This window comes from Rhodamnia argentea, chromosome 1 (genome assembly GCF_020921035.1).
Source record: "Rhodamnia argentea isolate NSW1041297 chromosome 1, ASM2092103v1, whole genome shotgun sequence".
NCBI lineage: Eukaryota > Viridiplantae > Streptophyta > Magnoliopsida > Myrtales > Myrtaceae > Rhodamnia > Rhodamnia argentea.
This window is the reverse complement of record NC_063150.1, coordinates 26,373,691-26,491,160: the sequence shown is the minus strand read 5'-3', so window position 1 is coordinate 26,491,160 and position 117,470 is coordinate 26,373,691. Positions and strand designations below refer to the sequence as shown.

The 117,470-nt window shown below is 40.8% G+C and overlaps 14 protein-coding genes across 29 annotated transcripts; 9 read left to right on the top strand and 5 right to left on the bottom strand.

Annotated features, from left to right (window-relative positions):
• The first annotated feature begins 13,012 nt into the window (after window positions 1-13,012).
• On the top strand, window positions 13,013-18,278 carry LOC115753681 (probable serine/threonine-protein kinase At1g54610). The gene is made up of 7 exons (XM_030692400.2): window positions 13,013-13,786; window positions 14,282-14,566; window positions 14,702-15,019; window positions 15,358-15,585; window positions 16,517-16,617; window positions 17,140-17,248; window positions 17,778-18,278. Exons 1-7 carry the CDS (start codon window positions 13,433-13,435, stop codon window positions 18,078-18,080), a joined length of 1,698 nt encoding a protein of 565 aa, XP_030548260.1. The 5' UTR covers window positions 13,013-13,432; the 3' UTR covers window positions 18,081-18,278.
• A 1,410-nt stretch (window positions 18,279-19,688) lies between these two features.
• LOC115753676 (basic proline-rich protein-like) lies at window positions 19,689-20,925 on the top strand. 6 transcript variants are annotated; one of them, XM_048273275.1, is made up of 4 exons: window positions 19,689-20,113; window positions 20,451-20,580; window positions 20,617-20,642; window positions 20,682-20,924. In XM_048273275.1, exons 1-4 carry the CDS (start codon window positions 19,932-19,934, stop codon window positions 20,776-20,778), a joined length of 435 nt encoding a protein of 144 aa, XP_048129232.1. In that variant the 5' UTR covers window positions 19,689-19,931; the 3' UTR covers window positions 20,779-20,924. The 6 variants fall into 6 exon arrangements, with proteins under 6 accessions (XP_048129232.1, XP_048129230.1, XP_030548257.2 ...); XM_048273273.1 differs by having other exon boundaries at window positions 20,617-20,925; XM_030692397.2 differs by having other exon boundaries at window positions 19,689-19,944; window positions 19,999-20,113; window positions 20,451-20,922.
• Window positions 20,926-27,719: 6,794 nt separating this feature from the next.
• On the top strand, window positions 27,720-30,857 carry LOC115753674 (inactive beta-amylase 9). The gene is made up of 3 exons (XM_030692390.2): window positions 27,720-28,215; window positions 29,347-29,829; window positions 29,914-30,857. The coding sequence occupies exons 1-3, from the start codon at window positions 27,988-27,990 to the stop codon at window positions 30,799-30,801; spliced, it is 1,599 nt and encodes a 532-aa protein (XP_030548250.1). The 5' UTR covers window positions 27,720-27,987; the 3' UTR covers window positions 30,802-30,857.
• A 57-nt stretch (window positions 30,858-30,914) lies between these two features.
• On the bottom strand, window positions 30,915-35,534 carry LOC115731758 (tubby-like F-box protein 3). 2 transcript variants are annotated; one of them, XM_030662435.2, is made up of 6 exons: window positions 34,978-35,534; window positions 33,681-33,768; window positions 33,326-33,455; window positions 33,045-33,224; window positions 32,233-32,696; window positions 30,915-31,737 (listed from the first exon to the last, which is right to left on the bottom strand). In XM_030662435.2, exons 1-6 carry the CDS (start codon window positions 35,287-35,289, stop codon window positions 31,727-31,729), a joined length of 1,185 nt encoding a protein of 394 aa, XP_030518295.2. In that variant the 5' UTR covers window positions 35,290-35,534; the 3' UTR covers window positions 30,915-31,726. The 2 variants fall into 2 exon arrangements, with proteins under 2 accessions (XP_030518295.2, XP_030518296.2); XM_030662436.2 differs by having other exon boundaries at window positions 32,213-32,696; window positions 34,978-35,533.
• An 11,403-nt stretch (window positions 35,535-46,937) lies between these two features.
• On the top strand, window positions 46,938-66,664 carry LOC115753667 (acyl carrier protein 1, chloroplastic-like). The gene is made up of 5 exons (XM_030692376.2): window positions 46,938-46,950; window positions 63,789-63,889; window positions 65,635-65,736; window positions 66,068-66,190; window positions 66,378-66,664. Exons 2-5 carry the CDS (start codon window positions 63,833-63,835, stop codon window positions 66,498-66,500), a joined length of 405 nt encoding a protein of 134 aa, XP_030548236.1. The 5' UTR covers window positions 46,938-46,950; window positions 63,789-63,832; the 3' UTR covers window positions 66,501-66,664.
• Window positions 46,962-51,679, top strand: LOC115753664 (sodium/hydrogen exchanger 2-like). Of its 3 annotated transcripts, none has more exons than XM_030692370.2 (15): window positions 46,962-47,360; window positions 47,810-48,020; window positions 48,128-48,246; window positions 48,579-48,676; window positions 48,939-48,998; window positions 49,113-49,159; window positions 49,250-49,444; window positions 49,544-49,590; window positions 49,699-49,765; window positions 49,884-49,984; window positions 50,071-50,172; window positions 50,294-50,432; window positions 50,526-50,588; window positions 50,702-50,782; window positions 50,992-51,679. In XM_030692370.2, the coding sequence occupies exons 2-15, from the start codon at window positions 47,850-47,852 to the stop codon at window positions 51,310-51,312; spliced, it is 1,611 nt and encodes a 536-aa protein (XP_030548230.2). In that variant the 5' UTR covers window positions 46,962-47,360; window positions 47,810-47,849; the 3' UTR covers window positions 51,313-51,679. The 3 variants fall into 3 exon arrangements, with proteins under 3 accessions (XP_030548230.2, XP_030548227.2, XP_048130078.1); XM_030692367.2 differs by having other exon boundaries at window positions 47,666-48,020; XM_048274121.1 differs by having other exon boundaries at window positions 46,963-47,360; window positions 47,642-48,020.
• LOC125314784 (glycine-rich cell wall structural protein 1.0-like) lies at window positions 55,537-56,214 on the top strand. The gene has a single exon (XM_048277906.1). The coding sequence runs from the start codon at window positions 55,537-55,539 to the stop codon at window positions 56,212-56,214; it is 678 nt and encodes a 225-aa protein (XP_048133863.1).
• Window positions 58,063-62,828, top strand: LOC115753666 (vesicle-associated protein 2-2-like). Of its 2 annotated transcripts, none has more exons than XM_030692374.2 (9): window positions 58,063-58,147; window positions 58,620-58,684; window positions 59,230-59,300; window positions 59,498-59,579; window positions 59,924-60,039; window positions 60,122-60,304; window positions 60,610-60,690; window positions 62,294-62,371; window positions 62,515-62,828. In XM_030692374.2, exons 2-9 carry the CDS (start codon window positions 58,636-58,638, stop codon window positions 62,623-62,625), a joined length of 771 nt encoding a protein of 256 aa, XP_030548234.1. In that variant the 5' UTR covers window positions 58,063-58,147; window positions 58,620-58,635; the 3' UTR covers window positions 62,626-62,828. The 2 variants fall into 2 exon arrangements, with proteins under 2 accessions (XP_030548234.1, XP_048130085.1); XM_048274128.1 differs by lacking the exon at window positions 58,063-58,147 and adding an exon at window positions 58,200-58,315.
• A 343-nt stretch (window positions 66,665-67,007) lies between the features above and the next one.
• Window positions 67,008-73,628, bottom strand: LOC115753660 (serine/threonine-protein kinase RUNKEL). The gene is made up of 10 exons (XM_030692363.2): window positions 73,455-73,628; window positions 73,268-73,357; window positions 72,975-73,027; window positions 72,537-72,612; window positions 72,149-72,210; window positions 71,973-72,051; window positions 71,832-71,891; window positions 70,077-71,732; window positions 68,944-69,813; window positions 67,008-68,400 (listed from the first exon to the last, which is right to left on the bottom strand). The coding sequence occupies exons 1-10, from the start codon at window positions 73,500-73,502 to the stop codon at window positions 67,303-67,305; spliced, it is 4,092 nt and encodes a 1,363-aa protein (XP_030548223.1). The 5' UTR covers window positions 73,503-73,628; the 3' UTR covers window positions 67,008-67,302.
• Window positions 72,217-90,272, bottom strand: LOC115753665. Of its 4 annotated transcripts, none has more exons than XM_048273539.1 (9): window positions 89,765-90,271; window positions 88,627-89,034; window positions 88,228-88,348; window positions 87,477-87,789; window positions 87,234-87,306; window positions 86,854-86,944; window positions 86,702-86,781; window positions 86,150-86,300; window positions 72,217-72,227 (listed from the first exon to the last, which is right to left on the bottom strand). In XM_048273539.1, exons 1-8 carry the CDS (start codon window positions 89,816-89,818, stop codon window positions 86,166-86,168), a joined length of 1,275 nt encoding a protein of 424 aa, XP_048129496.1. In that variant the 5' UTR covers window positions 89,819-90,271; the 3' UTR covers window positions 72,217-72,227; window positions 86,150-86,165. The 4 variants fall into 4 exon arrangements, with proteins under 4 accessions (XP_048129496.1, XP_048129495.1, XP_048129498.1 ...); XM_048273538.1 differs by lacking the exon at window positions 72,217-72,227 and adding an exon at window positions 85,493-85,987 and having other exon boundaries at window positions 86,152-86,300; window positions 89,765-90,269; XM_048273541.1 differs by lacking the exon at window positions 72,217-72,227 and adding an exon at window positions 85,493-85,987 and having other exon boundaries at window positions 86,152-86,300; window positions 88,627-89,031; window positions 89,765-90,267.
• On the top strand, window positions 75,204-77,374 carry LOC115753663 (pentatricopeptide repeat-containing protein At2g36980, mitochondrial). The gene has a single exon (XM_030692365.2). The coding sequence runs from the start codon at window positions 75,489-75,491 to the stop codon at window positions 77,343-77,345; it is 1,857 nt and encodes a 618-aa protein (XP_030548225.1). The 5' UTR covers window positions 75,204-75,488; the 3' UTR covers window positions 77,346-77,374.
• On the top strand, window positions 79,822-84,333 carry LOC115753661. 2 transcript variants are annotated; one of them, XR_007197291.1, is made up of 3 exons: window positions 79,822-79,963; window positions 80,867-84,120; window positions 84,230-84,333. XR_007197291.1 is itself a non-coding variant. In XM_048273387.1 (2 exons), exon 2 carries the CDS (start codon window positions 80,975-80,977, stop codon window positions 83,915-83,917), a length of 2,943 nt encoding a protein of 980 aa, XP_048129344.1. In that variant the 5' UTR covers window positions 79,822-79,963; window positions 80,867-80,974; the 3' UTR covers window positions 83,918-84,333. The 2 variants fall into 2 exon arrangements, 1 of the variants encoding a protein (XP_048129344.1); XM_048273387.1 differs by having other exon boundaries at window positions 80,867-84,333.
• A 10,571-nt stretch (window positions 90,273-100,843) lies between the features above and the next one.
• LOC115753668 (putative tRNA (cytidine(32)/guanosine(34)-2'-O)-methyltransferase) lies at window positions 100,844-111,191 on the bottom strand. 3 transcript variants are annotated; one of them, XM_048273635.1, is made up of 13 exons: window positions 110,527-110,899; window positions 109,887-109,896; window positions 109,635-109,698; window positions 109,458-109,551; window positions 108,254-108,303; window positions 107,114-107,163; window positions 105,340-105,448; window positions 104,296-104,356; window positions 104,151-104,203; window positions 103,247-103,339; window positions 102,818-102,881; window positions 101,951-102,058; window positions 100,844-101,474 (listed from the first exon to the last, which is right to left on the bottom strand). In XM_048273635.1, exons 3-13 carry the CDS (start codon window positions 109,659-109,661, stop codon window positions 101,233-101,235), a joined length of 951 nt encoding a protein of 316 aa, XP_048129592.1. In that variant the 5' UTR covers window positions 109,662-109,698; window positions 109,887-109,896; window positions 110,527-110,899; the 3' UTR covers window positions 100,844-101,232. The 3 variants fall into 3 exon arrangements, with proteins under 3 accessions (XP_048129592.1, XP_048129587.1, XP_048129595.1); XM_048273630.1 differs by lacking the exons at window positions 109,887-109,896; window positions 110,527-110,899 and adding an exon at window positions 110,985-111,191; XM_048273638.1 differs by lacking the exons at window positions 109,887-109,896; window positions 110,527-110,899 and adding an exon at window positions 109,911-110,018.
• A 2,053-nt stretch (window positions 111,192-113,244) lies between these two features.
• LOC115728665 (protein ENDOPLASMIC RETICULUM-ARRESTED PEN3) lies at window positions 113,245-114,895 on the bottom strand. The gene is given in 2 exon segments (XM_030659010.2): window positions 113,245-114,435; window positions 114,438-114,895. Coding segments are annotated over 2 exon segments (1,473 nt in total). The 5' UTR covers window positions 114,772-114,895; the 3' UTR covers window positions 113,245-113,296.
• Window positions 114,896-117,470: the final 2,575 nt, after the last annotated feature.

Sequence of the window (117,470 nt, the reverse complement as noted above, 5' to 3'; positions counted from 1 at the left end):
TCAGCTCTAAGACTAGCTAACCTTTGGGTCGTCACAGGTGGTGTAGAGAGTAACCATGGCTCAAATCGAACATTCCATAGTGGGTGGGAGATCTTTATGGTAACACCCAGACAATGGGGGAAAATTATCCAAAAAGTACTTAAACTTATTATACTTTGGTCAATTCAATCGTGAACCTTTCAAATTTTTCAATTGAGTTCCAAATCTTTTGACTATTTGTCAATTAAGTTCATCTAGCCAATTTTAGTCGGAAATCGATCATGTGAACCCCAAAATTCCATAAGTTTAGGACTTATTGGATTATTTTTCCCAGAAAATGGTCATTAGTATTAACCGTCTCTTCTCACCCTTGTACTTAGATAAGAATGAAGCGGTCAATTTTAGATCTTACTAGTCTTGACTTTACCTTTTTCTTTTCATGAGAAAAGAGATGACCTGACGAAAAATTCCTACGCTCATCAAATTTAAGCAACTACACGCCTGCTGCTCTTTTAAACCCTTTGTGCAGATCTGAGTCACCTTGCTCTTGAATGCAGAAAGTTAGACCTCAAACTTAGGATTGCATTTGAAGCTGGTAATTAAGAATGGACCGAAGATAATGGAGGCAAACCTAATACCAAACAAACCCCAGAAAAATAGACAAACAACAAATTGATTGTTTCCATGTTGAAGGGTAACCAGCTAGAGAGAGTGAGTGACGAACGAAAATGTCTGCAGAGAGAAAGAAGAAGAACTTCCAAAAAAGCAAGTAGCTTTCACTATCTCTGTCGCCATACCTCGGCAACTAAAGGAAGACCGCAATGATCTTTAGGGACGACACGAGCCAAAAAGAGAGAAACCGCGGTCGATCCGTCTTCACCGCCAGCAATAGACGCCAACGACCCGCCTCCTGGGACTGATCATGCAAGAAGCCATGATCAGTAGAGCAAGAAGCATTGCTATAACAAATCCCTTCGAATCGACTTCAACTTTCTCGAACTTGATGCTCAATTTCCACATTGGCAACTTGAGATCAACCTGTCTTGCACCTCTTCAACTTTCTCGAATTTCCTCGGCTTGATTGTTTCTTCAATTCTTCTCTCGAGCATACAAGAGGATGGATGATTTAATGATGGAGCATACCCCGGTGCCACAGTTGACCTCGAACTAAATGGAAAGTCTGTTGGTACTGATCAAGTTGATGAACCAATATGCTTGAGGGCCAGAATTGTCCTTATTTGAGCTCAAGCTGATTCTTCCATTGGCTCATTGGTTTATTACAATTTCTCAGTATTATTTGGTGGTTGTTGTTCGGTGGGTCTCCTTTTTTTTATGGGTGTGTTTTGTTAGGGCGCCTCGTGCTTTCCATCCTACTTTTAATTGAAGAAAGACCAGGTCTTACCCTTTAAGAAAGGGGTGAGACTTAACATATCGACGAGGGCGACAGATGTGAACAAGTTTGGGAAATTCATGGGAAGTTTGCGTATGGTTTCCAACAAATTTCGTCAGCAAACCAACAAGAAAAAGAAGGGAAGAGGAAGATGATTTGAAGGAACTGCGAAGTTTGATCTGTGGAAATAGACATTGTTCATTAGGTTAATTTTGACTCCAGATGATGATGATGATGTTCCAATGCAGTTCACAAGCGATGGTATACCATTAAAAAAAAAGATAATTCGAATACAATATGAACTTATTGGGAAACCAAAGTAAAGAAATATCTCATCGTCACTTCTTCTCTGCCGCATCACTAATCTCTCGTCGTTCGCCTCCCAAACATGCCACGTCAAAGACTTCGCCCCTAATTACCCAAGATTTATGAGAAAAAATTTTGATATTGTTCTACCGGTGATAACTTAAATTTTCATGAATTTAAATTGTCGGCGATGAGGGAAGTGATAATCATCTTTCAAATTTAATAGATGTTTCTAATGATATCAACTTTTTTTTTTTTTTTGAGCTAGTGATAATATTTTTCCTTACTTGTGATTATCTATGTTATAGTATTTAACTTGCTATAGAGTTATTTATTTCCTTATGATGTTTTCTCTTTCTTCGTATTTTATCGAACATAGTGGGATTTAAGGATACCGCACTAAGTGAGAGTTTCCATCCTAAATTTTTTTTAAGGAAACCGGTCGGTTTCTTTGAGAAGATTAGTGGTGGACAAGCCATCCTTAGTTTTAATGTTTGACAGCCACCATGAGCTTCTCATCTCCCTTTGTTCAATCTCGCAACCAACTTCTGCATTTAGGTTTCGAAAAATTGATCTCTTCTTGCCTGATTTCCGTATGTGAATCACTGCTTTCCAGCTAGAGGGTGGATGATGAGTAATAATCTCTTTACACCTTATGCAAAAGAATACATTCGAAGATGGCGGAATTAAAGGAAGACAGAACATAAGGAAGACAAACCACATACCAAAATCGAAACCAAAGACAACATAAAAACAAAGATGGAACTGGATTTCCTTATTGTAGTGTGAGTTTCGGAAGGAAGCACCGACAATGTTATCTTAATATAGAGAGTCACTGGTAAGCATGTTGTCTGCAAGACAGCTAGGGTTGGACCTGGCACAAAAAACTCCCAATGCAAAGAAAGAAGACAAGCTTTTTCAAAGAACAAGTAGCTTCAGGCTCTGTCTTCTCTCTCTCTCTCTCTCTCTCTCTCTCCATAAGGTGGCGACATCGAAAGAGAAGAGTACATGATCAAGAGACGATGAACAAACCGTGTGTGTGGACCCATCTTCACAGGCGGCGATAGACGCGAGGGCCCCGCCTCGAGGGAGCTATGCAGGAAGCCATGACCAGTACAACAACGATCAACGCCAGAAGAAACCCCATCAGATCAAAACCATTACCCGTCTCGAGCTTGCAGCATAGTTTCCCCTTGCAGCATAGTTTCCCCATTTGATAATAGATGCCACGTTTTCTTGTAACCTCTTCAAATCCCTAGGGCTTCCTTGCTGGTATCCTTATAGCTCACAACTTATAGATAGTGCCAAAGTTGACCTTGACTAGGAAAGTCCCTTATTACTGATCAAGGCCATTCATGCTGATGATCAAATTTGCATCACCGAGAAGGGAACAGATTTGGGGAATTGATGGGAAGTTTGCCTATGGTAAATTTGCATTAAGTTTCGTGAGAAAAGGAAACAACCGAGGAAGAAGGAGAGGGAAAGATGACAGCTTGATCTGCGTAGTGACTTCGTTTATTAGGTTTGTTTGGAATTTAGTAGATGGTGGCGTTGCTGATGTAGTTTGTACGTGATGGTGCTACGGAAAAAAAAAAAAAGTACCTTTCGGCGAAGAGAACTCAAATGGAAAAATTACCAAAACAATCTTAAACTTATTGCAATTGTGTCAACTCGGTCTCAAATAATTTTTTTTTGTCTATTCAATCCGAAACCTCTTGCAATTGTACTAGTTCAATCCACCTATTTGGATGCCGGCCAAATCGACCGTCCGACAACTTTGAATTTTTTATTTTCTTTTTCCTTTTTTTCTTTTCTTTTTTTTTCTTCTTTTTTTTTTACGCCCTCTTCTTCCTCCAATCAGCCGTCGACAAGAACCGGCCAGAGGCAACAGCAGGCTAGCGAGGTCAACCTCGCGCAGCAATACCGAAGTCAAGCCTTGCCATGGCTAGGTGAGGTCACCCTTGCCTACGGTCGGTCATCGGCAGTGCCGATCGGAAGAAGAAGAGGGAAGAAAATAAGAAAGAAAAAGAAAATAAAAAATTCAAGAAGATTAAAAAAAAATATTGAAAGATATATTGTTGGACAGCCGGTGCCCTACGCAGACGTTGTTGGCTGGTCAAAATTAGCTGGATGGACCGAATTGGCACAATTATAAAATATTTACGATCGAATCGACCCCAAAAAAAGTTTAGGACTAATTGGCATTATTGGAATATGTTTAAGACTTCTCTGGTAATCCTCCCGTTCAATCTTTCACGCAAGAACTAAACAAGTTGAAGTACAATATTGCTTCTCGTGCAAAAATTGCTACGGGGAGAGATAGAGATAATATACGTCACGATAAGCAATCGACTTGCAAACATTTTTACCAGGTATTTAGCATGCAAAGTCTAACGACTTACGAGAGCAACTTGGCACGATCATTACATCCGCATCGAGAAAAGAGTAGTCGGTGAGAGGAAGTATCGAAGAAAAAGTCGCACCGTCTCTCTTCTCCAGAATTCTATATTTTTCGTGATTTTTGTCACACATTTTTTGCAGAGAATTTGGGATTGTGAGACTAAATGGACTGATCACGTCTGGTATTATTAGTACTTCGGTTTTCTACCAGCGATGTAGATAATTCTAGTGAAGAATAATTTTTTTTTTTATCCTTGTGCTATTTTAGTTTATTAGTACTTTTCTTTTTGTGTCACGAATGAGTTTTATACCACCTTTCCCTCGAATTTTGGAATTTGGGTTTGTGGTATCCTATTGAAGCCCGGCCCGGGTACCGACCACCAGGCCCGCCCGTTAATGGGTAGGCTTGGCTGGAGATTCTATGCCCGCCTTTCAAGCCCGATCAATGGTTGGGCCAGGCCTTTTCTGGGCCTTGAGGCCCGACTGAATTCGTAACCCCAATTTGACATTCCGAATTTATAATCACCAGTGCGATAAAACAAGCCCCAATTTTCAATATATGGGAGATGCATTGTACAGATAATTGATAAAATAAAACAATACAAGGCCCTAAATAATTTCTCATTTATTTCCTGTTGTGTTTTTTTTTTATTAAGCTGACCAAGAGATATTGTCTAATTATAGTACGAGAAAAAGAAAATGACATGCATCCATGCCACGAAATTATGACACCTAAGACTTTGTTTGTTTCGCGAAAAAATGAACGATTTGGTAAACATTTTACTGGCAAAGATCGCTTGCATTGTTTACAGAAATGAATGAATGAAAAATATTCTCATCATCTGTGAAAAATAATTAGGTATAAATTGTTGCTGGTGAATAATTCATTTCTCATCGACTAGCGGTCATTTTTAGGAAATTATTGCTCGAGTTATTTATTTTTCTCGAAACGAACGAAACCCCGAGATAGTAAAGGTTTTTTAATCTTAGAAGATACCTCTAGACAAGATAGGGACTTTACGTCAAGCATGACATTAATTGGAAAGAGGGCATTGGAGTCCCACGTTGATTAATTTGCCCGACCGTTTTCCTCTGCTCTCATCATATCAACTGACCAAATACCAACCATACCAAAGGACCCACCCACCTCCTCCTCCCCATATGTCATCCTGTCCATTCCTTTACAAGACTCACAGGTAGTTTCCTTCTTTGTTGCTATTTATAAAAAGAGAACCAATCTTTGGCCATCATATAAATGCTTCAATACAAAACATTAGGTGGAAAAAATGGACCGTCATTCCTCCAAAAAGTAAATAGGAAAATAATCGTCCGTCGGTTTTCGGCGTTGCGCGAGGTTTGATTCCGAATGGCCACGTGTTCATGTCAGCCGAACTCTGCTGTACTATCGCTTGTCATTTATCGGGTATGTTTCGTGAGAAGTATATTGATTCTTTTCCTTTAGTCAAGCGACGTGATGGGTATGAAAAAACCGTTCGATTTCGAGAGAGTGTTTTTTAAAAGGGTCGAAAGCCGTGTTTTTGCCTTCAGGTATCGCGAAATTCCTTTCAAAAGAGAGGAAATATTGGTCAAAGTTTGCTACTTTTCTTCATGCGTTTAAGAAATTAAACAAAGAGCTTTTAAATCGGTTCCAGTTTCGTTTGTCTTTTTCTACCTTTCAGAAAAACCGTTTGGAAGGTGAAATGGTGCGTAGGTTAGGTTGGAATAATCCTACGAAATACTCACCTACCTCACCAACCTTGTTTTGTCTCCTTTCCTCGCTCTCAGGACTGTGTCCTGAGATGTGACGCGATCTCGTTGAACACCAAAGATTTCAAGAATTGCATGGATTTTAGAAATTCCTAACGTTACACAACACCACCAAGCTTTTACGGATAGAGATAAATGCATCGAAAGTCCTAAAACTTATCGTGAAAGTATAATTAAATTTTAAAACTTTCAAAAAGTGCAATCGAATACTAAAATTCGACACGAAAGTGCAATTGAGGCATAAAACTTATCACGAAAGTGAGCCCTAAAACTTTCAAAAAATGCAACCAACGAAAGGATTTGATTTTACCGATTTACAAATTTATGAACTTAATTACACTTTTTGAAATTTTGAGGACCCAATTGTGTTTTCTAATAGGTTTTAGGACTTAATTATATTTTTTGAAAGTTTTAGGACTCGATCGTACTTTGCGACAGATTTTAAGATTTCCAATGCACTTCTCCTTTACAGATATATTAAAGAAGGATATGATTAAAATCAAGTTGTCTATTTTTACAATATAACTATGTGTGTGTGTGTGTGTTTATATATATATATATATATAGTTGAATGGTCAATTGACTACTATTTTCGTTTTCGTTCACAATTAACGCGAAATGAAGCGAAAAACATCATGACAATGCTGGGGTCAACCTAGGACTTACTGCCTAATGTACGGCCACCAACTCTCTTTAATAGGGTCGTTTTTACTGAAGGGGATTGCGAGGTCATCGTTCACCAAACCATCAAAGGGGTCTCTTTTATTTTTATTTTTATTTTCTCGAAAACCCATTGATATGTACATAGATATATATATATATATATATATATATATATATAACACACGTCAAAATGTCACGAGAAAAAATTGTGTATGTGAGTTTGACAATGATGCGTAGGTGTATGTGGGGATTTTTATAATACATGAGCCAGTCCAAATCATAAAAATTACCAAAACAGTCATAAAAACATGTTATAATTATGTCAATTTAGTCTATTTGGCTGGTTGGGACTAACGTGGCAAATTTTTGATAAAATTTTAATTTTTTTATTTTTTTAATTAATTAGTTTGCCTTTTTTCTTTCTCTTTTTTTGGCTTTGGGCAAGCAGCCAAAAAAAAGAAGGCAGAAATTTTGTTTATTAAAAAAATAATTAAAAATTCGATATAAAATATTATTAAAATTTTTCAACGCCAGTCTAGGCTTGTCAAATAGACTGAATTTGTACAATTACAATAGATTTTGGGCTGGGTAAACGGAAATAAAAGGTTTAAGACTGAATTGCCACAATTATAATAAATTTAGGAATTTTTTTTATAATTCTCCTACCCAAATCTCGAAGCCTCATGTCAATCTATGAAATGGAAAAATTGATCCTAGGTGCTAACGACGTTTTAATTAAATTAATCGAGATGATCGAGTGGTGGTCCAACGGTCCTAGCCATGCGTTTGCCTCTTCTTCTTTTTCGCTTGGAAAGGAATTTAAAATGAAGGGGTAAAAATGTGTGCTATTTAACACGAATTGTCAAATAATGTTGGAAAGTCCACTTATTTCCATCATCATCCGGATGCAGCTAGCTTTAGCCAGGGGCCCAGGGCTATGCTTCTCGAAGATCACGGGTTCAAATCCCATCAGGATTATCCGTCTAGATCAGAAGTGCAGACTTAAAATGTTCGTGGGTTTGCAGGTTATTCCATGAAAAGTTAGCAAGCTTCTACACTTGTGTCCCTCAGTTGTAAAGAGACAAAAGGAAACAAGAAATCTAGCCTCGCTGCCTTTAGATCTTAGTCCATTTCGAGTCGAACCTGGTCTTCCGTGGCCGCTACACTGAGAGACCCTGTGAGCTTCGCATGGTTGTTGAAAACTCTATCGCAAAGCTAACGGGAGCTCGCACGAGCCCCCCATGGCCGCAAGGTCAAGAGGAGAGAGGGCGGATTGTTAGCTCGAGGAGCTCGGCGGCGAGTAGGCTCCGGAGGTGTCGTCGGGGTGATGGTGGGAGAGGCAGCAAGGGGTGGAGAGAGCTAGTCCGCCGGGCGTGTCCGGTAAAGCCCACGTTTCAAATTTTTCAAAGAACCCCTCTCTCACTCACCACTTCTATAAGTATCCCCACCTTCGCTCACTCCATGTTTCTGCAAAAGAAGGAAGGTAAAGTCTAGTATACCCAACATTTTCTCCAAAGGAGAGGGAAGGGCAGGGCTCATCTGGCCTTTCCAAGGACCAAAATTGTCGTTCAAAGAGCTAGGTCAAGCCTCGTGCCGATGACCGATTGATCAGACTTTCACGCCCATCACGGCCTAAAATTCCCAAAAACACAACTTGATAGTCGCAGGATTTTGGGAATCGGAGTCGAATGAATGACCATGGTGAAAGGTATCATATTTCCTTTGTCGAAAAGTTAATTGCCGTGATTTTCGTAGCGTCATTAAGCTCATGACTTGATTTTTGAGATAGAATTAATCGGTCGGGCTAAATCATAAATTCCTTATACCTTACGAGTCGTTGACTGTGATTAAAAGATGCGAAATATTAAGATCGTACCATTCAATATGAAAAATTAGGTATGTTGGAAAGCTCTTCATGAGTATGACCTGATTGTACCTTTCAATTGATCTTTAACGAAGCAATATTCTTTTACGATGATCAAATCCTAGGTCAAAAACTAAGTGTTTACAAATGTGATGCATTTTGCATTTTTGTACTTTTCGTGCTCCTCCCTCATGCGAATCCCAAATAGATTATGAAGGCTTGAGAGAGTGAGAAATTGGACTCAAAACCTTTCGCTCTAATACCAACTTCAAATCACGTACGATTGTTCCCCAACAATGGGTCGTTGGACGGAGACTAGGGACTAGGCCGCCGTTGATTTTTTTCCAGGAAAATACTTTAAATCATGATTTTCCTTTTCTTTTTTTCAGATAAGATTTTCTAAAAGCGTATGTAAAATAACACCATGGATTATTAATTGTTATACAAGGCGCGTTTATTCGAAATATTTATTTGCTATTTAAGGAGAAAAAAAGCCTCTAAAAAATGTAAATGGCACCATTTCATCACACATGATTAATGATTATTCAGAAGATAAAAAGTCTATAAATTAAAAATGAGAATAACAAGTAAATCATTCCTATAAAATATATATATATATATATACATTTATCAAATTTTCTTTTTTTTTTTCAACAATGACGACGCAGTTAAAAAAAATGAAGAAAGGCTAAAAAAAAAAATAAGCCTCTCTTTTATTTGGTACAAAAATAAAGTCTATAAAAAGTATGAAATACAAATATATGCCCCATGAAAAAGTTATCAATAAGAAAGAAAAACAAGGTGTACTGTCAAGAATTGCATACGAAATAACTGTCGCGCATGAAAATTAATCTGAAAAAGGAACCGTATAGAGTGCACGGACTCTGCATTATACATGTTGCAGTATCAGCTTTTCATGACGGGGAATCTTACCTGAAGTAGGTAAATTCGAGAATCTATGTAACATGACAATTCTCGTTAGGGGAAAATTATCCAAAAAAAATTAAAAAAAATCTATTATAATTGTGTTATTTCAATCCATTTGGAAAGCGGACGCTGACGTGGACACCTTTTAATAATTTTTTAAATTTTTTGAATTATTTTAATAATTTTTTCTCTCTTTTTATGTTAGGGATGCACACAAAAAAAAAGAAAAGAAAAAGACAAAAAATAATTTAAAAATTTAAAAAATAAAAAAATATAATAAAAATTATCCATGTTAGTGCCGGTAGGCAAAATTGACTAAATTAGCACAATTACAAAAGATCGTATCCGACGTGGATTAATGTCGCCGCAATCGATGTGGTTTAATGTCGGCGTTACCGACGTTTTCTCGAACTATAAATAGACTATATCCGTAGTTCAAAATCACAAGTCACAACTCGAGCCATAATCCTCTTGTTCTCTCCTATTCGTCCTCTAAGTGTGCCGGTTTCAAGAAGTGTTCGATAGAGTCCTGTTCGTATAGTACTGATACAAATAGGCTCGAGGTGTTGTATCTTGGGAGGCATAGTTCGTGAAGTCGCTTAGTACCGCCGGCAAGAAGTAATAGCCTTTAAGGAGACTCGGTTAGCCGTACCTCACCTCTTGTCCAATTCTATTTTTGAGTTTACAGTATTTAGCAAGTTTATTTGATTTGTAATCTTCACTTATAAAGATTGTAATCTAGCTTGATCAGCATTAAATTTTTGTTATTGCCTTCTCTATGATAATTTTTTCTGATTACAACAAATAATGTTACGTATTTCCTCGATATGTTAACGTGTGCGCATTATTACTTTCCGACACTTCATAGGTGCATGCTCTTTCGGTTTAGCAAGTACAAGAGGAAGTGGCATTGTTATTATAGATTAACTTTGTGAAATTAGATTATAAATATTTTGAAGAATATTTTCCAAAAAGAATAATCACCTTGAATCGTTTGAAATAATTACTCAATAGAAAAAAAAAATTTCATGTTCAACAGCAATTTATGTCTGAAAATTTTCATCAAAAAATAAAGCATTCTTCGTTCATTCATTTTTATAAGAGATATGAGCTATCATTTGTTGAAAAGTATTTTTTAAATCATTTATTTTCCTCAAAATAAATATAGCTCAAGTGATCTTCAACGCTTGCAACGCTGGGAATGTGATAGTTCATTTCCCCGAGAATTTGAAGCGGATGATGATGCATGCTACGCCCACTGGATTTACTCTAATGTCAACATTTCATGTTAGCTTATCGTTCTTATATATTCAATCTGTATCAATTGGTGCGAGTATAAAGCACCAAAGTTTTGTTTATATTGAGCCAAACAACCAAGTCGGGGTAAAATCATTTTAATTCTTGTCAAATATGCGGGTTATAACTATCGTGTCATGCCTTATTCGGATTCTCTCTCTATAGTTCGTGGTTTACATCGTATCACATATATGAATCAAGTCTAGCATCGCTAACTCTAATTCGGGCAAATAGCTGCAAAAACCCTAATCGCCGGCGTCAACCCGACGAAGATGAGCATCCGCTATCTTCACTTCTAAGCTCAATTCGTTTGTTCGTTTCATGAGCTAAATACCTAAATGGTAGAGCACGCTTCATCCCGGATTGAACATAATTTCTATGCAACGGCTTTTTCAGCACAAGTATACAAAGAGCAAATGAGCATTACTTGACAATAATACTTGTAGGGTTTTTATTCATCTCACAGCCGCCAGCCCTCTCCCATCCTATCTTTTCCTCTTTATACTTTTGTCCATCTCCCTATCTCTTCGTCTTTAAGAATCTTCAAAACTTCTTCACTGAGTTCGTAAACGTAGTTCGAGCGCTTCTCAAATCTCTGGAGCTCCTCTCTCACTGCGTTCAATGGTGAGTTTATTTGAAAGTAATTCGATCAAATAGACTATTATGTAGCTCCTCTCCCGATTTAGATTTTTATCCAAATTCGAAAGTTCTTCTATCTCGATCTAAATATAATTCTAGGGTTTACGAGGCGTTATTCGTGCTTTTTCAACATATTGGTGTTGTTGTTATCTCTGTACGATGATGATGCCGGGGACGCCAAACGTCGCGCTCACCGTTTTTTGGCAAAACCGTTACTATAGATAAAGATTTCAGCGTGTGCTCATCACCGATGATGATCCGAGTTTCGACGTTCGGCCCCCGAGTGTGCTATGACATTATGACAAATCCGTTCTTATGAAATGAGGAAGTTGCTGCAGCAAGTACCAAGTTGATCTATTTTTTATATTTGCACTTGATTGTAACGCTTTGTAATTGGCTTTGTCTTGATGCCATGTGCCCTTTTTTTTTAAAATGAAATGAAAGTTTCCTTATGACAAAAAGAAAAAAACAATAATATTTGCATTCGACCCAAAAAAAAAAAATATTTGTACGAAAGATAGAAAGAGAAAAAGGAGAAAAAAAAAAAAACATTAGAGCACACTGTTCTATCCATAGACCCACAAAAGACAATACAGCTGCTCCGAAAACGACACTGAGTTTTCTTGCACGCTGCTGCAAGAAAGGACTTCATTGTCCCAATTTCGCTTGCATGACCACATCAATTCTCACCGTCACGTAATCTTTTTTGAAATTAAAGTAAAACGGAAAAAATTAGAATTTTTTTTAACTTTTTTCATTTCCTTTGGCCGCCAGATAATATCTGATCTCTGATTGGCTGGAGAATTGCATAAAAAGTGGTCGCTGCCGCACCTGATAAGCCGCCCCCCCGGCGACTGTGGTGGGGATCCAACAAAATTGACTTGTCTAGCGAGCGCAGACGCAGTGCGCAGCGCAGTCGTTTTTGGCTCCGTGCATGACGGAAAGTAAAAATAGAATTAAATTCCAGCAAATTTTTTTAAAAAAAAATAGAAAATTAAGACGTGGGGTTGCATTTTTTAAAACACCCCCCCGAAAAAAAAAGAATAATCACAAAAAAAAAAAGCCAAGCCATTTCGCTTCCCATGCAACTTTAATTCCCACCGGAGTCTCTCTCAATCAATCATGAGAGCGCAACATCGCATTAGAAAAAGCTAAGATTGCATTTGGATATTCTTAGACGCTTATCGAATAATTAAATTGGCATTAAGATTTTATTCCGAAGGAAAATATTCGAGCAGTATTTTCTGAAAATGATCGTGACGAAACCTACTCTCTTTCTCGCGCAAAAAAAGGGCGAAAAAAACACCCATCGATTATTCGATTTTCAGAACATCCGTCACGTATAGCAAAATAAGAAAAGCAGCACGGTTTAACGACATCTAGACGGCACTATTTCATATCGTGAGAGGGGGGCTGATTGAGATTTGTTTTGAGCAATTCACGTAGTCATCTGGCCTCTTGCAAAATTGATTCTGGATAAGTTTTATCAAGAATGGAAGGCGGAAGCGAATCGTGCGATGGCTTCTATTAGGATTTCTTGTTATAATGCATGCTAAATAAAGATAGTTGTTAACCTAACCCCTTTTTATGCTATGCTATTAAAATTTGCTTCCACTAATTTTCAATTTTTTATTTTTTTTGGGGCTCTCTTTGCTTTGCCCTTTTTTTTGCTCATTATGTGTGTTTAATTTAATTTAATTTAATTTATTATGAGCTCATTCTTTTTTGACCAATTGACTGAGCCACTCTCTCTCTCTCTCTCTCTCTCTCTAAGACAGAGACCAAAACACAAGTAATCATTACTCTCCTCTTGCTTTTGTCTCTCCACACAGCGAAAGCTAAAACCGCTCTTTCCCCTTCTCCTCCTTCTGGTTCTTGGTGTTGATCTTGATGCGTCATCTTCAACTGTTACACGCCCGCATTCTTTAATCGGAAAAAGCTCGGGGAAAAAGGTGTGAAGAAGGAGGAGGTGCGAAGGAAGAGAGAGAGAGAGAGAGGGAGGTGACCTCGTCCCGCGCGCTGCATCGCCGCTTTCTAGGGTTTCCGGATTGGAGCTGAAGGGGGGGAGTGTTGGCGAAGTGGCGGAAGCGAGCCGATGAGCGTGGTTCCCGCGAGAATCGGCGTTGCTGCTTCGGGTTCCGAGCTGTGGAGCGAGGGGCGGCGGGGGAGGATGGGTCAATGAGGGGGTTAATGCGGGCGCGATGGGGTGTGTGTTCGGCAAGCAAGCGTCGGGGAGGGCGGTAGAGAGGGAGCGGGCGCGGGAGGAGGGCGGCGAGGAGGCGGAGGAGGAGGTCAGGGTCAAGGTTGCGAAGTTGGAGGTCGGTGAGGTTAGGAATGGGAGCAGTCGGAGGGTGGCTGAGGATGGGGGCAATGTGCGGGCCAGAGGGGAGAGGAGCCGCAGCTCGAGGCCGAATCCGAGGAGGAGCAACCCGCCGAAGCACGTCCACGGCGAGCAGGTCGCCGCCGGCTGGCCGTCGTGGCTGTCGGAGTTCGCCGGAGAAGCCATCAATGGCTGGACGCCGCGGCGAGCGGATAGCTTTGAGAAGCTCGATAAGGTAAGGCTCCTGTGATGTTGATTTGGTGCTTCGTGCTTCGGATTTCGTCTTGTTTTATTGTGGTGAGCCCGGCGAGGTAATAATGCAGCGATTTGTTGCCTTTTCTGATGATTTTGAAGTGTGCGAGACACTGTTGAACTGTTTGCATTGCTGATGGTGTCTATATTACAGGAATACATGACTTTCAGCTCTGTATCTGAACAGAAACGAGACAGTTTTTCGGTGATCTGATTGTTTGTGCACTTGGAGGTCAATGGGTGGTTTTTTTAGATGCTTCATGCTGTGGATATTTGACAGTTTGCTTGTCTTATTGGTCGTTTTCAAGTTATTCTGTTTGTCCGGTTGACTTGAGTAAGAATTTGAATAGGATATTTCTGCATGTCTTGGATGAGCTTTCTATTTATGGCTTCATTAACATCCCGTTTGTATTTATTAGCTATGAGGTAAAATATATTCAGATTTGTGTTTCTTAGCTATTATTTGTCAAATTTTCAGATTGGGCAAGGTACATACAGTAATGTCTATAAAGCTAGGGATACTTTAACAGGGAAGATTGTCGCTTTGAAGAAAGTGCGGTTTGATAATGTGGAACCAGAGAGTGTAAAGTTCATGGCAAGAGAAATTTTGATACTGCGACGCCTGGATCATCCCAATGTTATGAAGTTGGAGGGTCTGGTGACATCAAGAATGTCATGTAGTTTGTACCTTGTATTTCAATATATGGAGCATGACTTGGCTGGACTTGCCGCGAGCCCTGGGATCAAATTCACCGAGTCTCAGGTAAGATTGTTTTCTCAGCTTCTAGTTTCAATGGTGGGTTGTTGAAACTGTATGCTTTCCTGAAGTTGTCTCTGTTTGAAGAGATGCTTAAAGTTGGGTTACAGTTTTTCTCCTGTTACCTGAATGGTATTGCAGGTCAAATGTTACATGCACCAGCTGTTATCTGGACTGGAACACTGCCATAATCGCAATGTCCTACATCGTGACATCAAGGGGTCAAACCTACTTATTGACAATGATGGAATTCTTCAGATTGCTGATTTTGGATTAGCTTCTTTCTTTGATCCTAATCACAAGCAGCAAATGACTAGTAGGGTGGTCACTCTGTGGTATAGGCCACCGGAGCTTCTTCTTGGGGCTACTGATTATGGTGTGGGCGTGGACCTCTGGAGTGCGGGTTGCATCCTGGCCGAGCTCTTAGCTGGAAAGCCTATTATGCCTGGTCGAACTGAGGTTAACTTCTGACTGTATCAGTTGATTCTGTTGCTAATGTTTTTGCACTATCCGGGCATGCCTAGTGCTTTTGTTTCTTGAACCAATGAGTAATAGACTTACACCTTCTTATGGGACGGTCAAATTCTTTGCTGGAGCTTTTTGGCTTTCTGCAATTTAATGAGCAACTGACATTCCAATAAATAGTGAAAGCGATGTAATTCTTCCTTTTAGACTCATTTGATAAATTTGTTTGTTGTAGTCAGCTCAATCCTCCAAGTACAATGTTTGACATGATGATGTTTCACTGCTTTTCAAGATTATGAATGACACTCATTGTGCTTGTTTGTTTTGCCTAGGTGGAACAACTGCACAAGATATTTAAGCTATGTGGTTCTCCTTCAGAAGAGTACTGGAAAAAGTCGAAGTTGCCTCATGCAACCATATTTAAGCCCCAGCAATCATATAAACGCTGCATAGCTGAGACATTTAAGGACTTTCCACCATCATCTCTACCTCTGATTGAAACCCTTCTTGCAATTGACCCAGCTGAACGCCTAAATGCTACTGCTGCTCTAAGAAGTGAAGTGAGTCCTTTTGCACTTCATTTATGTTTACGCTCCTGCATTTGGATGTTATCTTTGTGCAGCGAATCGTTACTTTATTAGTTCAGTTAATAATACTTAATTCTACCGATGAGATATATCCTGCATTCTGTTTGATGCGTGCTTTCACTTTTATAAAAGAAATAGGCTCCAGTAACTGTATAACTTGTGAAATGTTTAACTTGTTCTTTCTAGTTTTTCTATGATGATGGAAACTCCGTCTTTTGAGGGCTTTTTTCCTCTTTCCTCTCTCTAGAACCATCCTTTTTTAAGGGTATTGGGCTAGCTCGTAATTCTTTTGCCTTTTATAGATGCTGTGATTACTCAATCAGTCAGGTTTGAGGCTATCGATCTAACACATGCTTTGCACTTGTTTATTTTGTTGTGCAATTTCAATTCAAGTTTGGCACAGTAGACAGAGAGCAAAACCAAGCAAGCAGCATTTGGTTGGGGATTTTGGTATACTTAAGACTTACCCAGAGCAAGAGTTTGTGGATTCTCCAGTTATAAACCATTATTTCCAATATGATTTTTCCATAAGACCTGACAAATGTTGATTTGAATAATAATGGAATCATCCGGGACTTCCTCATGCTCTTGAATATTGGAAGTTGTGAAATGATGTCCGATGAGATCATTGATACTTATTATTATAGCAGACATGGTTGGCTGTTAAAGTGAGGTCATTGAAGGCAAAAAGAGGGAAGATTTTGTGAGGCTCTGCGAATCTGGATTGTGGTTGCTCTAATTGATTCCTAACTTTAGGTTCTTACGACTATTACTTGCTTAATTGGATTATCATTGGCGTTGCTTTTGTTTTAGAAAATGAGATGTATGATGTTTCATTGGCCTCAAGTATACAATTTGGAAACCTGCATGGCGTCATTTGTGCAAACTATTCTTTCTTTTGCAGTTTTTCACAACCAAGCCCTATGCTTGTGAACCTTCCAGCCTTCCAAAATACCCTCCAAGCAAGGAAATGGATGCCAAATTACGGGATGAAGAAGCTAGAAGGTAGATATATACTTCTATTGTTTGACTATAGAGGACCAAATGAAATAGGCATAAGAAAGGAGATGAAATAGGCATAAGAAAGAAGAATGACAAGATTTAGCTAAATATTTTGAAATCAGGATGGGGGTATCTCATGCTATATATGAAATGTAATCCCGAAAGAAACTGCTAAATTGGTTGTTTATTTTGTTAACACGTCCAATAGTTCTGTGACAGATGTTCCTAGGCACTATACTGTAGACACCTTTTATGATCTTTCTATCCTTTTAGACTTCCTCAATTTGATCGTACTGCTCTGCTTTGGTATTGAGTGGATTTCCTTTCTTGTGTGATAATTGCTTAGCTATCTCACCTTATTAAAAGCATTCTCTTGCCTTATTTAGGATGTTCTCGTTTATGTTGAGCATTACCTTATCATTCTTTGCCCTGTCCTCTAATATTAAGAGTCTCTTTTCTGTATGTAGTCTAGCTTTACCAGTTACATTCTTTTTGGGCAAAACTAAAATGAGCTTCATCTTTCAGACTGAGAGCGGCTGGCAAAGGTAATGCTGACGGGGTGAAGAAAACACGACCTCGTCCTAGGGCCATACCTGCTCCAGAAGCCAATGCTGAGCTTCAAGCCAATCTTGATGTATGCAGATAAGCTAACTTTTTATGTACTGTCTGCTGATGTTGTCTGCCTTGTTAATCTGGACTTGTTGATGCTGCATCCCTTCCATCTGCCATGGATCTCTCATTGGCATGACAATGATGATATTGTTTCTGCTTGCCTCATACTGCCTTGTGAAAGGTTTTCCTTTTCTTTTGCCTTTGGAAAAAGCAAGGAAGCTGGCTGGAAGAATTCTTACACTCCAATTTAGAAATTGCAACTGTTTCTCTAAATGCGACTAGTGGATACACTGTGATCCTTGATTTGAGGCAGGCCCTAACAAAGTTATTAAGTAGAATTTCTCTGTTTTTAAGGCTCCAAACAAGCTGTGCGCATGTCTTGAAGGTTTCATATTTTGTGATGGCAAGAAATATAACAATTGTGCATTCTGGTAATCTGATGCCCATGTATGTGTGCACCATGTCCTATGTTTTGCATAGTCATTGAATAGGAATGAGGAAGCCATTCTAACTTATCATGTATTACTGTGATCTGCATTTGTTTATGCCAGAGACGGCGTCTCATTTCACATGCAAATGCAAAGAGCAAGAGTGAGAAATTTCCTCCTCCACACCAAGATGGGACGCTTGGCTATCCTTTGGGTACTTCTCATCATATTGATCCAGTTTTTGAGCCGCCTGACGTCCCGTTTAGTTCCACGAATTTTTCCTATCCAAAAGCATCCTTCCAAACTTGGTCGGGACCATTGGTTGACTCCGGTGCCGTCGGTGCTCCCCGGAAAAAGAAACACTCAAAGAGGGATGGGCATGCACAGACGAGAAAAGAAGTGGCGAACACTCGGATGAAAGATTGAGATGGACAGATGATACAGTTTCTCCTTTTTTTTTTTTTTTTTTTCACGTGAGGATATTCCGGATGCTAGGAAGACTGGATTCGGCTACTCTATGTTCAAGGCGAGAGAGTTATATTTTGTTGAGAGGTACCATTTATTACACAATTTTTACGAATCCTCCTGTTGTGTAAATTTGTAACTTGGGAAGCTCTTCTAACTGTACTTGTTCCCTTTCTTCTTTCTCCTCTTGCGGAATACTCCATTTAGGTTATTTACAATTTATTCATCTTCGTACTGTTGATTTTTTTTTTTTTTTTTTTGGGGGGGGTTAATCGATCTATCTTTGCATGAGCAAAGGTTAGGCACCGGTCCTGCCCCCCTTGGTAGAAAAAGCCATTGCTTTCTTTGTCTTCACCAAGGCACATTTTCCCTGTGCGCAAATACTTAGGCACTGAGAAGTTTTGCTTGTGCCACTGTATCGAAAAATGAGTTTGTCAATCTGGGAGGGAACAGTTTCTCTGCCTTTGGAGTGACGTTTTCCTCTCCCTCTTTATTTTTCCCAAATTCCCAGACCTCTCGGCAATTGCAAATCCCAGTTCTAGACGGCACTTCAAGTAACGTATGCCGAGCTGTTCTGGCCATTGTACCGAGATGTCGCGGGATGCACGTGGTCCTCAAATCTTGTTTGTTAATTGTCAAAACGCACGCAGGAGTCCCACGCCCTCTATTGATGCTTTCTCTCGTTCCCTCGAAATGCGTCCTTCATTTCGTGCCGGTGCCGGACAGCATCGGGGAGGATCGATCTCCATGGAGAGGCGCATGACTACTCTACATCCGTCTACGTGCTATTACCACATGGCCGAGGCGATAGGAAGATTCATGCACATCTAACAGCCGTTTAGCAAACGGAAAGAAGGGCCAAGCGAGGCCGAGAGCCTCCGCCAAGTACAAATTGTTCCCATTCCATGCACGTCGCGTTTTGGGTGCTTCTGTGCCACTCTCGGGCCAATGTTCTGTACTGCACGAGATACGTTAATGACGGCGAAGCAGTGAAGTTACGGTGCGTTGCGAGAGAGAGAGAGAGAGAGAGCGCCAACGAATCCTAAAACGCATCGGTTCTGATTCAAGGACGCGTGTCATATATCATCTGTACATGGGATAATGCACGAACCGTTTCAAACTTTTGTCGGGCACATCCTGTCCGTGCATGGGACTGGCCAGGTGGTCCGTGCTGCTGCCTTTCGCCGTCTGACCGACCTCCAGTTCTCACTGTTAATAAGCAAGCCCACGTAAGAGACATGCTCGAGAGGGAGAGGCTAAGGCCTCAGCTCTCTCTCTCTCTCTCTCTCTCTCTTTCTGGGTTTGTAGTGGTGTTCAGAAAGTTTGAAGTTCAGACCGAGACCGCAGAGAAAGGTAGCTAAGGTAATAGGAAGGAAGAGCAGTTGGAAGAGGGTTTGACAGGCGGATTTGCCAAAAAAGCGGAAAGTGTCTAGAACCTGGTAGAAGAAACCGAAAGACCCCCCCTTCCACGCGTCCACTGTTCGACCCAACACCATTAAACACGACGCCGGAAAAGATCGTACCATCCCTTTGGTGGTCTTCGCTCCTGTATATATATCATTTAGCGTCCACGCAACAACCCCTCACAATCTTATCTCAACTCCTTGCTTTTTAGCTCACTTTTTCTTTTTTCTATTCCGCTTGCGTCTCCACGGTCCCTAGTGTTCGTACCTTCCTGCCCGTCTGAAGGGTATATCATCATTCGCTCTAGTTTTGGAAGAGAGTGAATCTGGAAACCGTTGCTGGTTTAGCAGTTCGAGGTCGCTGCGCTTCACGAAGGTCACATAAAATAGGGTTTTTTTCCAGTTTGGAATGAGACCTCCTGGTGGTCCTGGCGGGCCTCGGCCCGGAGGACCCGGACCCGGACCCGGTCCTCCTGGGCCTGGTTGGAGTCCGCCTGGACCTCCTGGGGGTCCCGGTCCTGGACCTTGGCCCGGGCCGGTGGGCTTTCTTGGCGGCCTCTTTGATGGCTTGTGCACCACCCTTTCTTCCTGGTAAGTTATAAGTAGCATGTTCCTGGCCCTGCAAGTCACTTGGTAAGACGGTTTGATCATTGAAATTATGCCTCACAAATGTGATTGTCGGTAGTTTTGTTCACGTGTTGAGGAAGGTGTATGTTCAACTCTTCTCCGAATCCTTAGTTTAATTCGGTTAAAAAAAAAGACTCGGCTTTTGCGTTTTCCATTTCTCATACAACAAAGAAGAAGAAGAAGAAGAAGAAGGAGCTAAAGCTGAACTGGGAATGTGACAAGTGTTCGTTTTCGTTATTAATTCTTTCTCTGACATCAGAATTAACTCTTTAATTTTCCCTGTAATGCATTTTCGGTGCAGCTTGTACGTCGTGTGCTGTTGCTGGCTGTTGAACGACTGCTTCGGGGCCCCACGCGGGCCTCCTGCCGGCCCACCTGCTCCGCCGCCCGGTCCGGCTCCGCTCCAGCCTGCGCCTCCTCCAGGCCCGCCTCCACCCGTGCCGGCTTTTGCTCCGCCCCCACCCGGGCCTCCTGGGCCAGCTTTTGGTCCTCCTCCGCCGCCAGGGCCTGCTTTTGGCCCTCCTCCGCCTGGGCCTCCAGGGCCTGGTTTCGGCCCACCCGATCCTTTCGGACCTCCTGGTGGGCCTCCAGGGGGGCCGGGCGGGCCCCCAGGACGCCCTCCTCCCTGACTGAAGTTCCACGAATGATGAGATTTTAAGCTAACCATTAAAACCATTGTAAGTCGATTTGAGTGTGAAGGTAGCTTTATCATGTTGTGACAAAAAGATGGTCCAAACTTGTGGGCTTCATTTGTGTTGATCATTCTCAAGTACCACACGCAAATTCCAAAGCAGTGTCTATTAGCGGTGTGCACAAGAATTGTGAACTGCCCAGACCGAACTAGCCAATTTTGGGCGGTTCCGTAGGGATCGGCTTGGTTCTCGGTTCTAATAGAAAAAAAAAAAGTTTAATTGAAATTGGACCTTATGTTGTCCTTGAGTATACTGATTCAGTGGCTACTGTTCATATTCTATTGTTGGAATTTACATGAGTTGGCCCAATTAACCAACTCTGATTTATTCAATTTACTCTAATTTCTGTGGGTTTTACTTTCCCTGCTCAGTGGGATTGGTTCCTTGTATTTACCCGGGAACTGGACCGGACAAGCAGTCTGATTTTTGGGTGAATCCATGGAATCAGTGGGCGATTTCCCATTTTCATTTTATGAAATCAGCTTTTACTAGCAGTTTTCCGATTGAAGGGTGAGAACTATCCACCTTGAAACCGATCGTCCTTAATATTTATTTTATGATAGAAAACATTTCTCTCGTTACGACTCTTAGGAATTTAAGGATTCCTTTCATTTTCTCCCGGAAGAGGTAAATTATGCTTTTTACTTTCTATACTTCCACCACATGACCCTATCCAAAACGCTTCTGTTCAGGAATTGGTGCAGCTAGTTCTGCGTGGGTCGTTCATAGCTCTGAGTCCCGCTCTCGTTCATTATTTCTCGGCCTCCTCGGAGCAGTGAGATGTTTTCCTTTCCCCGGTACTCGTGAGATAGTTCGCGATTATCTCGAGCAGCTCGATGACCTTTGCTGTGTGTGGCTTTCCTTTCTTCCCCGACGTAATGGGAATAATCAAAAACATGCTACACACGTTCGTGTTCTTGCAAATGGCGTCGAGAGCACCATCGACTTGCGCTTTCGATAAAGAAAAACGAACAATTTGTCAAACCCTTAAGAGATCGATAGGGAAGCTAAACGCATCAAATATGCGAGAACTTGAGACATCATATCAGACAAAGTCCCATCAAATCGAAGGTCTGGGTGCCTTTACTTGAAAAAGGTGCTTCATATGACGGTTACATCACATGATAATGACCTAACAAGCGAATTGAGTGTAAGTATTCTATCGTTTAAGATGGCGAGCGTATTATGCGGATAACTGATCGATCACACTGCTTCAGCAGTGTGACAGACATGTAGTACTTTTGTCCTCAATCTGGGAAAGAAATGGTGGTGGAAGTGAAAAAGAGAAAGGAAACAAAATCCATTGTTTGGAAAGAAAGGGGGGAATGTAGGTGAGGATTTGAGTAGAACTTGTTTGAAGGAAAATTGTCAAAAAAAGTCCCAAACTTTTTGTAAATGTGCCAATTCAATGATAAATCTTCAGCATTTATGTTAACTTGGTCCATTTGGTAGGTCGGCATTAATGTCAATAATTTTTAACAATATTATTTATTTATTATTATTATTTTATTTTCTTTCTTTCTTTTTTCCTTCCCCATGAGGTGAGGGTAGCCTCGGCGGCTGTGGACAAAGGGGGCCATGGCCTCGCCAGTCTTGGGCAAGGGCTTCACGGCCCTCGTCGGCCACAAGGGGAAAGAAAAAAATATAGAAAAAGAAAAGAGAAAATAATAAATTAATATCAAAATATTACTAGAAATTGTACATGCCGACGCCGGCTGGCCAGCCAAATGGATTAAATTGACACAATTGCAAAATTTTTAAGACTGAATTGACACAATTACAAACTATTCATGACTTTTTTGATGATTCTCCCGTTGTTACAGTGGCCCCACCAGTAAAAGGTTCTCTCCAAATTGAGAAGAAAAGCTCAGAAAATCTACAAGCCCCCCCATATTTGCCCTTCTCTTCTAGGCCCAGTTAGATACTTGTGTAATTTCATAGCAAAACCTAATTTCTTCACCTCTCTTTTTCTTTATCCTCATCTTCACCGCTCCTTCACCTCCCAAAAGCATTTTCCAAACAGAGTGTGAATTGCCCATCAAGCACAACGTCTGGGCCCGGTCCACCACGACATGTCTCCTTGAAATGGACCCCAAAAATGGATAGAAATCTGTTGCATCACAGATGGATCAGCCTACCCAATCCACGGCATGGCACGAGTCATCTCCCGTTCATCGACACGTCTCCCCATTCAACTCTTGCCACCACCTACCCACGGATCGATCGAACAATGGAACGATGGGAATCTCAGCTGTGGACCTACCCATGATCTCTAATCGTCGGGGTGGTTGATTCCCTTCGGGTCGCATCTTTTTAATTGTCCGGGTTGCAATTTTGGATTAGTTTCGACGATCTGAGATGATAGGTCAATCCGGCAAGACATGTCGGAACTTCCGTGCGAAATGCAAAGTCATCGCTCCCGACAGAAGATAACAACCACGTACACTTAGGTTATCATGTCAATGTGAAAAGATAAACCATTATCTAATGTTTCCAAATGGGGACGCTCCCGCCTCTTTGAAGCTCGCTGATAGGGTGCTTTTCGATCGTGAATGATGTCAGTAGGAAGATTGGACTAGGTGCATTTGACATGGTGCACATGAAATAGGCATTCGGTCGCGGGTCAAAAATTGATTAATCTCGCGCGTCCTCATCTCGTGGGACTATTGTTGTGGACCTTTGACAAAAAGTTGGGCAGATCCGAACCTTCCCTGTTATAGATAAGTCATCGATCAAAATAACGTCGCTTGGTAATCTACTTAGCGATAGAAAACAAATCGGAACGACCACCCTTTCTCTCTCTTGCTCTCTCGCTCCTTTTTCCTGCCCAAGCAAAGCAATGGAAGTCGAGGCGAATCGAACCCTTGTTCGATTCCCCTCCTAGGGTTTTATTAGAAGGTCGCAAGCAATTTTCCGATACCGACATATTACGCATGAATTTTTTTTTATGGAGACCCAATTTAAAAGTTGGGTCTACGCAATATTCCGTGTTGGACTTTTATGTACAAGCTCTTTTTCTTCCGCACATGTAAAAAGATGGTTCCCCGGTTTTTCGCCACAACATCAAAAGTCTACAAAGATACATTTCAAGTGGTGGCCAGAAATTGCCAAAAACTCTAGAAGGAAAAGTCGGTGCCAAGAAAAGAAAATGAAGGTGGACATACCAAGTAGGAAGACAAAAATCACACACCGAGAAAAAAACCTCGAAGAATTCTTGTCGCGGCCGCATCATCCCTTTGAAGCAATCGAATCCTAACTAAGGAATAAAGAAATGATTGGCCTCTAATCATATATGTTTTGTCTCCTTAATTGTGGTTTAGACATTGCTTCGTCGAGTCGCTTAACCGATTAATCACGAGTCAACGCACGTAATCCCATGAGAGCAAAGAGGCCGACTTGGTGCACCGCCATTGGACCATACTTATAGAATATTGGGCTCGCTACCACTAATTGATGTACGTTGCTTTCTTTCGACACATTCATGACGCATAAGTTATTGTTGGAGCGACCTTAGTTATATTTTATATTCCATTCATTCCTTAAAAGATGTAGGATTATGAGTGTTGTATGGTACCCGGCCCCGACATTAATTGCGAGTATTAATGCTAGAATAGTTGATGCCGTCTCAGATCAGACACGCAAGTGGAGTTGAAGACAACTAACCTAGACAATGGCAATTAATCAACGGTGGTTTTATGAAAACCCCAAATACCGAATAGATTGTCGACGTTGGATTTGTCAAAATGTGTCATAGACCAATTTCCTGTCCCATATTTGATGGGCTGAGCTGTTAAATAGGTTAATTATATTCAGTAAATGGGTCATAAATAGATTTTTGATGTAAAACCAAAAGCAATATGAATGTTAAATGGGTTCAACTTCCTTAGACACAACCCGCATTTATGACTCTCTCTTCACTTCATCTCCCGCTCGTACACTTCGTGCTATCACCTCAGCTTGAGTGCACGTTTTCTTATATTTGGTTAGATGTAAAAGTATTTTAGCAGTATGGGTCGGGTCATGTATGAATTGGATCGGGGTATGAGTCATTAGATTTGTATTGCATGGAAATGAGTCAAAACAGGTCAAACGCATCGCTTAGGATTTGATCATTTTCGATTCGATCCGATCCATTCGTTTGACGGATCCAATCAATGTTGATAGAAGAACTAGTGCTAATTTAACGGACTCACCCCGGATGTTATTCAATTTACTCGCGGAATTATTTTTAAAATCGTTCCTTAATTTCGACCGGCTAACCGGCTCCTCGCCTGCGTACTTAAAACGTTACTCGATAGCGGACCATAGTGATTGATTGTGAACCCAAAATTGCCACCGCCATGATGGATCAGTCGTCATGATCCAGAAGGTGCACCAAGCGAATTTCTCAAGTCCAACGTTGGATAAGATACACACGTATAGAATCCATATTCTCACACGAACCCCTATCCAACCTAACGAGCAAGATGGGTCTCCATTAGATCCGAAAGTTTTTGACCACCCACAAAATTTGCGCCCCTGTCTTCCTTACCTTCACTAAAACTGGTGGGCTGGAGCTGGCAAAACAAAGCTCAAGAGCACAAAAATCCAAAAGGCTTGCTTGGAGATGAGTCAGCACACAGGCATCGCCCCCGCGGGTGGACGCCACGTGTCACGACGATCCAAGTTTGTCTATGATTGCGCTTTTGAAAATTTTAAGGTCATGGTCGATGGAGGGTGGCGGGTGGGGAGAGGGCGGTGGCCTCCTGACTTTCCACGTCATTGAGAGCAGCCGCCTCTGCCCACGTCCCCAAGGAGACCCGATTCCTCTCTTTCACGTTTCGGCAGTAACACGAAGAATCCACTTTATATATAAATATATAAATAAATCGCAGACAGATCGTTCGCGAAATCACAAGTTCGATTCACGCCGTGATCGAATGTCCGAACAGGTCATGTTGGTCGGGCTAACCTTGGTATATCTCATGTTAAAAAAACTTCCAATCGCTAATATCTTTACATATCTAGCAAGAATCTAGAGCATACATAATTGTGGTGAAAATTACATGTATCGTATATGTCATTAATAGTAAAAAAACTTCAAGTTTTAAAGTTACTTTTTTCTATCGAACTCGATAACTCCATCAACCTCCCATTAGGAGATCGATCTCCAGCTTTCGAGTCCCGAAAGATGCAAAGTAAATTTTCGATCAAACTAAACATTCTGTAATAGGCGTATGGCCTTTATGACGATACTTACACGGGACTTTCGGTGCCCCCGGCCCTTATTTATTTATAAAAAAACAAGTAAAAAGCAATGACACTTGCGAAAATAAATAATTTGGGTCCACCCATAAATAGTTATTCATGGTGAAATAGTTATTTGATTGATAGACCGTAAACCGAGAATGGAATATTATTTTCTTGAGCCAAACATACGACAACTTTTGGACTAAGTAGAATACAAGAGGGTAATTTTAAAAACCTCTTATTGTGGCAAATGATACGATAACTTAGCCACAAACTATTACTTCAAACGTATCATGCTACCGATCCTCAATAATTGTGGCCAAACTTTTCCTCGACATATCACATTTGCAAAAAAGGCCACAAATAGTTCTTCTCGCACGTTGGAAATTCGTCATCTGTCTTATGATCAACCGAGGACCAAAAAAAAAGAAAAAATCATGAGTAAAATGTGAATTACTGTTGTACCATTTTAAATTTTCTCCATCAACGTGATTCATGATTTCGAACTTTTGAATCTTGATTTAATTGAAAAAATTTGTCAAATATTGCAAACGCCAATCTTGCGCGGTCGATAATGGAGCCTCGTGCCAGGCACGTGATTCACGACCTCTTCAGACATCTTTATCGACTGTAGACTATGAAATTCAATCGCCGAAAGAGAAAAATTGACCTCCATTTGAAATTTAAAACAACTTTGATGGCACACGATGAAAGGCAACCAAAAAGATTGAAATTCAAACTCTTGTGGGCCGCGTAAACAAAAATTATTAATATGGAATAGAGAATCATTTGACAACCTGGCAAAAGAGGTTTAGCGGGTTCTCTCCGGCCGCTCGATACTCGATGCAATTTTGCAATTTTCTTGTCATGCCTTTTAGATTTATTTTTTTTTTAATTTTTTGTTGTAATTTTTTGTGCGTGTTCTCTCGAAGTTAAAAGATTATATCAAATTTCTCATCTGGCTATCTCTTTAATTTAAAATGGTGCCCTCTCGAGAGGGAACGCCGTCGTTTTTGCGGGTTGTGGATAAGGTTTTCTCCTAAACGGCGACAGATCATGAGGTGGGTGGAGGAACAGGTCGTTTATGATGAAACCATTGATTGCATTTGATGTGAAGATAATTCTTTTTTCGTGATTTTTGCCTAAATAGGACGTAGAAAATTTTTGAGAAAACGATAAAATGGTAAATACAATGGCTTGACAAAAAAAAAAAAAAAAGAGGAATGGTTGCCCTTCAAAAATTAATCGTTTCGGCTCGTTTTTTATATAAAAAATGATTAATTTAGATAATATTTTGTTAAATTATTATCGATAATGAAAAATATATTTATTAATTTTTTAAATGAATCTTTTTTTATTATATGTATTCAATTTTTTTTAAGAAAAAAAATCATCATTAAATATATTTTAATGATTCTGATAGATCATGTCAAATATTTTTTAGAATTCACTTTTTGTTTCCACAAACAATGCAAAACAAAAGCAGTTCCAAAATGTGAATTTTATGCGGCTAGAGTTTTGGCACAACGCACTGTTGACACGTGTCATGTCTTTTTTGGCATCGTCTTTGGGTGGCCCCACAGAAAGGGCCGACCCTCAGGTGCTCTCCCTCTATATATCGCGTCTTCGGAGGCGGCGATGAGCCTCATCATCCATTTCTCAGTTTTCCGCAAAAAGTCTCCTTCAAAGACTCCGCCAACAATTGTTCTTCCCCTGTATTCGAGCGAAATCCCCGTTTTATCTCTCACTTGTTTTGGATAGATACTCGGTTCTTGTACAGCTTCGAATCTTGTTTTCGATAATCGAGCTGTGCGTAATTATCGCGTGTTTTCAGCCGGTTCTTGCTCCCGGTTCTCAGATTTTTGGGGCTGATTTGTGGGAAACGTTTTGAGTTTTTATAACCTTTGGGGGGAAACTATGGAGGTTTCTGTGATTGGAAGCTCTCAAGCCAAGATTTTGAAGACGGGTTTGGCGTGCAGAGAGCCCGGGTTGTTGAGCTTCAAGAACGGGAACGACGTTTTCTGGAGGAAGTCTAAGGTTTCGTTCGGTCAGAGCTCTGGATTGAGGAATTCTGGGGTGAGATTGACGTTGAAAGCTGTGCAAACTGAAGCAATCGAGCCCCAGAAGATTTCAAGACCTCAATCTGTAAGCTTTTTCGTTTCCCCCCCCCCTTATTTTTTTGGTTAATTTTCGTTGATGGGACTTTAATATATATGCTCGTTGAAGAGATTTTCACTTAAAAGCAGAGTTTTTTCTAGGGGGTTTTCTTTGTGGTAAATTTTTAGTATATTTTTGGTTGCGCTGGACGTTAGAAGAACAGAGACGAGAAAGGTATTGCTGCAAGAGGTGAATTTTATTGAGCTTAGAGAATTGTTTTTGGATAATGTGTTTTGTGGTGAAAATTGGAACTAGTTTTAAGTGGAATTGATGGAGCTCTAGGTTGATGGCTGTTTATGGTAACTCTAGATCGTTTCCATGCCTTCTGTTCCTTTTCCCTGTTGTTTTTCTCTCTACTTGTGCTGCTTTAACACTTGAAATCTGGTTTGTGAGCCCAGATATATGGCTTTTCTTTTGAGGTCTACTTAAAACTGGGTTCAATGTTTTTGTGTAACAACTAGTTTCCAATTCGGTCCTGGAACACCTGATATACTATTACTACCGTGGTTGGAGAAGCCCTCAAGTGTCTGATGTCTGCTGAGTTATTGTTGTTGACCAAATAAGTAGGGGAAAAACTTGAGTGTTGTTCCTGATGCCGTGTATTGTGTCGGCGGATTAGTTATGGGGTGCACTGGGAAGCTAATCAAGGAAAGATTTTAAGAATTTCCCTTTTCTTCCTTTAAGAGAGAGTGATACCGAGTCAGATGTATTATATTCTCAGACAAGAAATATTCAAGGATTCTTAACGTATCCTGTTTCCTGTGTCGTAGAAAAGCTTGTCTACAGAGACAATGCTCACTGTGTAAAGAGGAATGCATCATTTCTCTATAGAATGACATGATTTCCTTGATGTACCGATGGGTTGTTTGTTAGGAATTTAGAATAACATTACTTGTGGAAATGGATTTCCCACTGATGGTGTACGTAATGTCTGAAATTGAGTGAGTAAGAATTAAAATCGTTTGCCTTTCAACTGTCAATTGTACCTTAACATTGGTCTATGATTGCGTTTCTTCTTTGACCTTATTCTGAGTCTCTAGCCCTATTCTCCTCTGTTCATATTCTATTTAGTTAATCTGTGGATTGCAACATATTAATGATATGCACTTTCATCTGCAGCGAGGTGGTGTGAGGTTATATGTGGGCTTGCCATTGGATGTGGTTTCCAATTCCAACGTGGTGAACCATGCAAGAGCGATAGCAGTGGGCTTGAAAGCGCTGAAACTTCTAGGTGTCGAAGGTGTGGAGCTCCCGATCTGGTGGGGCGTCGTCGAGAAGGAAGCCATGGGCAAGTATGATTGGTCTGGCTATCTTGCTGTGGTAGAGATGGTCCATAAAGTGGGTCTTAAACTTCATGTGTCGCTCTGCTTCCACGGATCTAAACATGCGAAGATACCCCTTCCTGAGTGGGTGAGGAAAATAGGAGAACACAACCCCAGCATTTTCTTCACAGATCACACTGGTCAGCAATACAAAGAGTGCCTATCACTAGCAGTTGATGAAGTCCCAGTTCTAGAGGGGAAAACACCGGTTCAAGTCTACAACGACTTCTGTGAAAGCTTCAAGTTGTCGTTTTCTTCGTTCATTGGCTCCACAATCAATGTAAGAGCGTTTTCTTTGCTATTTCGTGATTTTCTGCACTAATCTTCACTTCTTCATCCACTGACATAACATGCAATTTTTTAGGGCATCTCGATGGGTCTCGGACCGGACGGCGACCTCAGATATCCTTCTCACCAGGGCATCTCCAGAAGGAGCAAGGTCCCTGGAGTGGGAGAATTTCAGTGCTATGACAAAAGCATGCTTGCGCTTCTCAAGGAACATGGGGAAACAACCGGAAATCCCTTGTGGGCACTCGGTGGACCCCATGATGCCCCTGCTTACGATGCGTCTCCGAGCTCAAACGGTTTTTTCAAGGATCATGGAGGGTCGTGGGAATCTCCGTATGGTGACTTTTTCCTTTCCTGGTACTCAAGCCTGTTAGTTCGTCACGCAGACCGCCTTCTCTCACTTGCATCTTCAGCTTTCGGGGATTCAGAGGTAGCAATCAGCGGTAAAGTTCCATTGGTGCACCAGTGGTACAAGACTCGGTCCCACCCTGCCGAGTTAACGGCCGGGTTCTACAACACGCAAAATAGAGATGGTTACGAAGCGATCGCCAAGATGTTTGCACGGCATTCTTGCAAGATGATCTTGCCAGGAATGGACCTTACAGATGAAGGCCGGCTACAGGAGGGCCTCTCGAGTCCGGAGCTATTGCTAGGACAAATATTGTCGGCTTGCAAAAAGCACGGGGTCGAGGTTTCTGGAGAGAACTCATCAGACACTGTTGCTTGTGGGGGATTTGAGCAGATTAGGAAGCATTTGTTGGCTGAAGATGCGGCGCACTCGTTCTTTTACCAAAGAATGGGGGCGTATTTTTTCTCGCCCGAGCATTTTCCCTTGTTTACTCAATTTGTTCGGAGCATGAAACAGCCGCAGATGCACACCGATGATCTCCCGATTGTGGAGGAAGAAGCCGAGGAGCCCATGGCTGTGACATCTGAATCAGGAATCCAGATGCAAACAGCTTAGAGTTAGTCTTTCTTGAAAGTATAGCAATGTGCATCCAGCTAGAGAAAATGTACAGATGTTTGTATAATCCTGTGGACCTGTGGTGTTACTATGAAGCTATTGAGAAGCCTCTGTTCCAGACAATTTGGGTAGTTGATATGGGCAATTTTAGAGGAGTAGAAAATCATATCATGAGAATGAACTTTAAGCTTATGCACAGTTTTGCATCATTGGAATTGTCTGTTTGTTTATTTATTGATCTATTGCCATATGAAGCTAGTACGGTCATCCTTACCTCCTATTCTATGGCGAGTGGTGATTTGGTTCTTCTGTATTCAGATAGAATTTGTATCTGAGCCTTTCCACGAATAATTGTACTTGTGAGTCGGACTTAGTTCAGGTGCTTGGCATGCTTTCTAGGGATTTTGGGAGCTGCCAAATCATCTAATTTACTTATGATTGATTTGTAGTAGGATTGAGCGCAAACCATGGTATACCATCATTTGATGGCCAGTACTTTTGCCAAGGCATCTGTATGTGATGCAGATACTGATCAACAAACATCGACATTAACATATAGGTAGGTTCTTGAGAAAATGCATCATATGATCTACAACCAAGAATAGAGAAGTTCCTCGATAATTCATTGATTCAATCATCCGTTGCGCGATTCCTTTGACTGGCCATTCAGAGGACGCTTCTTTCCATTAAACGGATACTCTTTTATTCAAAAGATAAACAAGTGTATAGTAGCATACTGAGAAAGCACCAACTTCATGTACATGAGAAACTTTATGTACAGAAATTATTCCAACTAACTCAAGAACCGAGCTGAATAACTTAAATCTTTTCACACTTCGGCGCAAGCAGCATCTGCATCCCCCGAGTGTACCCATCGTCCAAGCACCGTCATCGCCGGCTCAGAAGAGTTTTACTTCGCGACAGACTAGGCATCCCCTGGGCCAGAAGGAGACTTTTGGTTTAGTGTACCGTACTCCATCCAACGATAAAACGAGCAAATAATCAGTCCCACAGAAGGTGCAAGAGGGGAGATATTCTCATTTGGAGGGCAAAGGTGCTCTCAGAACTCACAAGTACATCACTACGTGCCACATATTTGCATACAAAAGAAATAGCTGAACTGGCTTGGATAATCGCCCAGTTAATGTCGACGTCATGAACTAATGATCGCAAACTGTTTTGAAGTGCGGATGATCTTCCTCCAAGTCATCCCAATAGTGGAACACCCACTAGCTGGGTGCTTAGGGCATTATCAGATTGATAACCAGCTGGCTAAAAGTTCCGGCAAAAGATTAGTGGCATGAGAGCAGCTCGTGCCTTTAAAGATTTTTGTACTTGCGGTTCAGATTCACACTACATATTACCAGAAGCTCACAATCAGATTAACAGGAACTAAGATTTTGAAGCAAACCTGTTCAATAGTTCACTCACACGCAATCTTTGTGTCAAAGCTGCTGAGACAGATTGCAAAAGCCTGGAATGCCGAGAGGGGATACCGATAATCCATCGTAAATAAATCCTTATCCACCTTCCCAAACTGGAGGATGATCTTCTCATGTTGGGGCCCAGCAGGTTTGTTTTCTGGAGAAGCAACCAGCTGAAAGTTCTTGACAGAGGCAGCTGTTACTCGTCCATGGAAATTCAAGCACCAACACTGAAGTTGTTCATGCCACCTAGGAGCCTTATTTCTCAACACCAAGGCTCCATCTTTCTGACTAACCATAGGTCCTGAACACACATTCTCCATGCGATTTGATCTTGTTCGGAAAAAAGGAAGTGGGGGAAAGAACTCTACGCTGCTGAGAGGCAACTCTGTCTGTGTGGGGGCAACTCCTCCAGGTTCAATTGCTGAGGCAGGGATGGCATCCATAATACAGTGCATTCTCCTTGGTCCTCTGCAAGTGAGAGATAAAAAAGGTGTTCGTCAGTTAATGAAAGGCAAAACTAACTCTCAGAAAAACACACACTTACTGTCATATTTATTTATTGCATCTTATTTTTCAGATGCCTATTTAATGCAGAATTTTTAGCAGAACCACTTGTGACATATATTCTTAGCTTACTGAACACATTTGCAGAGAACACAAAAGAAAACAATAAAATTTATCGGCCAATAATTAGGCTCATTTAGCAAAGGAGTGTCTGCATAATCAGATTATACATAGGTGGTGAAAGGTAATTTCGATAGCCCAAGTCGTTCATCAAAGAAAAGCAATTAACTTCTCCACGGACTTAATACTCGCCTTGAACCTAACACATTCAGTTCATAAGATATGTGGGCCACCGGATAGTTTCCTGCTGGAACCCTAGGTGAAACCTGTTTTGAACTGACTAGCCTGGTCGAGCGACTTTTTGGCATCCTTGCTCCTGCATGAGGTGGCTGCCCATCAGAGATTGTGAACTTGGTTCCAAGAAAATTAGACCTAAAGGGAGAGCAGAAAATGAGCCAACTTTCAATAATAACTCATCAATGCTTCAACAAACTGACAGTCTGACCAGTATTATAAGAGGCAAAATGACACACCTTAGTTTCCCAACATAGGTGCAGCTACCCTTAGAGACGTCATCCGCATGCAGGGAGATCACATAATCTGTGCAGGTGGGGCGTCTACATTTGCGTGCAGCAAGAAGAAACTTCCCGTCATCACTAAGCGCTGCCATGGGGACCAGGAAGACATTGAAAGTAAAATCATGATTGCTCAAACAAAACACGATGAAACAGTTCATATCCTAATTGACAATGAACTGAAAAAAGAAAATGGAATAGAATCATAGTAATTGCAAAATCTTGCATAAGTAAGAATATAACTGCAAACGAATGACACACTTCTAAACAAGTAAGACACCAATTCCTAATGCCTAAGAAAGCAGGTACTCACCATTAGTCAAACCGACATAGAGATGATACGTCTGGTTGAACCTGTTTCGTTTGATAAAGCACTGCAGCAGAGATTCCCTAGGCCCAGGCTGAAAAATTAAACACAAAATTGTCTTGATAGAGAAACTATGATTCTTAGAATACCACCAGGTCATTGCACTTCAAGTATGATATGCAGCTTGTAAGCATAACTAAAAATCCAGAAGACGTGACAAAGATTCACATTGATCATGCAGCATCTCAAGGACAAATCACTATCAAGGTTTCTGGACCATTAGGACCAGTATATTGTCCCAAGGTGGAATGACCGAAAAAAAGGTAGAAGGCAATCATCACTACTGTCCCTCCCCTTTTAAGCCTAAGGGTGGTCCCAGACAAAGCCTGGATCAACTTTAAGTGCTGTTTCCGAGACATTCATCGACAGCTTACAATTATTGGAACATGAGTGAACTTTTCAAGGAGACTGCGCCACAAGTTTATAGTTGGTTGCAGCAAAGGACAATAAGGCTTAGATATTGGAAACGTCACAAATTTCAAGTCATAGGTTTCGTCTCGACAGAATCTTATCGAGCTCACAACCCAATGAACATCACTGGCTCTCCTGGAAACATGGGTAGAATCTCCAAATGTTCATTCACTTGTGATGTTTTTACCAACAAGCTTATAAATTGAACACTCGCTACTCGTGCCTCGCCAATCAGCATGATCATGCTTAAAGTTAAAGCATTCAGGGTTGCTCCTGACAGCAACCGAATTTCTTTAGTCTCCTCATCTTAACCGCATTAAAAATTTATGTATCAATGGTAGGCCTCTCATCTTAAGGGACAAAACCAAGTTCAGAAAGAATCCGGCGATGCCAGACAATGCGGCCTAGATTTCTCACTGCCAATCAAAGACTTTTTGAGAAACAATGGACTCTCCAACTCGTTACCACGCATGAAAAACTTAATTTCCACATCAATAACCAAATAATTCACACCAACAAGGAAAGCCAAAATCCTTGGGAATTTCCCCCCACGATCAACAAATCAGCGCACTAACGCCAGAAATGCCACAATTTCCTCCCCAGAATCCAACCCCAGTTCGATTCTCATATCGCAGACTTCACCACCAAACAAGTGCAGTATGAAGACGCAACGACATCAAACAGGGCATAGGAGAAATGGAATTTAACTAAAAGAGAGGGAAAAAACAGAAATGAAAAACCCGAAAAATAATGAAACATCAAACGTCTGTTCTCACCGAATTCCTAACTTCAACAATTCAAACCAATCCCGTGGTTTTCCTTCTCCTCTCACCTGTTTAACCGAGATAGGGAAGGTTAAGATTCCGGAAACTTCAGGGACCTTCACGATCTCCTTCACCAGGTGCCTCCAGCTCCGGCATACCCCAGCGCAGGCCACCACGCTCTTTCGCGAAGGCCACGAGCCCTCCGACGCCTCGATCTTCACCAGCACCTCTCGCAGCAGCTCCTGGGGCATGCTGGCCCAGCAGCTCAAGCCTTCGTCATCCGCAGCCGCCGCCGCCGCCGCCGCCGCAGCAGCGGAGCCGTCGTGGACCGCGCGGCTCGAGCGCGAGCGCATGTCGTGGATTAGGCTCTTGATTGGCATGTGGGAGCCGCGGGAAGTAGATCGTTTGCCTTCTCGTCTCCACAAACAGAGAGAGGGTGAAGATGGGTCGAGCGCTGTAGTTGAGCAGGTTTCAGTTCCGGTAGAAAGGTGATTCCTTGAGAGGTAGATGGCGGTGGGGCTTTTGGGTTTTTGCTGTCACAGACAGAGAAGAGAGATTACAAACATCAGGATGATGATGAGGACGATGGTGATGGGAACTGGAGTAGCAGAATCATTTAGGTAAGAGAAAGAGATAGAGTTGTCCAGTTTCTTACAAGTAATTAGAATTTTGCAATTCTGATCAAATTTAGCAAATTTTGCAGGAATAATGTTATTAAAATAAATCTTCCCCTAAAAAAAAAGAAATCAATTGATTTAATTCTTAATTTGCAATTAAAAAAAATTGATGGATGTACTACTTCTATTGGACGTTGAAATTACGAGATGACATTGTTGCTCCCCACTAATGAAAGATTTTTTGTGCTATGAAAATTGTGAGGGCTGTGTGTTTCTCTCTTGCATCCACATGAACCCATTGAGAGATATTGGTGGGAAGCAATTGGGAGCAAATTCCACTGATGCCAACATTGATGCTCACCTTTTGATTGAGACGGAGGATATGGACTCTATAGCTTTTTACGTTACATAATATGGATACGAGTCAGTATATCGTGTGAAAAAGCTCTAACGAAAATAGTATGGTCTCGAGAGATTGATCTATTAGATTGATTGATCCATTTCGAAAGGTTTGAAATCTCACGTCCGGTATTTGCCATGGACGATCACTTCAAATCGGGCTCCGATCATGATATGTGTGATTTTCCCTTGATCTCTATAAAAACTTTGCATGCTATTTATAGGAGTAACAAGAAATATCTATATCTTGTCAAGTGCATTCCTTTCAGACTTTCCTTGCTGAGAATTGTTCATGAGTCTATGTGGGGAAGGGAATGCTAATTAAGCATTTTGTTTGGGCTAGAAATGCTAGCTGAGCATTAAAGTTCTTGCCAAGTTAAGTAAAAAAAAAAAAAAAACAAAAACAAAGACATTACTTCCTATTCAGTAAACATTGTATGTGCTTCGAAAGATGAATCATGATGTAGATATGCATCGAAAGAAGATCGTGCGATGCATCGCCAGCGGCGATTAATTGAAGTTGAGTCAAGCTAGACGTTAACGTGCAATCCGATCTTACCAATTTAGACAAAGTTCGAAATCATTTATCGACTTAAGCATCACAAGATCAATCCGGGGTCACGAACATGGATGTCATATCCCATTCATTATGGGTGATATCTCCGGGTGTAGACCAATCTCCTTATTGGAGTTTCAGATGAGTCCATGAGATTATATTGCATATCGACAATAAAAACCATCATTTTGGGTTTGAAATTGAATGCATTACCAATGATTTTGCTCCTTTGTTCGTCTATCCTCTACATAATTAAATTTACATATATGCTACTTAAAATTTCAGAATATCTTCCTCTTTGCCATCAGAAAGATTGCCCAATTAATAGATGCTTTCCTTTAAGGAGTCATCTCCTAGTTACCCAAAAGTTGAGAGCAGAAAATGCCCTCCCCACCGCAGAATTTGCTTTACTCAAGCACCACAAGATCCAGGCTCCTTATAATTTATAATATGGTCTACCTACAACGCTGTTCTAGGGCTTTCTTGACCTAAGTCTAGGGGTCAGTGGCTGGCTTGCCCTTCAAGAGAAGCCGGGGGACAGGAGATCATTACCCATCATCTCAATTGATGATGGGTGTGACCCTTATCTTCTGATTAATGTTGTTTAAGCTTATGTTTATGTCAATTATTCAAGTTAATTAGTTTGGTCTGGCTAAAGAAAGAAATCAAAAGTGAGTTAGTGTGGCTTAATTAGGAATTAGGATTCTTGGACCCACATATATCATATCATCCCCGCAACTCCTATCCCTCTTCCTACTCCCCCAATTGATCATATCCTTATCTTCATATCAATCAAGGTAGGACCACCAATGTTTTTTTTTTTTTTCAATCCCATGTCTTTTATGCATCTTCGTGCTTGGAAGTTTAAGGAGGGAATGACTTGAGATTTTCTTCTTCTTCTTTTTTCCTAATTCTTATTTTTTTTTTTTGGGTGATTCTCTTTCGCTTCACGCCAAGCGTATGAAATCTTTCAACAGATATGATTATTTGTATGTGGTATCGTGTGTGACCATTTTTATGTTAATGATGTCTTTTCTTTATCCGTTTTCACGATTTTAGTGGAAAAATGATCATTGAGAAGTAGAAGCGATGAAGAGTTTCTCAAAACAGATTAAGATGTTCGAAAGCGTGAAGTTTAATAAGTTTTTATTTTCTCATTCTAAGCCAGTATTGATTAGAAAGTAATTTCTTATGAATCTCTTAATTTCAATGCATATTATTTTTGTTGGATGTGAGATTATTGTCCTTCACCAAACAATAACTCAAAAAGAAAAAATCGAAAAAAAGGAAAGAAAAATAAATAAGATCGATGAAATAGCACAAATGCTTATTTGTGCCCACGGTTATCAGTCTTTCAATGAATGGTTCCTCGGTGATAATACAAAATCTCGAATAAAAAGATATCGATCTCTTCTCGCGACGAGGAAATTCACCTCAAATAGGTAAGTCGCGGATTGACCGGCTATTCCAATTAATATCAGGACACGATAAGATGCGAAATGACATGCTCCACGGAAAATTGAATTCCTAATCTATACTTTATGTCCAAGGCCGCTTCTTTTCGTCCGGATGTTTTGTCTTGAGCATCGGCCAATTCCGTGGCTTGCAGCCACAGGATTTTGACCTCGGGGACAGCTAACATTGACTCAGGATTGAATCCCGAGCGACTTCGCAACACTTTCAAAGATGGCAAAACAACATTCTCGTTTGGCATCTACTTTTTGTTTTGGTATCGTTTGTCGTTCGAATTACTTAGGACCAAAATAATTGTCGCAAAGTCGAAAAATGTTACCCATTTTTATAAAACGATGGCCGCCAAGAGTTTAATATTGTCTACATTCAAATAAACTATTATTGGTTGGCCCAAAATACCTTATTTTATGTGGTGAGTGCTCCTTTTTTTTCTAATCCATAACATGTCCTCCAAATTACGCGGGACGCAACGATACAAAGGAGAAGATTTCTATGGAGTCAGATAGTTGTTACGTCACGAAGCGATCGATTGGAATCGACGATCGAGAGTTTTTCGGGTTTCTGCATGTTACGCTACGTTGTGTAAAAATCAAGATGAAATGCTTGTGACCGTAACGAACCAGTTTCCGATTTTATCTCCTTCACTAATATAAGACTAGCATGAGAACACGGGCCCGACTCTATCTAGTGGCTAGGACTCGGATAATCGCACGTGGAGTAAACACGTGACACATGTTTGATTTTCAACATCAACAAGTGCAAAGAATCTTATATTTGTGGCATCCGCTCTCATTTTTGGCAATAGAAAAGAGAAGGAACACTTGCCTTGTGTTTACAAAGAGAATGTTATAATAAAAAAATGCAGCAAAGAGTTGTGCATAGGAAATCCATGGTCCTTTTAGCCCCTGATGTGTGCTGAGCTATGTAGGCTGATGAGCCAACCATACCTATTTCGATTTGGCTTCTACCCCATAATCAGGGAGCTCAAATCTGAATCCATCAATATATCAAGCTATTCAAAAAAATCCATCCGCTCTGTCTTTGTGGGGAGGCTCACCCCGTGAATGCGATTCATGATACTTGAATCGAATAACGTAAATCTACGATTTTCTTAACCGTTCCTCATTTATTTCTCTGGTAAATTTTCATTGACTTAAATTGCAAGAGTTGGCATGGTGATGGTGGTGGCGGCGCACATCCCGTCGACACGGCGTGCTGGCATTGACGAGGGCAACTGCAAGGAGGTCTTTATGAGGGAGCACAGTGAAGAAGAAGATGAAGCATGAGAAGGGTTCTCCTATTGAAGTGGCATTACGCTTCACCAATTTTGTATGGCTGATTTGGCATTCTGTATCAGCGGAAAAATTTAAGGAATTTAACAGAAAAATTTAATTGGGCGAAATTCGAAAAGGTCATGAACTGAATTAAATAAGAATAATTCACGGACGATGCTAAATATTGAATAAAAGAAAGTTCAAAAGACTATCAAGACATTACTCTCGATGGCAAAAAAAGAATATCCCATGATGCTCGTGCGGGCATGATTCTCACTACATGGTACAAGTTGGTATATGCGGTGTCCCAAATATCTTGGAATTACACCTCGTGCTTAGGGAGATAGAGATATTTAGAATATGTCCAAAGTAAGGTATAATAAACTTAAACCATCCTTTTTCATCGTTGACTTCTACTCGATGTGGAATTCGACATCAAAGTCACTTCTAGAGATTGGCGCTCTTCCATTATCGGACAACATTTGAGGTATGTATTCATCAAAGCTAGCAAACATGGATTAGAATAACAAAATGGGATCGACAAGAAAAGTGTTAAAAAAAAGCCCTAAACTTATTGTATTGGTACTAATTCAGTCTTAAACTTTTTGTATTGATGCTAATTCAGTCCTCAACTTTTTGCATTTGTGTCAATCAAGTTAATCCAACCAATTTTGACAGAAAATCGTTGACGTGAACGTCGGTTGTCCTAAGTGGCGTTGATGTGGATATTTTTAATATTATTTTAATATGTTAATTTACATCTTGTCTTGCGTGTGCCGTCTTGTTAATAGCGAATAAAGTAGAACCAGAATGAAGGGGCAATGATCCGCCCACACACATTGGTAGTAGGAGAGGTAGCTACTTGGGGCCTATCCATTCCTTACCCAAACGCAACTCAGAATGACCCTAGGTATCATATACGCCTCTTAAATAAAGAGCCTTGAATACTAGAAGAAAAGCACCTATACCTAACAAGATTAAGTGAATATCCAAAATTGTGGCCATTTTATTTCTATCTTTCCATTCACAACCAAAGAATGGAAAAGATTCTTCAAGAGTTTCGGGGCCAGAAGTGCATGATAAATATCGTCAAAGCCTAATATTACAGACGAAATTAAATGAAGTACTCCAGATACAAAATATGGAAATCCGTCTATAGCTTCCCCATCGGGACCAAAAAATTTAAAAAATTAAAATAATATTAAAAATATCAACGTTAGCGCCACGTAGGACAACCGATATCCACATCAGCGATTTCCAACCAAAATTGGCTAGATTGACACAAATACAAAATATTTAGGACTAAAATGGCACTAATGTAAAATGTTTAGGACTGAATTGGTACCAATAAAATGTTTAGAACCGAATTGACATAAATATAATAAATTCAGGACTTTTTTGATACTTTTCCTTGGGAACGACTTTTTGAGGTATCTTTATCGCTCTTTGACTAACGCACAACATTACAGTCTATCATGCCCACAAAAATTTCAATCACACACATATATCTAACTCTAGATGAAATTTCATAAAATTTATAATGTTCGACTTGAAATGGCCATCACGTCGGAATTTCACTAGTTATTACATCCATCGTGATCATTTTGGATAGTTTTCTTCGCGGTTAATTGCCATATAATATAATCTTTCTTTTCATCTTGTAATAATATCCGGCAAGTAAATTATATAAAAGTGATGATAATATATCCGGATTGGTTACTCCAACGCATCACACTACCAAAAAAAACTTTAGTTTCCCGCCTTATAATTTCTTATGAAAAGGAGGAGGACATATTCCCCACCATAAGTATTTTATTTATGACGTCAGTAATTCGTATCGCTTTCGTGAAAAGCATCCCCTTTCAATGGGGGGAGTAGAAGAACAATGTGGGCGCCGACATGTCTGGTAGGCGAAGCCCACGTGGAAAACGTGGGCGATTCCTCCTCATCGTTTATTTGCCAAAGGGCCCTTCACATTGATGGAAACTTCAGACGTATATCTAATCTCTTTTTCATAATTTATAGACGGCATAACAAGCACTTTTGACAGAAATTCAAAGGGTTAGATAACAAGTACAAATCAAGGTCGGTCCAAGAAAAAGAGGAAGTACGAATGACATTTTTCTTTTTTAGCAAAAAGCTTAAGAATTGAGTGAACTCTTGCGAAATGTTTAAAACTCGATTGTTTTTTTTTTTGGTGGAATGTAGGAGACTACGGCTGCCATCTTCGCTCTTAAGAACACATGTGGAACGATTCGTCGAGTGCTGAGAATGATGGAAATTGTGAGATTTTTGTGGGACTATTACCAATTCATATAAAACCATAAGCTATTAGATGAATGTACGATTTAATACTTAATATTCTAACACTCCTCCTTACATGTAGCGTGGATATATATAACTTGAGAGGTGAATAGAGGCCTAAAAAAATTTAAAATCAGGTCCTTCCATTTCGATACCATGTAAGATTTTGTGAGCCCTTTACTAAATTGCTCTATATGTTTAAACTCAATATTTAAATATCCTTACATGTTCAATGGGACCATACGAAACATGTCGAAGCCGGCCCTTGTACTTTGAATCCGACTTGGGTGGTGCTCGTTATTTGATCACGAGCACAATGCATTAGAGTTTTCGATTCTCTCGCGTTAGTTCAGAATGCAACTCGGGAAAGATTAAGGTTGTGCCATGTTTTTGGTCACGTTCTATTTCTATAACAGGACCAAAATGGAAGAACAAGCTCGTGGATTCCTAGAACTGTTTCCATTGCTGCTGTTATCTTTCTTGCCCAATGTGTTGTCTCGAAGGATACGATACTTAGCTTGCGAATCTACGCCAATTCTTTGTCGTCAAAAAGTGGAAGTCTAAATCCCTTTGGCTGTCGTCTGTCGTCTTAAAGAAATTTCCTTGAAGGAGGCTGAAGTTTGTCCTCGTCCCTAAAGGTTGGTACTTCTGTTTTGCTAGGTTAGATCGTGCTTGAAATGGCTTTTTGATCGTGTGCTTCGCTCGAGGAAGGTTCGACTTGTACCCCGAGCAATAGCATGATGGGTCGACTGTTTTCCCTGACGTTATATATCAAAATAAGTGCATTGGAAGTCCTGAAACTTGTCGTAAAAGTACAATTGAGTACTAAAATTTGTCAATTTGGTAAAATCAAGACATTCGGTTGATTACACTTTTTGAAAATTTTAGAACTCAGATGCACTTTCATGATAAGTTCTAGGCTCAATTGCAAGTTTAGGTACTTAATTAAAGTGTTATGACAAGTTTTAAAACTTGATTGCACTTATTTGAAAATTTTAGGACTTAATTACATTTTCATGACAAGTTTTAGGACTTCCAATCCACTTGCCCCTCGTACATTTGAGCTGATGTTGTGAGTGGGCTTTCGGTCGGCTTGTGACTTAGATATTCACAATTTCGTGTGGAAAGACTTTATTGCGCGTCGGTGAGGTTACATCGACGAGCTCGAACCTTGGAATAACATGTGAACCTGGCAAGAATGGCTCGAATAGTTCGATTGTTATCTCATTTAAGAAGAAATGTTATATAGAACTCGCCGTGGCATCTTGACATTGGCGTAGATTTAGAAACTTTTAGATGTGACTATGATACACACCGACGACGTCGCGGAGCTCGAAGGAAATGAAATGATGAGCATTACCTATTCGAAATTACAATTGTACACTTTCTAATTCCATGAATATAATGATGGATAGTATTATCTATTATCTTATATGAAGCCGATTAATTCTATCTTATGTATACGAGTCATGATATAGTTAACTCTCCTCGATTGTATACGATTCGTGGAATGCTACTATCGCAACCGGTTTCGAGACTTCGATAAAGAGGTCATTGAAAATCTTTAACCAATCCAGCCACCACCTCATCCCCTAATCTTCCTCCTACTTGGATGTGAACATAAGAAAATTAGGTGACATTGACGAGGAGTAGTCCTATCCACTTCTTCTTCCTTCATCAACCCACCCAAATCGGACCAAATCGATTGATTTCATCCAATTCCAAAGTCGACCTCAAAACCGATGTTTTTTTTCCTTCTATTCCCCATAAGTGAGAGTTTCCCAACATTAAAAGAAAAAAATATATACTAATTAGAATTTACTTCAAAATAAAAAATTGAAAAAATTATCTATCACCGGTTATTCTTGTTCCTTATGTGGAATTGAGAATCAGACCTATCTCTTTGGGAAACATCCGGAACCGGCTAATTCAATCCGATCCGGTTTTCGAGTTGGACCGGAAATGATGCACACCCCTAATTTTTACTTTTGCTAGGTTAGATTGTGCTTGAAATGGGTTTTTGATCTCGTGTCTCACTCGAGTACAGTTAGACTTATTGTATCATTGAGCATGATAGCTTAATAGTATACATGGGTCGATGGTCTTGCATAGAGTTGTACATTCGAGCCAATGTCGTGAATCGACTCGTGACTTGGGCACCTGCTATTGTGAGCCGAAGGATTTTCAGCATGTCGATGAGGCTACGTTGATGAGCTTGAACTTTGGGACAGCGGATGAGCTACTTCAGCAATCGGCCCTCCGATCGAGAGGTGGATGAAAGCTTTAACCTAATTATGCCACCACTTCATGCCCCAGTCTCCCTCCCATTTTGATGGGAACAGAAGAGCCGATTAGCTGATGCTGATGGACGAGATGGGGGCTTCACAAGCAGATCCAATAAGAGAAGGGACCCAAAAGGCAGTGGTCCTGTCCACTTCTTCTTCCTTAATTGCTGCTCTAAGTGGTAGCAAAGAGGCAAAACTCAGGTCCCTCCTCCTGAAAAATCAATAGGGAAAGCAACACCGTTTTAGCCTAATTCGATTTATATCTTAACAAAGACGACTGATTAAAATCGAAGCCCGGCAATTAGTGGTATCCGATGCGCGAGTTCAAACAATTATCTGGTCTGAGTACACTGTGTTTACCTATGTTTACTTCCTTGTGTCTACAAAATTAGTACATGATGATCAATATTTGCATGGAATGGATAGGCTTGGTCAATCACAAGTAAAGCTTCGACCAAGTGGCTGCCCACTCCGGTCCATCGGGCCCGGCCCATGGCCCATAGGATTGGGCTTCTCTTTGTTCTTATCCTCGTCCTAAACATTTGATATGCCGAAGCACTTTCATTTTCTCAAATAAGAATATGAAGTGGGCCTTGTTTCAAATAATGGCATGAAGTGCCTTCATTATTTTAAATAATGGCTTGAAATAAACATTGTTTTAAATAAAGGCATGCAAAGGCCATATTAGTCTAAAAAAAGGGCCTCTCATCAATTAATTAGGAGCATTTTTGTCATTTATTTTTTTTTTTGAATTTTTTCTTCGTTTATTCCTTTTATCTTTTTCTAAAAATTTTAAAAACGAAAAGAAAACTAAAAAAAAAACCACATAGGCGAGAAGCGACCTCCCGTCTGTGGACGCCACCCCACTACCAATGGGGCGGCAAAGGTAGTCGTCGAGGGCGGCTGGCTAGTGGCGAGGGCCTGCTAGCCCTTGCCTAGGTCCAAGAGAGGGCCGCCGCCCTCTATTGAGGTCCGGGCGAGGGTCGGTGGCCATCGCCCAAATTTGGGAAAGGATTGTGGCCCTCTCCTGCTAGTCCCTCGCTAGTGGTCGCGGTGTCACCGGCCCCCGCCTTTGAACCGGCGACCCCGACGACAACTACCACCACTCCATCGGCGATGAGGCAGCAACCACGAGCTGTAGGGTAGCCCTCTCGCCTGTTTTTACTTTTTTTTGGTAATTTAACTTTTAGTTTTTATTTTTTAATTTGATTTAGCTAAAAAAATTAAATTAAAATTATATTTTCACCAATATGCCCTTGATCGGCCAACCTGCCGGCGAGGAAAGGCCCTTATTTAAAACATGCATAATTACTTTAGGCCTTTGTTTGAAACAATGAGGACACTTTAGGTTCTTATTTGAATTAAAGACAATTTCATATCTTTATTTGAGAAAATGAGGGCACTTTGGGCTCTTAATTGAAATTTTTTCTGAATTGAATTAGCATGACCACAAGTGTGATCGTTGTTTATCCATCTTTTTCTCAACCAACAATCTTTCCCTTTCGAGAAGGAAAAAAGAAAAGGGATTTGGATGGGGTTGAGACATACTCCAACCCTTGTTAGAAGGTCCGATTTAAGGGTGTCGGCGAGACACCAACTGCTCATTAGGCGAGCTCATCACCTCGACCTCTACGAGTGTGAGTAGAAAGCTCAAAATCAGCCATACACCTCAGTCACGACCCATCCTTTGCCGACTAATTAAGATTTCCTTAGGTCGAGAATAGACAAAGGAATAGAACTTGTAATTTTCAATTGTAAACCAACTTTTCTACCACTCGGTTAACGCTTGACTGGTCTTGACTAACAATGTTACGTCTTGCTAAATCAGTAATTCACTGTCACCCTCCCTTAACCAAAAAAAAAAAAAAAAAAAAGGAAAAAAACATTTAATGACATGATATTACGATAAAAACAAAGTTTTCAATATATTAAATGAAGAAAACTATATGAAAGTTGAACAAATCATCAATATATAATGTATGTATGTATGTATGTGTTTTTTTTTTTTTTTGTGGTCAACATATGTATGTATGTGTTAAGCTCATTAGAAAGTAGAAGTTTGGCGCGGCTGTGTTTGTTCGTGGCTGAGAAAGTTGGGAAGGACAAACGACGCCAAAGCACGTGGCCCAACTGCTACGCCCGCGCTTACGTTAAAATAGGCGCATGGTCTTAACATGATACCTTTCGACATTGACTAAAAGAACTACTACTACAGTACTACTACTACTAAAAATAATAATAAAAATAGTAGAAATATATTTTACCTGAAAAAAAAATATGGAAAATAGAGGGCCATGGATGGGACTCGGGAATCATTTAAAGATTGGCTAGCCCAGTGTGGTTGCCGATGTCAATTTGACAACCTATTCTTCCTTTATCTTACCTTTTTCCCTATAAGTAATTTCCGTGTACTTTCGATAACTTGTCTCCAATCAGAGAGACACGTGTTTGAAGAGAATTGTCTCCTTTTTTTGAGCGTGTAAAAGTTAGATAACTATTCATATTCGGATGCAGGCGTGTGAAATCCTTTGAAGTATATAAGTATAGACATATGGAATTATTTCAAATGTATTCTCCGCCGTTCAATTTGCAAAGCGAAAACGAAACACACTTCTATGGTTCGAATGAATCATTACATGAATCTTTTTTTTTTTTTTGTCTAACACAAGACGTGAATCTAGTACCATAAAAACAGCAGCAAGTGTAGACCAATAAAGGAAAATTTTTCATTAGGAGGCCCGTTTTTGGAAGTTCCATGGAAATGGCAACAACCTTGAGAAATCAGCAAATTTATTATGGCATGCCCTTTCCATGATTCCATTTCACCATTATTGACTGGCCATCACCGACCCAAAAATCACTCCCGGGCCGTCTTCCAATGAGCAAACATGGCGTGATTTGCTTGAAAACTGAAAGGTCCTCTCTCCTCCATTTGTTTCTATCTCCATCACTGCCCATGGCCGGATTCTCTTTAACTCGTTCGAACTGTACCACGACCAAGACCGTTCCATTTTTTATTACCGTCTTTGTCGTGACCAAGAAATGCTTCCCCCTTTGATTGGAGTGGAGATTTTTGTACACAGAGACGACAACATTCTGCACAGGTGGGAACCACCTCTCTCTCTCTCTCTCTCTCTCTCTCTCCATCCATTATCTTCCAAGAAAGGAGAAACCCACCATTTTTAGCCTGCACCCAATGCTAGAATATCATCGATCTCGAATCTTTGATGCGTAATCAGCGGTCGGTCACTTTTTTCCCTTCTACAGATTTTGAGTTGTTCACGTGTTTGCCGATTTGTAAGACGCAAAACCCCGTTCCTCCATTGCTTTTGGCGGCTTCTTACAGTTGGCATCTCTTATTGGGCTTTCTCGGTTAAACCCTGAAGAATCCCCTCCCTCTCTTTCTCCAGATCTTCTCTCTGGATTCATCAAGCTCAGCTTAATTCAACAACAAGACTATACTTGGATTGCCGAACGTGTTTCGTTTATGCTTGTGAATGTGCAGAATCGAAGTTCGTCCATGGGTCAGTGATACTCTGCTAGGTTGGTGTTTCTTTTTCGAGCTTTAATTTGTGCTTGGTGTGTTGTTAGCAAATTTGATGCATAGTAACTGGAGATTGGTTTATAAGTTGTGAACTCAAATGTTCTTTCGTTGTTTTGCTTTGCTTTCGTTTGCTTTCGGACAATAACTCTCTTTTTTACTAAGTTAAAGTTCTGTGCTTTTTTTGTGGTCCCCCATTAGAGAAGGTTGGAGCTTTTGAGGACTTACTTTCTTCTAATATTCCATTAGTTTTCCCAGTTCTCAAACAGTAACCTCTGTGTAGCGTATAATTCCGTTCACATTGCAGATATTTTTGTAGACTGAGGAAATTCGAGCTGGGTGTTCATGAATCCCCAAATTTTGGAACAAAGTTTCAAGATTGGAAGGCACCTTAGAACATTTTGGCTTTGTGCAAGAGATACACAGTGAATTGGGTGTCTGTCGATTCCAGGGATTTTGTTTTGCGAGCTTGATCTGCTGCTGCTGCAACCATGGCGATCGATCCCGGCTCCATCTTTAGCAAATTGGGAGCATTCACATCCGACCACGAATCAGTTGTGTCGATGAACCTCTTTGTTGCGCTCCTTTGTGCTTGTATAGTGATTGGTCACCTGTTGGAGGAAACTCGATGGATGAACGAGTCAATCACGGCCCTTGCGATTGTAAGATTATGCAATGGGGTTTCTGAATTTGAATTTTACAATGTTGTGAGGGTTGAGTTGGGGCTTATCGTGGGCTCAATTTTGATTAAGTTTATTTTCTATTGCAGGGTCTTTGCACTGGAGTTGTTATTCTGCTTACTACTCGAGGAAAGAGTTCCCGTCTATTGGTATTCAGTGAAGATCTTTTCTTTATCTATCTTCTTCCACCCATCATATTTAATGCCGGGTAAGTTTGATCTTCTGCTGCATCCTGTTTTTATTTGTCTATTAATGCCGTTTCTATCATAAAGATTTAACATATTCTTTTTGTGATCTACTTTTGGAATACTTGGTTTTATTTAGTAAGAGTCGCCATCTAATAACTTATAGATCTTTCATTGTGTCACCCAAAAGTTCACTTTGTCAAACTGGGTTGCAACTTACAATCACATTATGTGCACCCACACAAACATGGAGCTTAATGAGAATCAAAAGGGGAAGCATTAACTTTCTAGTGGATGTGCTTATATAAAGACATGGTCATGCATGATTATGAGCTTCCTTGCCTTCCTCTACCAGGTTCCAGGTGAAGAAGAAGCAGTTTTTCCGCAATTTTATGACAATCATACTCTTCGGTGCAGTTGGAACTCTGATATCCTTTGGCATCATTTCCTTAGGTATGCTTAATACCTTATTCAACTAAAATCTTCCGAAGTGTTTCTCATCCGCCCAGGTCCTGCTCTAGATTCACGATTGCTTTTTTTTTTGGTTACTTGATTACTTCATTCTCCTCTTTTTGCATGCTATGTGATCTGACGGTTGACATGTTCCAGTGTGCTGGTTTCTTCTTTTTTTACTCTTCCCTCTCTTTTCCAAAGATCTTGATTCATCTGTTAATGTATCTTACAGTCTAATCATGTTTGCTATCTTTTGTCCTAGGTGCCAAATACGTTTTTGAGGGATTGAACTTACGTCAACTGGATATAGGAGATTATCTTGGTAATTTGAAACTACCTTTATCTTCTCAGTAACCTAACATCTCATTTTTTTTTCCTTCTGAAGCCGTTTCTCATTATTTTCTTTGTTTCCCTTGACTTGCTCTATTGATTGCAGCAATTGGAGCAATATTCTCTGCTACAGATTCTGTGTGTACCTTGCAGGTAAGATAGCCTTTGAAACCATTACCTTTTCCAATAATTTTCCAAAGGATTGCCATCTCTGGACACTGTTTATTTAACTTAATGCTGCAGGTCCTTAATCAGGATGAAACTCCCCTGTTATATAGTCTCGTGTTCGGAGAAGGCGTTGTAAACGATGCTACGTCAGTGGTTCTTTTCAATGCAATTCAAAGTTTTGATCTTTCCCACATCGACTCAAGCATCGCATTGAAGTTTGTTGGCAACTTTTTGTACTTATTTATCCTGAGTACGTTGCTGGGAGTTTTGGTGAGATTCGCTCTCCTCTCTCATGTGCACTGACCCTTTTGAGAGGATAATAATAATAACCATAACATTATCCTCTGCAACATGTACTGTCCCCTGCAGACTGGATTGCTTAGTGCTTATATCATCAGAAAGCTCTACTTTGGCAGGTATGCAATAGCCACATAAGTATATGCTCTTGCTACAAACAACTTGTATGGGAAATAGAAGCCACAGCCATTATTCCTCCTCATATACTTTGTTGTCTTTCAAAACAGGCACTCGACTGACCGGGAAGTTGCTCTCATGATTCTCATGGCATATATGTCGTATATGCTGGCTGAAGTATGATTTTCTTTAGTTATCTCTCCTCTGATTATTTTCTGTTGTTCTTCCTAACAAAAGACTAGAAGCTTGTCAAACACTCTTATGATGGTGTAAAAATCTAAATTTATCTGTGCAGCTCTTTTACTTAAGTGGCATCCTCACCGTATTCTTTTGCGGAATCGTCATGTCACACTACACATGGCATAATGTCACTGAAAGTTCAAGGGTGACCACCAAGTACGTCGATCATTTCTCCTTTCGTTCAGTTGAAATGGTTTGCATTCATTTCTACAAAACTAATTGCTCTTTGGCAAATAACACAGGCACGCTTTTGCAACTTTGTCATTTGTTGCTGAGGTTTTTATATTCCTTTATGTTGGCATGGATGCCTTGGACATCGAGAGATGGAGCATTGTCAGCAATAGGTTAGTTATGCAAATGTACCTGGCATTCATACCCCACACACGTTCTGCTGAGAATGAAAATGCAGTAAATAGCACTTCATCTGTACTGAACACGTTTCTTTCCTTCATCGTTTGCTTTCAGTCCCAAAAAATCAGTCCAGTTTAGCTCCATATTGTTGGGACTGGTTCTGATCGGAAGAGCAGCCTTTGTTTTCCCCCTGTCAATTTTATCCAACTTGACTAAGAAAAATACTCATGAGAAACTTAAGTTCAAGCAACAGGTGATTTCTCTCTCTCTCTACATGCACATACACTTCTAGTTAATTAATCAGAATATTTCAGTAGAATGTGTTTCTTAATAAGAACCTATGCAGCTTGTAATATGGTGGGCTGGTCTTATGCGCGGTGCTGTGTCCATGGCTCTTGCTTACAATAAGGTAAAGAGCAGACAAAATCACTACATGGAACTTCATTCAGTCAGTTTGATCTGGCAGATTGTTTTATTATTCATGAACATGATTTTGCCAACCCCTTATGCATGTTGATGCAGTTCGCTCTGTTCGAGACAAAAGATAGGAAGAATGCGTTTATGATCACCAGTACTATCACGGTCGTTCTATTCAGCACGGTGGTAAGTCACTGCCTCATATGTGTTAAGGAGATGCGAAAGAGTTGCATACTGCTTTACTCCACTTCAACCCAGCCGGTCAATTAGATTGGCATAGAGCAAGCCTGGAAATTATTGTGCTATGCTTAGTTTTTTTGACAGGTTACCACGCTTCCTCATTTGTTAATAGCTGAGTGTCCTATTTTCTGATGTTACTGATTTGATTCGAGCAGGTTTTTGGGCTGATGACCAAACCTCTTATCCGGCTCTTGCTTCCTTCGCCCAAGCACTTAGTCCGCATGGCTTCCTCCGAGCCAACTAGCCCCAAATCCTTCATTGTGCCGCTCCTCGACAATGGCCAGGGCACAGAGAGTAACCAGAGCAACCAAAACGTCCCCCGGCCGTCGAGCTTACGCATGCTTCTGACGACCCCTACTAACACTGTACACTACTACTGGCGGAAGTTCGACGATGCCTTCATGCGACCTGTGTTCGGAGGGCGAGGTTTCGTGCCCTTTGTCCCCGGATCACCGACAGATCGCAGTAATCATTAATGGCTGTAAGGCCAGATTGATGGAACAGCTTGTTTCTGATGTAAATCGGGTCGGCAAGCCGGAGATTTTAAGCGCCTAACTCAGAATTGTGATCTCGGAGGGGGTTCCCTGAAAATTTTGTGTCTGATATGGTGGTGAAGTGAGTGAGTACTTTGTAGTTCAAGCATTTGTAGCTATATGCTTGTGAAAACCTTGTGAGAAGGTTTCATGCATACTTATATATACTGTTACTGGTTTCTGCCTGTAAATTTTCTGGTTCGAGGGCCATTCTAGTCATAACGAAGTTTCATAAACAAATGTCCCTGAATTGTTATTATTTATGTTTTCTTTATTATTAACAAAAATTAACGTAGTATCGTTATTATTATCTTTTTAAATTTCTAGAACGGTTGCAATAACTTTCCTCCTTTAAATAAATTTGAAATAGATAATAGCAAGAAAGGGTTTGTGCATGGGTACCTTGTCCTGATAAATTAATCATTAAATAGAATTATAGGACCTCAAAGCTCCTGTTTGTAGGTGTGAGCAAAAGGAACCGCTCGGATCGGGAACTAGCGGACCGGACTGAATCGATTGGTTCTCAGTGATTTTCTGAGGGCACTGGTTCGGTTTCCAGTTTCAATATTTTGGAATCGGTGATTTTCAGTTCGGTTCCCATTACATGTGTACGGACCACACCCAGATATTTTTTAATGCCCAACCCCATCACGATCTCATCCTCAGCTTCCCGCTTGCTTTCACAATGTTGGCTACATGCTTTTTCTTAAAAAGAGAAAAAAGGAACATTTCACCTTCCATTGGCCCACCCGAGAATAAGACCGAATCGGTTGGTCCGGTTCTCAGACAAGGTGGGCCGGTTTTCAGATCCAGAAATGGGAAACCGGCTCCTCTAGTCCAATTCACGGTTTTGGATGAAATTTGAACCACCCGAAAACCAATCACTCCTAACTATTAACAACTTTGCGAAAGTTGTTAGATTTTCGCCAAATGCCTCGAAAAAGGCAAAAGACCCTATCTCACAACAATAGGAACTATGGTAAAGTCATACCAAACACATGGTAACTTTGAGAAGCCAAATAATTCGACTCTTTGTTCGGTCTAGATGCGTTATTCTAGATATAGCAAACAAGATGTGGAAATTACATTATACTAAATGACATCTTTTATCTTATTTTTTGTAATTCAAAAGCATGATTGGCGTAGAGACTCAACTACCCAAAGGTCAATAGAGCATTATGTAAGTCTCATGAATCGATCAAATCTAAACATTTGACCGGTATAGGTGTCCAAGACGCATGCCGATTTGCACGCATTTGTTGGGTTTCAAACAAATTTCTAGACTGGAAATCTCTTGCTGCCCCAACCAACCACACTAACGCTCGGGGTGTAGTAGCATGCTTTTCCTTGAGCATAAGTGACCCCTAGAAAAGAGTGGTCGAGCATTTGTACTTGGTAGAACGTTGAGCGCGTTATGTTTGCCAATGCGACTTGCAACCAATCTATTTTTGAGTGCTTTAATGAACATTAACCTTACATTCATTTCATTACATTCATTTCATTTTTGTTAGATGCATTGGTGATTATTTTATACAAGAGGACAAACATTTTTCTCATTTCGAGAGAGATTTCGTTTTAGGTAAACTAAAGCATTAAGCTAGCAATAGGTTTCCGCATGGATAGCCTCAAAATTCCCCGACTTATTATACGGTGGTCAATTCAATTCTCAACCTTTCAATTATGTCAATTCAATCATAAACATTTTGATGATTTGTCAATTTAGTTCATCTAACTAGAAATCACCGACATGAATGTCGGCCAGCGCCGGCATCCATAATCGTTTGAAAATTTTAAATTTTTTAAAATTTCTAAAGTTTGTTATTTTTTTATTTTTCTTTAATTGTTTTCCCTTTTCATTTTGTAAGTGGCCAGTCTATCACTTGAGATCGACAACCAACGAAAAGAAAAGACAAAAAATAAAAAAGATGAAAATGATAAAATAAAAATAAAATAAAATTTTGATAATGTCATCCACGTCATACCATGTATACTGGCTAGCTTCTAAGTCAACATTTTCTTATCAAAGGTTCAAAATTACATCGACACAATTGAAAGGTTTAGAATTTTAAGACTTTTTGATCAATTTTCCCAATTTTCCCATGTCACTTGATTGCCCAGATTTGTGGCCATGCCCTAATCCTCCGACACGTAATATCCCTACCTAAACGACTCAGGTCATAAAGAATAACGTCTCGGGCACGTTATCGACCCATTTGTTTTTTTTATCTTTAATTACGCATGTGGAAACAATTTACTCCCATATAACACAATAAACAGAGATAGTAAACCAAGATACACAACCATGGTTCAACAACAAAAGATTTCATTCAATTAGCATATATTCTTTAACCCTACAGAGCAATATATACACAACTTCATACTTCGAAGCAGCTTCCTAAGACTAACAAAAAGATAGGTGAGTCAAGGCAAGATTAAAGTCATATCTACTCCAAAAGAGAGGCTACGTCACCCTCAACGTCTACCACTGCGAGTCCTCCAAAAAGCCACTTCTCCTACAACTACTCAACAAAGAAAGTCGGGCAGTGTCACCAGGTTGCAATCCAAGTTTAAATCGGGTCCACTACCTCTCCGTCGGGCATATCGACATCCATTAAATCCCAAGCATGGAATCTAGGGGCCGTAATTGGTAGCCCTTCGAATCTCGAGATCGGGCCGTAGAAAAAGTCGCCTTGACGCACATGCCAGGCTACGAAGCGGTGGGGCACCAAGTACCCCAACCCCTCCTCTACCTACAATGTTGTCACGTGATGTTCCCAAACCCGGTCCGAACCCGGAAATGGATGGTATTCGATATCGAATGATTAGTAAATAGGAATTCCGAACCTGACCGGGTGTTGCTCCATAACCTCGGTCCCGAAAATGAGTCAACAACAATAGGGTGAGAAATAAATCTCGATAAGTCAACTCCTAAGTCCGGCTAGAGCGTTGATTCGCTCAAGGTGACCTACACAAGTAGCAACAATCGATAACATATCACTAGCGAGGGGCCCGAGCCACGCTCTAGCTATAACAGGAAAGGGCACAACCTAGCAATATATCACAATCACATGCAAGCTTAGTACGCCTTGGATCATATGTAATGCAACACTCGACTTGACTTAATAGTCACGACAATCAAGGCAAACAACCGAACACCCAAACAACTTGCATATACAGAAAACTACACGTGTTCCGGTTATTAATGGCAACTTGGCCCGGCACACTACACGGTTAGTGCATGCACACTAGATAGTTGATGCTCTTCCGACGGGATCTAGCATCGTTCTATTCCTTTGACAACGGCAAGCGCTAGGCTAGTGTGATTCCGATCGACACGGCACAACGTAGCAGGCAATCCCGTAAGGAGCGTCGTTCTGTCACAAGATGCACGATCAACCCGACGACACCGATTGTTGTGCATTTGACAAGTAGTGTAACTCCAGTCAATAAGGAACTAGCTAGTTAGGAAAGTCATCATATAACCACACAAGCATACCGTATAACCAACCAATTCTTATATTTGGCGTTTAGTCATATGCTCACACGGTCATGCTTAAAGACTCGGCTCAATGCCATTTTTATGCTCGAATATGCAATTTGATCCACACATGGTCAAATTAATACACAATTTATCCACCAAACTCAGTATCTGATATGAAGTGATCCATTCTCGCTATATATATATATAACACACCCACACACATACACCTTAATGCACACAACGGTCCACTAATAATCACCCGATAGCCACTCAATAATAATAATTAATTATCATAATTACGATTAACTAGCCCGACTGTAATTTATTAATTCAATTATAGTTAATTAAGCCCATTTTAATTAATCGGTTCGACAATTCAAAGTCCACTCGGCTCCAACTAATTAATCCGCTCGTGATCAGTCAAACACAGTCAGTCAAATAAACATAGTCTACTATCAACTAACCATAGTCTATTTAAGCTAATCAAGGCTAACTTAATTAATTGTGATTATTTAAACTAATTAGGATTAATAATCTAATCTGACCACAATTATCTAATTAATTCAAATTTAACACCAACTAAACTATCCCTAAACGCACTTAACCTTCTAACCGAAGGTTAGGGGTTAGCTCACAATTTGATGATGTTTGGCGACAACTCGGGCGCGTCGACGACGACCACGACAATGACGGGGTTTGCAAGCGTTGGACGAAGCTCGCGACGACACGGCACGAGATCTCAGCGGCGTCGAGGCTCACGGGAAGGCGGCGGCACGAATCGGGTTCGGGTCCACGGCGGCCGATGGGGTTCGTGGGTCGGCTCGGCTCGACCAGGCGGGCAGTGGGCTTCGGGCTCGAGTCTAGGGGTAGAGGGCTCGGGTCGGCATCGCGGCGGGGCTCGGGTGGATGGCGACCTCGGCTGGCGGTGCGACAAAGGGCCGCGGGCGCGGCTGGGCAGCGGCGTCGGGGCTAGGGTCGGAGGCCGGAGACGGTGGGAAGGCGTCACGAACGGCTGGGGCCTTGGGTTTGGGTCTCGGGTGGCCTGGGCGTCGGGGCCGAGAAGGGTCTCGGCTGGGCAAGGGTGCGGGATCGGCGATGGGGCGAGTCCGGGTCACCCGCTGAGGTGGTCTGGCGGTGGCAGAGGTCGTGGCTGGTGGCGACGGGGTGAGATGGGAGGTGGAGATGGGGGCTGTCGTCGGGCGGAGCAGAGGGCAGAGGTGGAGGGGGCTGGTCGCGGGTCGTGGGGTGCGGCGCCGTCGTCGCGCCGCGCCGCGAGGTGGACGGAGTGGTGGTGGCTGCTGTCGTCGGGGTGGTGGCGCAAGGTGGCTCTTGTGGGTGGGGGCGGGCGACGGCCGAGAGAGTGAGGTGGAGCCGCGGGGTTCTGGGCTCGCGGGCGAAGTCCGGAAGCGCGACGAGCGACGGGCGGCTGGCTGGCGGGACGGTGCGGCGGTGACTGGTGGTGGCGGGGCAAAACCAGAAGACCAGGAAGAAGAAGGAAAGAAAGAAGAAGGGGGGGAGTCGTGCGGGTCAACAGGGAAGGGAGGAGGGGAGAGAGAGAGAGCTGATGGGATGGGGGGACGGCTGAAAGGATGTTAGTGGGGGCCACAAAAAAAAAAAGTTCAAATCTAGTTATTCACTATTTTGTCTTTTAGTATATAATATTTAGGGCGTTTTGGTAATTTCGCTATCCCGGATAAATTAAACTACCAACACTAAACTGAAGGTCTCGCAACTAGGGTTCGGTCAATGCTAGGCTCAAGTACAAAGGTTTCAATACTATGATTCGACGACTTGACTTTTTCTAACCAACATCTCAAAACAATCTAACTATTATCTCTTGAATCTTCAAAAATTCAAATTTATTTTTTACGCTAGAATTCATGATTTTTCTTATAGACGTCAAAATTTCGAGACGTCACGGGGAGGGAGAGTCTTAAATGGTTTAAAATGAGGTGGGGATAGTTTTCTTTCAACTAAATTAGTTTCTTTGAACACGTTGAGCACACTACATATACTTACTTACGTGCCCAATCCAAGATGGATTTGGATGATCTCTAATTGGAGAATGTTAATATAAATTTCATAGATGGGGGATACATGCACCATAAAAGTTAGGAAGATTTGTCAAGTAACATAAAAGTAATTAGAATTTAACAATGCATGGTATTTTGATGCTCTCTTTCTATATTTTGAGTGTTTTTTTGGATATCTCTAAAGTAAAGTCGACGCCAAATTTAAAAGTTCGAGACTTTTTATTGACGATACAGATGTGGATTGACATCTCACCCTTTGGGCCCAAATTTTCCTACGACCGTTCTCCATCCCAACCTACAAGGAAATTACTATTTACTCCGAAGGAAAATAATCTTTCACTTTGTCCAAATTATGGGACGAAATTCTTGCCATTACATTCTTTCGTCCACAATGAATATTTCCTTTTCAAATCTAACCCTTATATTTATATGTCTATCTACTTTCTCTATCTACAAGTATGACGAGTAGGGATATGCAATCGGATCGAATCACCCAAAAAACAAGCACGAGAATCAATTCCCGTTGGCATCGGTTCCATATTTTTGGGACCAATTGGAACAAGTCCGGCTCATGGTTCCTAGTGAATGCCCATCCGAGAATCGGACCGGACCGATTATGGAACATGTTTCACGATTTAAAAAGTCAAAATCCTAATGTGTTTTTTTTCCTGAAATCTAACCTCAGCAACAACACTCCTCCGCTTTTCCTTTTAGGGATTGTCGCTTTTGGCGGATAGTGATTTTCATTATTTATATATTACTTTGAATCATTTCATTTCTACCCATGTTATTTTGCTATGAAAAATGAAATCATGAAAATGAACAAAATAAAAATAGGTTTTTGGGTAGATTAGGATGAGTTTCAAAACAGGTTTTAAGGTAAATAAAGTTAGGTTTTAGGAATCGATTATAACATGATAGATCCTGGGAATCGATTATAGGTCTGGAATATATCCATTTTGGAATTGATTATTTTTGATGACGTGGCTATATATATAAAAAGGACTAATATGTCAAAAAGTGAGACTTTTTAGTGGCCGATTTTCGAGGAATCAGGCTGGAGGAGGGCAACTTCTCAAAGACAAAATTTTTAAAAATTGCGTAATATATAAATAGCGGGCGCAACCGCCACTCTGCAAACCCAACCGGACACCACCACCACCACCCTCCCTCCTCCTCCTCCTCCCCCCATTATCGTAACTTCGCTGTCACCTCTCTCTCTCTCTCTCTCTCTCTCTCGCTCGATCGCTCCCCACGCGTAATTGTAAGTGTTCTTCCCCCTGTTTTTTTTTTGGCGCTTCCTCATCAGATTTGGAACGTAATTCAGAGAGCTTGCGATCGGGGAGCATCGCATCGTCATCGTCGGTCTCGAATTTTTCTTGGAATGTGAATAGTTATCACGACTCTTGCATTTTTTGAGTCGGCAATGCAGGTCTGGGAACGGATCGATGTGGTGATCTATGTTTTTTTTTTTTTCGGTGGTTAAATCCTGAATCGCTCTCGGATCGTATGGATAGTTAGTGTGCTGAATTATGCTTCGTCCGAGTGTGAATCATCTAAGTTTTGCCTGTCTAGTGTTGGGTGATGGTGTGCAATTTTGTGTTTGGTGAAATGACAGATGTGCTTGAGACTGCTCGTACTTGAAATTGAGCTTTTGGTGTTACTTTTCTAACTGCAAAGCTTTTTGCTTAATTGTTGTTACCCTGCTATGCGACGCGCTGGTTCGTCTGGATCAGTGGTGTGGTCTTCATCATGGCTGAAGAGCTCTTGGAGATCCGGCCTCAAGAACTCAAGTTCGTCTGTGAGTATATAGTGCTGTGCGTTTGGTGTATTTTCATTTGGACTTGGATTCAATTTGCTTTGCTTGCCTCCTCTTAATGGGCAGTAACCAAAGTTGATAATATCAGTTGGTTCTACGATAATTTGCTTGAGAATTCGTGGTTCAACTTCATAAATCACGGCTAGAAGGAATGTCTTAACGCATGAGCTTCAGGGGCATGTGTGAAATAGTGACTAGTCGACCTGTTTTCAAATTCTTTTTCTCGTGTTGTTTTCGATTATTTGGTCAGGTTCTTTTCTCTTGCATTGTTTCTATCCTCACACCACAGATTCTTAAAATGCCTTGTGAGTGATTATCTTTCTGGAGACAAAGTGGGCGAACAGTCATTGCAATCAAATGACTGTGACAATGATTAGTATAGGAAGCACATATACTGTGATTTCATTATTGCATTATATCTTCGAAGAAAACGTGCAAAGATACAGTTCATCATGTAATGTTGTCATGACATGGCCGCTTTCTCGTTTGGTTTTTTAATCTAAAGCCTCTTCTCCGTGTTTATGCAGTTGAGGTGAGGAAACAAAGCTCATGCTCGATTCAACTGGGAAATAAGACTGATCAGTATGTTGCTTTCAAGGTGAGGATTGTTTTGAACCTTTTCTTTCAACATGACCCTGCTTTACTTCTTTTAGGTTATGGCAGTAGAACTTTTCCTTTCAATCTTGTATTCTCCTGATGTAAATTAATTTCCAGAGTAGGATATCTGCACATTAAGAACTCTCTGTTATGGAGATATATTATGAACTCTGTACTTTGATATACAAAACCTTCCAGGTTAAGACTACATCTCCGAAGAAATACTGTGTGCGACCAAATATAGGCATCATCAAGCCAAATGGAGCATCTGATTTCACAGGTGTGCCATCAAGTCTTAGGGACATCATATTTACATATTTATTAAAGCTGCTCACTTACTTGTGAGCGGGGGACACACCCACAGTACTTGAATCAGCTGGATGATGCTTCTGCAATTTCTTTGCCATGATGTGCCAAGTAGAATGTATTGTTCCTGGGATATGAACTGCTTAAGGTAGAGTCAGTTGCATTGCTGCAAGGGTCATCTTTGAATAAGATTTTGAGGGCATACCGTAGCCTAAATGCATTGAGATAGTGGAAAACCATGCTAGGCTTCCGAAGCTATGTGCTGATACTTCTTAAGAATTGGAGCAGACTTTTCATCCTATCTTCTGTTTGATGCAGTTACCATGCAAGCACCGCAGGTAGCTCCACCTGTCCTGCAGTGTAGAGACAAGTTTCTAATACAGGGCACTATTGTCCCTTTTGGGACAAGTGAAGAGGACATTACCGTTGACATGGTAGGTTTTGCTGCTAAGCCTGCTATATGTTCCCTGATCTTTCAGGTTCAGTAACTTGAGTAATTTTCTTTCTAATTTTCAGTTTGATAAAGAAAGTGGTAAATACATTGAGGAGAGGAAGATAAAAGTAGTCCTCGCCAGTCCTGTGGAATCGCCATCATTGCTGCCAGTTAGTGGAGAGTGGAAGCAAGATTCATTATCCGAGACTACCATCCCAAAGTATGTCTCACCTGCTGGAGTTGAAAATGTATCATCTCCTCTCAGGGTATGACGACCAGAAAATACCAATGTGTCACTTTATTTGCTAGCTGGATTTAGACGGCATAGTATCTGATATATATAGTGGGGCTTCAACATTGCCTTGACTGGGGTCAATGTCATTTATAGCTGAATTGAATCAAGTTACTGCATATCATCTTCAGAAAGACAACTAAATGCAATTGTATGAAATAGGTCTTTTCTCATCTGACCGTATTTGAGTATGTTTCTAAGTCTCCTGAAATATGGAAATTATAGGATATAAATTCTGCTCTCACTCTTATAATCTGGGGGGTTGTCTTTTGATGCCAGGATCCTGGTGGGTTGGATGTGTCAGAGGATTTTAAGGAGTTACAATCAAAACTCAGCTTGGTGGATTCAAAGTTAAAAGAGGTTAGTTTTCTTCCCCTGCACGATGTGAACATGGGTCAACTTTCGCCTGTGAGATCATTGGGAGGACGGTTTCACTTCCACTACACAAGCTACCCCTCTGTACCCATTTTATACAGATGAGAAGAGGAGACAGAAGAGAGGAAGATTTCAAAATATCATTGCTTAACAGAAATAAGCTGGTGTTTCTTCTGAATTCTGGAGTGCGATGCTGGATTGCTAAGAGGCTATTTGCTTATATTTACATACAATTATGGATGGCTATGAATAAAATCAACTAATTCAGAAAAATATTGACATACTTTATTATCTGGAAGGCAGAAAAAAATTTATTTTCCATAATCGGAAAATTAAGTCCGTCTCTCATTTATTTTACATTAAGAGAGCAAAATAACTCATACCTCTTCTATGTAGGTACTAGGGAAAATTTCACTTTATCCCCCTAACCCATTACCCTCTAACATGTTAACCCTAAACTTTCAATTCTTTCACTTTACCTTCCCAAACTCTCACATTTTTACTCATTAAACCCCAAACTTTTAAGCCTTTCAATTTACTTTTCTGAATTTCACTCTCTTACACTTTGAGCCCTAAACTTTAAATGCTTATACTTTGCTCCCCTGACCTTACAAATTATTTCATTTGTTTCACTGGTTTTCACTGTCAAGTTCATCTGCGAAAATGTGTAGCATGCGTATTTTTTTTTTAGCTGCAATACCTACATTTCAGACACTCAAAAACTTGTCCTACTTTGGGAGACAATTATGTGTGAGAAACAAGTTTCTCTTGGTGGCATTGAACAGATATGTACATATGATGCAGTAGTGGAGCATATTTTGGAGTAAATCTTATAAAACTTCATTAGAGGCAGCCCAGTGCAATAATTGTTTTTTCAGTAGTGAAGACAACAATGACCATATGCATAGTCTGTTGTGCATCTTAAGCAAACAGCTTTCAGTGCCCTCTGTTGCGAGTTTGTGCTTTCCATTTCTCTTTGATGTTGTTCATTTTTCTATTTCACCACTTTTTTTGAGTTTTTAAAGAAGATTATAGCAAAACTTTGCAGGCTGTAGTGGAGCATAATGTAGGATATTGTTAATCTATTATTTAAATCTTACAGGATCTCATTTGAGGCCCAGAGAAATAACTGTTTTCTAGGTAATGAAGACCACAACGACCATATGCATAGTCTGTCATGCATCTTAAAGTAAACAGTTTCCTGTGCCTTTTGCTTCAAGTTTGTGCTTGCCATTTCTCTTCAAATTTGGTTTTCTAGCTACCTCTCCTTCCTTTTTGTGTTTTTAAAGAAGATAATAGCAATTTTGCAGGCATCAGTGGAGCTTAAAGTAAAATATAATCCCTCTATTTGGATGTAAATTTTGTAGAACTTCATTAGAGGCCCAGAGAAATAACTGTTTTTTAGTAGTGAAGACAATTATGACCATATGCATAGTTGTCATGCAATTTAGAGCAAACAGCTTTCCGTGCCTCTTGTTGCATGTTTGTGCTTTCCCTTCTCTTCAATGTTGCTTCTCTTTCTACCTCTCCTCTTCTTTTGAGTCTTCAAAGACGATAATATAGCAAAAGACACACCAAAACTTTGCAGGCTGAACTTACAATCAGTAGATTAACAGAGGAGAGAAGTTTGCGGAATCGGGAGAGGGATGCACTTAAGCGTGAAGTGGTGAGTAATGTGAACTTTCATTTTTTTCCCCATCATGCATCATGCCAATCTTGCTCCATCTCCAAGATATGCTGCAGCAAGGGTGCAGACATCCTTCTAACATATGGATAGTTAAAGGTGAAGATTATTGCTTTGTTCAACAGGAGATGTTGAGGAAGACAGGTGGTAGAGCAATTCAAGTGGGATTTCCTTTCCTGTATGTTTGTATGGTCGCTCTTGTCGCCTTTGCAGTTGGGTACATAGTCCAGCCATAAGCTGAGAAGTTTTTGGTGGGCTTTAGGAGGTTTGTGTATTTCTAGGGTTCAGCATTGGATTGGCTTATTTTTCTTTTTCTTTTTGTTTTCTGCAATTTCATGTATAAACTTGGAATGCTTTGGTGTTTCAGCTGGAGATGATGTCCTCTCAAAAATGTATATTCCTGATTTGACTTTACTTTTAGTTGGAAATATCTTAAGTTCCCAAAATAGAAATCCCAAAAAAGTCTTGACTGTTATTATTATCGCCATTATCACTATTGCATGATGTACGGCAAAAGTTTTGATGGTACAATCATAAACGTCAATGACTACAGCGATCCCCGTAACAACTTTTGCGGAACACATTTATCATGGTAGTCACAGCACAACTACTTCTAAGAGGAGGGTTGACAAAGGGGTGTGCTTCGGCATAGCACTCTACAGCCACAACGATTCTTCCGGATGAACTTATGATCCGGCTATTTGATGTTCATATCTCTATAAGCCAAACCACCCTTTCGCTCAACTTAGAGTTCTAATTCTGCCCTCATCTACATATTACGTTGATGCTGTAGCTACAGAGAGAAAAATGCAAACTTGGCTAAATAAAAAGGAAGGAAGAACCTAGCTAGCCATTTCCATTCGGAAGTGGCACTTGCCAAAATCTCTTGATTGTCTCCCACAATGCAACGAACCAACTTACATCTTCTCTCAATTTTTTTCTTCTAAATCTTGAATAACGTATCTTTCAAGAATAATAAAATGCTCATTTAAAATGTTTTCTTTTTAGAAAAGAATTTGCATAGTGGTAAAAAGAAAGAAAAAAAGAATATTGTTTTGCTATCAAATTTAGAGTCAAATATTTTTGTTATTTATATGTACTGACGTTTCTTGATGAAGAACCATCCAAAGTTACAAGAGCAGAGGGGAAAACGGGAAATTGGAGGGCCTTATCCGATCACGGGGACAGGATGAGACGAATAGCCAAACAGCCCCCTCGACAGTTTCGATACAAACGAGGCCGCTTTCCACTTGCACACGATTCTCACTCGGCTGCAACTACAAACAAACCAACAGAGTCCTACACGCTCTCGCTCGCTCCCACTCCCCCCACTTATATATACATCGTCTCTCCCTCTCGCATTTTTCGCGTTCTCCCTCTGCGATATCTCAGATCTCTCTCTCGCTCTCGTTTCGTTCAGCTTCTGTTGGATCGGAGCACGGAATGGCCTCCTTCACCGGAACAACGGCTCGCGTTTCGTGCGCTTTGAAGCAGGGGCAGGTACGAAGATGGGTGTCGGTCGATTCGAGATTTGCTTGGTTTGTGCCTTCTTTATGATGGGGTTTGGTGCTTTTACATGATCAGCGAGTGTGGGTTCCGCGTGATTGGCTCGTTTGATGCTTGACTTGCTGGGGTTGATGGGTATTTTTCTTTGAGATTTCTCAAGGCATATATATAATTATCAGCTTGACATTAGCTTCTCCCAAACTAGTATGCATGTGCTTATGGTTCGGTGCTGGAGGTTTTTTTATTGGTTGTGTTAAATGTCGCGTTTTTCTCATGGATTGATGGAGAAATGGTGTTTCGTTCAACTTGACGTGGAAATAGAGAAGAAATTGTTCGCCTTTCAATGTGTGTAGAGCCTGATTTAGGAATTCCGCTCGATGCGGGATGCTAGTTCAGAATGCTTTATCTTGGAAGATATGCGTGAGGATTGATCAAATACATTGAATTTTTTGGCTACATTAAGGATTTGATAGGGCTGGTTGGGAGATGACTGCATGCTTTGGCGGTTTTGGAAAAACAGTCATGTTTGTGGCAGTAGTCTGGGTAGATAGAGGAATGGGTGAACTGCGTAAGCATCACTAGAGCATGCGTTTGTAGCTACATCGGAAAGCTACAGCACTGCCAAATGAGCTTTCCAATTATCTAGATTGATCAAATGAGCTGTCTGAGATTAATAACGAGTTCAGGCAGGCGATACTTGGTATTGGCTTCCTGCTGCTTTGTGGCTGCACCGCTCATGATTCTAATCATTTCGTCTTGCAAGCTGTACATTTGGGGCTTCAACTTGAGCACCCTTTCTGGTGATTAATCTGGTTGGATCTTTTTCGATGTGTTGTTAACTTGCTCTCAGGTAGCAGCTTTTGCATATGTATCCATTTTTTTGAACTTACTTTTAGTTTGTTTTTGCTGTCTCATTGCTGTGGTTATTGGTAACGGTAAATTGTAGCATGTCCATTAGCTTCTGAAGCTTCTTGAGGTTTGATGTTGGTCTAATGATTGTTAGTAATCTGCTCGTCTGAAAACGCAGTAAATTTACTGGGGCAAATTCATGTTGCCCCCCAAGGTTTTAGAGTTGTTGCAGATTGGCCTGTGATGGTTCACTTTTTGCAATTTGCCCTTGAATTTTAGAAGTAGATTGCAATGTGTCCCCTGGGTTGACTTCGATCAAATTATGCTTGGAGCTCCGACCACGTGATTGATTACGGAGTAAAATTCGTCATATAAGCACATACATATAAAAAAGTACAAGAGCAATTAAAAAAATATTTGCATGTGAGAGCATGTGACTAAAGTTCCAGCAAGATTTTGACTGGATCATTGCCAAATGGACATCAGTATATATTTTCAAAATGCCATTTTGGGTGTGTGTGTACATATATATATGCCTTCCATAACTAGTCACATGTGGTCAGATTTGTAAGAAAATTTTGCTAGGAAGCAACGCTTGAGGACACATTGCCTCCAATTTCGAAAAGTCAGGGGACAAATTGCAACATTTGAAACATCAGGGGTGACTTGCCACTATCCCAAAAACTCAAGGAAAAAATGTTTTTCTCCCAAATTTATTGTGTGATTTAGGATATAGATTGGTTGACCTGGTTGAAGTTCTGCACTTTGAATGAGATAAAAAATTGGAAACCTTATGAAACATTTGGCATTGTACTTTATCCTGACTTGTATAAAACCATCAACTTGCGTAGCACTATATGATAGTTCTTACATTTTGACATTTTTAACAGGTACCTAGCTCCAAGATATCTAATGTCAGGTCTGTTTCCCTCCCTATTGGTGGCAGAAGTTTTCCTTCTCTTAAAGCTCGCCGCTTCCAGGTTTTCTGTGCGGTATGTATCACTATGTCATGTCAACTATAACAAAACTAAAGCATAGCAAAGCGACTACGAATGCGAATGCTTATATATCTGAAGTCTGGGTCATTTTTTTTTGTCACACGGGGAACAATCTTGCTGTATGATTGTAATTAAGTCATTCGAAACATGCTCCTTCTGGGGAAAGTGGATGCACAGAATATTATATATGCAATGTTCCAACTTACCATTGTGCTTGCTTGTGGGAGAATACTTGATTGGTTATTGCCAATATTCTAACCACTCAGTGTGAAGCCTGTAAGTAGGTTTTGAGAACTTGCAACTAATCAACTTGAGATATGGGCAGGCTAAACCAGAGACAGTGAATAAAGTGTGCCAAATAGTAAGGAAGCAGCTAGCTTTACCAGATGATGCTACTGTGACTGGAGACTCAAAATTTGCTAACCTGGGAGCTGATTCTCTGGACACTGTAAGCTATTCATCCACTAGTCTTTTTCCTTTTATGCATTCATTCTGAAGCGGTGCAGGACGGTACTTCTGCAATGTCGATGTCGTTTTTTCCTTGTTTCTTTTATCCGATTCCGACGTTTACCCGCTTGCTCCTTCGTTCAATGAAATGGGATTTGTGATGAGACGACTGCTCTTCCTCATTTTAGGTGGAGATTGTGATGGGACTTGAGGAGGAATTTGGGATTAGCGTGGAGGAAGAAAGTGCTCAGAGTATCACTACTGTCCAGGAAGCTGCGGACATGATCGAAAAGCTAATTGGGAAGAAGTGAGGAAGATGGACTTCTTTGTCAGCTTTTCATAATTTATGCATATCTCGCTGCCTATTGATCGTGTAACTCCGGATTTAGTTTTTGATGTAGTACTTGCACCTTATTTCAAGAGCCATTGTGCCCCTATTCTATTAGAATAATGACAGAAACTCCCAATTGCTCCATTTTCTTTGGCCTCGCATTGATTCTCTCTCTCAGATTTTAGCATGAGCAGATTTCCATGCCCCCCTCTGGAGCTGGCAATTTGCAATTACAGAAGTGCCTTAATCACAATGTCGAGGGTTTTCCACCAGATAATCAGTGATGCCGCGGAATAAATAATTAATTTTTGAATTCCTGTGAATTAATGAACTATGGTTGCGTCTAACTAGTTTCGTGTTCTCGGGAACACATTCGAAATAACCATGCAGTTCGTCATGTTCCATTTCGATGCCGGAAGTTCCGTGATTAACAATGTGACAAGCCTGCTGAATATGTTCTACTCAATATTTGAGGGCGAGTCTTGTTAAAAAATATACTTGATGACCAAGACAATATGCATTATAAGTACATATAATGACAAATACAAAGAGCCGGAGTACATCGGAACATGCTCTGTCCTGGACTGATCCTAGATTCAGAAATAGTCTGCTTCTGTTATTTGGGAAGCCAAGTGATCTTCTGAATCCGCGCGAGCAGGAAGAGATGCATGGCTTCCTTCGATGCTCTTCCAGAAAGCCAAGCAACCTTTCCTAGATTCTGCTCAAAGGGGAATTAACGGAGATACAGGCAACGAATCAGGTGACCCATAATATTAATGGATCTAACCACAATGAGGGAGCCGCCCCAGTTCCGAGATTACCAGTGTGGCAGCACTGGCTAAAGCAGCAGCACCAGAATATTTTATCTCAGAAACGATGCCTTCAATCTTCGCGATCTCGGACGTGCACACTGACAAAATCATTCTGTGCAGCAAATATTGCCTACAGGAGTAACCGAGAGAATGCAGCATTCGCTGTACCAGTAGAGAAGGAGTGCCCTTTTGCCAAGACTCAAGAACCGCACTCACCTTTGAAAGATTAGTAAGAAAACCGGCAGCACCTTCCCTCGGGGCCGCCTTCAGTAATAAAACCATGCATTCAGAAGCAACATCGGCATTGTTTCTGTCACGAGACCCACTCAATTCCAGGAAAACACCGGCATTGCCACCAAAGTCAGTTATGTCTCTTATGGTACTCGCTGCCTCAGAAGAACTTTCATCAAGTAGGGTTGGCTCTTGTGTGTACCTGGAACTTATCCTAGAACCTAGTGATCGTAAAAGGAAAGCTTTGCACAGGCCAAGCGTCGGTTCGAGAAAATCTTCCATATCCTTCACATGCACAAACTCCAGAAGGTTTCCAATCCTCCGAACTACTTTCAGTTGAGAAAGCAACTTGGGATCCATTTCTGGTGCCGATGCCAGAGCCACACACAGCTTGACATCATTCACATTTGCACTGGACAGATCACCAAGCAAAAATCTGAAGCAGTGACTGACAGTCTTTGGTTGTAGAATATCAGGAATTTTAATCAGGTTGAACTCTATGAGCATCAGGAGTAGCTTCTGCGCATACATCGGTATTGGGTCCTCATCCTCAATCAAGGTTGGGTAAAGAGGGAGAAATTGCGCATTGGATATGGATTTCAAGTCTTCGAGCTTATGCCCTAACTCTGAGCATTCATTTAGGAAAACAACCATCACATCGAACAGAATCTTTAGCGAGAGAAACCTGGCATCACCATCCTTGTTGCCCTTATACAATACAGCCAGACTCGGCAGAATCCCACGGATGAATATATCAGAGCTTTCAAGAATCCAGGATGACTCCTCTGTGATGCACTCAACAACTCGAAGAACTGTTAACTGGAAATCGTCTCTTCCCTGAAATTTAAATGCAAAATATGGTGTACACAAGTGTCAGTCAATCAAATCATGGAAAAACATAATCACGAAAACCAAAAAAAAGGGAATGACACAGCCGAGCAGAGAAAAAAAGCTAACTTCAGGGAGGGAAGAATACTTAATACTTTTGTGTATTGTTATTGAACTTCTGCCATTTCTTAAGCAATACAAGTAATCTCGCCAGAAAGTCGAGTGCTATGTATGGACGTATAGACTATTTTCTCTGAAACCCAGAGCAGCATGCCTGGCTAACTTCAGGGAGGGAAAGAATACTTAATACTTTTGTGTATTGTTGTTGAACTTCTGCCATTTCTTAAGCAATACAAGTAGTCCTGCCAGAAAGTCGAGTGCTATGTATGGACGTATAGACTATTTTCTCTGAAACCCAGAGCAGCATGCCTGGCTTATTCACTGTTTTATTTTACCCAAATGTATGCTCCCAATACCATAAAGTTTAAAATCATTTTCCTAAGTACAAAAAAATTAAGCAAAGGGGGAGGATCCACAGCTTTGGCTACTTACTTGAAATGGGCTCTCCATAAGTTTGATTATGTTTGCCAGCTGATGTCGAACCTGATGTGTTGCCACCTTGTGCTTAAAGTATGGGCTTCCTAGAAGATTAAGGATAACTGGAAACAGATGAATGTTCGTCTTTTGTGCAGCTCGACCAGTAAGGGGGGACATGGGACCATGACGCCTTCCCCCCATCATTTGTTGAATATCTGCCATAAGAGTATCCAGCAAATTTGGTACGGTTGATGCCACAACATGCACAGATGCATTTAGGCACTGCTGAACAAAGCTGTCCTTTTCTTTTGTCAGTCTGTCTACTATGGAGATCAACCTCAGGTTGCAAAAGAGCTGAAACAACCATCTCCTGCTGTTTTTACAGAGAAGAGCCACAAGGATGAGTGCTTTTCCCCTCATAACTTCAGGTCCTTGCTCAATCAAAGAGATTAGACAAAGCACGAGGTTTTTGTCTTCTGCAACTGGAAGAAGGTGCCGACCACTATTTGTCAGCATGTTGCTCTTTGTCATGGTCATGATCAGAAGATTTAAGCAGATCTGTTGTTCCCGTGGCCCACCCTTGACAAGGGAAGATGTTATTTCCTTGCAAGAAAGTTTCCCTATAACGGATTGAATGCTTGGAGGATTAAAACGAACTAGACGAACCAGACAAGATCCTGCTGTGAACCTCATGCTTTCCGGTTTCCCTGAAGCTTTATATATATAGCATAGGTTATTAATCACATCCTGGCTGGTGAATCGAGCTGCCCAGTACCCTCCCTGACTGCAGATATTTTCTATTGTCCTCAACGCATAAAGTTGGGTCATATCGTCCTCTCCTTTTCTAAGAATTGATGTCACGAGTGAAATTAAGGAATTCGGAACCTGGGCCAAAAGGAAATGTTCAACTATTGAGAAAAGGAAGTGGGGAATGGCAGCTTAGTAATCCATAAAGGATCAGTACTGCCATCCCCCTAAGGGATTCTTTGATAAACACTTCTTAAGAATCACAGGCAAAACTGAAGGTCTAACAAGGATCAGCATCAATGGCATGATGTCAAACAATTCGCAATATGGAGGAAAAAAAATTTAAAGCTTCAGAAGCTATTCACAACTTAGAAATCAAGGACATTACTGATCAAGCTCACCTGCCAGTTAGATGTGATCGTGGATCGGTTGTCCTTTGATGGAGATTCTGAGGGCATGTTTTCTTTTTGCTCACTCTGAGTGGATATGTAGAAAAGCAACTCGCCCAATGCAGCCATGGAAAACCTCCTCACTTTTTCCTGCCTGTCACCAAGGCTATCAGTAAGTGAACCCAGGATCCCAGAATTTGACAAATCATCATCAATGTAAGTGCAGTGCCTTATTAATAGACCAATCAGTGAGGCAAGTTGAACTCGCAAGACATAAGCTTTCGATTGCCGTAGCATTTTAATAAGCATTAGCATGATGGGCCCATTGGTCAAGATATTAGCTGCATCTGGATAGCTGCTCAACATCTCCAGATACTTGATTACATTCTGCTTCTCCCCTGTGCCAGTACTTCCACTCAAAATCGTTAGGATTTTGCTGTTGAGTGCATCAAGCTGTCCTTTCGACATTCTTACAAAATCAGATGCTTGCAGTGCCTCAAATGGTAGAGAAGGCATTACCTCAGATGTTCTATCAGATTTTCTACTGGGCATTACGGGTCTCACTGAAAGATCAGATTGATGCCAAAATACTTGTACTATATTGCTAGCTGATTTTGCAGAATCAGATTCATGAGTAGAACCCAAACTTTCTTTTGCCCTCTGTCCTTTGGGCAGAGGACTGACACTGGGTGGGGTAGCTACAACTTGAGTGAGTTCTGAATAAGATTCTTGCTCCAATGTCTTTGATTCATCTGAAAGAGGCAAATCAGAAGCAGCTACAGGCTCGACTTTTTCATCAATATCCATTTCTTCCACCTGTCCCTCATGATTCAGGTTTTCATTTGATGATCTCATGGCAGGAGAAGGTATATCAGAGCCATCCAGTTCTTCTTGTGTATCCTCTTCTGTATTTTCATTAAAGTCAAGTTCCATGTCTGTGTTCTCAATTTTAACCTCAGAATCGTTCTCAGCACCGCTAGGCAAAGGCCTGCGGTAGTTCTCTTTCTCGTTCTCTTTCTGCAAGTTTGATTTTGCAATTCTAGAGAGCCTTAATAGATTCAAGGCTCTTGTACCACTGGAATTATCTTTGTGTTTCTCTTCACCGCCTTTGCCAGAAGTCTTTGCATGGTTTTTCCGGCCGCTCAGAGCTGCCTTTACAGGCGTCTCATGAACTTTGGGCCCAATAATGGAGTTCTCATCCCGTCGCAAACCCACTTTAGCATCTTTTTCACGATGCCTTGGAGGTGTCTTATTCTGGACAGATCTTTCACCATTGAACTCTGAGAGGCATGGCTTAGTGTGAGGTTCAATCATGCTATCAAAAGCAGGCTGAGGAGGTAAAGGCACAGGAGGACACTTTGCTCTCCAAAAAGCATGTCCACAGAGCTCTGACCACTTTATTCGTTCTGCTGGATCTTTTATAAGGAGAGAGTTGATTAAATTGACAAAAGGACGACTTGGAGTTCCCGGTAGTGGAGGAGTCGGATCTGTCAGAATGGATCTCACGAGCTGAGTAAATTCTTGTCCCAGAAATGGAGGCCTCCCTGTGTAGCACTCATAAAGTACACAACCAAGAGCCCAAAAATCTGAAGCATAAGAATGGATGCCTCCGTCTTCAAAAAGCTCAGGAGCCATATAATATGGTGTTCCGCGTTTTGCTTGTGGCAGCTTAATATATCAAGTTCAACTGAATGGTTAGTTGAAGCACCAAAACCATATCCTTTTTAGGAGTAGGTGAAACACTGAACCTAAGAGTGCAAAACGTACCGAAGCAGAAGGAGTTTTAGATATATCACTCAACTTTCTTGCCAGTCCAAAGTCACATAACTGCAGCATGCAAGAACAAGGAAATTACCCCATGAAGACTGACAATATATAAATTGATAACGAATTAAACTCTTAGAATACCTTTGTATGTCCATTTTCGTCCAAAAGAATGTTTGATGGTTTTAGATCGCAGTAAATGATTCCTTGAGAATGGATGTACCTGGTAAAAATGAACATAGAAAGAAGATGTCAGAGAGAGAGGACATCGAGGTCTCCTTCATAGGAAGAAGACATCAATCTTGGCAACCAATTCTTACTGCAATGCTTTGACAAGATCAGCAGCAAGGTCATGAATTGAATCTTCAGGTAATTGACCATCCTGGAAAGGGTTAAAAGCTTTTAGGCATGAAGGCAAAATGAGTAAAATAAGGTTTACACAGGATATCAGAAATTCAGATCTTCAAAAAAAAAAAAAAAAGTTTTAAGTAGTTGTAACTGAAAGGACATCAGCTTGTTTTGTTTATTGCTTGCTGGCAGCAAAGATAAGAATAACTGGGCAACTTGAAATAATCGATCAATGACAAGTCTGACTTGAAGAAATGCATCATATATCGAACTAGTTCCATCAACCACATAGCAAACTAAGAAGAGAACAACCTCGCTCTCCATGGAAAAGATAAATATCAGTAACCATGCAGCGAATACCTGCCGCAATAAGGTAATCAGATCTCCTCCGACACAGTACTCCAAGACTAACCAAAGGTGTGCTGAAGTTTCATACCTTGAACCAAACAGGAGAACAGATAGTTCAAGTAAGCAATGGAGAAACTAAATTTAGGAAACAATCAGTTCACCCACGACCACTTGGGTAAAATGTGATGGATATTAGGGTGCGTTTGTTTCACGGAAAATGAATGATTTGGAAAACATTTCCCGATAAACAATCGCTTATATTGTTTGAAATATTTAGATAATGAATTTCTTTTTCATTACCGATAAAAATTTATATCTAAACATTTTCGTTTATGATGTAGATATTTTAATTGCACCAATTTTTGTGAGTGATATAAGCTGTCCTTGTTAGGAAAATGTTTTCCAAATCATTCGTGCACCCTTAGATCGAATTTTACAAGCACGCCTTACCAAGAATAGAACTTCAGGACATTCTGATGATCAAGAGAATGAAGTATCCTAACCTGCAACCAAGGAATCAAGGCGAGAACAGGGTTCAAGTAAGGAAAGCAGTGAGTTAAGCTCCAATTGGCGCTACTACATTACCGTGACCGAAAAAATTTCCAAAAACTCTATCCGACATTCTAATTCCCCAAACACCCCAAGCACCACAATGCCCAAATTCAAGCTCAATTAATCTCAGCAGGAACCCGGGACCAAATAGAAGCATCGGCGACGAAATTTGCGCAACACTCGTCACTCACCTCCTGAAGGACCTTGCTCTTCTGGGACTTGTCGACGCTCTTGACCGCGAAGTACTCGATCGTCTTCTTCTTCCTCCCCTTGTAAACGGTCTGCAGGGAGACAGGTGAGCGCACAGCGAGTCAAATCAAGCTGGATTCTCTGCGCGAAATCGGAGCGAGGGAAGGTGAGTGGGGGGAGAGAGCTTACCGAGTGCTTGCCGCGGCCGATGGCCTCGTAGATGTGGTAGTGGTTCATCGGAGCGCGTGGGACCGAGCTCGTCCGGCTAGGTCACCAGAACGCAATGTAGCTGTCCAGATCTGTGTGGCACAGAGAGAGAGAGAGAGAGACTCTGAGAATGGCTTCGGGATGAGGTTTAGAGAGAGAGAGGAGTGGGGGGGACTGTGGAAATGGGCGGGACTGTGAAAGCGAATTGAAAAGTTGGAAACCCCCGGAGGAAGAAGAAGGACGACTAGGAGAGAGATATCAAATAAATTGAAATATCAAATTCAAATAAATAAATAAATAAATAGATAAAAAAAAATTAAATTGAATTTGTTACAATTAACTGTGGACGAAAATTATATTTGTAGTGTCGAACCGGCTAAAATTGAGAAAATTTTGAGTCGGAAAAAGGATTGGAGATCATACTTTTAAGTCGATTTGTTAGTTCAATTCAAATTTTCAAAACATCGATTAAATGTTAGTATGCGCAAAATTTCGATAAGGCATGTTTGATAACACTCCAAATTGATTCATGTTCTTTTGTTTCTGGAGAACAGGAAAAAAAAAAAAAGAATAGAAATCTTTTCGGAAATTTAAATTGATTTTTTATTCTCAGGAATAGAAACAAGGAATAAAACAAAGTAACTTCTTTATTCCTAAGAACATAATAAGAACCAATGTAATTTTAAAAAAGTAAATTCAATGTAATTTAATACTCATTTTTACAATCACGAGTCCGCCACCGCAGCTCGCCGATTCCATGAGCCTCCATTGACATTTTTATAATTAAATTAAAAAAATGGGAACATGAAATTTTAGGATCATACCAAACGCATTTTTTTCTCTTTTATTTATTTCGGGAATAGAAATTTTCACGGTCGTATCAAACACGTTCTTCTATTCAGAAATTGTTCTCGATAACATAAAAATTATTCTCAAAAATAAAAATGTTACCAAACGCACCCTAAGTGACTTAGGAGGTGCATGAAAACGTTTCGAAAATAGAATTTCTGTTCCAAACCTATTTCCGGAACAGAAATTCCTTCGATAACGCAATTCTATTTTTGTATTTCGAAATAAATTTTTTTTTTCGGAAATAGATTTGAAAAAGAAATGAGAAACAATAATTTTCTACTTCTCCGAGAAATAGAAATAGAAATCTCACTTTTTTTCAAATACCCGCCATCACCGACCACCACCCGTCGGTCGTTGGTCGTCGGCCGCCCGCCACCGCCGGCCTGTCGCCGACCGCCACCCCCAACCGTCGCATTTTCTAGAAGTAAAAATTTTCAAGTGTTGTCAAATAAATTTCAATTTTAGGATCAGAAATTTTACGTCGTTATCAAACTCATTTTTTTGCTCAAATACTGCGTTCGAAATAAAAATAGAAAAAACTATTTCTAGCCATAAATCTATTTTTGAAATAGAATGATTATCATCCATCCCCTTAAACTTGTTTATCCACCTTTTATTTTATTTTTTATTTGTTTGGGTCAGAAGTGGCCTTCTATTTTAAATCGCGTGGATTTGGATGCAAATCAATAAAATCTTCAGAAACAAATAATAATAATAATAATAATGAATGGGAGTTGTTAAATGGAAGATGCATGTCTTTTTCAACCTATTGAATTTCCTAGTATACTATATTATTTCAGGAGCTAAAGATTGCACTTTTGATGATTAGCAACTAGTCGTTATCACTTTTTGAAATTTCAAGAAGAATTCAAATCTCATTCTTCTTGACATTTCCATCTGGGATTTGACTCTTGTTTGTTTGTGAACATCGTACATCTCTGCCCTTCGGACAACAGGACTGAATCTGCGTCCGTTAGATTTGATTCCTTCAAGTCCGAACCCACGCATGCTTTGCTGCCAATTCCTCCTCGTGTCGCATGGAACTTTTGGACCTTTTTTGACATCCGTCTTGCGCTTTTCAGCTACAGTGTGAGATACCCAGATCGTGGAACACATGCTATTTTGCAATGATTGGTTCCCACCAAATTTGGGGAATGGCATAATATGCGCTTGGAGTTATTCAGTGTCACATCGAGGATATCGGCTCTGGCAAGAGCCGGTCGCATCTCGTGTGCTCGAAGGCTGTTCGACCAAATGCCACAGAGAGACTCGGTCTCTTGGAACGCAATGATCAGTGGGTACGCTCAGCTGGGTCTCCACCAGGAAGCTCTCTTTCTGTTCCGGTCCATGAGATCTGCCGGTGCCTGGCCTGATCATTTCACGTTAACCGCGACTTTGGCTGCATGCGCGGGATCGAATGATCTTGTTTATGGGACCAAAGTGCATGCTCTGGTCATTCTTCTGGGGTTCCAGTCTTACTTGCCAGTTAATAACTCTCTCATAGACATGTATGGAAAATGCTTGTGCCCCAATAGTGCTAGCAAAGTTTTTGAAGCAATGAGCTTTACGAATGAAATAACATGGTGTTCTCTCTTGTTTGCCCATGTCAATTGTGGCAATTTTGGTGCAGCCAACGACTTGTTCGTGCTGTTGCCGGAGCGAGTTCAAATTGCTTGGAATATAATGATTGCTGGCTGTGGTAGATGGGGTGACGTTGAATCATGTTTTGGTTTGTTCAAGGACATGCAGGTGAGTGGGAGTGAGCCAGATCAGTGGACTTTAAGTTCTCTCATGAACGCTTGTTCTGAATCTTTGGAACATTTTCATGGCCGTATGGTGCATGCTTACATCATAAAAAGCGGCTGGGGTATTGCGGTGGAGTCAAAGAACTCGATCCTGAGCTTTTACTCTAAACTGTGCTGTGTTGAGGATGTTATGAAGTTGCTCAAGTCTTTTGGTACTCTGACCCTGGTGTCTTCGAATGTCATCATTGATGCCCATATGAAGATAGGAGACACCGATAAAGCCTTTCTTGAGTTTCAGCGAATCCCTGAGAAGAATATTGTTTCATGGACATCAATGATTACTGGATATGCAAGAAATGGACATGGAGAACAAGCTCTTTCTTTCTTTGTTGATATGATTAAGAATTGTCACAAACCAGATGACTTGGCATTTGGAGCTGTTCTCCATGCATGTTCTATCTTGGCAGTCCTTGGTCAAGGGGAAATGATCCATGGCTGCATAATTTGCTCCGGGTTCCTAGGTAAGGCCTATGTGGGCAATGGTCTAGTTAACATGTATGCAAAATGTGGGCACATAGAAGCATCGAGTCATGCTTTCTATGACATTGCTAGCAAGGACGTAGTCTCCTGGAATGCAATGCTGTTTGGATTCGGTTTGCATGGGCAGGCTAAGGAAGCTCTGCAGCTTTTTAAAGAAATGGTAGCATCTGGGACAAAACCAGACAAGGTCACCTTCATCGGCATGTTAATGACTTGTAGTCATTCTGGACTTCTGGAGAAAGGCGGAAAGCTTTTCAATTCTATGGACTTGGAATATGGGGTCGCACATGAAATGGATCATGTGGCTTGTATGATCGATATGCTAGGCCGAGGTGGATACTTAGCAGAAGCAAGAGAGCTAACCGAGGAAACTCGGGGCACAACGACCATGTGGGATGCTCTATTAGGAGCTTGTTCTGCTCACGTAGACATGGAAATTGGTACATATAGTGGGGAGGGCTTGAAGAAGAGGGATCCCCACAACGAAATGAGCTACGTTGTCTTGTCGAACTTGTATTGCGCGAGCGGGAAATGGAAAGAAGCAGAGACGGTCAGGAGGGTGATGAACTCTCAAGGGGTGAGGAAGACGCCTGGCTGCAGTTGGATCGAAGTGAGGAATGTAGTGACGGCCTTCGTCGCGGGGAACAATCCGCACCCGCTCATGGAAGATTTACGTGAGATGTTACGCTTTCTCGACTTTGAAACTAGAAGTTCGAGGATATCAGTTTCAGATTGAACGGGGATCATAACGCGTTTCTATTGGTAGCAATTCCTTTCCCCCTAATTAAGACGAAAGAGAGCTTGCACGGCAATGAACACCTCGTGTATTGATGCATGAACTGCTCGAGTCTTGGCAAAGTTCACCACTGGCCCTGATCGAAGAAAGTTCAAAAGTTCTGTCAAATTTGAATAAATGAAAGTAAAAGCACGTGCCAGAAAACACAATATTAAAGATTCGAGCCCCTTTTGATGAGGCAATTCTATGTCCTGGGATTACACAATTTCTACGTACGCTTATAAAGATGGATTATTTTATATAAATTAATATTTTATACACTTCAAAATTTTCATTTCTATTTTATTTGCACCTTCCGAGCAATGTTTCAAACATCAAGCAAGCAACCGAGCTGCCGCAGGTCTGGAGTTTCATAAATATTTGGCGTTTGTCCAAAACTCGGCATTTTTGGTAATGTTTTCTGGATTTGAATGGGGCCGATGAGCATGTGTTGGGCTTCATAAGTATATGATTAGGTCTAAGCTTAGACAAAGTCGAGAAGATGAGGTTTTAAGCATTGATATAAGAGATAAGTGTGTTGGAAATCATAGAACTTATTCGGAAGATATAATTGAGTCCTAAAATTATCAAAAAGTGCAATCAAATCCTAAAACTTATCAAATTGGTGAAATCAACCCTTCCGTTGATTGTAACTTTTTGAAAATTTTAGTACTCAATTGTACTTTCGTGATAAGTTTTGAGACTTTCAGTGCACTTATCTCTTGATATAAAAAAGGGGAAAATGATACAAATGACCATTGAACTTTGATTCGATATGTAATGCTATTCTCGGACTGTTAATTCCTTCAATATTGTTCTTGAAACATTCATAAACATTCAATCTAGTCCATACTATATGAAAATGTTCAATATCGTCCTTTCATTTATTTAATTTGAAATGAGTCTACTGATTATAGCTTCAAATCAATTATATTTGAATAATGGAAGAAAGAAAGGTTACACATTGATTATCGACGTAAGTTATTCATCTCAATTAAGGATACAATACTACAGGTCCTCAAATTACGATGAACATATTGATACCCTAATTTTTTTTTTCCTTTTCCAAAATAGATGGATAAAAAGATGGACATGTTTAATGATTCATGTCATTAAATAACGGTGGATTTGTCATCATTTGAGCAAACAAAATGACTACAAAAACATTTACCGATAGTTCAATAATCACAATGAATAAATTAAAAGTTCAGGAATTTCATTATATGTTGAGCCAAAATATGTCATTTTCCCATATAGAAACTTCGAAAGGAAGCTTGGTTCAAACAAAATTCCTCCCAAATATAGCCAACAAATGGGGGCAAACCTTGTGGAGTCGAGTTTGAGTTTGGTTAGGTTGGATATTCACATTTTGCTCAACATTTTCGAAGAGCTTCAGTGTTCCAAAGGCCCTTAGAGCCAAAATTTTGATATCTGGCAACACAATTTCAAGAGCTTGTGGTGCGAAGTTGCGCTTTGAAAATGTTTAAAAATCAAAGTAATTTCCACCCAATTTTGAGCTTTCAGTATTTCCGAAATGCTACTTTGAAGGTCTAATATTCTGTTATTCTTGTTTTACCATGTTGCTTGGAAAGAGATAAAGCTGGGAAGTTTTGCGAAGGAGGTCGAGGGACATCGGTGTTGTCTCACCTGGGGCCGCTCGACCTCCACGTTACGTTGCATGCGTTGTCTCCATGGCCCGTGCCTAGGGTCGCGGGACAGGAGGTTTGAGGACGTGGCAGGGGAGATGATGATGGACGAGGGGAGGTTGATGGTGGGTCACGTGAGGCCAAAGTGCTTTTCTAAGAAAAAAAAGACTCCATAAATGTCAAACACACTTAAATATCCTAATTTTTTAAAAGCGTTTACCACAAGTGTTATGCCACGTTAATTTATGACACTTGAAAGAATGTTGTTAAAAAATTTTGATTCTTAAGTGATCCATTGAAAGTTATAATAAATAAAGTGAATATTTTTTTTGCACTCAAATAAGTGTCGTATAAAAGTTATGGCATTTATAATATCATTATCGTACTTTTCTAAAGTGTATTTATATTAATTACCAAATTTTTTTGCATTGAACGAAAATCCTTGAAGTCAAAATCCTTTGTCTAGATGCAAAATCATTATTCCAAAGGTCTCAAAGGTGCTTGAGCCTCGTAAAGATAAACTTTTTCCGTGTATAAGATTGGGCCTAAACGGACGTAATCATGCGAGTTAGGCCCAATAAATAGCTTATTCATACCCGTCTATCTTCATTTCGAGCTGTCGGATTCATGATTAGTTCTACTTAGGCGACTAATTTGTATTTTCGAATATTCATGGGCCAAATTTTGAAAACTAGAGAAAGTAGAGGGACCTAGCGGCAAATTGGTGAAAATGTTCATTGACCAAAAAGGGCCCCGGTCGAACCCCATTAAATTGAGAATGCCACGTTCATTCCGAAGTGGCGAAACTAGAAGGGGGGAGTGGCCTTAGGGAAAATCAGAGAGTCAACAAACTCCGATTGCCTCTCCATCTCCCCCAACTCTCTCTTCTCTGATCCTGGAGAACTTGAAGTTCGAATTTGAAACTCGCCAGACGTAAGCGCTCTTCATCTCCGAAGTGCTTTACTTCATTCGACATTTCGTAACTATGGGATTCTAGTTCCTTGTCAGCTTGGATTGTTGTTCCGTGTCTAGGGTTTTTCATGTTCCTGCTTGGCGAGTGAAGCGCCTCGTTTCTGACACTGCGCATGTTGGGTCGTGCACGTCTCTTTTGGCTTTCGCCTTTTTTGCTTTTCGTTCCCCACCTTTTGTTTAATTTTCTTCCGACGTTCGTGTTGGTGTTGGTGTTTGATGGGCCGATTTATTTTGGGCGGTTGCATTTCTGCATAGTTTTGTAGCCACTGGCTTTGAAATGGGGGATATGGTCTTCTGAACAAGCGTAGGAAAGTTGGATTTGAGTGTTCCGCTGAATGGAGATTTCACAGCAGAGTGTGACCTTGGAGGAATTCTCTGTTTCTTGTTCTCATGTGAATGTTAACTCTGAAATTGGACGCTGATTGGTAAACCCAATGAGATTGTTTGTTTTTAGAAAGATATAGAATTCAGCACATTAGACTAGGAAGTAAGGCCCCCTTTCGGAGGTTACTGGTGGGGTTGGACTTCAGTGCACTTTGGACCTTGCACTGTCCGATCCATGATGGGTTAAACGACGTGTGATCATTGGTGTGCACATAAAAGAGAAAAAGAAGACTAGGTAGTACGACCCTGTTTGCTAAATTATTTGTGTATGTGTGCCTATATGAATTTAACCTGGCATGTATGCCATTAATTTTGTTTATGTTAGATAGCTTTTGTTTGATGGTGTCTAGGAGCATGATGCCAAGTTCTAGTTTTTGTGCCTGGAATCTGTAAATAGTTTTGAGCTGGTTGAACGTCTGAATTGTGTAGTCCCTATCAGGTTGAGGATTTGACAAATGGGTTCATTATGGTTTGTTACAGGTTTTTCTCGTCGATATCTGTCGCAAGGTTTTTGCCACAATGAGTTATTGTGCACCCCTGAGACGTCAAAGGATATTCAGTTGAGAGTGTCTTTATTCAGTACATGATATGGACTGCAATAAGGAGGAGGCTCTTCGCGCGAAGGCCCTGGCTGAGAAGAAGTTACAGAGCAAGGATTTTCCTGGAGCTCGTAAAATTGCGCTGAAAGCCCAGCAACTTTACCCTGATCTGGAGTATATTAACCACATGCTCATGGTTTGTGACGTGCACTGTTCTGCTGAGAAGAAATTGCCTGGTAATGAGATGGACTGGTATGGTATCTTACAACTAGAACAGGCTGCTGATGAGGCCTCAATTAAGAAGCAGTACAGGAAGTTTGCTCTTTATCTACATCCTGATAAAAACAAGTTTGCTGGGGCAGAAGCGGCTTTTAAGCTAATTGGGGAAGCTCAGAGAGTCCTTTTGGATCGGGATAAAAGGTCCATGCATGACATGAAGCGTCATGCTTCTGTACCTAGACCATCGGCACGTGCTTCCCATTATAGGCAACCTTCAGCACCTCACCGGCCTTCAGCACCTTACCGGCCTCCACAGAAGGCAAATTGGAATCCGAATGTTGGATATCAAACCAACATTGGTGACAATTTCTCGGGCTTTAATACCCAACATCAGCAGCCACAACAGCCAGCACAGCCTGGATTCTCTAATGGGCGCCAGACGTTTTGGACTGTCTGTCCTTTTTGTTCTGTTAGGTATCAGTACTATAGGAAACTCATCAATAAGCCTTTGGCTTGTTCAAATCAAAATTGTGGGAAGACGTTTCTTGCATGCGAAGTGAATATTGCAGGTGCATCTCCAGCTTCTACAATGTATACACCAACTTTCCAACATCAGAAAGTTTTCCCTACTCAGGGTGCATCTAAACTGGAAGTGGGACGCAAAGGTACTTCTAACCCTGAGAATGTTAGGCCTGATGTCTTCAGGAAGACTCAAGTTCGACCTGAAAAGGTAAATAAGAAGAGAAACAGAAGACAAGTGGTGGAGTCTAGTGAAAGTTATGACAGTGGAAGCAGCAGTGAGTCTGATGAAGATTCAGTTATCCGGGCAGATGGTAACTTTCAGGGGAGCCAGAACGTTGGTCGCCCGCGTGAGCAGTCTGTACGGAGATCGACTCGGCAAAAACAGCAGGTTTCTTATAAAGAAAATTTAAGTGATGATGAAGACACCAACCCTGTGAAAAGGTCTAAAGGGGGCAGCCCATCCTCTTCTACTGAAGAGGACTTTGAAGATGTGTTGCGAGGGGAGACATCCAACTTGGATGGGAAGGATGGCTTAGCTACTAACTTGAATGAAGATAAGAAAGGGGGAAAATGCACAGAAAATGGTTGTTCAGGAGGTAGCCCAGCACATGATGATTCCAAATCAGACTTCTGCATGAAAGACACGACAGATCCAGAGGTTTATAGTTATCCTGAATCAGAATTTAGCGACTTCGACAAGGAGAGGAAAGAAGGCTGCTTTGCGAGTGGCCAGGTGTGGGCTGTTTATGATACATTGGATGCCATGCCTAGATTTTATGCTCTGATAAGAAGAGTCTACCCAGGTCGCTTCAGACTGCGAATAACATGGTTAGAACCAGATCCTGATGATGAAAATGAGATCAATTGGAGGAAGGAGAGCTTACCAGTTTCCTGTGGTAAGTTTAAACCTGGACAGAGTGAGAACACTAAAAACTGCCTCATGTTTTCTCACGTGGTCTTTTGTGAGGAAGGAAGTCATAAGCAAACATACAAAATTTATCCCCAGACAGGGGAAACTTGGGCCCTTTTCAAGAACTGGGACATTAATTTGCATCCTGATCCTGACAATCATAGGAAGTATGAGTTTGATGTTGTTGAGATCTTGTCGGCATATGCCAAAGGTATTGGCTTGTCCGTTGCCTATTTGGGCAAGGTGAAAGGCTTTGCTAGTCTTTTCTCTCGAAAAGCTAAAAATGGCATCTCTTCATTTCGGATTCGTCCAGATGAATTATACAGGTTTTCTCATAGGGTTCCATCTTACAGAATGAGCGGTGATGAAAGGGAAGGAGTTCCGAAAGGATCTGTTGAACTGGATCCTGCTTCGATGCCTATAAACCTGGAAGAGTTTGTTCCGTCTGAAGAAATAAGTGTTAATGGTAGTCATTATGAAGCTCCACGTTCCCGTGTTCCTGAGGAAGTGAAAACTGAGATGGGATCTGTGGAAAAGTCTGGCCAATCTGATTTGGAGGAGGTGTGCACAGAACGCAAGAAGTGTAACTCTGTGAAGCATAAAGAGAATTCCAGTGCTTCTGCTCCTTTACACCCAGAAGTTTTTGAAGTTCCAGATCCAGAATTTCACAACTTTGATGATGCAAAATCACCAGAAAATTTCCGAGTTGGTCAAGTTTGGGCTTTGTACTCTGATGAGGAGGGCTTACCCAAGTACTATGGTCGGATAATGACCGTCCTGTCTGAACCAGAATTTAAATTGCAGTTGAGATGGATGTCCAGCTTTCTTCTCCCAGACAATGTCATTATGTGGCACGACAAATGCATGCCCATATCTTGTGGGAAATTTAGGCTTGAAAGGGGCCGACCACCTCAATTTTATACTTCCACTGCTTCATTTTCGCACTGCATAAATGTTGAACTTGATGGTGGCAGAAAGACTGAAACATTTGACATTTTCCCTCGGAAACATGAGGTGTGGGCATTGTACAAGAACTGGTGTCCTGAAATGAAGTTCTCTGAGTTAGGAAAATGTGAGTATGAGGTGGTGGAGGTTATTGAGGAGAATGACTTGGAGATTAAAGTTGTGGCTTTAGAGAATGTAACGGGGTTCAACTCGGTTTTCAAGCCTCAAGCAAGAGGAGACTCGAGGGTTACAACAGAAATTCCGTGGGTAGAGCTTATGCGGTTTTCTCATCAAGTGCCTGCTTTTCGGTTAACGGAGGAAAGGAACGGAAGCCTAAGAGGCTTTTGGGAGATCGATACAGCTGCATTACCTCTCCGCTTCTTTAACTGCAGCTGAAGTGGACACGGAACCTCTGACACAACCCACATGATTATTCCATTTGAATATTGTGGCTCAGTCAATAGTTTGTCTTTCGCAGAGGTTTTTTGGCTTATTGGGTTACTTTTGGTGCTTGCACAGCTGCATTATTGAAGTGGGTTGGTTGAATGTGGTGGCTGATCATTTCGATCAGTTGTGCAGCTTTACTGTTTAGGCAACAGGTTAGCCACTGTGGCTCGAGTCTGTTATGCTGGACTAACTCTACTGAAATTTCTCGAGTAGTCTCTTCCTCTTGTAGATTACTTTAATATCCTCTTTATTTGGATGTAGAATCCCATTTTGGGGGATCCTATATGGATCCCAAACTCCTGCAGTGGTGACGGATAGCAATGTGTCACGACTCCATTTTTCAGGTTTAAAGGTGTCATTTAGCCCCTCTCTCTCTCTTTGGGTATCTTACCGAGGTAGAAACCTGTCAACTTGCTATAGTTTTGGCATGAATATACCGCTACGATCATCCATTTTCACTTCAGAATTCTGTAAATTGGCTCAGATGGGCTTTGATAGTTGGAAAATCTGTGCAGACGGAAAAATTTGGACCCAAGTTGTTTTTGCTTTATTAGCTGGACTTCCCCTTGGTCTCAAAACTGCCGGCTCCTTGAACCTTCTGATAGCAGGGACAGCTTAAGGCGTGCATATAATCATTTTATTTTTCTGTTCCTTTAATTTTTTTGTTTTCGAGAATAGTTTCGGAATAGAAATTCATTTAGTAAGGCAATTTTATTTTTCTATTTGTGTTACCAAATAGGATTTCTACATCATAAGTGTTATCATGTGCGCCCTAAATTGCCAAGACAAATTCATTTCGTTCTATTGCTAAATAGGAGGGGATAACTAAGAGAGGAATTACACAAGGAGAAGAACTAAGAAACCACGACAATTGATGACACGATGGAAATTCTATTGCCTCATCAGTTTAAAGGCTTGCGAAGCGTTTTGAACCCCACCGCCTGGATCCCACAAATGAATAGGAAGTTGCACAAATGAATAGGAAGTTGAATGTACATTGGATTTCACCTGAATCGCCCCATCTATCCTTCTAAGGAGACGTTTAGTTTCAAACCAAATTCGAATAGAAATGATCCACATCTTAAGATCAAGCACTGATGAGCACATTAAATTATCCTTATGGCTAAAAACCCTTAAATTATCCTTATGGCTAAAAACCCTCACAGCCCAAGCACTACAACGATGCAATTATGCAACGCCATTGTTTACTTGCAATATGATACCGATATTTACAATCTTTACTTCTCTATTATATTGCTCAATATGTTCACGAATTATGTTACTAATTTCGGCGGCTATAATGGTTACCATGAGTATTTCTTAATTCCTTTTTGTACAGAAAAGGAATAATGCCTACAGTAGGATACCGGATTTGTGCATTTAAGGTTAATTTAGGCAAGCATCTGTTCATCGATCTCCATGAGGGGTTTGACGAGCCTTCAAGAATTTCTCGTTCTTTCCACTAGACATGATACAATGAAATTGCAGGCGGAACTTTGTACCCTGGCCATGCTGGTCATACTCGCACTCATAAAACTCTTCAAGACTCCATATGAAGATAATCGCATCTTACATTCTTGCACTTCTTCCAAACGCTCCGGACAGACTCTACTTTGAAGATGGTTATATCCTCCTACAAAATAGCACGTTCCATCTAAACTAAAACCTCTTCACCGTTAACGTAACGTCAACATAGATAACGACACGACATGACAGGTGAAAGAGCCATTGGCAATGCACATGCGAACACTGTGAAAAGTAGGAAAACCAAGAGGAAACCAAGCGAGGGATGACAAGTCATATCTGGTTCTCTGTACACACTTGTTGGGCCGTGGTGACGGCTTTTGCTGTGGCCGAAACCTCCCATCTTACAGCAGCAAGCAGGCAGGGGAGGAACCTTGACAAACCAACTGCTGACACACGCCCTTCCGCAGCTTCAGTGAATCAGGTTTCATCTCTGCTATCAAAGTTTTGCTACATATTGCTATGAGAGACGTGATTATGTGAGACTCAGAAGTCCTGCAATGACAAAAAATAGACAAATTCCCACATCAAGCCCTTGAAATCGTTTCCTCTTTTGCTCACCTCACTTAATAAACGACAGATTTGCAATTTTATCAAATTCAAAATGTTTGTGTCCATGCATTCCAAGAACGGTTCAAGACAAACTCAAGTCGTCACACCTGTGCAAGTCCATTCACACTGGGCTAGCATTCCGTGGAGCTTGAAGTCTCCAAGTGTAAAAGTGAATGTACAATGAATTGAGGCTCATGGCTATCCCAAAACCCAAAACAGCCGATAACAGTATAGAATAGACTGCCTTCAGATGAAGCTGCAATGAGCATACAACATGTCCTTTGAAGCAGGCAAAACAATAGCAAAATTAAATTGCATACTGAAAACTAATCATCCGGATAGGGAAAGCTATCCCTATTTTGGGTATCTCGTGAGAGGAAGTGAATATATTCTCCATAAGACAGGACATCAAATGCTTAGATAAAAACCCTTGAGTACTGCAAGAAAAACCGTGATGACTTTATAGCTTCGAATGATTATGCTTCATTAAGATAGCTTATAGCTTGTTTGAGTTGATAGCGAATAGTATTGTTCATTTGAAAAGGAGAAGAGCCTCGGCATCTTTAAAATTAAGTACTGCTGACTGTGAAATATGTACACAAGAAAAATGTCATTCACATCATACTACATCCAGAATGGCAAAACTACAATACTTACCAAAGAATAAAACATATGGACAGTGATGGCCACTAAAGCAAACTCGAGAGCTGCGTAAGTCCATATGTACTCCTTAATTGCTGCAAGATGAAAAGCTAAGATCAACACTATTCCAACTGAAAAGATGAAGGTATTCATTACACAAGTCATACCTAGGATGATCGCAAAGACAGATGCCAAGATGCCCAAGGTAAAAGAGAATGGTGCTGCTATGATAATTGCTTGAGATTTGAAGTCGTGAATCTAGAGAAAAAAAGAAGAAATAGAATGAACATTCCTGCGCAAAAAAAAAAAGATAGGAAAATGATATGGCAATTTTGGTGGGGGTTGAAGGAGGAATGGGTTCAGGTTCCTCTTTCAAAGAGTGAAAGGGATAGCCTCTCTCATTGAGTGAAACAGAAGGTACAGAGTGCTTACTTTTTCTTTTATCTCTACACAAGCTAGAGAATTCTCTGGCATAAATGTGGGAAAAATTATAAAACAAATCAATAACTTCATTATGTATATCTTTTTTCATGGCAAAAAGACTTACCAGAAGTTGCTCAAGGAAAAAGAAGTAGCATATTGTGCTTATTAAAACAAGCACCACAAAATCCTGCCAGGCACTGCACAAATTGGGCAATTACTTTAGTCTTGAGTGCTTGACTGAGTTGGGCAAAGTAAAGGATAATTTAATCTGAAAGCTCAGAGTTGCACCAACAAGATGAGATGATGAATACAGGTTAGAAAGTTAAGACAAGAAGTTTTAAGAAGAGTCATTGAATGCTAATCGAACCTCACTGTTTGTGAATGCAAGCTCTGTTGATTTTGTTGTTGTCCATTAGCAAGCTGAGCTGAGGTTGCCACTCGAAGCAAGGTCACGGGTAAATTCCGAACTTCTTGGCCACAAACGTCACAGTTCTTGTTTCCTTTCGTGCTAAACCATTTAATTGCACAATCTTCATGTAAAAGTCTAAGGGCACCTTTGCAGCTGCACTCCATCTTCAATGTATTTCCTTCCTGACATACTTCGAGACAAATTCTGCACACTGCTTCCTCTTCGGGAATCTCTTCATCATCATCTTCCTCAGGAGCAGGAGCAATTTGATCTAGTTTAACAAGAAATAATGTAACATAGAGCCAAATCTGTCAGAAATGACAGACAAAATACTATCGGTTAATTTTTGTGACTGCTCATACTTTTAAGGTCACATACAGATATGGGATTGTCTGGCCCATTCATCAATGTACATTTGAGAAATCAATTATCACCCAAGAGTCCTAGATGAACTATAAATGACTAGGCAAGCTGATGGGTTCAGATCCTGATCCTGAAAAATTTGACTACACATTATCTACCTATCATTACTATAAGGACAATACTATAAAAGTCTCCCCAAGAAAAGCTGATTGATCACAAACCAGTGAAGTGAAGACTATAGTCCTAAACCAATTATGAAATTTTTAATATCATAAGTTAAGTTACTTATGTCCACTTGGCTCTACTATAAATCTAAGAACAGAAAGGGACAAAATACGCTGTTTACCATCAGAAGAATCTGTCACAGGATGTTGCTTGTCGGCAGCAAAAGAAACAGATCTCACAATTACCATATTTCGTCCTGGTACCGACAGCGACCTAGATACGGTGGCATGAAGTGAACTTTTCTGCAGAAAGCATAATCAACCACATTAGCATCCATTCTAATTGGCCAGAACTTGCCAAAATGACCCAATAACTCAGCATTGTCAATTCTTGTCGAAAGAAGTAAGAAAATGCGACTGAGCATCATCAACCCAATTGTAGTTACGATCCATATAAAGACAAACTTAATAGATAGAAGTACTCAAGGACACTTAAAAACGATGTTTCATGACATTTGAGATGCTGAGATGCAGCAGAACTAGAGACTAATACCATAAAAAACTTAATTAAGGAAACTCACTTGTGATTTATGCTTTTCACCGGGCATCCTTGCTGAGGCAGGTGTCGTGACAGCAGGGGACAGGTTGGATGCAGGTGTAACTGGAAGAGAGGTACATCTGTTCCAATGCAACGTGGACATGAAATTGGCCACGGAAGGACTTTCAGGAGGTGCCTTAGGGTCCGAACTAAGGAGGCAGCTTTTTTCGGCATCAGGTGTGAGAAGCTTCTTCTTGAAACTCAAAGCTCGCAAGAATCCTCCAGAAGATGAGCTACCTTTGCTGGAACCATGCGACTGGAGAAAACCCTTACAGCTAGAGCTGCTACCAAAATGCTTAGGAGGAATCTGAAGGGAAAGATCACTGCGCCTTCCACCAGGTCCAGGACCTAAAGCCTCCTCTGAGCTACTCATGATTTTATCATCAAGCTGCATGACACAGAAATGCCAAGATATTGCTTCATGTCTTTCAACTCTAATATTTCAACAGTGAATTAGTGTCCATCCTTTCTTTAGATGTACGCATGAGGTCAAACCATGTAGACATAGCATCGATTTTTGTCTCATTTTTTAATTTTGTGTTCTTTTGCCGTGTATTCTAAAAACCAATCAAATGTTCAATGAGGTAAAGCTCTCATCTATCGGCAGCAGTTGCATTATTTAAAAAAAAAAAAAACCAGAGTTCCTGTTAATTTGCTCACTATATTGAAATTTCTCAAAGGCTCCATAGGGCTGAAGTAGCTCAAACTTGGATCCACAAAATGAAATTTTGTTTCCTTTCCAGAAAGCACCTCACGATGCCCTAAGTCGCATTATCGTACTCGTGTCATTTCGCATTTGGCTGTGCTTAGTCAAAATCTTAAACCATAGCTAAAGCATATTTTTCAACAGTGGCGACAAGGGCACAACATCGAGCTCAAAGAGCTCAGATTGCACGGAATCAACTAAAATCAAGCAGTAATTGGAAAGAAATCAAACGCCTAAAACGCTGACAACCCATCTCTTCTTACACCGGCAGAGTCCAATCCCCATCACTTGTGGATGGCAGGCATAGACCTCAGTAGTCAGTACAAACCTCGATCTCACACGCAGGCCCACAAACAGCGACATGCATCCACAAAAGCACGAATTCACAACGCAGAGAGAGAGAGAGAGAGAGGACCTGCGGAGAAACCTCGGAAGGTGAAGAAGGCGGCTGAGCTTGAGTCGCTTGCATGATCAATCAGCTGAACACACAAACAAATTCAGCAAGGGAGAGAGAAAGAGTCTATCGGAGAGTGAAGGAAGGAAGGAAGGAAGGAGGAGGAGGGGCAGAATCTACGAACCAGCGCTGGATTTTCGGAAGGAACCCAGTTCTTTTTTTACGCTATCCCCTCGATTTATTTAGTCAAGTACTCATTTTTTCATGTGATATGAAGTGGTTGAGAACGCGAGAGAGAGAGAGAGAGAGAGAGAGAGAGAGAGAGTTTGTCTGAGGGTCCCCGTCAAGTCGCGTCACTGTGCCGCTTCCTTGGTCTCTCTCTCTCTCTCTCTCTCTCTCCCATCCCGCCACATCCCCTTTTGTCCGTTCGCGCCGCGGGCCAGGCTATGTCCGGCGGCCGGCTTTTGTCGTGCCGGGCCTCGCCGACGAACCCGATAAAATGGTCATCACCGATCGGCCCGCCTTAACGATCATGCCGCAAAACGGATCGCGCCGACGAATATTTCCTCACCCATTGAAACGCGACGATGCGGTCTTAGTCGTGGACTCGTAGTTGCCAAGAAAACTCCCTAATGGCTCGCGAGTGGGGGACCGCTCGTCGATGCGACGAGGACGGCCGGAGGTCGGGCAAGGGTTCAAGGCCTTGGTCGTCGCATTAACTCCCCACCGGAGCAAACTCTTGCTAAACGCGCCACGTGTACACGTCCCTTCGACTCGGTGATCTGACGTGGACGCCGGTTCCGGTTTCACAATATATTTTTGATTTTTTTTTTCACGTAAAAAAGAAACGGTTTTCTCGTAAACATTCTCGGGCTGAGAAGGATAAATTTTCGGCAGCAATGAAATGATGCCTATAAATAAGGTTTAGATAATTTTTTTTTGGTCTAAAGATCACGTTTGTTTAGCGAAAAATAAGTGATTTGAAAAAAATCTTTCAAAAAATGATCATTTTCACCGGATCAATTATTTTTTTCAAAATTTTTGTTAAAGCTTGAGCTTTTTCCACCCTTTTTTTTTTGTTGCTTCCAATACTTTCTATATTAAATTGATCAAATTACTCATTGTAGATCTCACGCTTGATTCAAGATTATTTCTTACGTTATTTTGTCGTTTTTCTTTGGTTTCAAATTTACTAAAGACAAGTCTACCATGTTCAACTCAAACAACAAAGAATAATGTCAAATGTGGGGCCTACTTTTAATTCAAGATTATTTCTTACCAATTTTTTCCTCCAATCTAGGACAAAATTTGTGTCTCTCTTTGGTCTAGAGGGCAGATAACTAACAAATTATTGTTTAATGGGCTGCATAGTTCTTTCTTTACTAGGAAACCATGAACTATTAAAAGTAAAAAAGAATCATGAACTAGTTTTAACGAATGCACTCAATTTAATTATAACTTTATTGTGAGTGATTACATTACAATCCGTGTATTGTAATTGCTCGACTATCGTTTTGTTCGGTGAATCTAATATTTCAACTTTTATTTTTCATGCCGACGCGATTTTTTAAAAGACATTTTAAAAGAATTTGAAAACACGAGGAGGATTTACTACATTAAAAATTCTAAAATTCATTATTATCATGCAAATTCATAAGAAAATGCTTCTTAGAAAATCATACGAAAATATTATCTTTACCTTGAACACGTAGAATAATTAGCCGTTGACAAGAAGATTATGACAATTGTAATTGCATTCTAAAACGATTCATTCAAGCCATTTATAAAAATGCAAAAATACATCAATATCGTGGTCAATTTATGGTGATAGTTGGAGGTGTCAAAAGCCAAAAGAAAAGTGGAAAAAGCCGAGCCTCTCGCCTGAGTCGCTGGCGTCCCTCTCGCTCTGTTTTCAGCCGATCAATCACATCTCATCTCGTCCAGGTAAATATCCAGAGCTCTGTTTTTTTTTTTTTTTCATTCTTTGTACACCATTTTCGCATCTCATGGTCTTCGAACTGATCACTGTCTTTGTTCGTTAAAACGCCCGAATGAAATGCTTTTTATTTCATCCTCGTACCTCAAGATCTCTGTTCCACAGAGGATTTTCCACAGGTAAGAGAGAGAAAGAGAGAGGCCCTGATTTTGGTCAATGGATTGAGAAAGTGGGATTGTCGTGGAGAGCGATTAGGATAGGGCCAACAGCATTTGTTCCCCGTGTTCAGATAGGTTATTGGATGGTTTCTTTGTTTTATGATTTTTCAGGCGGCTACATGACAAAACTCTCTTCTTGGTTTTATTTAACAAAGTACTCGTATTACTTCCCAAAATGAGGCTGTTAAGAATGCATTTAACTTCACAAAGAGAATCAAGGCTGATCAAGAATGACCATGTTGTTGCCACCGGTTCCATTTACCCACCCGGCCAGTCCGGTTCAATTTACCCACCTCCAGGACATGATGGTCCAATCCCCGGATCCTGGGTGGGAACCGGACCGCCCAGGAGCCGATCACCCCTAGCCCACATTGATCTCCACCATCATTTTCATATCAGGTGATGGATCTCCGGCGAAATTTTCCCTTCTTTTATTTCTACTGCTTTTTGCTGCTATTCACCCGCCGATTTCTGTGCATGTTGTCGTGTCCGCCTGCGAAAGCTTTCGTCTATTCGTTCTCTATAATTTTTCGTGATTGCACGTTTGTGCAATCCTGGGTGGATAACATATAGTCATGAAATCAATTTTAAGGGTATTTTCCTCAATTTAAGATGTTTGTATTTAGAATTCTTTTCGAATTATTCTTTCCTTAATTTGAGTGATTTCCTCGACTTGAGGAATTATTCTTTCCTTGATTTGAGGAATCACTTTTGCCTTCATCTCTGATCATGTATCTATTTAAACTCATTACGTACATCAATAGAAGAATAAGAAAATTGAAAAATTCAAAAGTTTATTATACTTCTTTTCTGGGTTTGTGAAAGTTGTGGATTCGTGTGGCATTGGATCTGCGTGGTAATGGATCTGTGTTGCTTTTGCCTTTTCAGTTAAAATGCTCGTGCATGGACTTATACATGTGTGCTGTTGCGGCTTTCATTTGGTTATTTGTCTAGTTGTAAAAACATATGTGTAGTGTGTAGATCGTGTGGTGACCTGACCTTACTCAAGAGCCGAGAGTCACGTTGAATCCAATCATTTCAAAGAGCAACTCCACTCTTTACTTAATCTGCTTTCAACAAAGACAGAGCTGTGTCCCTACTTTGGGTTGCATTGCTTCCAAGCAAAAAGAGTGTCCACACTTTCCTCCATGGCCAACAATCCTTCACAGCTCCTCCCGTCCCACGTCTTCGTTTCCCTTAATTTTCTGAGATTTTGCAGAAATATCGGGAGGCGTCTCCGCTTATGTTCATCTTGCGCTAGTGAAATGTGCAGCCTTGATTGACCGGTGTATAGGTTCGAAAATCTGGGGTCATAATGAAGGGAGGAGACAAGGAACTTGTCGGAACTCTTAAGAGGCTTCGACGTGTACGTCAACATGGTCCGTCCTCGAGGATGTCGCGGAGTAGCATGTGTCTCTCTTAAATTTACTAGTGCCTCAAGACGCTTCTCGTACTACTTTGGGGTGAAGGGGCAAATGACCTCAATTTGAACGTGATCAGCATTGGAAGTTGTCAAAGTCCTGGTCTATGAGGAAACTTTCTGTCCTCAATTTGACCTATGCTTCTAACTGAGAATCACTACTCGCTACAAGCATCTGCAATACGGCCTCTTGTTTTCTCTCTCACTCTTCTTTTTTATTGAGCTTCTACGTGTAAACTGCGGAAGCTTCATAGCGATGGTGAGATTCTTTTTTCAATCTTGCATACAGTGAAATCCCTGCCGAAGGACAAAGGATAACGAAATCTCGATCAGATTTTGCTCAACGGAAACGACATAGCTATCGTAAGAAACGAATTCTTCCTTCTGCTGATAATGATATGGCTTATATATTTTGAGCCCTTGCGTCGATACGGGCACGGTCTTGCCTAATGTTTTGGTGATCTATCAACTAGTAAAGCAACCGCCTTAACAAAACAGAAACAATCAGCCACTCGAGAGATTCCTTCCGATACGTAGACTGAAAATGCTCAGACCATGTGTTGATGAATCATTACTGGTCTTGATTTTGTGGTAAAAAGTCATCATGGCTTGTTCTTTACAAGAATCTGGTCCTTTGTCTCGATCAACCTTGTGTCTCACCTCTTGATAAATATAAAGCGCAGGTGGTGTGGCAATCACGTTACCGAAAAGCTAGAGTTCTGCTTGCGAGTGCCTGAACCACTGAAAGCGATGACGCCTTCCTTTTTGTCTTAATGCAGTTGGTCCCCGGTGGCTCCCCTGATCTGGAATGAGTTGGGTTCATCCTCTAACCAGAAAAACTTATGTACCAAAGAATTCCACTTATGTAGTATGGTTCCACTTCATTATGCAGTATGGTTCCGGTACCGACGCATCAGGCCTAAGATGTGCACTGTACTGCCTACACCCAGATGAATGATGGACGTATTTTTGCACCAAGGGATCTGAATTTTCCACCCAAGTAGCTCTATTTGCTGCACGTTACGACAAGATCCGTGCCCAAAGCAAACTCACTTGTTTCGACTTCAACTGTTTTTTGTTATTCGTGTTTTCAAGCAGGCTGGCTATTTGGGTGGCGTGCTGTTTCTTGTAGCGGCTTTCCTCGGAGCTTCCTGGAGGTTTTCAGACTGCTGAAAGAGTGAGCTTGGAGCTCGTGAGGTGTAAAGATTGCCTGCGGAGCTTGGTTAGAGCGGCAAGATCTGAGCAGGCTGGAGATAGAGGTGATGAAGATTCACCATAGCGTCGCCCTCCTTTTCTTTCATTAGCTCGTATTCCATGTATATTCACAACTGCAAACGTGCTCGACTAGACGCATTTTTTTTTCTCATTTGAAGCTCCACTGGCGATCCAATCTCATCATCACGAACAAGTTCGCAGTTTCATTACCATTTTGATCAAGTTCAAACACGTGGTCCAAGATTCAGTAGTTTAATTTTCTGAGGTGCACCGAGGCATAATTCCATGGTGCCCTATGAGAAGGGTCTTTCTTAAACATGTTTTCTCGTCGGAGCGCGACTGCGACAGATTGTGCCGTTCGCTTTTAGATTAGAACATGGTCGCAGAGGTCTATCAAATCAAAGTCAGTCACGTTTCGAGAACTTGTGAGACTTACACCCGATCTCATCAGAAATTTCGGCACAGCTTTTTGCATCGTGATTTGTACGGACCGTCGCATCACCCGCTGATTGAACCTATACGGTGTTCTCTTTTGCGTTTCTTGCACGAGCCCATGATTTCACTGGTAGCCCAAATTAGCTAGAAACTCGCCCAATCAAATGCTTATCTTAGGACTTCAACCAGCACTGTGTTTTTTGACCAAAAAAAAAAAGCACTGTGTTGTACTCGTAGATATCTATCCTTCTGTATTAAGCGCAAACCATTCCCGCCTTCAGCAAGTAGAGATAATATTGAGCGGAGTTAACAGTCTGTCTCGATCTCATTCACTTCCTCGATTGTTCGCATCCTTAAGATCGATATTAATTCCTTTAGTTATATTATTCTTTGTGGGCCAAAATCCCAGTTTGAGTTTAAAGTATACGATTCAAATTCTCTTATTGGGTTTAAAACATACAATTCAAATTGGTCCGACTACCGTGATTTCGTTTTCATACTATGTTGAAATGCATCAATGAGAAGATTGCTAAGAAGAAGTTCCCCCCAACTAGGCAACTATCACTAGTTAAGGTGGGAGGGAAAAAAAATAGCATTTTAAGCTATGCATCTGACTATTCGATATCGATTTAGTCGTTGAATTGTGACGGAAGTGATATTAATGATTTAAATTTTTTATTTCAATCAAGCGAGATCGTTAATTTGTTTAACATTGGCTAATATCGTTTTACTTTTACATCATATTTAGGAATTTAGGTGATTTTGTCTGCATGTTGGTTTACTGGATGATGCCTAACACAGCACATTGTAGTACTGAACCATGGGAATAAAAATATAGGATTTTGGAGAATTTACTGTAGTGTTTCATTCTTCTTATTCTTTTGGTTCCCACATTTGACAATCTACGTAAGTCAAGAGGACCAAAAAGTTAGAAATTCCCCAAATGCCCCGACGCCGGAAGTAGCCGGAGATTATCTCTTCAGCCGTTGCAACGAAAGAACAGGGCTTGCTGGCGGGGGAGAAGACAACGATGGAGGCACGAGGTGGAAGAGCTTGGAGGCCTTCTTGAAGAGGGCCTTGTGCCTCGGCCTCTTTGAGTGCGTCACGATTCCCTCGGCCGAAGAGATATCTCCGACTACTTCCGCAGCGACGGTGCAACGTGGTGCCGCCGATGGGTCTGACTGGATCGAGACCGAGTGCGATTCTTGCGCGACGGAGGAGGAAGTTGAGTCCCCGATCGCGAAGCATGACACCGTTCGTGATTTTGTACGCAAAAAAAAAAAAATGATCTGGCTAAGAATTTCTCTGTGATGATAGGTGCCGGCGGCGATTCTAGAGCATTATTCTCATGGTTGACAGGATGTTGGAATTCAGAGTAACATCTCTTAAGTGCTCTTTAGCGACGCGCATCGGAATATCAACTTCCTCCCGTCAATTATCTGCTGCCACTCTCCCAGCGGCTGAAGCTTTAGGAGGACCGGGCGTGCTAAAAAGATGCTTCGCCTGGAATGGCTCTACGCGACGAAATACCTTTCACCCGAAGGTAGATCTTCGATTTTTTATTTGAGTTGGGATCAGGGCAATTTGGATAGAAAGCTGAATATATATCGAAGAACTAGAACAAGTAAAAGTGTCGGTAAACTGTCCTTTCAAAGATATGGATGAATCGATGAGTGAACCGACAAAGAATATGTAGAGTTCTTTGTTGATTTTGGACAACAAAGTATATGACAAGAAATTTAAAGATAGAGAAGGAATCGCGGGCTAGCTATTTAAATTGCGAGAAAGTAAAGATAAAGATAAAGATAAATTCACAAGAACATTAAGTTCTGTGATTGATTGAAAAACTTTTATAAAGAGTACAATGAGCCTATTTAGAACCCACAATCAACTGTTACAAGTGGTTTCAAGACAACACAACAACACTTATCCACAAGAAGTTACGAAATCCTAGAATAGCAACAATAAACGTAATCGCCCATCAAATTACGTTTTAGTGTCGATTGCCCGTTGTCAATAACTTTGCCGGCGAGTTGTCTATGCCGCCAACTATCTTGTTCATTGATCGCTTCTGTTGTTCACAAAAGCTCTTCTATTACCGACTAATTCTGTCACTTGTTGAGGGTTCTATAACTAAGAATCGATCATTTTGGGGGTGCCCAACAGGTCTAATTCGGACAAAATGAAATCATCCTATCTTGGAATCCCAAATTTATACGGATTGGCATGGCACTACCAGACGCAAGCTTCGGCCTCATCCTAGCAAAAATGATTTTCCCAACACAACTTGGACAAAAACCAAGCAGTAATAAGGAAGCAAAAATGTCTGTTTCCCTGATATTCACGCCACGTCTCTCTCTCTCTCTCTCTCTCTCTCTCTCTCTCGCCACGAAACGAAATGAAGCATCGGAAAGAGACGCAGCAGGGATCGGGTCGTCCTGGTTAAGACAGACTCCTGCAACAGAATCAAGACGGCCAACTAAAAGCAGAAAAAGAGTTTGGTCCGCACTTACTACACATCACCTCAAAAGCAGCGCTCAACGACAGCAACTTCTTCACCTTCTCTCTCTCTCCACGTTCTAGGATTTATAATACAAATGATTCATAAATTTTTGTCCAATATACAATGTGATTCATAAACTTTTAATTTAATTAATATGATCTTTGAACTTTAACCCAATGTGCAATTTAATTTGTTCAATATGATTCTCGAACTTTTAGAACATGTTCAACTTAGTACTTTGAACTATAGGAATATTTTCAATGTAATCGTTCCCTTAGTTCAAGTTCGAGGAAGATTTGGACATTCTTTTATAGATCATGGATTAAGTCAAACATGTTCAAAAAATTCGAGAGCCACATTGAACAAATTGAAAGTTCATGGATTACATTGCATATTGAGTTAAAATTCAAAAATCATATTGATCAAATTAAAAGTTTAGGAACCACATTGTATATTAGACAAAAATTTAAGGATCATTTGTGTCATTTTCCCCTCATTTTACTCAATCTTTCTTTCTCTTTTTGACCAAACCCCACCTTAAGCTTCTTCATTCGGATATGGTTCTACTACATAACTTAACTGTCCTTGTTCATACCTACTCCACGATTTGCCTAACCCAGAGGCCAATTACAGATGAGTGGCATGATGCATGCTTAGCTTAGTTAATATTAGGCCATTTCAAGTCCCTTTCGTTTTGCCACTCACTAACCTTGCTTTTAAGAATGGAGTTTGGGCATCATTCCCATACGGGAAAAGTGTCAAAAAAACCTTAAATCTATTGCATTAGTGTCAATTCAATTCTAAACATTTTTTTGGTACCGATTCAGTCTTAAACCTTTTGCATTAGTGCCAATTCATTCCTAAACCTTTTATTGGTGCCAATTTAGTTCTAAACCTTTTATATTGGTGCTAAGTCACTCCTAAATCTTTTGTATTTGTGCTAATTCAATTGGTTAGTTTAGGATTGAATTGGTACAAATGCAAAGGTTTATGATTGAATTGGCAACAATAAAATAGGTTTGACGCTTCTCCCTTCTCGTACCGACATTTGTCCATCTGTTAGCGTGAGATTCCTCGTGGGCTTTGTGCTGAAAGTTTTCCAAGAGCCGATGAACTATCTAACACTATAAGGGTGAAAGTTTGTAAAGGTTGTCTTACTGATTCTTTATTTATTCATGACTAAAATGAGGATCCCAAATTGCATGAGCTAGGAAATTAACAAAGAACCCATTTTGAAAATGATCTCTAAACTTTGGCCCAATAAATAACGTGATTCATGGACTTTTAATTTGCTCAATGTGGTCCTTGAACTATTGGTAAATGTTCAATGCAGTTATTTTGTTTGTTCAAACAACAAAAAAATAAACTTCATTTGATGACATAAATTACTGAATGCTGAGTTGGATTTTTAAAACCGATGAGTTAACATGTCCACCTTTTTATCCATCTCATTTAGAAAAGGAAAAAAAAAATTAGGGCATTCCTATGTCCATTGTGATTTGATGACATGGATCATAATATGATGATTTTACACGAATATCTTATATGGATAATCCACATGTAGCCTTTTTTTTTTTGTTCACTACTTAAACTCAACATATTAAAGCCATATCAATAGATTCCATTAAACATCTTCATATAATTTATAGACTATATTAAATATTTGCCGATAATTTAGGGATTACATTGAACAAATTACAAATCCAGGGAAGATATTATATATTGGACTCAAAATTCAGGGACCGTTTGTGTCATTTACATTATTTTGAAAATTATTTGTTGTCCCTGATTTGGTCCGGTTGGGTTTGTCATTCGAATGGAACCTTCTCCCAAGAACCTAAAAAAAGAAAGAAGAAGAAAAGCCGACATCTTTGGCCAACAATGATTATTAGTGACTAAAAACATGCACTTCCACGCAATATTTTCTCCAAGTTTATCGTTAAATACTACCATGAATGTGAACGTGAAGTTTCTTGGTCAAACATGTGATATCCCATTTCATATACTATGGCAATACTATACTATCGTTTAGTCTTCATTATACTTCTTACCTAACAGATAATGTATAAATATGACAGAGACCACAGGAGGTAAGAGTAGTTGTTCAGTCAAGTCAAAACTCGTTGTGCATGAATAGGCTTTTCAGAAGCATCATCTGATTTCAATCATTTCAAGAAGAAGTTTCATTAATTCTTGCTTTTTGTTAGCTTCTGCTCTTTATCTTTTGCCTTCTTTCATGCCCAGATGTGATGTCATACCAGCAATATAAATTCAGCACAGCCCACCCACAGTCAAAGTAACTCTCTCTCTCTCTCTCTCTCCCTCTCAGAGGCACCACAAAACAAGTCAGGCAACTGCTTTCTATAGAGCGAATTCTCTCCTTAGCATTCCTTAATGTCTAGGAAAGCAAGCAAGAGGGTGAGTTTCAGTCCGGACATCGACGACAAGCCCGCAATCCTTCTCGAACAGGGCGGAAGCACCAAAGACGGAAGAAGCAGAAAGAGGGTTGCCGCTGCATGGTCGTTCAGGCGCGCCAAGGAATCGCAATTCTCGCCGTCAGAGTTTTTCCGGCACCTCGGAGATAAGGCGAGGGAAGTTCTGAGATGCGTGTCGAGCAGCAGGTCCTCACGTAAGGTGTCGTCATCGGCGCCACGGTTCGTGAGGTCACGGTCCTTGGCGGACCAGTCAGAATCCCACAGAGCGGAAGCTGTTGATGATTGCATCAAGTTCTTGAATTCCTCGTGCTCGCTGCGGAGATCGAATTCAGTTGCAAGCGCCTGTTGACGCGCCCCCCTTTATTTCGGTGGCTATCTGCTTTATGTCGAGGCATATGATCGCGCAAACGACGTAAGGGAAGCGCGGGAGTTGTGTTTGGGTGATCATCGAGAATCGTTTTTCAGGTGAGAAAGGCACGAGGTATATATGCTTTAGGTGCAAACCAATTTGGGGTCGAACTGTGAAAATCACGTGTTTGTTCAGCACGTAGAAACGTGTTAAGGAAATCAAATGGAAGTTGTGTAGCACGCACGGTGTGAGTGCCCTTTCTCCATATGAATTTGATTGTACTGTGGCAGCCACTGTCCCTTTGGTAAATAAAACCAATTCTTGGACAAAATTTTCCTCTTGATTCCGACCGGCTGGTCCAACAAAAGCTCTCTAATGTAAATGATACATGCGTACAAGAAAACTCAATCTAAGTATGTCGAATTCAAGTAATAAACCACCTCCGGTTCATGAGTTGGCCGAGGGAAACTCGATACATGAGGTCTCTCTTCCGAAGAATGTCTGGTTCATGCATATGAATCTCCCAGCATAGTGATATGCCCACCCTCCATTAGAAGTCAAAAGAAGAGCAAGAGATCCTGATTCTTTCTCGATTGGCCCATTTAGCCACTAGGATCGTTCTTTTTGCGGGCATATATTCAAAGAAAAGTATTGTAAGTACCACATGCAATTCTAAAGCGTGACCAATTGTCCTTCTCGGCAACAGCTCTCTCTCAACCTTTTTGACTGCGCTTAAATGCGTCTGCACAAGTTCTTGGCCACTCCTAACCTCTCTCAGACAGAGAAAACAAAAAGAGGGACAGTCTCTTTGCGTGTTCTACACAGCAAACATTGGAGAGATTGCTTAGTGCTCCTTGTGAGAAAAGGGGCCTTAAATGTACAAAGCACTCATGTCCATCATTCAATAACATGTTGACCGACGTACACATTAAACCTCTTCTAGGTCTGTGAAATTGAGGTAACATTCAATGGCAAGAATCAGGAATCCAAGGATAGCTTTTCGAGTTCTTGAACTCCATGACAAGAGGCTTTCTTCAACTCCAGAGCTCTCTTGTAAGGAGGGGCAATCGGGGGTTGCACAGGATCGAGGCTCCTGTAAGTCCCGTCAGGTGCTTTAGGGAGCGGGTACGATCGGTCGGAGTCATAGCCACTGAGGTCGCCACAGGCTAGAAATGGAATGTACACCTTGTTTGGTCCCTCCAACCATCCACTACTGCAATCTGCCACGCACCACACAACGAAATATTTACCACATTGCCACAAATGACTAAACATCATTCAAGAAAATCAGGCACTTCATGGAAAGCCCCTAATATTGGTAACTTCAACTTTGATAAAACACTTTAACCACAAATCACTAAACATCATTCAAGAAAATCAGGCGCTCGACAAAAAGCCCCTAATATTGGTAACCTCAACTTTGACAAAATTTAACAAAATTTTAATAAGATAATGATTTAATAATAAGAAGAGGGAACAGCTAAGCAGAATATTCTCTTTCCTGCAGATTTTCGTTATGCCCCGAATACGACACGGAGCTTGCAGCTGAAAGGTCTTAATCACATATTCAAGCTACATCTATAGAGGCAATAAAAATTACGAAACAATATAGTTTTCAAAAAAGTCATCTAACATCAGTAGGCAATCAATTGAAGAAGAAGATGAAGGAAAAAAAGCACAGGAACATAATAGTTACCTAGGTCATCAACTCCAGATGGACTCCCAATCTTTTCTAAAAGGTGATGCAAGTCCTTTGGATTAAATCCTTCCGGGGGAGAATAGTTCTCACAAACAGCAAATGCCTCTGTAGATTTAAAAAAATTGGCATGAGTTTTTATCATTGTCTAGGAACTAACGAAGAGAAAAATCAATAGCATTTATGTCAAACAAGATCATAGTAATGCATAAGATCTTCTGATCAGGAAGAAAGTCTCTAATCTGGTAAAAACCCTAAGCAACCTGCTTGGTTGATGCTGCCAGGAACAGTAACAGGATGCTACAGAAAATAAATCAGACCCGCTCAGGCAAAATAAGATAGGACAAGCTTTTTTCTTTACTTCCTCACACGAGGGTCTACTCTAACAAGAACTCAAAGATGCCTGTCCAGAGCCACAGCTAGGTCATTGGATGTTTTCAAGAGTTCCTTTCCACATATACTACCTAGATTCTAGAACAACAAACATGGTCATGTACCACAAGGTCTGCTTTAACGTCTGCTCTGTTTTCATCCCTACATCAGTAAATTCTCCAAACACTCATTGATTATGATTTCATCAAGCGTTCTCATACGAAATGGAAAAAATTTCTTAGAGAATAAAAGGCAAATCGAAAGAGAAGACAAGGAAAATCATGTATGAGCTTCTATAGAGTTAAAATACCTCTTATATTATAAAAGAACTCTGAACTAGGTTTGAAAATCTCTATCATTGTTAAACAAACTTCATATTATGGTAACTATCCCATCCTTTGCACATTATGAACGATACAGAAAACAAATGAAAGCTAAGAAAAATGAATTAGTAGCTGACCATCACGGTAAATTTAGAGAAGACAGAACTCCTACCGATGCTGGAATTGCGACTGCTTTTTGGCTTTGCAAATGTCACAATAGGGAAGAATAACTTCAGCTGCAACAAGCAAACAAAACAAAAGATGTGGAATGATGATGTAACAGCTGAAAAACCACACATCAACACAATTGCAAATGATATCAACACAAGATAATTTTAATGACAAGCTTGTGAAAAACGAATAAAACACTGTGCATTGGCAACATCACAATTGGCAAAGGATTGGCCAACTCCCCATGACAATTCTTGGAGTGAAAACTAAAAACTTTCTAAAATTATTACGCATCAGTATCACTTGAAACAATATAGAACATATCGGATACTTGATACAAAGCACAAAAACAATTTTAATGTCATGTAAATTCTATATGACTACCAGCTACTGTAAGTGCAACTCTCGTAAGAGCAAATAAATAACTTACCTGGCAATAAAGAAGACTCGTGTCTTTCCCACGAAATATTTTTGCGATAAACTTTCCACCTTCTTTTAGTACATGAGTAACAATAGTTAGTCCCTGCAGAATGCAACAGATGAGTATAGAGGATGAGAGGTCTTCCTACCAGTGTCACTCGTGGCTGAAAACAAAGTCGTACTTGCAACCGTTAGCATCTAAGAATCCTAAACTGGATTGATTTTATTGACATACAAAAACTACACTTGGTTTCAGTGGCTACTGGAACTACAAGGTACTATTGAGCAGGACTCCCCCATTTTTCCAGGTTAGCTTTCTCTATGACTTCATTTTTCGTACTCTATTTTCCCTGGCTCACTTTATATTTACAGGTAATACGGAAACAAGGAAAACAGCTAAGTGGACAAGCTAATCCCGATAGTTGAGATACCTAATTAGTAATTACGTATGTAAAGTCTAAACAAAGGGACGAGTTAGCTCAATTAAATAATGCCATAATACTGAGACAAGAACTCGAAGACAACCCTATGCAACTGAGCGAAATCAGTCACAGAACACAAAAAGAGCTTGTACAGGAGGATTTCTGCTGCTCACTTTTTCTCTCTCAATTGAACTTGTTATTTGGCATCCAAAGCTTATAAGTCCAAAAGTAGAAACCAAAAAACATGTCTTCACTTGTACTGACTTCTTTAAGTCGACACAGAGATTATAGTTTCAACATCCAAAACACAGCATTTCACTGAAAAGTAAAGCTCCACTGAAAGTGTAAAAACTGCAGTTGAAGCCAAAAAGCTAAAGTCTAAAGCACCCTAATCGAGCCCTTAGTATTGCCGCTGAAGGAAATGACAGCAAAATTTGAAAGATTACAAGTCATATGTTATAGTTTACCCTTAGGAGGAAATACAAAACTTACAGCTAAAATTAGTTGAGACTGAACAAACTCATCCATGTCATGAAGACCAGTGACTGCAAGTTCCAGAAGTTGAAATAGCCTCAGTGAACGTTTCACCAAAAAGAGCAGGTATGAACGAGCAGGTGGCACACACTACTACACTCACCATCAGGAGCGCCGTCGCAGACTACCAGGTCAGCCTTGCAACCGTCAAAATGTCTGATTACCTAGCCACACAGAGAGAGAGAGAGAGAGAGAGAGAGAGAGAGAGAGAGAGAGAGAGGAAAACTCAGTAATCTTATAAGATAAAAACTTATGAATCCTTGAACTGCAAGGCCACAAAGATCTTACATAACATCCTGGAAATTAAAAAATAAAAATAGCTCTGCTTGCATAATGTAACAAAATGGTCCCAGTACAAGTTTTTTAGTCTGGATTTTGTCGAAGAGAATGTTTACATACACAACCCTCCCAAAGAAAAAAAAAAACACACATGAAAATCTGGTGTGCTATACTAAAACCAAGCCTACTCCACCTGTAACAATGTACATCAGGCTAAGACATTTATCCATCCAAAACGCAATTAGGAAATTGTAATTATTATGTAATCTTTCTTACATCGATGTGTTGGGCTACACATGATATCTACATAGATATTCTGAATGGCTTTCCCTAAGGAATCATTTTCTCATTGAGCTCGATGGATATCACTTGAGCAGAACCAGCCATTTCAGTAAATCAACAAGGAATACAATCAACGATCGAAGAACACTACCTTTTTGAATCCCTCAAGCTGATAGCAAAGCTCATATTTCATACCCTCTCAAATAAAGTTACTTTGCATATTCAAAGATGATCTTCTTCTATATAAACAAGCCATCTACAACATAAGCTATACTTTCTTCCTAGCATTACTTCTACAAAACTTCTCCAAAAAACAATTTAAAGCAAAAAATCACATGATTATATCTCAGTAAATTAAACAAGCCATGACCTGTTATGGTCCATCTGACATTTACACCAAATTCATGCTTTAAAACTTGGAAAGGAAAATAGAAAGTCAATATTGTTCCTACAAGCATGAGTAAGGGTTTAGTTTCTCTTTTTTCTTTTCAAGATTGGTCACCTAGTACTATCTCATTTCCCATTGCCAGTTATAGCTCACTGACCTTTAAGTGTCACATATTGCAAGCCAAATAATTTTTCTTACCACTTCAGCTGTTCGGGCATTTGTTATGTCACCCTGTACTTGGATAACTCCCTCAATTGGAGCCATAGGCTGTAGATCAATTGCGACTATAAGAGGAAGATCACCTTCCCTGCAGATTAGGACAAGGAAGAATGGTCTAAACAGAGAACCTGAGCAAGAACACATACATCAAGATGTAATACCAATAACTCCAAGAAGCAATAACGTCAAAATCCAATTCTCAGTATGGCTATGAAAAAAGTTTGTCCAAAGTAGGCGAAAAGGACTCAGTACTCTGAAGTTCAATATGCATGTTTTCCAGAAACCCATGTTCAAACAAGATTTGGAAGCTTCACATGTTAGAAAGTCTGTCAAAGGCTTTTACATGGGCTTCACGACCCTTATCCAGTACGGACATATGGTTCAACAGTCAGGTCTGTCCACTTTTGGTATCTCAGATGATTTGCATTGTTTATCATGATACTCTACTCCAAGTCACCTACCCGATATGAGGACCATAGAGTATAGAGTGAACTGAAGCATCCACTTAACATAAATTTAGACAGTATCCAGTGCTTTTAACAGAGACATCAAGCTTTTTGGAAGTTTCTCATGGTTAAATGCCATAGAAGCAGTTCAGATTAAGGACCGGTAAAATTTATTCTACACAGATATGATGAGATCCATACTAGGAACTAATGTTCAAACTCTCTACTCTCCATTTGCTATGGTGTCCAAAACTATTTGTATGATCTGTAACAACCAAACTCAATTTTATTGTCTCTCACCCATAACATTCTGAGGACACCATAGCTGAATTACCAAGGGTAATCTATTAAAAAACTGGGGAAGAGTACAAAAAAGAAGCATGGTTGGTTCACCAAAGGCTCATTTAAATAGACACCTGAGAGTTTGTCAGGTGCGAATACAACAACAGCCAAGTTGCACTTATGATTATCCATAACTCATAAAATAACCAGCCACTATGCTTTAGTCTGATTCCCCATCTGTGATGAAGTGCTATAAAGTGAACCAAAGACTCGATGGACGTAAAACATATCCAAGGATACATATAAAAGAATCGTAGAATAATTATCTGGGCTCTACAATGTGCAAGTCAGTTACCAGAGGAAAAAAAATATGACTTCCATGATGATCAAGTAAAAACCCTAAAGGAAGTATCTGAAAAGATATGATAGAAGTTGACAGACCCGCAGGTATGAAGGCAGTTGCCAACTAGAGCGCCTACAATTTTTTTATCATCTAAAAAGATACATTTGAAAAACGTTTCAGAGATATATGGCCTAACATCCCATCTCACAAAAAATCTTGATGTTCATTTTCAACAAAGGCTTATAAAGCCTAAAGTTTCCTTTACAGTATTTGAAACTTGCTCAAATTGGATGCCTATCTCAACATAGATATGATTAATTTTGTACACATTGCGTCATTTCCGTTCTGAGTATAGTGTGATGCATGGAACATATGACAAAGGTGTGACTCAGGGTTATCAACTCTTGAAATTGTTCGCACATAATATATCAAACGGAAAGTTTGGCCATTCCAACTTTGGAAGAAGCATTTGATATATCCATCACGTCCAGATAACAAGAAAAAATAAGTCAACTAATTCCTGCACAGATATGGCAGATTGAAGATGCTCTCATAGCTAAAGATGGTTTTGATCAATTGAAGAAAAAGCTAAACCTTAGCATCACCTCAGTAGCAATTTTTACAAAAAGAGAAATCATAGTAGCATATACCAGCAATATTTACATGATCGATGAATTTATACCTAGCATCAGGTGAAAGCTTCGCAGGAAGATACAATTTACGACTTAAAACCTGGACATAAAAAGCAGGCAGCATAAGCTAACTTTAATTTATTTTAACCAGCACAATCCTACATGGCAAGAAGCCCAAAGGAGAAGCTGTAGAGGAAACGATGTTCATGACACAATTATACAAATAAGGAAGGAATTTACTCAGAGATTGTTCAATTCCAGCAAACATGAGACTTGAGTCAGGCAAGGCAAGGCAAACATTTTACTGAGGATCTCACCAGATTGTGGTTTCAGAAGAATATACTTTAGGATGAAGGAAACACTTTAAAAGAAACACAACCATGTCCAACAATGTTTCCCTATGCCCGCAATGCATTCCGCTAATAATTAGCTATGCACAATTCAAACATAATTATCATAACATGAACATAACCAGTTTTAACCAGTCTTTCACATAAGAAGGAAAGCTGTGCTATCTAATGCCACCAAAAGGAAAAAGCAGAAACAGCTTCTGAAAAGAGGGATCACAGTATAAAATTACTTACTGCATGATCATTGATATACCTTGTGCTTCCATGTACACTAAGACCTATACGGTATTGATATCACAGATACAGTTTTCATGTTCAGGTGCTATCTAATCATCCAACTGATTACATGCAAAAATGTACGTTTAGCGATAGGAAGAAAGATACCTAGTAAATAAGTGTTCTTTTTTCCTTGTGGTATGCTCATTCAGAATAATTCATATGCAGAAAATGAACCAATTGACATTTGCTTACATCTAAATACCTGATGACTGACTGGATTGTTCTCCTATTAACTGTCAAATATTATAACTTCTTTTAGTCTAAGAACATTCCCATTCTTAAGTAAACTAAGGCTCTTGGCCTGTTTTGGGATTTACATAAATAAGTCCTCTTCAACTTAACTTTTCAGTGTGAACAAATATCTGAGAATCAACTCAATTACAGAATTGTCTTTCTAAAACCTTATGAGGATATTGTGCTGTTGAAACTTGAAGGTTTGACCATTGACTAAATGAAGAATCATTCTCAGTTTCACCAGAGGTTGCTAGGCCATCAATGTTCATACCATTAGTGCAACAATTTCAGGATGATTCATTACATACAAAAAGTTGAACATTATACCTGACTCCAACTACCAGGAGCAGCACATAAATCTACTACACGTTTCACTCCTGCAAAAGCAAAAATAAAAGCACAAGAAAGGTCTCGGTATATCAGATATGACAATTACGTTTCCTCAACTGCATACACTTTTCAGCAAAAAAATTTACAATTGGCATGTATCTCAAAATATGTATGCCTAATAACAGATACATCTCTTTCCGCTTGTGATCCCTGCAGCATGCATCTACTACAGAAAAACATGAATAAGTAGCTGTGATGATTTTGACGCTCGATGAACCTTACCCTTCAAGCATGGCATGAACAATAGAGACCTGATGCTTTGCCAAAGATGCAGCACCAACCCACATTTGAGACAATCAAACACTGACTTTACTTTCTAACATTGAGACCCACGTGTTTTCAATTCCCTATTTCTTCAATGGTTCCTTGAGTTGAATTTTAAGTTCCAATGTGTTTTAAATTTCCTTTGTTATCAATTTTTCCTAGTCACTACTGTAAAGTGACCCCTCGACTCGGTGCTTTCTTCAATTCTTTGGTGGTGAAAAATATAGGTCTTTATTCTTGGCTGGTGGAAGACTCCTTTATGCCTAGGTGATGAATTTCATCTATACCAAAGTTACTTTCCACCAAATACTCTTAGCATCTTCTTAATCTCACCACATCATATAGAGAAGGTATATTCATTTTAAAGAGAGAGCATCCACTAAGGGACATTGGGAACTGCTCTGTGGTGTCACTTCAGCTTCCACATCTTGAATTACTTGAATACTTCTAGCTCAATGTTGGACAAAGTAGCAAGTCTGTTTTCTCAATCACTTGAATCTCCAAAGTTCTGTACTAATACAAAGTAATTGACTATTGGCAACAACAACAATAAATAAATAAATAAATAAAAGAACCTACTACTGATTCTGTATCAGAAAAAGGAATGAACTAATCATCTTTACCCGGAAAGTCTTGGATAGAGAACTTCTCTTTCAACAGGTTATGTTTGACTTTAATATGCATTAAAAATCATTTTATTATGTATACTAGATGTCTAGTGATAAATTTATTGTTCTAATAACATTTTGCGAACCCCCTATTGATCTTAGTTGAACAAACGATTTTGACTACCTTGATCTCTTCTATTCACTACCCAACCTCACGAGAGAGAGAGAGAGAGAGAGAGAGAGAGAGAGAGAAGAGAGAGGCTCACTACCCTCAAATATATTGAACTCCTCGTCTATTTGAAGAAGTTTAAAAGCACTTCGAGCGCGCCAACCTTCTTCTTTTGCTTTCCGATAGTAGATATCCTACGAAGGAATTAACTCTGAGTTTGAGAACGGTGGAATAGGACAATCACATCAAACAGATGTCCTAAAAAATGTTAAGTTACCCTTTTGTCCCTTGAAGCTTTGCCCATGTCTTATTATGCTCTTGTAAGAGGACTCCACAATCCACTATATTCAGAGAATGAAAACAATATCAATAAATTGGACAAAGGAGCAATATCAACTACAGAAACTATATTTCGGGAAAGCAGCTTCATGTGGAATAAAGTTCAGGTTTTCACATGTTCAACAACAAATCTCTCAATTGTACTTCCAGTTACTCATAATTTCCAAAATTACTTGTCAAATTGAAGAGCCACAAGATTCAAACAACATCAAACCTCGCTAAAAAATGGAATACAGCCTAAGGCTATTGGCCAATAAAAGCTGGTTTAGCGGCTTTGCTCCTGTTTAAAGTAATTCATGAAAGGTGGTTCAACTTTGACTAGAAACATATTAAAATAGCTTGTATACATTGACCACCTACATGAGTACATGATCAGTTAATGACATAGAAAAACATCACCCTGAATATCAAACCTTGCCAAAAAATTGAATACAGACTAAAGCTATTGGCCAATAAAAGTTGGTTCAGTGGCTGTTGCTCCTATTTAAAGTAATTCATGAAAGGTGGTTCAAATTTGACTTGGAACATACTAATATAGATTGCATAAATTGACCACCAGCATGAGATTATGCATGCAGCAACAATCTCAGCAAAATTTCGGAATGCATGAGGTCGATGGGCACCCCCCATTATGCTATGGACATTTGAGAGGAAATCCCAATTATCAATACTAATTAAATGATGGTCCAACACAATTCTTCTAACAGTTAAAGACATGAAGTGCGCCTGTCCAGAATTAAATGCTTTGAGCAAGTCGTCCCTTTTCCTTCAACAACTAAAACATGCCACAACACATCAGACCAGCTCATGACAATGTAAGGCATTCAGTCTCATTGCAGGTTATCACTAAAAGGAGCACCCATAACCATCTATTCCGAGCTGAAAGTGAGTTGTAATGGCACCGGCATCTCCACAGAACAAAGTCTAACCATGTACAGTCGTCATTCTTAGCTAAGGCCGAGCTTAAAACTTTTCATAACAAAATAAACATATGCTCTATAGTTATTCAATTGGAGGACTTCTGCATGCATTTAAAGAGCATTTTCTACAACAAGGACGAGGCCAATATTGGTTTATTACGTCAAACAGCTGGAGGGCATTTCCAGGTTAAACAGCAATTAGCGCCGCACGAAACATCACAAACACGGAAACTATCAAGAACAACACCCGAGCTAAGGTAACTTGGCAAAAGAAGCTAATGAAAGCGCAACTTCGGAGTGAGACAGTAAACACAAAAGCAAAATCGAAAGAAAGAGAGAGAAATTACAGAGTGGCGAAGAAGCAATGCCGCGATCAACCGACAGAAGGCGTTGAAAGGCGAGAGAGAGAGGGGGACGCTTTCGACGGAGCGCTCAGCCGGGCAACGGCGGAGACGAGCGGATGATTTGCTGCTTCTGGGCCGTTGGCGGTGGAACTATTTTGGCAACGCCGAGCACGGAAGCAACATCTGTTCCGTCTCCAGGTGAGCGAGGGCGTTCGCCCACGTAAAAAGAAAAGGGAAATTCGGAAAATCGCCCCCTATAAATTATTCGTATTCAATTTTGGCCCTTATGCTATATTTCGTTGCAATTGAGCCCCCAAATTTATATTTTCGCTCTCCGGATTCCCAAGAATGCTCGAGTTCGGTTCGGTCGTTATACTTTGTATTTACGAGCTAGGGGTGTTAACGGGCCGGGTCGAGACCCGGCCCGGCCCGAGTTATATGCCCTAACTCTTCGGGTTGGGTCGGGTCGGGTCGGGTCCCTGTTTTTTTTTTTTGGCGGGCGGAGCCTCCTATAAACAGCATGAGGAACACTCATAAACATACCCAAAACCAGAAGCAAACTGTGCAACTAAATTTCACCATGAAATATCAGCAAAACTATTGAAGCGCCAGTAAACCCAGCAACCACTACTTACTCAAAATTCTCAACCACTGGACTCACGATAGCAGCACAAACACAAATCTTGCAATCCAGAGGAGACCAGGAATGAGTCTCCCCCCACCGTTGCAAGAGAGAGCCAGCGCCCAAAGAATCACAAACGACAGCTTACCCACAAATCAAGACGAGAAACTAAAGCAGGCAAATAAGAAATTACAATAAACACGATAGCGGATTCAAGACCTACCTAAGCTTTTTTTTTTCTCTGGGATTCTGCTCTTTGCGACTGTGAATGACTCGGCCTCGAGAGCTTCGAGCAAATCACACCTCTTCTTCCCACAAAACTTTTGGCGAAATCTTGAATGGCTATATTATATATGTAGTGGATAACTCCGTCGATTCATCGTCTCATCATCACAAATTTGCAGGTTTGACTGTAGAATTTGGCGTTGTTTTTGAGCCACCGAAAATCACCCGCTAAAGAGGCTGAAGATTAGCAAAGAAGCGCTTGAGTCCGGCGATTGCACTCGATCCATAAAGTTCATCGCCAAAGCTTGCTGTCTCGATCCCAATTTGCAGGTGCCGGACCGATCAAGCCCATCGCAGTCGGATTGGCAGAGGCCGTCGGTTCGACACCGAGGTCCGTCGACTAGTTCGTCCTTGGCGAGCGCGACGTACACCGAGGAGCAAATTGCGATCGTGAGGAAAATTAAGGAGGACTTTTATGAGAGGAAGTCACAGAAGAAGAGCTAGGCTTGTCAGTTTCCGGCCTTCCTTTTTCCTTTTGAGCCGAGGCTTATGCGGAACAGATCGAAACCCAGCCCGAAAATAAAAACTAATTTTTTGTCTAGTAGAGCCGGCGTGAGCTTTTTTTGACACCCCTATTTATGACGACGATATTAGTTCTCATACAATTTTTTTTTACAAGACCTCGTAGCATTATTGATTAGACTTTTTTTTGGTAAGGATTATTGATTAGACTTTAGTCATAGTTTATTACATGTTCACTAAACACCTTAAAAAAAACCTCCAACTTCAACTTTTATTTCATATCGAGCTGCTCTCTGGAAATATAGTTTCTTTAGTCGATATTGCTCTTTTGTTCAATCTATTGATGCTGTTTTCATTTCCTGAAATTTAGTGTATTGCGGAGTCCTCTTACAAGGGGCATAATAACCAATCTGAAGAGTACTTTTCAATCATATTGGAACCGTGTTTGACATCGGTTTACTCTTCATGTTGCGTGAAAGCACTTGCAATCTCTCTCACAAGATTATCTCAAAAATCCTCGGCAAATAGACTAAAATCATGGCTTTCCGATATAATCTCGCCCCAAGCAGAGTGCAATTTGTAAGCGGAAGACGAAAACGAAAGCTTCGATTCAGAATTTGGGAGAGAAAACGAAAGCTTCGGGGCTGTGTTGAAATTGGATTCGATTTTCTTCTTGGTTGGTACTGAACCGTCATTGTTTAGCAAAACCTGTCCTCGGAGATTGAGGCAAAACATGTTAATTGAGTTGCGTGTCTTAAGAAATCGAAAAAAATCGGGAAATTCAAATGCCTAGGACTTTCTTATGATCAGGGGCGAAACAAAAAAACAAATGTTCGATTGGATGTTAGCAAGAGTATACATGAAGTTGGTAGGACGGGAGGAAAAATTGAAGTCGAGGGTGGAAACCACTCCAAAGGATTTTAATCTAAAGCTATTGACAGATTCAAGTGTCAAAAATTCAAATAGGTCACGAGGCCGGAACAGCAGCAGCAAATCCAGAGCTTTCCCACACCTCAACCCCCTCTACACCCTCCCTACTCACAAACAACCTATTCCCACCACCGTCTATCCGCCGTATCACTCCTCTCTCGCACTCCTCCGCCTCCGCCACCGCCACCGCCTCCGGTGCCACCCTATTCACGTAATTCCTCCTGTACATTCCCTCCCCCTCATCCTCCTCCCTTCGGCGTTCTCTGTCGCACGCCGCCGCCGCCGCCCTCGACCACACCTCAAGATCCCCTTCCCTTCCCACGAACACCTGCCCCTGGTAGCAGCGCAGGACGCTTGTCCCGCCGTTGCTCGCCGTGTTCCTCATGCTCGGGTTCTTTTCCCTTAGGTACACCCACGGGTCGTCCCCCAGCTTGCGCAGATCCGCCGTCCCGAGGTCCCCCGACTTGGAGCACACCTTGAACAGCCTGGACGACTCCGCGTCCGCGTCCACGTCTGCGAACGAGTCCCCGAACCGGCTGCTCCGCCCCGACCCGGGCTCGCTCGTCTCCCAAACCACCTTCCCGGACCTCGGGTCCCACAGCCTGATGTAGCCCGAGTACCCGAACGCACCGCACATGACGGCGCTCCCGGCCAGGAGCCCCATCTCCGGCAACCAGGCGAGCTTCCCGGCGGCCATGTGCTTGGTCGAGCTGCCCGGCTGCCGGCCGAGCGCGGACGCGATCTGGAGCGTGGATTTGTCGACCTCGAGGACGCAGTTCTCCTTGTGCGGGCACTCGAAGGCGGCGTAAACCGAGCCCGGCGAGTCGGCGACGGCCGTGACCCAGGCCTTGTAGATGCGCGGGTCCTTCGGGTCGTTCCAGTGGGCGGCGCCGACGTGGAGGCCGCTGGAGAAGTCGTAGAAGTGGAGGCCCGCGGCCGATTCCGACCCCGCGGCGGCTATCTCCGTCCAGACGCGGCGGATCGAGGTGACGTCGTCGAAGTGCGTGCGGATAGTGGCGGAGTGGCAGAGGTTCCAGTCGTAGCTGGAGATCTGGCCGCCGTGGGCGATCCAGACGGAGCCGTCGGGGTGGGCGAAGAGGGCGGAGGGGAACCCGTCGGAGGCGGGGCGGATGGTGGCGACGACGGAGGCGTCGATGCCGGCGAGGGGAGGGGGGACATGGCGGAACGGAGGCGGGAGTCGACGCCGTAGTAGAGGGCCTCGTCGGCGAGGTCCTGCTTGGAGAAGCGGTGGGCGGTGGAGGGGAGGCGGTTGGTGCGGAGGAGGGAGAGGATGACGGAGAAGACTTCCGGATCGCGGTCGATGAAGATGGGGCTGGGGTTGGGATCGGGGTCTTGGGCGGCTCGGCTTGAGAGGGCGAAGAGGAGGGAGTCGGGGCCGGGGGACCGGAGGGTGGAGGCGGTAGTCTCGAAGATCTTGCCGCCAACGTTGAGCTTGACACGGTCGGTATTGGGAGGCGGCAGTGCGGCGGGGTTGGAATCTCCGTTCTCCATGGCAAGACGACTATGAATTTCTGCCACTGCGATGGGGATGAGCAATTTGCAACTGAGCTTCCAAGAAGGAAATTGTTGAGGAAGGAAGATTGGTGCTCGTTGAAATGACCTTTGTGTCCCAATTTTCTTTTTTAAAAAATTTTTTTTTTTTTTAAAAAATTTTTTAAGGAAAATTTTTTTTTTTTTTTTTTTTTTTTGTGCTTTAAAAAAAAGGGGTGGTTTTAATTTTTTGATTGTTAGCAGATAATTTATGCTTAAATTCTTTCTTTTAAAGATCAAAAATTCGTTTTTCAGGACCCGAGCAAACATCAACGCCGTAAAGAAAGACCTGGCGCTTGAGCAGAGGGATCTTAAGTCCCTGACGCCTAGTGTCGGGTCCATAAAGGCTAGCCAAGGATCCACCGGGGTTGGGCTTATTTACTCGATGGTTGGGCCCTAGTCCACAAAGGATAGGTCCAGGTCTCTCAGGGTTGGACTCGAGAAGCCAAGGCATGTGAATGGGCCCACAAAGGCCCAGCCCAAGACCTTGATGCTCGTGCCTAGGTTCTTGACAGCCATGCTTGGGTAGACGAAACCGGTTCCGGTTCCTAGGCCCAACGATTCTTTTTGAGCGGGCATCCTCCCTTTTTTTTTTTTTTTATAAAAACCGGCCAGGAACCGCCGGTTCCGACAATTATGGAACCGGAACCGGCCCTTGAGGCTCAGTTCCGGTTCGGTTGAGATTGTGGGCCCGGTCAACGGGCCGTTTCCGGCCTCACGGTTCATTTTTGCCATGTCTATGCTTGCACGACCTAGAATCACTCAAGTTATTGGACCAAAAACCAGAATCATCAAGAGCGGAGGGCATTCCTTAATGACTGAACCCGAGTCAATAGAAGGTAGATCCAAGTTCCTTGAGGCCGAGCTTGAGACCTCGGTGCCTGCAATTAGGTACATGGCAGTGTGCCCACATACTTGGCTTAACACCCAAATTATTGGCATCCATGCTCGGGTCCATCAAAGCCAGACCTGAGTCGTCGACACCTGTGCTTGGGCTCGAGTACCCCAGGGCTTCATTTAGGACCTAAGCACTTGAGCTAAGTATCCTAAGGCTAGGCTAGAGATCTAAGCACATGAGCTCTGGTTCCCTGGTTCTTGAACGCTGGATCTTGAGTTGTACTTGAAACTTTTTCTCAAATGTGTGTTTTGTAATTTTCTTCTAACAAATGTCGGAAAATGACTTTCCTATTACTGCAAATATTGCCAACCATAAGAAAATGACCATTGTTTTCTTGAAAATAAAATTTTCCAGCAAAGCTCATTTTTCGTCAAACAAATGGAGCCTAACATGATGGTATTCACTAACTATAATTGATCTATGGATAACTTTTTTCAACAAATAATGTTTTCAAGAATGTTATGCATTGTTAATCTATGTGATAGGCCTTGTTTAAAGAAAAAGAGAACATGTCTACTCATATAGTTAGCATCTATCATGTTGGGAAAACAAAGAAAAAATACGTTAGTTTCTGCCACACGACATACAAGAATTAGACAAATTTCTCATTCTATTGGAGTGCTTATTTCAACCATAAAGAAAAAGAAATACCGATGAAAAACCATCAGAGATATAAACTTATTGAGGGGGCTATTTTCACTTCTAGTTTGACTAAGCTATTGCTTTTTCCAATCAATAGATTGAAATATCCTTTTCTCTCTTTAATTTATTGTTTCTTTTTTTTAAATCAATCTAACCAATATAATTGCATTTACTTCTATTTTCTCTCTTAAATTATCAATTTCACAATATAAATGTCACATTATACCCAACAAAATATCAACTTATCATGCATCATGTTTTCACTTTGCCTAGAGAAGGTCGTTATTCTTAATTTATGGTCTCATTCTTTTAATACAAAAGTTATATAAAAGGCTCGAGATTTGTAGTTACAACAGCTTATAAATACACAATGAACTTCATAGTTTTAATGAAATAATTTGAGGGGAAATTTATTTCAAAGTTGAAAATTAAAATTCAGTCTATTATTTAGTGAATTTTAACATTGTGGGTGATTTTCTAGAATAAATTTGTAGGTTCATAAAATTAAACATCGATGATTTGTGTTTTCATTTGAGCTTTTCACATTTTAATATGAATTAGAAGATGGGGTTAAAAGTTTATTTACACATTTAGTCTTTCAAACTCACGTTAGATTTTTTTGGGGAAAGTGTTGAGCATAAAAGTTTGGATCCATTGACCATGAGATAAATTTACAAGCGATATTAATTAATTTTTTTCATAGTAGAAGTTTTGAACAACAAGAAGTCTCGTATATTTTGCTTTATGTGTTTAGTCTTTGTTAATATTTAGATGTGATCTAAAATATATTTGACATTTGATCATGCTTTTAACAAATTAACGTTTTCCATATTTTGGTCAATTTTTTTCATTTTTTTTTATTTAGATCGGCTAGAAATTAAATTGAATTTCAATTTTCAACTTTGAAATATAGTTTCGCTCTCACTAGTCGGAAAAAAAAGGCATAAATTAAAATAGGTAACATTCTCTAGGCAAAATTATGATAAAATATGGTAAATTGATATATTGTTGAGTGCAATGATGCATTTGTATTGTAAAATTAAGGAGATAGATGATAAAAATAAACATAGTTTTGTGGATTAGCGTAATGAAAAAAGAAACAATAACTTGAAGAGAAAGA

Bases quoted from the DNA above. Each gene is read 5' to 3' on its own strand.
- LOC115753668 (XM_048273630.1), bottom strand. From the start codon at position 109,661: ATGGGCAAAGCTTCAAGGGACAAAAGG. The intron at 108,304-109,457 runs GTAGTGAGCCTC...TTGCTTTTGCAG, and splicing joins GGAGTTCAATATATTTGAGG to GAGTGAAACGTGTAGTAGAT. The intron at 107,164-108,253 runs GTATAATGTTCA...TTTTATGTCCAG, and splicing joins CTCCTGGTAGTTGGAGTCAG to GTTTTAAGTCGTAAATTGTA.
- LOC115753667 (XM_030692376.2), top strand. From the start codon at position 63,833: ATGGCCTCCTTCACCGGAACAACGGCTCGCGTTTCGTGCGCTTTGAAG. The intron at 65,737-66,067 runs GTATGTATCACT...AGATATGGGCAG, and splicing joins GCTTCCAGGTTTTCTGTGCG to GCTAAACCAGAGACAGTGAA. The intron at 66,191-66,377 runs GTAAGCTATTCA...TCCTCATTTTAG, and splicing joins GAGCTGATTCTCTGGACACT to GTGGAGATTGTGATGGGACT.
- LOC115753664 (XM_030692370.2), top strand. From the start codon at position 47,850: ATGGCGATCGATCCCGGCTCCATCTTTAGCAAATTGGGAGCATTCACA. The intron at 49,766-49,883 runs GTATGATTTTCT...TTATCTGTGCAG, and splicing joins TGTCGTATATGCTGGCTGAA to CTCTTTTACTTAAGTGGCAT. The intron at 50,589-50,701 runs GTAAAGAGCAGA...ATGTTGATGCAG, and splicing joins TGGCTCTTGCTTACAATAAG to TTCGCTCTGTTCGAGACAAA.
- LOC115731758 (XM_030662435.2), bottom strand. From the start codon at position 35,289: ATGCCAATCAAGAGCCTAATCCACGACATGCGCTCGCGCTCGAGCCGC. The intron at 33,456-33,680 runs GTGAGTACCTGC...TCCCCATGGCAG, and splicing joins CTATGTCGGTTTGACTAATG to CGCTTAGTGATGACGGGAAG. The intron at 33,225-33,325 runs GTGTGTCATTTT...CTCTCCCTTTAG, and splicing joins ACCTATGTTGGGAAACTAAG to GTCTAATTTTCTTGGAACCA.
- LOC115753666 (XM_030692374.2), top strand. From the start codon at position 58,636: ATGGCTGAAGAGCTCTTGGAGATCCGGCCTCAAGAACTCAAGTTCGTC. The intron at 59,301-59,497 runs GTGAGGATTGTT...AAAACCTTCCAG, and splicing joins ATCAGTATGTTGCTTTCAAG to GTTAAGACTACATCTCCGAA. The intron at 60,691-62,293 runs GTTAGTTTTCTT...AAAACTTTGCAG, and splicing joins TGGATTCAAAGTTAAAAGAG to GCTGAACTTACAATCAGTAG.
- LOC115753663 (XM_030692365.2), top strand. From the start codon at position 75,489: ATGCGCTTGGAGTTATTCAGTGTCACATCGAGGATATCGGCTCTGGCA.
- LOC115753674 (XM_030692390.2), top strand. From the start codon at position 27,988: ATGGAGGTTTCTGTGATTGGAAGCTCTCAAGCCAAGATTTTGAAGACG. The intron at 28,216-29,346 runs GTAAGCTTTTTC...TTTCATCTGCAG, and splicing joins AGATTTCAAGACCTCAATCT to CGAGGTGGTGTGAGGTTATA. The intron at 29,830-29,913 runs GTAAGAGCGTTT...GCAATTTTTTAG, and splicing joins TCATTGGCTCCACAATCAAT to GGCATCTCGATGGGTCTCGG.
- LOC125314784 (XM_048277906.1), top strand. From the start codon at position 55,537: ATGACGGGGTTTGCAAGCGTTGGACGAAGCTCGCGACGACACGGCACG.
- LOC115753660 (XM_030692363.2), bottom strand. From the start codon at position 73,502: ATGAACCACTACCACATCTACGAGGCCATCGGCCGCGGCAAGCACTCG. The intron at 73,028-73,267 runs GTGAGTGACGAG...CCTTGGTTGCAG, and splicing joins AGAGCAAGGTCCTTCAGGAG to GTTAGGATACTTCATTCTCT. The intron at 68,401-68,943 runs GTAAGTAGCCAA...TTTAAATTTCAG, and splicing joins TTATGGAGAGCCCATTTCAA to GGAAGAGACGATTTCCAGTT.
- LOC115753676 (XM_030692396.2), top strand. From the start codon at position 19,932: ATGAGACCTCCTGGTGGTCCTGGCGGGCCTCGGCCCGGAGGACCCGGA. The intron at 20,114-20,450 runs GTAAGTTATAAG...TTTTCGGTGCAG, and splicing joins TGCACCACCCTTTCTTCCTG to CTTGTACGTCGTGTGCTGTT.
- LOC115753665 (XM_048273539.1), bottom strand. From the start codon at position 89,818: ATGCAAGCGACTCAAGCTCAGCCGCCTTCTTCACCTTCCGAGGTTTCT. The intron at 89,035-89,764 runs GTCCTCTCTCTC...TTCTGTGTCATG, and splicing joins CTTCCGAGGTTTCTCCGCAG to CAGCTTGATGATAAAATCAT. The intron at 87,790-88,227 runs GTAAACAGCGTA...TTGTTAAACTAG, and splicing joins TGTGACAGATTCTTCTGATG to ATCAAATTGCTCCTGCTCCT.
- LOC115753681 (XM_030692400.2), top strand. From the start codon at position 13,433: ATGGGGTGTGTGTTCGGCAAGCAAGCGTCGGGGAGGGCGGTAGAGAGG. The intron at 14,567-14,701 runs GTAAGATTGTTT...ATGGTATTGCAG, and splicing joins TCAAATTCACCGAGTCTCAG to GTCAAATGTTACATGCACCA. The intron at 17,249-17,777 runs GTATGCAGATAA...TGTTTATGCCAG, and splicing joins AGCTTCAAGCCAATCTTGAT to AGACGGCGTCTCATTTCACA.
- LOC115753661 (XM_048273387.1), top strand. From the start codon at position 80,975: ATGGACTGCAATAAGGAGGAGGCTCTTCGCGCGAAGGCCCTGGCTGAG.